Here is a 144,179-nt window from a genome sequence, read left to right as displayed (position 1 = left end):
GACGTCCGTATAAAAAGTCAGTATAAACTAAAAGGAACGCATACGTTAGGAAGGAAAGGAACTAATACAGATTCCAGGTTCACGGGACGAGGGCGAAGCAGAACCCAGATGATGGACGTCCGTATAAAAAGTCAGTATAAACTAAAAGGAACGCATACGTTAGGAAGGAAAGGAACTAATACAGATTCCAGGCTCACAGGACGAGGGCGAAGCAGAACCCAGATGATGGACGTCCGTATAAAAAGTCAGTATAAACTAAAAGGAACGCATACGTTAGGAAGGAAAGGAACTAATACAGATTCCAGGCTCACGGGACGAGGGCGAAGCAGAACCCAGATGATGGACGTCCGTATAAAAAGTCATTATAAACTAAAAGGAACGCATACGTTAGGAAGGAAAGGAACTAATACAGATTCCAGGTTCACGGGACGAGGGCGAAGCAGAACCCAGATGATGGACGTCCGTATAAAAAGTCATTATAAACTAAAAGGAACGCATACGTTAGGAAGGAAAGGAACTAATACAGATTTCAGGCTCACAGGACGAGGGCGAAGCAGAACCCAGATGATGGACGTCCGTATAAAAAGTCAGTATAAACTAAAAGGAACGCATACGTTAGGAAGGAAAGGAACTAATACAGATTCCAGGCTCACAGGACGAGGGCGAAGCAGAACCCAGATGATGGACGTCCGTATAAAAAGTCAGTATAAACTAAAAGGAACGCATACGTTAGGAAGGAAAGGAACTAATACAGATTCCAGGCTCACAGGACGAGGGCGAAGCAGAACCCAGATGATGGACGTCCGTATAAAAAGTCATTATAAACTAAAAGGAACGCATACGTTAGGAAGGAAAGGAACTAATACAGATTTCCAGGTTCACGGGACGAGGGCGAAGCAGAACCCAGATGATGGACGTCCGTATAAAAAGTCAGTATAAACTAAAAGGAACGCATACGTTAGGAAGGAAAGGAACTAATACAGATTCCAGGTTCACGGGACGAGGGCGAAGCAGAACCCAGATGATGGACGTCCGTATAAAAAGTCAGTATAAACTAAAAGGAACGCATACGTTAGGAAGGACAGGGTTCCTGCAGGTTTCAGTTAGTCAAATTTAAGACCTTTTTAAGACATTTTAAGACCATAAAGATTGAAATTGCCAAAAATATTCAAATCAGAGAATTCATTTTATTTCAATGAATTCAGTAATTGAAAAAGCATTAACTTAATTTACAGATAAAACAATCACATTAGTAACCTTCCAGACCCAACAACGCGTGTCAGAGAAAAGAACAGAATCAGATATAATTTTTTTATAGAAAATTTTACTTTGCATATTATAGGCCTACTGTAAAAAACACATAATTAGTTGATTTTAGTTGATCATAGTTGATCATAACTAGAGATGAAATGGCATGAACATTTCATTTAATTATTATAGTGCCAAAAATTATCACTGTTATCACAGAATCCTGTTCAAAAAGTAGGCTACTAATACTACACAATGAAATCAATTCACCAAGTTTTGTGTCGAAAAACAGCAAATAACAAATAAAATTAGCATCAATACGCACTAACATAAACATTAAAATAATACGATTAAAAATGATAGCCAGATTTTAAAAGTATACTAACATGTAGGCTACAAGTTCAAATAAAGTTGACTTTCAGACTTTAATTTATCTTTTTTGACTCATTATTTTTATAAAAAATAATTTAGTGACATTTACAATACACGCTTATCTTTTATTATTAATAGTAAAATTCGGTCCGATTTTCCCGTGGCGTCTGTCGTTGCTATGCAACTCCACAATGACAAAAAAGTTTTAGTGGCTAATGGATTTCCACCGCCGAAAAACGCTTGCTGTAGCTCTGTTACAAGATTTATTTACGGAGAAGATAAAAACACCCGTAGTGTTTGGGTGCACCCGCATCCTTCATGTCTTTTTTCATGTTGCTGCGCCTGGAAAAAAAAACGAGCGCGTCGCTTCAATTATAAGCGCACTTACCGCGCGCCTACATTTGAATGAACTTGAGCGCGAAAAAGACGGGATATGTGAACTGCCTCTTGGCGAGCGACTTCGATACTTTTTTGCTACTTTGTAATAACTTTCTGCGGTCAGCGTTTCTGGAAATGAACGAGGGTAAAATCTTTTTTAAGACCTGACTAAATGAAATTTAAGACTGCGGATGAAAATCTGGCTGTTTTTAAGACGTTTTAAGGCCTTAAATTTAAAGTTCAGAATTTAAGACATTTTAAGACTTTAAGACCCCGCGGGAACCCTGGAAGGAAAGGAACTAATACAGATTCCAGGCTCACGGGACGAGGGCGAAGCAGAACCCAGATGATGGACGTCCGTATAAAAAGTCAGTATAAACTAAGAGGAATGCATACGTTAGGAAGGAAAGGAACTAATACAGAAAAAATAGATACATAATAAACCTATGGAATATTTGTGATAATAAATTAATTGTGCATTTCACTCTGTAAATTCAACACGTAAATAATTATATAATTCAAAATGAATGATGTGTATGTATTATTTCAACTATTGTAATAATATCTGAAATCTGTACCTTTGTAATCATGAACAGAACAAACAGAAACAAATGGTACCTGACTATTTTTTTTTAAAGAAATGTCGGTAACACTTTCCAATAAGGTTCATTAGTTAACATTAGTGTATAACTAACATGAACTAACAATGAGAAATACATTTGTTACAGTATTTATTAATATTTTTTAATGTTAGTTAATAAAAATACAGCTGTTCATTGTTTGTTCATGTTAGTTCACACTTCACAGTGCATTAACTAATGTTAACAAATACCTTTGATTTTAATAATGTATTAGTAAATGTTGAAACTAATATTAACTAAGAATAAATGCTGTAGAAGTACTGTTCATTCTTAGTTCATATTAACTAAGGTAGTTAACTAATGAACCTTATTGTAAGCGTTACCGAAATGTCCATATGTGTTTTCTATCAGTCCACAGGTTCACAACACTTCCATGCAATCAACCTCTGCTGGAGCTGCATCTAAAACATGCAAACGATGCCACAACATCCCAAACAACACTTCTGGGAAAGAGAGACCCAATCATCAAAACTACCGACATTACACAGAGAGAGCATGAGCAGACAGCGCCGTCCCTCTGGAACTCATCACAGCTCCAGACTGGACGTTTTAGATAAGCAAGAGAGAGAACCCCTCCACCTACCCCTACCCCCCAGATATAAAATATGAGTCACGGATCTGGGCCAGATCTGCACCACACGTCATGGCATTAATAACTGTACTGGGCCAGTTCTGCACCAGATCTGTGTCTGATTCGTACTTCCAACCTGTTCGGGTATTGGGCCGTTGGAAAGAATGAGCCCGGCCCAGGTCCGTTTAGCGGATCTGTGCCAAATGCTAATGAAGATCTGGCCCAAATACATTTTGCTGTCTGGGAATGATGCATTAAATTAATCAAAATTTTAACAATGTAAAAGTCTTTACTATTTCAAATAAATGATGTTTAGAACTTTCTATTCATTAAATAATATTGAAAAAAATGTATCAGGTTTCCACAAAAATATTAAACTGTTTTAACATTGGTAATAATAAAAAAATGTTTCAGAGATACAGGTTTCATATTAGAATGATTTCTGAAGGATCATGTGACACTGAAGACTGGAGTAATGATGCTGAAAATGGCTGCTTTTTTCTCTCTGCCCCAAACTGGCTCGCTCGGCATGCATGAAAGGAAATGTGTTCAGAGTTGTCTTCACTGTAATGCACACACACACACAATGTAACATTAGCCTAAATCCTGCAATTGCTAAAGACATTAATAATGATTAATTATTAATAATGTTTATTTGTGGTAGTCAAACCCAGTGCTTAAGGTGAAGTAGAGAAAATACTAACACAATATAATTGTATTAACAACATGGCTTCAAAAAAAACAATACCACCTTCCGGAAAATCAGTGCGTCTTGCCATGTTATTTAAATTAAACCGATACTTGTACATCTTTTTTTATTTCCTTTCTCATACAATGGTGATATGAAGTAATCACATTTTATGAATCATTTAATTCATAATTCATTCCTCGACCTGTCGCAACAGCTGTGCATAATCAACCAATTCATTTTTGTTTAAAGTCCCTGTAAAGGCAATTCTAAAAAAAAATTCTAAACACATTATAAATGTTAGAAATGTATTGCTAAATCATATTACAAAGACTGTGAACTGTGAAGTACTGAATTGTGGAGTTAGACCGTTAAACAGTTTTTCACCATTGCTGTTTTCCGGATTTTTTGGGCGGGGCTAAAACGGGGGCTCGATGACGCACTGAAGCCCCTGAGCTCCTGGACACGCCCCTACTTGATGACGCACTGAAGCTCCTGGACACGCCCCTACTTGATGACGCACTGGAGCCCCTGACGCTGGCCCCTCCCCCAACAATATAGCACATTCACATCATTTTGCCGATCGCAAGTTACTGTCAGTACTATTAGTTACTACATCCTACAGTTTGCTAGCTAGCTATGCCTTCGTCACGGAAATGCGTATTACCTGGATGCGATCACGTACAAAACAGATCGGTGTCCTTATTTAAATTTCCGACAAACTATCATATCAACAAGAGGTTGATTAATTTTGTGAAGAAGCACCTTGATGGAGAGTCGAGGATCACCGCCAAAACCCGCCTCTGTAGTGATCATTTTACACGGGATAGTTTTATAAACTTTCGTCGGAGACAACTGGGATTCACTGATAATCCGCTGTTACTGGTGAATGGGGCCGAACTGACTATCTCCCGCCTCGGCGATCATCCTCCCGTCGCGCCGACAACTGGTGCCATCGTCGGCAGTGCATGCCCACCAATGAGTGTAAGTTGCCTTGTGTGCTTATGTTATAATTATAGTAACGTTAGGTAGTCCAGGCTCGAACATGTATGGCTTTGTAAAACAAATTAAGCTGCTAGGAGCATCCATTCCGGCTGTAGCGGTGACAGACAGTTGAGTGTGGCGACGGCAGCTTTCCCGCGAGTGGGCGTGGTTTCAGCGCAGCCAGCGGACACGCCCCCAGCGTTTGAGAGCAGAGACTACTGCTCATTTTTTCAAGATTTTGATAGCTTATTTTATGTACTTGTCGGCTTTTTTTATCATTCAAATTTGGCTGGGTGGCTAATAACACATTTTTCTGTGGTGTGACTAACTCAGAACACATACTTAATTTTGACTTTACAGGGACTTTAAATGTTGTGGGGTTGTTTGAGTGCTAGCATAAAGACCAGCGTAATTTAGCAAAACAATCAATTCAGGGACATTGCAATATACAGGATAATGTTTGTTTTTTCTTCCATGCATTAAAATATTGGCTTTATGAAACTGCTCAGCTTTTCCAGTTTATAAAAGATTTAAATGACATATACTCCAACCAATACCAACTTTGAACACATTTCCTACCATGTATACTTATGATAGATGATTGAGCCTATCAGAGTAGGTATGAGGCAGAGCGACACGTGCAGCCCCAGGGCTCGCAAAATTTCAAAATCGCTGGTAGCCCTTCGGACAGGCACTCTTCAGATTTTGGTAGCCCGAAATGAATTTTACTAACCCAAATAAAAGGACCATTTTTAATGCAGAAAATTGGTTAGGAGTCAAAAACATGAATCAAAAACTTTTTCAAAACACAAATATCATCAATTGGATATAAAATAATCAAATACAAATACAAATATGCATTTGGTTCTAACTGAACTGAAATGTGTGTGACCAGTGTGAACATGAATCAGTGTGTGTCTGTGGCTCAGCCCCCAATGAGGGTATGATAAAAAAACTAAAAAAAAACTAGTTTCATTAACATGCAGATGGCAGGGTTTTATCATCACTGAGGTCCTGAATGTGAGGTAGGCTAGTTAGGGGGGTTCGGGGAAAATGTAGATTTCTCTGATCTACATATGTGCATTTTAAGATGTTTTAAAGGCCAAAAAAATGGATAAAAATAGCTTTAAAACCCTCATCAGCATCACACTCTTTTTCTCTTTGTTTTTCTCTTGCTCGGTCTCTTCCCCTCCTAAAGCTGAGCTTTGACTGATATAGGCTTTTCATTTTTGTCTGTCAGTGAAGAAAGTAAGACAGAAAATGAACTCAGCGAATACTTGCCACACAGATATGAGAGATATATCGAAAGCTTGGTGTCTATTTTTAAATGATGTAATTCATATCAAAAACAAATATTCTGGAATGGAATTGATTTGTTCCTGCTGATAACATAACTGATAGCATAGCGGTGTCAATGGCGGCTGAGATGAAGCTCCTGGGAGTGGTCAGATTTCTGAGGATTCTGCGCACACTGCGCCCCCTCAGGTACAGCAAGCAACTGCAAGCATTTTTTTTTTGGTGTTATCCAATGTATGCTATTATAAACCAAGCATATTTATCAGAAGGGCCCCCTCCCTTCTGACAGGGTTATAAGTCGGGCTCATGGGGTGAAAAAGATGGCTGACAACTTGATATCATATCTTAAGTCCATTAAGATGTACTTTTTAATATGTCCTTTTTAATATGCTGTGCCGTGTTCCACATGTATGGCTTCCTGGCATACAAAATATATGGCATACAAAAAACAATCACATCAAGTAGTTCCTCTTAATTGTGCAATTAAATGAATTTCGATTTCGGCTCCCAACGAAAATCCCACCTACTTTGATTTGATTGTCATCTCAAATAATCTGACATTGACGAGCAGTGACAGACCAATGAGGCTCAGATGAACGAACACACACACACACACACACACCCTGTCCTCTGTTTCTGACGTGCGCTCTGCTCGGCGCCGCTGCGGATTGAAGATGAAGAACGTGCTGGATCCGATTATAACCAGACTGAAGCGAACACTATTTGAGATAGCCTGTCGGGCAGGCCGGTTATGCATTTTGGTAGCCCGACTGGAAAACACAATAGCCCCGGGACGTCAGGCTAGCGATTTTGCGAGCCCTGAGCCCCGCCCCATTCTGCAGGCTACAGCCAGGTGTACTTGGTGCAATCACATTACTTGGCTCTTACAAATTTTTTTTTTTTTATATTTTATTTTTTATATTTGTTGATGTTCAACTTGATATCATATCTAAAGTCCATTAATATGTCCTTTTTAATATGCTGTGCCGTGTTCTACATGTATGGCTTCCTGGCATACAAAATATATGGCATACAAAAAACAATCACATCAAGAAGTTCCTCTTAATTGTGCAATTAAATGAATTTCGATTTCGGCTCCCAACGATCACCAAAAGAGTACAATCGAGTAAAAACGATTATTTTGCCATGTTCTGTTTTGAAAGAATGCTCTAATTTTGTCTTGTGTTCTGAATGCACATCCGCCCCTCCCGATGCCATAAACTCTCTCAGCTTGAATGTTTAAACTGATAAGACTTAAAGAAGTGAAAATGATAAACTTTAGTTATGATGCAATGCTGGCCCAATTGTAGGAATTTCCCGCATTATAAGTGGTAGACCTGCGGGAATTATTAAAATACTCATTGAAGTATTATCTGTTATATTATTTATTTTAATAGTTCAAAAAGTACAATCAATGTTCAAATTTCGATTTTTTAAGAATTGTTGAAAGGCGTCTTTGGTAACACTTTACAATAAGGTTCATTAATTAGCATAAGTTAACTACCTTTGTTAACATTTACTAATAATGAACAGTACTTCTACAGCATTTATTAATCTTAGTTAATATTATTCACCATTTACTAATACGTTATTAAAATGAAAGGTTGTATTTGTTAACATTAGTTAATGCACTGTGAATTAACATGAACAAACAATGAACAGCTGTATTTTTATTAACCAACATTAAAAAATATTAATAAATACTGTAACAAATGTATTGCTCATAGTTAGTTCATGTTAGTGAATACATTAACTAATGTTAACTAATTAACCTTATTGTAAAATGTTACTGTGTCTTTTTAATAAATGCAACACGTTCCCAAAGTCATGTGAAATAATCGTGTTACATAATCGTGATTTCAGTACTGACCAAAATAATCGTGATTATGATTTTTTCCATAATCGAGCAGCCCTAGTTCCTCTTATACTATAAACAATTCATCTTTTCAACAGCCTCCCAAGACTGTAACTTAGACATAATGTAATAATAAATTCATTACAATAACCTTTGACCCTTCACATTTGTTATCCAGACTTTTTCTTGAATCTCCAAAAGCGGTCTTCATCTTTAGCCACCACCATGTCTAACGACCTTCAGGAGCTAAAACTATGTTATAGACATATGTTATCCGGCCCACATCTGGCACTTGTGGAATGCGGATCTGGCCCACATGCAGCGTGGAATGATGGCACTCGGGCGGACCGTTCCCGTTTGCCAGATCTGGATCAAAGTCACAAGAAGTTTTTTAATTTTGCACTTTTGGTTACCATTAACTCAAAATGAAAATGTTCAACTATTTTATACAGTTGGTCTTTTGAGAGACAATCCAATTTCTCCACTGTAGGAGATCCCAAAAAATCCTGTAGTTGATCCACTTTATCTGAATTAAAAGTGTCAACTACCAGTTTCTTTATTTGAATGCCAATTGAGATATGAACAAAGACAAAAAAAAAAAAAAGTTGTCACTTCCACAATCTGTTTGGATCAGAGTGAGGCAGACGGCACTATAATGCCAGAAGACAATTAAGAGCCGTCCTGTATCTAAGCTCATAGATCAACTAAATAAACTCAACCCTAGTCTTCAGTTCGCCCACATGCAGCTCAACGGCTAACCCGTCTACCCGCGTCCGACGCACCAAAAACAACAAACTAAAACAACAAACTAAAACAACAAACAGCGTTTAAGCGCTCTACAGCCTATCACAGGATTGCACGAGGCTCTGACGGTCTAAACCGCCTCATTACTTCTGGGCAAATATAGTGCAATCTCTCACTCTCCTCCAGTCATGCACGACTCGACCCGTCAACGTCCCGATGCTTTCACTGCAGGACGATGTGTTCCTCTCCAAACTCAACTCTTCCATATGGCTTTATCCAAACACTCCCCCCAAAGATTTATTACATACCAAATATCCAAACTGGTCCAACTCTCTCTCACACACCAAGCGGTGATTCAGGAAAGGTAATGCTGTGGATTGTGGCACTGAGAGGAGCTGTTGGATCATGTCATCTACAGGACCAGATGTAAAGGTACAGTATCGCCACATCTTTCTCTGAAAGGAGCATCAGATCTCCGTCTCCTCCGTCACAAGTAGTTCAACAACCTCTGGAAGAAACAAAAAAAGTATTTAAACATCCAAACATTTGATATATCTTAAGACACATAATTTAACATTTGGTGAGTGTTAATTGTCAATTGCTGACAGCTGATGGTCTTGACCTAAAATGATCGATCGATCGATAGATATAGATATAGATACTATTGCTAATGCTTTGTGCACTGAACACTTCCAGGACTCAGTTCAGACTGAGGCTGATTCTCTCACCCTGGACACACGGTTTTTGAGGTGCTCCTTCAGGTAGGAGTCGAGACTCAAACCTCACGCCACAAACAGTTTTTTCCGTCTGCAACTGGCCTCATCAGCAGCACTTAGAAGAACTTGGAAGTTGTATTCGTCCACAGGCCTCTTCCCTTTCTTTTCTCCTCTTCTTATCGCTAGGAAAGCAGTGAAGACTAACTTCGCTTCTCTTGTTGCTTTGCGACTGGAAAAAAAGCAGCACAATGTGGCATTGTATCAGTATTTTATTTTGCGAGTTGTATTGTGGTAAAAAAAGCAACAAGTACAGCGCCAGTAACGTTAGCTCACCGCCGACGGTGCCGAGTGCAACCGTTTGACGTCATGGACCCAGAATGCACTGCGCACCTAAAATAATGGCGACGCCCATCGTTCAAACTACGATGTGGATTTTTTAAATAACGTAAATCTTTCATGGGTTTTCTACTACATTTTTCATTAGGAGACATCATTTACGTTATATTAGGCCATACTAGTCTTAAAGGGGACCTATTATGCAAAATTCACTTTTATAAGGTGTTTGAACACAGATGTGTGTCCACAGTGTGTAAACAACCAGTCTTATAATGGTAAAAATCCAGCCAATACTTTTTTTTTTATAATCCCCATATATCATTATCATTCTAACAAGCCGTTTCAGATTTCCCCCTGACTCCTCCGTAAGAGTAGAGAAACAAGACGAACAATTGTAGTTAAAAAGTATATAAATTTGTATTTTTTTTATAGAAAATGACAGATCGTTTCGCTGGATAAGACCCCATTCCTCAGCTGGGATGGTACAGAGCCCTTTGAAACGGCATTGACTTGAACTTCAACATTCTGGTTGCCATTGAAGTCCATTGTTTTGAGATAAATCCTGAAATGTTTTCCTCCAAAAAAATAATCTCTTTTCCACTGAAGAAAGACATGGACATCTTGGAGTGAGTAAATTATGCCTTTTCATGTGCTTGTCCTTTGGACAAGTAAATCTGTCATTCACTTGTCCGAGTAAAAAAGTTGCTTGTCCGGAATTTTTTTGGTGTGTGTGTGTGTGTGCTGTAAATATAATTTATTCTGAAGAAATATCCTCATCTGTGTTCAATCAGCTCTGATATATTTAAATCTGCATATTGTCATATCTGCACCTTTAAAGGGCTTTAAAGGTGCAGATATGGTGTGTCCCCCCCCCCCACCCACACATCTTATTAAATGTATGCTTCATCATTAGTTTTAAATTGTATCAATAGATTAAATTGGAATAGCCTAATAAGATAATATAGGGCTGTTGTTACCCTAGGTAGGGCTGATCAAATTAAATAATTTACACTGAAAATGTACAACTGCATTATATAATGTTATGAATATGAGATCGTTTTAAATATTTTTGAATATACAAATAAGAAACGTTGGAAAGAATGTTTTAAACATGAAAGTAAACCGCCAGTAGGAGGCGGCAGACGACCGTCTTAATGAGCGAGTCATTGAGTCATTCATTCAAACGATTCGTTCAAACAACTGATTCATTCAAGAACGAGACATGTTTATGAATGGGACATTGAATCTTTGACTCAGCCAATTCGTTCAAAATGCTGAATCATTCAGTAATGAAACACGGTTAAGTGTTGCTGTGAGATGCGATACGGTTCTGCTGTGATCTTTGTTTGGAACTATTTTCGCGGCTGAAACAGAACAAAAACAGTCAATATTGTGTCTAAAATGTAAGTGACTTAATTTGAACTGTTGTATGAAAGCAATGTCACATTTTCAGTCGTGATGGTATTCAGGAAAACACTCGCCGTGTGAGATTGCTAAACTGTATCATATGTTAAAAATATTAAAACTCATTTTGAATTGTGGCACTGGCAGTATGTTGTTAACTGAGTTTAAACTGAGTTTACATTTGTTTGGACTTCTCCTCGAGAGGCTGCGCGAGCCTCAACAGTGCAACCTTGTTACCGTCAGTAATACTTATCCACTATCGATCGCAACTTACAATAAATATGATACAATCAGAATCATTCTCTCTTTTAGTGATTCCCTAGTTATTTTTTTTGTTATTGACTTTTAATCAGGCTACTTGTCCGGTCGGGCAAGGAAAATTCTCTTTTACTTGTCCCTTCAAAAAATCCACTTGTCCCAGACAAGCGTGTCGAGCCCGTCAGGTCCTGTTGTTAGCACCGTATATATTTGTAAATTATGCTAGATGAAGTTAAAATATGGAGACACAAATATTAAGCAAAAAAATGGAAACTCATATATTGAGGTGGTGATGAAAAATTTACTACCAGGTCAAATGGCGTTTGTTACCTTTTACTACCTTTCAAGGGCCTTAATTTTGGTAGATTCTTTTTACTACCTTTTACTACCTTTTACTACCGCGCGGACACCCTGTGTATGAAATGGATCTGAAGTAAAATATTCTGACAAACTAGGGTAAAATACCGGTATATATCCCAAGCTTTGGAGAATTGCTATTTTCTACAGTTGTACCTTATATTTTGTACATTTAACCAGATTGCTTAAATGTTTATTCATCTCAATCTTTCTCTCTTGTACTTTCTCCACAAAATATTTTATGTTCAATAAATCACCAAAACAAAATTTACGTTTAAACAACTGTGTTCAAATGAACATGCAAGTCTTCAGTTCTCACTGCCTCTTCTCTGCGGTCTGTGTATCTAGCTAAAAACAGCATGAAAAGTTGGGGCTCTGTGCACATACACAGTATTTCGATAGAGCTGAATTCATGACTTTTTTCTCATTCACATGTTTTTTGTTTCTGCTGTCGGACAATAGAACAAGTATGAAATACTTAGTGGAACGTGGCCCGGTAAGACTACCTGTTACCCGTCGCTATCTCGAAGATGTCATCGTGCTCGCTACGGCTCCACTAAAACCAAATATATATTTCACGCAAAGGTATGAGTGACGACACGCCCACAGCTCTCCACTGCTCCTCTGTCACTCAACAGAGAGAGGGAGAACAACCTCTCACTCAATATACTGCCATACAGCAACACTCTTTAACAGAAAGTCGCTAGCTTTTGGCAGACTTTTGCAACTCCATTACTTTGCACGCAGTAATTTCCCCATTCACTGGCTAGAAATTGGTTATAAAAAAAACAACAATAAAACCTATATTTTTGATTACAATACTTTTAATAAAGAAAATATAGACATTTTGTACTGTACTGGCCACAATCTTTAAATGTTTTTTGCCCTCCACATGGCGTCGACAGTCTGCAAAACACACACACACACACTTGTTCAGAAGGGCTACTGCTGAACATGATTGATAGATTTGCTAAGAAAAAACACCTCCCAAAACTTTTTTTCTTTTTTCAGACTTCGGTTCGAATGTTTCCACAGTGAAAGTAACCGTACGCGTAACGGTTCACATTTACTAAAAGCTGGCAGGTCCGCTCACACACACACACACACGCACACACACGCACTCCTGTCTTGCTATACTTGTGTGGACATTGTATTGACTTCCATTGATTTTACTATGTCTAACCCACACACTTTCCATAAACCTAACCATTACTGGCACATGCCTAACCCTAACCTTAACCTAATTCACACCATACCTCTAAACCTAACTGGTAGAGTTTAATCGCTTGTTAAACATTGTGTGGACCAGAGGGCAGGAGGAGAGGGACGGGAATGTTACGTTGTAGGTTCGGAAGACTCGTTATTCTCCGCTTTTCTACAATGATTAGCTGAAACTGCTTCACCACGCTGCTGCATCGTGTTGTCAGACAGGAGTACCGCACGTGCACATTTGCCACAGAACTCACATGTCCGTAGTTTAGAGGGCAAGTTTTACCAGCGTACTGAGATGTCAAATTGCATACTTGCTACGCAAAATGCGTACATATTGGCAGGTTTGTGTCACGTGGGCCACTGTGCTGGCTACATGCAGAAATGAAAGCAGACAAGCGCTCCAGCCCAATATTACCCGTAGAAGGCAGCTGAAAACAGACATTCATGCGTAAAATGTTTAACCCGTTTGCGTTCATCCACAAGGAGGGAAAATTATTTTCCAGGACAACCCAAACGTTTCCAGGACATTTTACTTTTTTTCCCATGTGTTTTCTAGGACTGGAAAATTGGGCTTTCATTTTCCAGGTTTTCCAGGACGCGTGGGAACCCTGTAAAAAACTTATTTTCCAAATTTGTTTAAACTTTATTTATATATCAATACATAATTAAAATGTAAGTACTCTGAAAAAGAAAGTATAAAAATCGAGTGTCTGTAGACCTCTCACAACTGTTTTAAAGACAGCTCATTATTTCCATTCACTCCACCCCCTCCCTTATGGGCTCCTTCCAAAGCCACGCCCCCAAAACACATGAACGCGCGACGCCAAACGCTCAGGCTCAGCTGGAAGACGCATTTATTTACCTGAGACGAGTGCAGAGGAAGAAGCGCAGTGCATGTAGTGACATCATGTCAGAATCACATGTAGTAAAAAAAATCTAACTTTATCATTATGAATATAAACAAAGAAGATGTATTTTAGTACTCACTATCAAGCTAGCATATTGATATTGGTAAAGTTTAAAATATTTTTTTTTTATTCGCTAACGAGGCAAAGCTAAAAACAGGTTGCATTGATACACGTTTTTCCATTACCATCAGTTACACTGTGATGAAGATGAAATTCGTGTAAGATTCATAACACATACGGTGTTCTGCATGTAAGAGTTTCCATGATGAAAACAATGTTGACTCTGATAAGGACTACACTCCAGAGACAAGTACCGCATCGTCAGCTCGAGGACAGGTCCGGGGTCGAGGGCGAAGCAGAGGAGGTCGTGCAAGAGGCCGTGCAACTAGGGTCCGAGGAAGTAGAGGCCGAGGACGGGGTGGTCGAAGTGCAGGGCAAGGAGCACTTCTTGGACAAGAGGACCTGCGTCGAGTTTTGCATCTCCTATTCCTAGGTTCCGTGCCTCTTGAATTCCTCAAATCAAACGGGTGCGCGCAAGTGGGCAGATCCTTTAGCAAAAGGGTGGTTGCCATGGTTGCGAGAGAGAGTGACAGTCGCCTAAGCCAATCCTTTGTTTCGTCCCGAATGGAAATAATGAGCTGTGTTTAATGCAGATTAAACGGTCTAGAGTCACTCGATTTTTATACTCTTACATTTTAATTATGTATTGATGTATATAGAAAGTTTAAACAAATTTGGAAAAAAGTTTTTATAAAATTCCTACCTACCCTACCTTTAACAATAACTGTTAATGAAACATGGAAACTGCTCCTGGTGAATAGAATGAAAATCATACCTGCATTACTTTTATTTCATGTAATTTACAACGTAACGGCGTTGCATGCTCGTAGTTTATTTTGCCCTCGATTAGTGAGGCGATACAGCGCGCGCCGCTGCATTTGCGCGTTTTCTGAAGTAGGCTAGTCATGATTCGCCTCTCATAACATAACATGCTCTTAACACGCACGCAGAGTGGAAAAGGAGGAGATGGCGCGGGGAGCAAGGATCACAGCGCAAATTTGAACTATATCGATATATGCGATATGGTCTAATTCCATATCGCATTTCAAAAATATATCGATATATTTTTTTATATCGATATATCGCCCAGCCCTAGTTGACAGCCCTACTGAGATGAGAGAGGTATGTATCAACTCGTCTTAGTTAAGGGAATAACATAGTTTAATATGAAAAAACGGTAGAGTATCCCTTTAATCACGACAAACCAAATTAATTGTAATTGTATTAATTATACCATTGATAAAAACAAGCTGATATCAAGATATTTTAGGCCTACAAATCTAACATAATTTTTCATGAAAAATCATGATTTTTTTATTTTTAGAAAGTAAGGTTAAAGCTACAGTAGGGAACTTTTAGAAAACGTTGACTTAGCCTGAAAATTTGAACAAGCACAGCTTACAGGTCACTCCCCCTCGCTCTCTGCTGCGCTACAGCCCCTCCCCCACAGCTCCTCCCTCCACAGCTCCTCCCCCACAGCTCCTCCCCCACAGCTCCCCCCTCCACAGCTCCTCCCTCCACAGCTCCCCCCTCCACAGCCCCTCCCCCACAGCTCCTCCCTCCACAGCTCCCCCCTCCACAGCTCCTCCCCCACAGCTCCTCCCCCACAGCTCCCCCCTCCACAGCTCCTCCCTCCACAGCTCCCCACCCCACAGCTCCTCCCCCACAGCTCCTCCCTCCACAGCTCCCCGCCCCACAGCCCTCCCTCCACAGCTCCTCCCCCACAGCCCTCCCTCCACAGCTCCCCGCCCCACAGCCCTCCCTCCACAGCTCCTCCCCCACAGCCCTCCCTCCACAGCTCCCCGCCCCACAGCCCTCCCTCCACAGCTCCTCCCCCCACAGCCCTCCCTCCACAGCTCCTCCCCCACAGCCCTCCCTCCACAGCTCCCCGCCCCACAGCCCTCCCTCCACAGCTCCTCCCCCCACAGCCCTCCCTCCACAGCTCCTCCCCCACAGCCCTCCCTCCACAGCTCCCCGCCCCACAGCCCTCCCCACAGCCCTCCCTCCACAGCTCCTCCCCCACAGCCCTCCCTCCACAGCTCCCCGCCCCACAGCCCTCCCTCCACAGCTCCTCCCTCCACAGCTCCCCCCTCCACAGCTCCTCCCCCACAGCTCCCCCCTCCACAGCTCCTCCCTCCACAGCTCCCCACCCCACAGCTCCTCCCCCACAGCTCCTCCCTCCACAGCTCCCCGCCCCACAGCCCTCCCTCCACAGCTCCTCCCCCACAGCCCTCCCTCCACAGCTCCCCGCCCCACAGCCCTCCCTCCACAGCTCCTCCCCCACAGCCCTCCCTCCACAGCTCCTCCCTCCACAGCTCCTCCCCCCACAGCCCTCCCTCCACAGCTCCTCCCCCCACAGCCCTCCCTCCACAGCTCCTCCCCCACAGCCCTCCCTCCACAGCTCCTCCCCCACAGCTCCTCCCTCCACAGCTCCCCGCCCCACAGCCCTCCCTCCACAGCTCCTCCCCCACAGCCCTCCCTCCACAGCTCCTCCCCCACAGCTCCTCCCTCCACAGCTCCTCCCCCCACAGCCCTCCCTCCACAGCCCTCCCTCCACAGCCCTCCCCCCACAGCTCCTCCCCCACAGCCCTCCCCCCACAGCTCCCCCCCCCACAGCCCTCCCCTCCACAGCTCCTCCCTCCACAGCTCCTCCCTCCACAGCTCCTCCCTCCACAGCGCTGTAATGCTAAATAAGGTTTGCTAGTACATTATTTCAGCAACATGACAAGCCAGTGAATTAGCAGGTTTCAATTGTTGCTTTGCACAGTGCGTGACATTTTATCTGTGTTATGCGGCTAGAGTTTTGACACTGAGTCAATGGGCTCCGACGCACTTGTTTATCGTCATCGGTCTTTTTCCGTTTACCTGTCTTTGTTGTATGAGCAGGTGCCACTCGAGAAATTGGCAGTTTTGGTTGTTTGTCCGCCATTAGCACAGCTGCGCGGCACACCGACTATCTTGATTTTGAACGACGGTGCACGCTGTGCGAGAGAGGGGGGTGATCAGCGCGTACACAAGCTTGATTGACACTGCTAAGACACTCCTCCTGACTCTGATTGGTTGTTTCTGACCGGGAGCGGTGTATTTCTGCAAATGGCAATAGGACCACTGGGAGGAGCCAGAGGAGCTTTATTTTTTCACAGATTATCTGTCTCATATTCTACTGTCAGGACATAATGACAGTTTTAACAAATATGTAAAAAATAAATTTTTACAAAAGTTACCTACTGCAGCTTTAAAGGGATACTTCAGGATTTAGCATTAAGCTTTGTATTAGTAGAAAACCTGTAGTATTTTCGAATTACCATGCTTTCCACCCTCATATCCCCCTGAGACAAGAGATTTATGTATTTTTTGTCTGGAAAAAAATCCTCCGATGACGCAAAAATCGTAATTTTGCGTCATTGGAGGATTTTCTGGCCAGAGGCTAAAGACTACAGCCAGTAGATGGCGATGTTCCGCATGTTTTCAGCCCGCCCATAGAGGGTGGGATCTCACTCACAGAATGTACACACAGTCAGCCGTCTTTCTTTGGAAGCTAAGCTAGCTGGCTTTTGTTCTGTGGAGAAAGCTGAATACTAGGAGAAAGCTGAGTAAGTAGGGGTTACCATCCTCCTTTTCCCGGACTTGTCCGGCGGGCGAGATCGTTCAAAATGTCCGGGATTCGGCTTTTGCGTTCTGCGGTCGCCATTCATTGTTTACATGCACACCTTTTTTTTCAATCTAACTGAATTCATTCCGATTGGTGAATCTGAATGTAGTGTTTACATGAACGCTAAACAAGTGATCGGTTGATGTGCGTTTTACCATTGCTAAGAAAATTTCCGCTCCTCCGTGAGAGATACGAGACCGGCCTCTCATCGTTCTCCCGCGGCCGTCAGCCTCGTCCTGCTCGCCACAGTAAACATGATGAATGAATGGCGACTGTAGAACGCAAAAGCCGAATCCCTGACATTTTGGGCGATCTGTAAATCCCTGGCAAACTCATCACGTAGGCTAGCCTTGTTGTTTTCAACTGCGCACTCTTACCGGTAGGCGTGGCCTCCTAAGGCAGCGAAGCAAGTGCATTCTGGGAGTTGTTGTCTTTCATCCACATAAGCCAAAAATACATTTTCTGGCTTTTCTCAGTCTAGAAAGCTCCAAATTCAAAAATTTCTTCACATTTCTTCTACTTAAATGACCTATTTTAAATACACATTCATCTTCCCAGAGGTGAAGTATCCCTTTAATGTAAGCAGCTTCTTGCAATACTCTCCTAAATGCGTAATAAAACATTACGACTTTAATGACGTCCTTTATTTTTTAGTGCATTTATTTTACAATATATGGCTACTTACTGTCATGGGCCAGCTGAGAAAACATGGACACTTCATCATCATCATCATCCAGTGAAGACGAGCTTTTCATTTTCTGTAAAAGACAGAAAAGAAGGTTTTGGGTGCAACCAATCTTAAAGAACAGAGTCTGAATGGGATTATGCTAATGTCCACTTTCAGTATCCTTTTCCTCTCACAGGTGTCCCTGAGGTTTTTCCACAGTTTTTTTTGCTAAACTAAACACAGTGCGTTTTGTAATGTACACATTACATGTAACACACGAAGTAACAAGTTAAAATCATTCGACTAGAAACTGTAGATGGGTAGTTGGCAAATGGCCAAGAAAAAGTACTTTTTTTGGAAAACATAACTTTTTAAAAAATACATATATTTATGGAGTATGAAAACTGCAGTTTCAGAAAATAGTAGTGGTCACTCATTTTGTCAATGACTTCACATATTTTTTTCACGTTTTCACTCAACAGTACTGTAAATGTGTCCTATGGTGTGACATTTAAAAAGTACTAAGAAATTATATTAAATAACATAAAAAAATACTTGAGACAGAATTGTTCACATTATTAAAACATTATTTTCTTAAAGTGATATTTATTTTACATGAAAGTACTAATTAGAATCATTTTCAACATGGATAGATGAACCTGATAAACTTTTCCCTACGAATGTCAATAAAACTTTTTCGCCAACCTTACAAAACTGTTTGAAATTGTACCTATAGAGCATCACAGTCCCGCCCACAGCCCGAGAGCGCTTAGGTGCCGGAAGTAAATTTCCCATTCATTTCTCCCATTGACGTTTTGGAAAATCCGTATCTAAAGAGTTTTAGAGCATGTCTGAGGATAACCAGCTACGGCTGAACTCATAGGCATACAACATATCATTTGGAGTGAAAAAACGACGAGAAAATCCAAAAAACGTCAAAGGTACAAGACTGTGTACATATTTTCATTTCCAAGCGAAGGAACTACTCATCCCATAAAGCACCGCGCCTCACTGAAGTCGACTGCCACAACCGCGAAAGAGCCTTTAGAGCGACTTCCAAATCTGACGACAGCCACGCAAACTTTTTCTTGTGCAGTTTATAGCAGTTCTTTCAGTAGTAATCGTGTAATAGTGTTTTTATAGGTATTGTGTATTGAATTTTAAATTTATCATCGTGTATTTCATATTGTGTGCGTGTGTGAAAAGCGGTTAATGATAACGTTAGCAACATGGTGCAGTGCTTTGTACGTTACCTGACTGCAATCAATGTAATGTCTAGCATGTTGTGTTGTGTGTGGACGTGTTTATGAAACTGCTGGTAGCCGGGTCACGCTCTTAGACCAACAGCCTGCCTGCGAGGTTTAATAGTTTTGGTGCAGATCTGGCGTGCTGCTCATCAGTTTCAGCGGCCCACGGGCAGGTTGCTGACAAATGCCTCAACAATTTCCCACTTGTGGTCCATGCTCATTTTATTCATGAAGTTATAGTTCATCCTTAATTTTAATAACATTTAATGTATTTTCTTAATAACAAGTGAAAATTAAAAAGTGATGGTCAGCAAACCAGAAAGTGCATCATATTCAGTTTATTAACTTGCCATGAATTATTACACAAATGTTCAGTAAATGCATGTATGCCTAGGCTAACATTGTTTTGACAGTGGCATCATAAAATGCTTGATATGACTCATACCATATGAAGGCTACAGTAGCCTAGCCAACGTAAACGATAATGCTAACTAACGTTGCCATCTCCCTGCAAAACTCACCACAACTTTGTAGGTCTTGTCCCTCATGCTGGCCCTTACAAAACCCACAAGCTGACCCTCGGACACGCTACACTCAACTACATGACCCGATTTGAAGTGGTTTTCACCCCTTTTAACACTTTTGTTTTCCTCCTTGAAAAAAGCCATCATGGCAGCCAAGAGATCATGATTGCACTGATAAATCTACCGTGCAAAAAACGCAACACAGGTTGTTGTTTTTTAATAATCTTGTCTTCTTCACGGACTTTCGCGGGGTTTAACCAGACAGTTACACGAGCTCCACCAATCAGATGCATCACTGTGGGATTGTTCAGGATTGTGGGTAATGAAGTACTTCTCCAAGACATCGCGAATAAAAGGCATTTATCTCAAAACAAAGTTAGTGCCCCATGAACTTTTGGCGGTTATATGAGCATATACAATCGCTTAGTACAGCCGTAGCTGGTTTTAAGTCTACCATGTATGGTTACGTTTTTATGGCTTATACCCCAACTGTCAATGGAGAAATTGTATTGAATTTTTACTTCCGCCACCGGCTGTGGGCGGGACTGTGATGCTCTATTTAAGAGGATATATTATTGTAACTCCCCTAATGCCAAACTTGACTCTTTTTTTTAAGATATTTTTAAATAAGTATATTTTTCTGTTGTTTTATGTTTGTCACACCATAGGACAAAACGTCACACTAAAGGACAAAGATAGTCATTGCATAAAAAGAATCAGAATATATAGTGTTTATTGTAACAATAATAAAGGATTTGTTTTTTTTTTGTGTTGAAAATTTATATATTCGTTTTAAAAGCTTCTTAAGGAGGTCTTGTCCTATGGTGTGACATCTGTGTCCTATGGTGTGACAGGCCAAAGTGTCACACCAAAGGACATTTCCTGTGACATTTTCTGTCACACCAAAGGACATTTGAGCTTTTGTGGCGGTTAATAACCATGCTAATACTAGCTGAACTGTTATTAGCAATTCGGCATGATACATTTGCATAATATTACATAGTCCTGCTGTCAAAAATACACATTTTTATTAAAAAATTAAATTTAGGAGTGTCACACTAAAGGACAAAAAAACTTAACTTCAGTGGTCTGAAAACATAGGCTAGTTAAATATTTGAACAATTCTGAGAGAAATACTTGCCATGTGCACTGCTCATGGGCTTTATAGAGGTCTTCAGTCACATGACCTTGAATGGGGTCTTTCAACTAAATTTAGTTGTCCATGATATTGCCCAACTTAATATCAGATTATTGCATAACACCAAAGGACATTTTTTTCTGTGACAAACTTTATTAAATTCCTACACTTTTAGAAATGTATAGGAAAAGTGATGGCCATATAGTTAAATAGACACTTGCACAATTATGCCAGGAGTGTTCATTAGGATGTTTAAACATTATTTTCTTTATTTATAAAAGTTAATATTTATGAAATAATGTTGTCTACCGTCACACCATAGGACGATTTTGAGATTTGGCTCAAAGTTGTAAAAAAATTAAAAAAATAACTCAGGTATTTAAACAACAAATTCATGTAAAACAAGAAAATGTTTAACCATTTACAGTATTCTAAATGATGAAAATGTGAAATAAATTATTTTTTATCTTCTGTGACGGTGAAAAAGCCACGTCACGTCAACTACCCAGATATCACACAAAAAATGTATAGTATACTAAAAGCAGCCCTAAATAGTCTCACTACATTTTGTTACATGTAAACACGGTCTCTATCTCTATCTTTGACGATAATAGTGTTAGCTTTCTATCCCAAAATGTAGTTTGGCCTGCTAGCCTACAAAGCACAGGACTATAACTTTACGACTAAAACTATCACACAACATACTCACAGTCGAGATAACCCAGTTGGTTGGCAATGCTACGCCACACTTTGTCTTTCAAATCGTTGTCCTTGTTGTATGTGATTGGCTAAAGCCTTTTCTGTGCAAAAGTAATAAAAAAAAAATCGACTTCATAGCGAAAAAAAATAAAAGTCGTTTTTCGCCGCAGCACATTCGCGTTCGGTGTGGAAGCGCTCATTACACAAACAGCTGATCACGAAATAAAACCATCGAGCGAATTATTTGTGCGTCGAAATCCTTAATTCATAGAAAATTGCGAGAATAAAGTAGTGAACGAATGCAGGGAATTATGTCGTTAACTCAGAATGCGGACACCACTACAAAATGGCCGACACCCGATAGGGAGCGGTTACAGACAGAGCTGTGATTGACAGGTGCATCTGACGGAAGACGAGTTTCCGTCCACTTCAATTTAATATTGTAAATATTCTTCTGTCCCTCACATTAAGCTGTAGAATGGCTTCAGATAACTTTGAAGCCGCCAATCGTTATATTAGATTGATTTCTGAAGATCATGTGACATTGCTATATCTTTATATGTCTTATAATGACCGCGACAGGCCTAATCTGAACATGAGACTGCCTGTCTTGAGTTTTGTCGACAGCCTCGTAATTCTCGATGCAGGAAAAACCCTGTCTATGTTATACATCCATCAATTAATCAAGATGTTAGCCGCTAACACATCTCTCACGCAGTTCACCCTCTAACGGCACTCAAGTAACGTTAAACTTTAACAAGTTGATAACTCGAACTAATGGTTAAATAACTATAACATCACATGATGGGATACTTTTTTACAGTTGAACATTTAAACATGAAATGAACGCCTATAACACGATTACACATCAGATGAAGAGAAATCGTACCTCTCTCTCTGGTGGCTTTGCCGGAAAGAACCGTTGATTATTTGCGCGCTGCTTTTTGAACCTCATCTACGCATGACGTCAGCCGACGTGCACGTGCACACTGTGATCTTCACCTTTAATAAGAGCACGCAAAGTTCTTTCAAAATAAAATGCCCCCAAGTAAATAATAAACAAATTACAACAAACAATTTAAAAATGTAAACACGAGAATTATAATGCATAATTAATATGGTGCAAAAACATATCTCTGCTACACTATTGCTGCACATTTGTGAACATTTGCACTGGCCTACTTTTTGCACATCATACTCTAACGTACAGTTAAATGTGTCTTTTTATTCTTCTGAATTGTTTGTTTGTTGATATTTTAATATTTTTTTATATTTTTTCCTCTCTTCTTTATAGTTTCTTATTTATGCTTCTCATTTCAAACTTTCTCTTTCACTTTACTATCTTACCTTACAGATGTCTATATTAATATTGTTGTTTTATTACTATTTCTAAGCACCTGTACACCGAGACAAATTCCTTGTACATGTAAACTTACTGTACTTGGCAATAAAAGCTGGTTCTGATTGTGAAGAAGAGGAGTTGAGTTTGCCTGCTGGACTCCTGGGCCTCATTTATCAACAGCGCTTAGAAAAGGTTATATATATATATATATTCTATATATTTTTGTCCTACGAGTGAAATTTAGAATGTGCCAAACTACAAAAAAACCTGTACTTACGCACACCAGTAAGTGATCATTGTTGATAAATCCCACATGTTCTTTTTATTTTTTTCAACTTTCATATAACCTTACAATGACAATTAACATCAAAACATAAGTCAAACAGATATTGGGGAAAACATATAACAATTCTTACATAGTACAGAGTAAAACATTAAATTCTACAAATTATGTTTTTCAATATAAGAGATGTTTTATACACTTATTGGTCATGGAATATTTTAAGATCTTTACAAAAACAATTAAAGGAGGTTGTTATAGATAAATTACATTATGTTAAGAAGTCTGTAATAATTAATAAATATGAGTATGGCAGATACAATTTTCTTGATTTCTCATCTCTGAACAACACTTTCAAAATTAACTGGATTAGACAGTTTTTATGTAATCCAAATTAAATTTGGAACTTTATCCCTAATCACTTCTTTTCCAAATTAGGTGGTCTCCCTTTCCTATTGGTCTGCAATTATGATATTGCTAGAGTCCCTTACAACTTATCTAAGTTCCATAAGCAAGCATTACTTGCATGGTCATTAATCTTTAAACACAACTTTTTCCCTCGCTGGTACTTCATTTTGGAACAATCAAAATATTGTATATAAGAAGAAGTCTTTGTTTTTTAGTAATTGGTTTGAGAAAAATGTTTTGACCATTTCCCAGTTACTTAATTCAGAAGGTTTTATTTTAAATGATGAAGAATTTTTATGTAAATTCAATTTCCCAGTAACTCCCAACCCAAGGAATTTTCCATTGTAATGGGCGCTGTTCCTAAAGGAGTTGTTATGCTTCTAAGAGAGTCTGTTAGATCATCTGACACTTTACCTATTTCATAAAATGATTGACTACAAGGGACTTTAAGGCTTCCCTGTTGACAACAGATTTATAAATTATTCTCATTTGAAATTTGATCGCCTTTTTGCATGCGATTGATGCTTGGCGAGTGTTTGGCTGATGCAGGCTAGTGCTTATAAGAATTGATTTACTAAAGTTAGCCTTTATCTTATCTCAAACAATATAATAAAGTTCATTAGTTTGTATTATTAATTGATGTACATTTTTATTAATAATTCCTGCAGTATTTATTTGAGTGACTGCATGTGATTAATTTCAGCCAATGAGACTGTTGGACGTTTTGCACTTTTTGAGTTTCATGTCTTTTATTTTGTAATTTCTCACAGTCATTGTTCCTCTCTCTGTGTAGCCTTAATGTTTCCATTGTCTCCTGTGTAGCTTGTTGTAACTGCTGTTTGAGTTTTGGTTAATGGTTTATGGTCGAGTTTATGTTGCCAAGTCTTTGTTTTTTTTATCTGTTTGAATATGTATCAGTACGGAAGCGTATTGCATTCACTTGAGGAAAAATAATCTACTCTGTTTTTCTGAATTAACGAGTTAATTATCTCAGAATTACGAGATAATTTTTCATGAATAAAAAGTTTTTGCTCTGTTTTTCTGAATTAATGACTTAATTATCTCAGAATTACGAGATAATTTTTCATGAATAAAAAGTTTTTGCTCTGTTTTTCTGAATTAATGACTTAATTATCTCAAAATTATGAGATAATTTTTCATAAAAAAATATTTGCTCTGTTTTTCTGAATTAATGACTTAATTATCTCATATCTCATATAGTGTATATATCTCATCAAGTCATTAATTCAGAAAAACAGAGCAAAAACTTTTTATTCATGAAAAATTATCTCGTAATTCTGAGATAATTAACTCATTAATTCAGAAAAACAGAGCAAAAACTTGTTTTCATGAAAAATTATCTGGTAATTCTGAGATAGTTAATTCAGAAAAACAGAGTAGATTATTTTTCCTCAAGTGAATGCAATACGCTTCCGTATATCAGAGCTTAAGCGCACACACACAAAATCGTTCTGTTATTTTTTGTTTATTAAAAAAAGAAAAGAAAAAAAAAGAAAAAAAAACTAGCACTGCATCATCCCCAAGCCGTCCCGCGGGAGGTTTAAATAGCGGAAGTGACGCAGCAGGCTAGAAGCAGCCGTTGGTTGTGTTGACATGGAGGCGATCAAACAAAAGTCTCTCGTTAGCATGAGCTCCTGTTGTCCGCGGCGAGTGAAAGCCTTCCTTCAGTGAACTATGATAATATTTGTCAGAAAGCCTGTGTGTGTGTGTGACAGGAGCTGATGATCTGAGAGAAATGAGGAGGAAAGCGAGTGTTTTGCGACTCAGTCCGAATGAGGAGGCGCAGCTGGTGCGCGAGGAGCTGGAGAGCCGGAGGAAACTGCGCCTGCAGCAGGTCTGGCATTTACATAGATATATAGATATATATAAACTATAAACACAACTCTGACACACACAACCAGTCCTAGCGCAACAGGTCAGAGTCGTTTAAAGTCCACTATAAACACAACCAGTCCTATCGCTTTATATCGAGTGTTGGACCCAGTTGGCTTTGGCTTGAACACACTGTGGAAGAAATGTGTGTAAAATGTAATTTAGAAATGTATTTTAGTCCAATAATGTTCCCCCCTACTTAATGTAACTTAGGCCTACTGTGTATCACTTATTTGCACTTATTTTAAAGTAATATCAAATCAAATCAAGTATATTTGTATAGCGCTTTTCACAATACAGATTGTATCAAAGCAGCTTCACAGTATTAAATTAAAATAAAAGAATACAACAAGGTTTGTTTCTAGTGGAATTTATTGATTGATAGAATAAAATTAAATATCCCCAAAATATCCCCAACTGAGCAAGCCAAAGGCAACAGTGGCAAGGAACCGAAAAAACTCCATCAAGTGACCTAATGGTGTCCTAAAACTCCATCGGGTGACCTAATGGTGTCCTAAAACTCCATCAGGTGACCTAATGGAGAAAAAAAAAACCTTGGGAGAACCCAGGCTCAGTCGGGGGCCAGTTCTCCTCTGGCATTTATGAACTAGAGGCCGGATTGTATAAATACTAGATTAACAATATTATATGAATGCCTGGCCGAAAAGATGCGTCTTTAATCTAGTTTTAAACTGGGAGAGTGAGTCCAAGCAACGAACAGTATCAGGAAGACTATTCCAGAGTTTCGGAGCCAAATGTGAAAATGCTCTCCCTCCTTTGGTGGATCTGGATATCCTAGGTATGACCAAAAGCCTCGAATTTATTGATCTTAAAGCGCACGATGGATTATAGGGCGATAGAAGATCCGTTAAATAGACTGGAGCTAAGCCGTTTAGGGCTTTATAAGTCAGTAGCAATAACTTATAATTAATACGGAACTTTCTAGGTAACCAATGTAGTGATGATAAAATCGGTGTTATATGATCATATTTTCTTGATCTAGTAAGAACTCTAGCGGCTGCATTTTGGACTAACTGTAGCTTGTTTATTGAGGATGCAGGACAACCGGCTAATAAAGCATTACAGTAATCTAGTCTCGAGGTCATGAATGCATGAACTAACTTTTCTGCATCAGAAACTGATAGCATATTACGTAGCTTAGCAATGTTTCTAAGGTGGAAAAAGGCTGTTCTTGTAACATATGAAACATGATTTTCAAAAGACAGGTTACAATCGAGTATAACACCCAGGTCTTTTACTGTAGAGGATAAAGTAACAGGACATCCTACGATGTCAAAGTTGTATTGTGAGAGGTTCTGTGGGCGGTTTTTTGAACCGATAAGTATTACCTCTGTCTTGTCTGGATTTAATAAAAGAAAATTACGCGTCATCCAATCTTTTATATCTTTAACACACTCTGTCAAATTGGATAATTTAGCGTTTTCATCCGGCCGTGATGAAATATAGATTTGAGTGTCATCAGCATAACAATGGAAACTAATTCCATGTTTCCTTATAATATTTCCAAGTGGCAGCATATATATTGAGAATAACAGAGGGCCTAACACAGATCCCTGCGGCACTCCATAGTTTACTGGAATTATGATCGATTTTTCTCCATTTAAATAGACAAAATGGTAGCGGTCAGATAAGTATGATCTAAACCAGCTTAATGCTTGTCCTTGAACACCAGTATAATTTTGTAGTCGATCTAAGAGTATTGTGTGATCTATAGTATCGAACGCAGCGCTAAGATCGAGTAAAACTAGTATTGAGATGCAGCCTTGGTCAGAAGCTAAGAGTAAATCATTTGTGATTTTAACGAGCGCAGTTTCAGTGCTGTGATGCGGCCTGAATCCTGACTGAAACTTTTCATAGATGTCATTTTCTTGCAAGAAAGAGCCCAGTTGAGCGGACACAACTTTTTCTAGTATTTTAGACATAAAAGGTAGATTTGAAATGGGTCTATAATTTGCTAGATTATGCGGGTCTAATTGTGGTTTCTTAATGAGGTTTTATCACTGCCAGTTTAAATGTTCTTGGAACATGACCTAAAGATAAAGATGAGTTAATAATATTGAGGAGAGGCTCTTCCACTACAGGTAACACTTCTTTCAGTAGTTTAGTTGGTATAGGATCTAATAAACATGTTGTTGTTTTAGATGAAGTGATAAGTTTATTTAACTCTTTTTGTTCTATAGTTGTAAAGCACTGTAATTGTTCTTGAGGGGTGATAATTGAGGCTGAATTATAAGGCGCGATTGAGGATTGAACGTTTACAATTGTGGTTCTGATGTTTTCTATTTTCTCAGTGAAGAAGTTCACGAAATCATTATTACTAAACTGTAACGGGATATTTTGTTCGGGTGACGTCTGTTTATTTGTTAGTCTAGCCACGGTGTTAAATAAAAACCTAGGATTGTTTTGGTTGTTTTCTATTAGTTTGCGGAGGTGCTCAGCCCTGGCCGCTTTTAGGGCCTTAGTTCACTTAAAAATGGAAATTCATACACACATACATACATACACTACCATTCAAAAGTTTGGAGTCAGTAAGATTTTTTAATGTTTTTAAAAGTATCTTCTGCTCACCAAGGCTGCATTTATTTGATAAACTATATATAAAAAAAGTCATATTGTGAAATATTATGACAATTTAAAATGACTGTTTTCTATTTTAATAAATTTTGAACTGTAATCAAAGCTGAATTTCCAGCATCATTACTCCAGTCTTCAGTGTCACATGATCCATCAGAAATCACTCTAATATGAGGATTTGATGCTCAAGAAACATTCATTATTATTTTCAATGTTAAAAACAGTTGTGTACAATTTTTTTTTCAAAATTCTTTGATGAATTGAAAGTTCAAAAGAACAGCATTTATTTAAAATGTAATATTTTCTAACATTATAAATGTCTTTACTGTAACTTTTGATCAGTTTAACTCATCCTTGATGAATAGAAGTATTGATTTATTTGATTTCTTTCCCCCAAAAATAAAATTTAAATTCTTACTGACCCCAAACTTTTGAAGGGTAGTGTTTAATGTTACAAAAGCTTTAGATTTCAGATAAATGCTGTTCTTTTGAACTTTCTATTCATCACAGCATCATGAAATAAAAATGTAAAAACCTGTTTTCAACATTGATAATAATCATAAATGTTTCTTGATCATCAGATCATCATATTAGAGTGATTTCTGAAGGATCATGTGACACTGAAGACTGGAGTAATGATGCTGTAAATTCAGCTTTGATCACAGGAATAAATCACACTTTACTGTATATTCACATAGAAAACAGCTGTTATAAATTGGAATAATATTTCACAATATTACTGTTTTTGTTTGTATTTGTAATCAAATAAATGCAGCCTTGGTGAGCAGAAGAGACGTCTTTTAAAAACATAAAAAATCTTACTGATATATATATGAAATCTGCCTTTCTTTTTTCCCCCACAGTTTTTCTCTAGTCGTTTCCCCAGACCCCAATTTGAACATCCTAGCAAATATAATAAAAAATTATGTATGCACATTAAGCCATCAGCAGCTTTCAATGAGCTCCTCAGGCAATCTGTTTATGGGTGAGCGATACTATCGAAACTTTAACCCTGTTTTATATATGGTGATCATCACCTAATAGCAATAATAGGATCGTTCCCTACATTTCAAGTACAATTTTTTAAATTGTTTTTCACAATACATAAGCTATAGTTTCAAAGCAGGTTTACATAAAATTCTCGTTTCAGTGTTAGTTCAGGAAGTCTTCATCTATCAGTCAGAGATGAGTGACCACATTGTCATAAATTAACAACCCCTGACAGGTTTCACATTCTTCACTATCACCAGATAATGAATAAATAACACAACCTACAACTCATAAAAGTATGTCCAATTGTATCCGCATGCATAAAGCGCACTCATGTCAAGCTAAATAGCTAATCTTGGCTGCATGATTGTTTCCAAAAAAGAGATGTGGCCAAAAAAAATCCCATCAGTCGATATCGATAATTATCATGATAAATGTCAAATCTTTATTTCTTTCAAGGCACATTTTTGCTCCTAAGAGAAGTTTGTAGAAACCACACTGTTAAACCATGACTCTATATTGTCAGAACATGACAAACACTTAAATTGTAACAACCTCATTTTTTTTTATGGTAAAATGTGAATATTCTGATTTGACAAAATGAACCATTGGTCTTCCATAGTAGCATAGATTTAGATCATGATAACCACAGTGTAAACCACACATAGCACCTCAATACATGGTAAAATGTAACTGGTTTCTATGGTATTGGTATGAAAAACGGTAGCCTAAATACACTTAGTATAAATGCACAAACTCTATAACTTAATCACAAAAAATACTGTCATTCATATTCTATTACTCCTTTAATACATGTCTACATTAATAATATAATACAATTCTAAATTAATATCTGACATTTCTGCCACAATACCATGGCGTATTTAGTGTTACTACAGTGAATCTGTGGTAAATGATGGTGATTTGTAGATTGCAAAGCCTCCAGACTGTATCATTGCGCTGTGTTTCTCCCGTTTGTCAGCGCTGTCTCATCTGCCTATAAACTAGTTGTTTCATTCCGCTTTTGGCGCATAAACATTATATTGAACATTTTATCAACTCTTGTTATCGTTTTAACGAGGAAAATTGATCACGATAGTTATCGTTTTATCACCCAGCTCTATCGTTGCATAATGTAAACTAGGGATGTGCACGAAAATTAAAATTCTTATATTTGATCTGTAACTATCATTCGAAAAATAAAATACTATTCAAATTTTATTTTATTTTTCAGTTATAATTAAATGCACTGGGTGGCGCTGTGGAGCGTGTTGATTGTATTCGATCACATAATGTCGTCGTCTGCCTCGCGAAGTTTGGAATTACTTAGATGAAAATTATATTACAAAATGGAATTATTTTAATCAATTATTAATGAAACTGAGTTATAATATCACCACCACAATGAGAAATCGCATGAAATCCAAACACCGAATTACATATACTATTTAATATTATAATATTAAATAATATTACATATACACCACATAAAACATCACAATACATATGTCCAGGAATGTAAAATTTACTAAATCAGTATATAAAACAGATAATTTACAACAGTCATTAATGGTTGCAGGTTTGTTCTGATAGTAACCAGTACTTAGACCTGTTAACCGTTGCCAGTGCGCCCGCGCACTGAAGCGTTTTTTATTTATTTAATTCAAAATTACTATCAGATTTAATGTTATACCTTGACAAACTATACATCATTAAAAAGATATAAGACTCAAGTTTCAGTATTTGACCACTATTGTATTCTGAGAAACTCATAGTGACAGTTATGTCTTAATTTGTGTCAGGAGTTATGAAATGAAAAAATGAGTCGATACCTTTAATATGAATTATGCGCGTCAGCCTCTCCCATTCATAAAAAACTCTGTGCTGTCGTCATGACAGCGATACACAAAACAACGTCCCTCAGGGCTTTAGCTAAAAAATGTGCAGATTTGGAGAAATATTGATAGATTCTCATAGATTTACATCATATTTCTATAGACAGGAATAATATTTATTGAATTTATACCCAAATGCGTCTGTAATCTTTATGAGCGTTTGGTACTCTGATTTACTGTGTTTTCAATTCATACCAATAGCCTGAGGGCGCTATATGCACAGTATTAGTCCATATATGGAACATGAAGAAGAGCCGATCATGTGACATTCCAGGAAGCCTCGAACACACACACACACAGCTAACAGAGATTGCGCTGTAACATGCAGAAAAAGACGTTTTGAAGACAATAAACATGATTGCAATGATATCTGATTTGCCTGTGTTCTTTAAGCCATGCCAGGTATTTTCATAATAATAGATTATATTTATAATGTAATGCTAATCTATATAGACTTCATCATCGTGCAGAATACTATCAAATAATATATTTTCTGTCTGATTTTTTTTATCTGAAGCCAAATTAGATCACAGAAGATTATTTAAAACACTCGACTTGAGTTATAAAGTAAGTTTGGAGCACAAACATGGTTTTAATCTCATAAATTGTTGTGTATTGATGGTGTGCTAAGCTAACATGCTAGCTAGCCCTGGGTGCACCTGCCACCTAACTGTTATTCTTTTATGATTTTTTTTCTAAATAGGATTGCTTACTGAAATGTTTCTTTATTCAAGAAGGGCATTTGAGAAAAAAATTGAGAACTTTGATTAAAGAAATTAGGGTTTGAAACCTATGAATAGCCTGTGAATAGCCAGTTGTTAGTAACTATAATGCAGACAAAAGAAATGCATATTTAGAGCCATAACCAGTCTGGAGAGGTGTGAATGTGTGCAGGAGAGACTGAGACTGAATGGTCTCAGTTTGCACCACAAAACATTAGAGACAAAAGACTGAATGGATGCTTAGATGATGACTAAACATCAGTAGCATTTTAGCGTCTAATCAAAATAAAGTCACATGACATGATTTTGAAAAACATTTAACTAAATACAGAGTTTTAGACGTACCATCTTCAGATTTTAAATATAAAATGTTTAGACATGTGGCTTTAGCAGTAGTGCATTTCTAGATTGCTACAGTGCCAACTTCAATTTTATTTTCATGAGGCTATTTCATAAAAATAAATTTCTAATAACTTTACAAAACTTTGAAGCTAATTATAACACTTTTTTTCATTATGCCAATAATTAATTCTACATTTACAATAAACTGCCAGGTGTCAGCTTTCAATTGAGATCATACTTGTGCTTTTAGTACAAAGGGTTCATGAACTGTATCTGTTTCAGTTTGGCTATGTCATTTCTGGGGATTTTTCAAAAGTGGGGTTGCAGCTTAACAGCTTGTAAAACTTTATGTATTTCTCGTTAAACGACATTTAAATAGACGAACATTCGAATATTAGACTTTTTTTGAACCCGAATATTCGAATACAATATTTTTGAAAAATGCCCATCCCTAATGTAAACTATATTATGTCCTAGCTCTAAACGTGACTATAGTGCATGAAGATATTCTGAACACAGACATCACGACCCCTGCTGTAAAGCTGCTCTGAAACGGTGTGTAGAGTTGCAGATTATGGGAAGTATGGTTATGTGTGCGTGTTGGCCTCCTCTGGCCTCTGACTGACGGGGTGTTTGTGTTGGGCAGGTGCGCGAGCAGGAGCGCTACATCGCGCGGCAGGTGCGCCGGCAGGTGCAGGAGCGCAGACAGCAGCAGCTCCAGATGCTCTCGGACTCACTGCAGCTCGAGTGGCAGCAGCAGCACACGCTCAAACTACAGGCCTTATCCACGCTCTACCAGCACAGCCTGAGGACCGTCGGACACGCACACCGCAGCGCGCAGGAGAATGTGAGTGAGTGAGCGGCTGGAGCACCTTGAGTACTTCTGCCGGGACTGTACAGTCTGTCTCTTTCAGGCTGCCTACGCTTCACTTTTATGCAAAATTCACATTTATATTGTTTTTGAACATAATTATTAGGGCTGGGGGGGGGGAATCGATTCACCTAGCTATCGCAAATGTGTTTTTTTTTCTTACAGAATCGATATTAATTCAAATTAAATAGCTTTATTTTTGTCCTTGCTTATAGATGAGGTTGACCGAAGTAAGACACTTGTTTCAACAGTGTCGTTATCTGTGATTGTTGAGTGACGTAACATCCCTTTCAAGTGAACGCATGGAAGCGACGTGAGACTGAAAGCACTGAAAAGCCCTCGCGCTACTCATATACTGGGAGAGAAAAGACCGTAGAGATGCACGATTCATCTTTAAAAGACTGATCTCGATTCAAACACTCACGCGATCATCTTCCACTTCGTCTGTCTATTAAACTTTGACAAAATCATATTGCAACATTCAAATGTGCGTTGGCGCTGACCCAGAGAGAGTCGTCATGAAACAGCTTCACTAATTACTCTTTTCTACCTCATAGTATCATTATTTCTGTGATACAGTAGCTTAAGTTATCATGGCAGTACTGAGATAAAAGTTTAAAGTTCAGATGTAAACACTGATGTCTACAGTAGCGATCAAAAATAGAGTAAATCAGCTTTTGATAGAAACTTGGAGCTTAAAATTATGCATTTTTATCGATTACATTGTTTCACCACTAGGTGGCGACACGTGACTGTTAATATTATTTACTGAATCATTTATTCAAGAGAATGTACCGGTAGTGTTGTATGATGCTTCTGAAATAAAACTCAGAAAGATGTGATAAATTGTTATGACTCATCATATGACTCATCTTATACATTATGTACAGTCTGTATAAGTGTATGATTTAGCTTTTCCCGATGGTCTAGTGTTGAAAACAAAAAAAATCGCAATTACTTGGGCACCAAAGTATCGTGATAGTATCGAATCGGGAGATGGGTGTATTGACCCAGCCCTAATAATTATGTGTCCTCAGTGTGTGAACAACCACCCTATGGTGGTAAATATCCATCCACTCCGTTTGTTAGTTCCCCCATAAATCTGCAGCATGAACGTGAGTCTTCAGTTGTGGGTGAAGGATCCCTTTAATGTGCTGTGTGCAGGAGCCTGATCTGGAGGCGTTGGCTGAGAAGAGTGTGGAGAGGCAGGAGCGAGCGGACGAGAGACACCGGGAAGCGCTCCGAGAGCTCAGCGCCCGCAGACACGAGGAGGAGCAGCAGCGCTGCAGGTCCGTGCACAAAGACACACCCTAAAACGTGATCTGTGCCACTAGTGGCTTCAAATGGAAAACTGTTGTTTCCTTGCCAAAGCTTTGTCACGATCATGTGATGTGATTGTGTCGACAGGCTCATTGAGGCTCGGAGGAAAGCTCTGGTGGAGGAGAAGAAGCGAGCTGTGAGAGTGGCCAGTCTGCCGCCGCCTCCGCCAAACCCAGTGGAGGTACAGAGCCGGTCACTCTCGGGTGTTAGAGAGCTGTTAGCACACATGATGTCATTACTGTGATGTGTTTCCTGTCCCAGAGCATCGGGAAGGCCACGCCACGGCCACTCAGGCCAGCAGCAGCAGAGCTCTTCTCGGTCACACACAGTCACGTGCCTCACACCGCTGTGGACAGAGAGACGCACACCGAGCAGCAGGTACAAGCACGGAAGCAAACGTATATCATCTTTGATCAGAATATAATGTGGTTATTTATTTGCTCTGAAATTAAACTTTTCCCTCTCTGTCAGAGAAATTATCTTTTCAATCAAACTGCTACAGTTTTCTAGCCAAATAGATTCAAAATGTTTTAATGCAAGAATTAAACTACAGTAGAATCTAGTGAAATATGTTTTTTTTTTCAACCAAATTAACCAAGCAAACCGAGCTACAAGTGTGAACACACCCTAACTCTTTAACAATTACTTTTTTTGAAATCCCTATGGGACCAACACTGCTGAAAGAGTGGACGGCCCATAATGCTCTCTATATTCCTTCAAGCCAAAACAAATACTAGTAGGGCTTTTCTCGTATGGCTCTAGCGTAGGGATGCACCGATATGACAATTTTGTCGATAACCGATATATTGGCCGATGAATCTAAATTCAAATTTTGCTATACTTTGAGAGCCTATATACATAAACAAAAGGCTCACCATCAAAAGCCATGTCCCAAACACTTCAACATAAATCAAACACGTACAATACAGTAGCCGAGTTTGAACCAGTGTAAGATTCCTTGACTTTTAAAATTAATTTGACACTCCTATGGCCAACTTTCCTTATTAAAAAATGGTAACACTTTATAAGGTTTCATTTTGTTAGCGTTAGTTAACATGAACCAACAATTAATGAACAATACTTCTACAGCATTTATTAATCTTAGTTAATGTTAAGCTCAACATTTTATAAGACATTTTTAAAATCCAAAGTTGTATCTGTTAACATTAGTTGATGCACTGTGAACTAACATGAACACAAATATTTTATTGACTAACATTAACAAAGGCCTTTGCTCTCTGCTAGTTCATAAGCCCTATTTGCACGGGATAAGTATTACCTGGTGACCTCTAGTCATTTGTAGTAATTGCAGAGGTTGTCTGTGATCTTAATCCCGTGCGACTCGGCCATGTCTGTAATTTGTAAAGTAAAATTCCCCCGTAAATGACCGACCATATCGGCATCTCTGTGATTTGACGGGGTCGTATATCATTTCTCTCAAATGAATTCTATACTTTTATATCTGAATATCTATTATCTATCGGCTTTGATATATCGGCCTAATTTTCTTATTGGATCGATAACATCAAAAATGAGCCTTTATCGGCCGATATGGATATGCGGTGTATATATCGCGCACTCTTGCGTGACTGGCGGACGCTGTGGTGTTTTCTGCTCAGCCGAGCGCTCGACAGGCGGCGGCGCTGGAGCTCCAGCGGGTGGAGGATCTGCGGCGAGAGGGAGCTCGTGAGCGGCAGGAGCAGCTGGAGAAGGCTCGTCTCAGGGGGACACACGCGCTCCGGAGAGAGCAGCACACACAGGTAGAGCCGCTACACCTCACGGCCGAGTGTGTGTGTGTGTGTGTGAGAGTGCGCGCCTGAAAGGACACCACAGACACAATGTAATTAGTTGGGTCATCTATAGCAGTTCCATGACCGTGGAGAGCGAAGGTTTGTTTCTCACTGGATTTTGTCATCTGTAAGGTTAAAGAAAAAGATTAGCCGGGGTGCCCCTCACAAAAATGTGGGGACATTTAGTGAGCCTTCTATATCCAAAATGGCTGCCATCAGCCAAGCTGGAAATTGCAGAAAAAACCTGGGAGTTGTGAAAAATGATACACCGGTGTTTTGCCAGATATGTGTCTTAGATGAACTTAGATGTGTCTAAAGCACTTTGAATGGCCATAGTGTATGAAATGTGCTACACCTCTCTGTGTGTGTGTGTGTGTGCAGGATCGTGCGCGGCTGCTCTCCGAGCTGGAGCGACTGCAGACGGCTGATCTGCTGCGCCGCAGACAGGCGGTCCACAGTGTGCCGCCGCAGATCTTCCAGCCTCTCTACAGACAGGAGGAGCTCCGGGACGAGCAGCAGCGGGAGCTGGAGATCGCCTTTCAGGACGTGTACACGCAGGAGCGCAGTATGTGCTGGCACTTCACTGCCAAAATACAGATTTTTCAGCGGCAGATGAGGTCTAGTTAAAGGATTGTACTGATTCACTGGTGTTTGTGCTCCAGACATGAACGATCATCACTCAAACCCTGTGTGTTGTTGCTGTGAAAGTGACGCGTGATGGCCAAGTATAAGTAACCCATACTTGGAATTTGACCTCTGCATTTAACCCATCCAGTTAGTGCGCACACATTAGGAGCAGAGTAGCAAGTAGTGAACACGCACACACTGCAAACGTGGATACACACACCCGGAGCAGCGGGCAGCCTGTGTGGCGCCCAGGGAGCGATTGGGGGTTAGGTGCCTTGCTCAAGGGAACCTCAGTCATTTCCTGTAACCATTAGGCCATGACTGCCCCTGTGATGATGTGACTAGGGCTGTCAAAATGGCCGAAAAAATTAATTAAAATTTCTTTCTTTAATATTAGCAAAATTCAAATTATATTCAAGTTCTTAAGGCAATACTTGATGTTAGAGGGAAAAAGTACTGTATTGTCTCCTCTGCCTGCAAGCGAGCGCTTTAAGCAAATATAAACCAAATCAAGCATCGTATCTTTTATTGAAATGAAATGACATTCACGTTTTAAAGTGCGTTAACTTTTGAAACAAATATTCTTAAATAAAATCGAATTTCCTTAATGTGCATGCAAGGAAAATTAGGTTACAATTCTGCTCGTGCATTATGAAGGACTAAAAATGACAGAAGGAAAAATAAATAAATAAAAGTAGAAATAAATAAATAAATTCAGAAATAATAGTGAAAATAAATACATTTTGGTAATATAAATGGCTATTTCTGTATTTTCTGTACACGGACATTCTCTGCTTCCACCACGTCCATTGAATGCATTGCGGTTATCAGTTTTCATTCGTTTTTATGTTTTTTTCTTGTCATTTTGGCTTTTAAACAGCATGTGTGTGATTTTGGTTGGGTGACAGTTGTAGGTTACAGTTTGACAAAAGCACAATGTTGTGTTTTACACAAAAATAAGTAGGCTAAACACTTTGCAGTTTTAATGATGTCCTGTATGAACAAAATGGAGTAGGCCTATGTTTTTATGTTTCCACTGTTCGATCGCGCCTACGCCACTCACACACACACACACACACACACACACACACACACACACACACACACACACACACACACACACACACACACACACACACACACACACATTCCAATCTTGACATCGCAGCCTGTTCATTATTCTGCGCTCACACCAAACGCGAATAGAGCGTCAAATTTGCGCGTATCCGCGTCTAGTTCGATGCTTGAACATTTTGAATCCAAAGCGAATAGGACGCGCGTATAAAGCGAGCGTTTGAAGCGAAATAGCACCCAACTATAACGTTTACACTGTGAACTGTTAATCTTTGTCTGGAGCTGAAGCTTATCGACCTTCTCAACAATAAAATTATTAATATAACCCTCCAATGCATATTTAAGGCCCTTTTGGTGACATCGAGATGATATATAATCTTTCTGTCTCCAAAAAATCATCAATTGCCTCCTGTGAAATGTCTCCTACTGTGACAGCTGCCACAGCGCCTGTTACCGAATGTTGACTGTTTGTCTGAGTGAGTGGAGGGGGCGTGGCTTAGCCATAGGTCAATTAGCATACATGCGCAGGGAAAAATAAATGTAGAAATGTGGAAATACAGAAATAAATAAATGTAGAAATGTGGAAAAACAGAAATAAATAAATGTAGAAATGTGGAAAAACAGAAATAAATAAATGTAGAAATGTGGAAATACATAAATAAATAAATGTAGAAATAAATAAATGTAGAAATGAATGCATATATAAATGTAGAAATAAATAAATGTAGAAATAAATGCATATATAAATATATAAATAAATAAATGTAGAAATAAATGTAAATACATAAATACATATAGAAATGCATAAATAAATAAATACATGTAAAAATACAGAAATAGCCATTTATATTACCAAATGTATTTATTTTCACTATTTCTGCATTTATTTATTTATTTATTTATTTATTTATTTATTTATTTATTTATTTATTTATTTATTTATTTATTTATTTCTATATTTCTATATTTATTTATTTTTCGTTCTGTCATTTTTAGTCCTTCATAGTGCATCAGCAACCTGAGAAAACGCACTTCAACAGACAAAACAGCAAACTGCCATTCAGAAACTATCCACTTCTTCTTACTACACTAATGCATATTAAGACCTCTTCTGCATATTGACTGCTTTCTATCATTTGATCTTCTCCAGAGGTCAAAGGTGATGTGGTGCTGCAGCTGATACCCGAACCTCTTCCTCCTCTGTCTGCTGCTAGTCATGACGAGGAGCTGGACGTGACCCTTGACCCTGAATGTGCACCTGAAGGGGAGGAGCCTAATACCCCAGTGACTGAAACACCCGGTGGGCAGCCAATCAGAGAGCAGCGTGCCAGATCTGCAGTGATGGGATGGCGATGATGATGATATTCTCTTGTGTTTGGCAGATCCTGGTAGACGGGCTCTGAGGAGACTGCTGGACCGCATCAGGAGCCAAAGAGACCGCCAGCGGGCCGCTGCTGCAACACTGACGTCACACGAGGGAGACGCTGATGTGGAAGTCGTGAGTGTTGAAACGGGATCTTTGAGCAGCCAGGAAAAAGCACCCGAGGGCAGTTTAGAAGAGCAGACGCCCAGCCCAGCGCACACTGACGACGGTAAAGCTTAGCATTGTTAGTCTCTTGCTCAACGTTTAAGGATTCACCTTCACGTTATACAACATAACGAATGGATGGACTTTCACATTATACAATAATACTGGTTATTAGAGGAATGATACCACTGTTTAAGTGCTTACTGGTTTAAAGCATTCTGAATGAAACTTTCTTGCCAACGGTGCGTATTATGTTGTTCTGCTTGTTAGCTGACTCATTTCAGTGAAATGCGTAACCCAGGTAAAGGACACATGGATTTCTCCAATCCACACACCACTCTGACACATTTCCTTCATCTGTGCTTGAACTGATCATTTACGTGTACATTTAAGCATTTCATTAATTTTTCAGTATATTAATAGTAGGGGTGTAACGGTTCACAAAATTCACGTTTCGGTACAGAAATTTCGACACGTTTTGATACAGCAAAAAGAAATGCCGGAGAAATTTCCTTTTATTTATTTATTTTTTCTAAAAATAAGTGTTAAATAAGTTATTTTAAAATAATATTTGAGTTTTCCTACATCTTGAAACTTTTAATTTTATAAATGGTGGTGATCTTTGAAGGATGAACAAATAATGTTTTGGTCATCACATTAAAAAATAATTTAAATATGATAATATTTTAGCATTTTACTATTCCTGCCACACTTCCATGGTTACAGTTAGTGTTACTACATTAAATCCATGGTGACATTGATGGTCCAAACTGATAAACGGTCCGTGAAGCACAAAATAATGAGTAGCGCAGTTTCGTTCCACTTTCATTACATTTGCCATTTGATGTTGGGTAACGTTGTGATCGCACCGGCGGGAAAAATGGCCTAACGAATCGTTCGGTTTGTAATGCGTACCGAACCGAAAGCCTCATACCAAACAGTTCAATACGAATATGTGTATCGCTACACCCCTGATTAATAGTATTCAGTGTCACACTGGCTTGTCTGCTGCTGATTAGTCCTGTGGTGTCGCTGCTCAGGGCCTGACGTGAGCGATGAAGCTGTGGTGGCAGGAACGCTGCTGCCGCCCGAGGAGCGAGACCAGCCGGAGCCGGCGTCCGCCGAGAGCCAGAGGAGAGCAGCCCACGTGAGTTCACTCATCAGTCTCTGTGTGCTTTACATGGGGCGTTTGGTGCACATGATGCGGCTCCCGTACACTATAGAGCAGTGTTACTCATTGCGCGACTCGCCAAACTTTAATTTGTGGCTCGCATGGTGGTAAAAAATACGATGATATGATCATGCAGTCACTACAGATATTTCATAAAAACATTAAAAACAAGTAGGGCTATAACATAACCCTTTACAAACTCAAACTGTCAGCTCTATTACAAATAATTTCGATCGGATTGAAAGGGGTGGTTTATCGAGAGAACATGTAAACACTTGATCGATTGAGAACCGGAACTGAAAGGACGACGTATGAGGCGCTGAACGAGCTGTTCTCCTGATGAATAAAGAGTCATAAATGAGTGTCCTGTCATTCTGTAATTCCCCTTTCACTCAACATCTGTGACGTGGAGCAGGACAACGGCCCACCAGTCCTTGTTCTTTCAGACTCTCATCCACAGACGACTGGTTTTGGGCTTACAAACCGCACGGCACAACGGTTCATATGCTCATAGTCTCCAAATTATCACCAGAATTGGATAAATATTAAGTCTGCTGTTTAAAACAAATGAAGAACCAATGTAGGAGAATAGTTAAGCGACAGCAGTGTGAAACTGTATATTTGTGCAGTGTGTGCATGTCAAATCTATTCCGATTTGAATCTTTTGACTTATAAACGCGCACATCAGCCCGATCATGTATCACATCACGATGTTTAGTGTTCATGTAAACTACAATACATTCAGATTCATCAATCAAAATGAATTCAGTCCGACTAAAACAAAAGTTGTTTATGTAAACATCCAGTCTCTGCGGAGATGCCAGTTATGGTGGTCTTCCTAGCTCTTAATGCTGCATGACATGTGCTCTGGGATGGTTAGATGCATGATGGGCTTATGTAGGAAAATATAACTTAAGGTCATTCTGGGATGAATGTATTCTGGAAATCCTTCAGGCGTCGTTCAAGCGGCTGAGCTGCAGTGTTTCCCCTACCATTATATAAGGGGGGCGCCCCGCCCTCCTAACGGCTCCCCCCGCCCCCCTTGAAGGTCAAGTAAATTTGATTTGATTTTCTTTATAGCGCCAGATTAAAGTTTTTTTTTTTTATTACAAAAACTAAATAGCCCTTAAGTAATATGTTATTTATCTTATTTCCACGATGGCATGTCTTTTCTGTCTGTGTTTGCGCGTTTACAATTATTCCAATGAGTGCGCAAGCGCGCACACTCACACACAAACAAACACTTGCGTCAAATACAGATGAGCACTAGCGGACAGAGAGCGCGCGGCGGGAAATATGTCGCTGAACTGAAGATGGCAACACTCGCTCTACTGCGAGTAGCAGCCGGAGTAGCTCTCCTGCTCCAAGTCTAATGCCCGTTTCACACATATTTCGTTTGCAGTGTGTATGCGGTGAGTATTGTTTTCCGTACCCATGTTTACAGAGCTTTCACACTGCACGCGGATGCAGTCCGTCGATGATCGATCCGTTCCAGTTGCGGTGCGTATACAGCAGTGCAGCGATCGTTTCCGCACCGAGTCTACTTTTGCCGTTTATATACTGTCTATGATTTTTGCTGTGCTGCAAACGCTGAATTAAAGTGACAGCGCATGTTTCGTGGTCAAAATGAACACAGATTGACCTGAAAATGTAGTCATTTCACCATAAGTGCGATTAATTAAATAAAATGTATGTATTTATACCATAAATTTATTTAATTAAATACTACTTTTTTCATTTTAAAAACGGGGTAAAGCAAGGAAAACTACAATTTACCTTAACAAGGCGACATAATGACATTCGTGGAGGTGGAAAAACAAGTTCTCTGTGACATGCAAGATTTATTGTATTAAAATTGAAATGCAAAAGATTTTAATATAAATACATGGTTAAATATTTTACCACTTGCTTGAGCAACTTAATATATAGCCTAATTATATAGAAGTAATGCATTGAATAGTACATTGTTTAAATTGTGTTTAAACGTGAACGCGCGTTCACAGCAGTGCTGCGTCTGACAGGATTATTCTCTCCAATAAATGCATCATAGAAATAAAAACTTCTCACAAAAAAAGCCCATTTAAAATTTGTTTTTTTTAGTTGTTAGTTAAAAAATAAAACTATTTAAGCTCTGGTCCATTAATATTAACAAATACTTCTATAAATTTAACAAAGGTTATTTGCAAAAGTCAATTTTAAAAAGATTTAAATATGTTTATTTTATTTTTTTAAAGAGATATCTTATGTTAATTTTTTTTTAAACATTTGTGTTTTATGTTAACTTTTACAAAGCATTACCCTCCCAGACAACCAATTAATGTGACAGATAGATAGATAGATAGATAGTGTCTGTGTCAATTTTCACCAACCAACCCCCCCCCCCCCCCCCCCCCCCCAAACCTGTAAACCAAGGGGAAACACTGAGCTGTGATGTGAAACTACCGTTACCTGAATGCTTGTGAACACACATGCTTCATGAGGGTCTCTACACTTGAACTGAGCTCAGACGTCATTCTGTTAAAGTGCCACTGTTATGGTTTTTCAAAAATTCCCTTTCTTGTAGTGTGTAATAGAGCTGTTTGTGAATGTGAAAGGTATGCAAAGTTTCAACGATCAAAGTGCACGACAAATAGTTACAGTAGTAGTAAAAGAAAAAATAGATTCTGAACTGCTCAAATGAGTCCTCAGTAACAATGCAGCCTTCATTGACTGCCTGCGAACTACAGCCTGTTAAACATTGAAATAAACATCAGTAAAACATGGTTAAGTTAAATATTATATTATAATTATATTTTCCCACAAATATAAATGAGTCCTCTGCACTTTGAGGGATGTGAGATTATTAGGATTTAAAAATGTTACCGCAATAAAGGATGTGAATATTGCAGTTAAAAGTGAACGAAAGGTTTATAATCCCCTTTCGAAAATGGCTTATATGTGAGTGAAGATTTGGGAAAGAGAAAAGATTCCATGTCCAGTGGAATAACTAATGGAATATTGTTAAATTTGTGGAAAGTCAGAATACAAAGTCAACAATTAACTTAAATGAATGGGCTAATGTTTCCCATTTTGTGCACAAATCCAAATGTTTCAATGGTTGCGCTGTAACATTTAATTGCCAACCTATTTATTTTGTATACAAAGCTTTGTGTTTCACTCGTGTCATAATATTCACGTGAAAAACGGCATTCATTCACATATCAAAAAAAAGCTTTGCTGTACCACCACCGTTGGCTAGTTCTAACTTCAGAAGGATGAGTCCAAAAAATGGCATAAAATGGCATAATATGGGCATTAAATGAAGACTCCAAAGCATCTAGTCAACTATTAAAAGTTCTATCTTCAGAATAAATGTAACACTGAGGTGCTCAGAGGCCTTTTTCACCACGGCTGGTAGTGGTTTCAGTAGACCTGTAAGGTGTTGTTGTGTGTGTCCAGGAGGCGGCGCTGTTGAGCCGACAGCAGGAGCAGCTGGCTGTGCTGGAGGAGCTGGAGCAGAAGCGGCGTGAGCTGGAGCAGCGCCTGAGAGAGACTCAGAGGAGCCACACGCTGCAGGATGATGAAGCTCAGAGTCGTCCTGGGCTCCAGCAGAGCGCAGCGCCTCCAGAGGTGCGTCTGTTCACACACCTCCTCAACGAGTGTGGGCCGGAAACGCCATAACACCATAACTCGGCATTTGAACACAATTTTTTTTTTAATGAAATTCCCCAGAAATGGGAAAATTCTGTTGTAACTTTCCATAAAAATGTGTATATTAGCTGCGTGTCCATTACAGATTTGCGCAAAACTATTGAAAACTATTGCGAAATGACAGTGTTTCCATTAACCGATGTAATGTGACTAAAATGTTTTTTTTTATATTTATTTTTCTCTCTGGATCAGTCATTCCAGGAGACGCAGGCATGTATCCAAGCATTAATGGCAAGGAAAGACACTTATGTTTTTGAGCGGCACAGATGAGGAGTTTCTCCCTCTTGATAGATTGTGGCATTTCTTTGTTTAGAATCCAGTATTCCCGTAATTCTTTTGTCTTTGAGTTTAATGAAGAACTGTCTTGACTTCTGTCCAAACACACCGCGTCATCTTTAAAGAATGATCGACTGTTAAGCATGTCAGGTGACCTGTAGATGCGAAAACTCTTTCCATTGTAGTTTTGCGAAATATTCCTTTTTCGAACTGCCTGAAAAACCTCCTCATTCGAGCATAAAAACATTTTTGTGCTATATGGGAGTTTTTGCGAAATTGACGTGTTTCCGTTGGGCGTGTTTTCAATTTGTGATCCAGTCTGAATCATTCATACAGTTTTTCCTCACACTGAATCATTTGGATCGAGCGGGAACTAGGCATGTCATTAACGATTACTTTGGTAATCGAGTAATCTGTAGATTATTTTACCAATTAATTTGAATAATCAGATCTGTTTTTATTACCAAAAAATATCAAAGCAAACAAAAGCCTTTAAAATGACAAATACATATATAAATGATAATGAGGCAATAATAATGGTTTCAAATAAAGTGTCAAAATCAAGTAATCGTGTTACTTGATTTTGACACTTTATTTGAAACCATTCTTTCATTATAGAAAAACACTGTTAAAATGCATACGGTAATATAATCTAGACAATCAGCTTATGTACAGTAGGCTATGTATTATAGCAAAAACCTGCAGAGGCACCAACAGCCTGATGTTACACTTTACAGCAGACCGAATCCTGGTTTAATATTGGCCAAGTGATATTTAATGTTCACCTAATCTTTAATATTTGCCCACTTCTTTAAAATTTTAGAAATGCTACAGCCATTGTAATTTCTTGAACAAGAACATGTGCACATCAGAACATGCAAACTCAGTGCGAGGGTTTAGACTTTTATTTTGAAATGCAGATGAACAGTTTGCATATTTAGAAACACGTTGATGTGTTCTCCTGTGTTGGCGTAGGTTTATAAATGATTTGCATTACAAATCTGATGATATGCATAGCGTTAACTATGCTGTAGTAGGTTTTTTAAATGGTTTTAAAGGAACACGCCGACTTTTTGGGACTTAAGCTTATCCGTATTCCCCAGAGTTAGACAAGTCCATACATACCCTCTTCATCTCCGTTTGTGCCTTAACTCTGTCTGACACACCCACCTCCGACACACCCACCGCTAGCCTAGCTTAGCACAAAGACTGGAGGTAAATGGCTCCAGCTAGCATACTGCTCCCAATAAGTGACAAAATAACGGCAACATTTTCCTATTTACATGCTGTGATTTGTATAGTCACAGCGTTTACAAATAACAAGGTCACATGAGACACAGCCATCTTCTAACCGTATACGTGTGTGTGCAGGTTGATGCGGATGAGCTGCACACGCAGAGACTCCATCAGTACCAGCAGAGACTCCTGCAGCAGAACAGGTCAGACCGGCTCCACATCAGCAGTGATGCTCGTGATGCGGCAGATGTGTGACGCTGTGCCTGCGCTCTTCCCACAGGCTTCACAAGAAGAGCGTGGAGGAAGCGCGGCGGCGACTGCAGGAGTATCAACACACTCTGAAGCTGCGAGCGTCACTCCAGCAGCCGTCGGTGAGCTCAGAGACCGGCAGTGACTGCACACGCTCGCCTCTTCCAGGAGGAGATCCGGCTAGCCCACCTCCAGCTCGCCCTGGGCAGACACGGGTCAGTGCTCGACTACAGTCACGTGTTGAACACATCACCATTGAAAATGTGACACTGATTACATACAACAGTTCAATAAACAGTTCAAATTAAGTCGCTTACATTTTAGACACAATATTGACTCTTTTTGTTTCAACAGCGAAAATGGTTCACAAATCGGTTAAGTCAAAGATTCAATGACTCCTTCATAAACAACTGTCTCATTCTTGAATGAATGAGTCGTTTGAATGAATCATTTGAATGAATGACTCAATGACTCGCTCATTAAGACTGTCGCCAGACGCCATTTACTGGCGATTTAGTGTTATGTTTAAAAGTAGTAATGTTCAGATTACTCAGTTGTTGGTCCGATACTGTGCTCATGTACTCATACTCATAAAACTCCCCCGATACAACCGCGCCCCATACCACTTTAAGGGGCCGTTCACATATCGCGTCTAAAAGCGAGTGGAAAGTGAACAATGGCGCGCCTGCATCGCTTCTAGTATGAGCGTGCTTGCAGTGCACCTAAATTTGAAATAACGAATTTGCACACGCCAAACCGCGATATATGAACGGCCCCTTATGGCAACGAGACATTAGCTTAACCTCTCGTCAGTTGAGCAGGTAGTCGGAGGAGTAATGTCAGCCATTTAGGAGATATTTTAAGATAAGCGATGATGATACAAGTAGAGCAGACTGCAAAGTATGCTCTGCTAAATTGTCAAGAGGAGGGGTGAGAAATGGCTCCTTTAACACAAGCAATTTGATTATACAAGTTGAATATTTACTTTGTTACAATCAGAAAGTGAAAAACATCTGATGAAAATAAAACATTGTTAGAAGAACTGTGTGGTATTAAGTACTCATATCGGTACTTGGTATCGGTATCCCAAATGTAGGTATTTGTACTTGGTCTGAAAAAAAGTGGTATCGGTGCATCCCTATTTATACTATCATTCTTTCCAACGTTTCCTATTTGTATATTCAAAAATATTCAAAACAATCTCATAACATTTAATGCAGTTGTAATTTTTCAGTGTAAATGATTTAATTTGATCAGCCCTACCTACGGTAACAGCCCTATAGTGCGTTATTAATCAAATTGAATTTATTGATCAAATGTAGCAATTTAAGATGAAAGATAAAAGCATACATTTAATAAGATTATGAGGAAAATGCCCTTTAAAGGTGCAGATATGACAATTTGCAGGCCCACTTCACTGCATCTGTTTCCACAGCAGGCTCTCCTCAGCCCAGCCGACCCCGCCGGCTCTGACCCCTCGCTGGAAGCCCCTGCTCCTCTTCCTGCTCCCGCTGTGGTCCTGGAGCTCCTGCGCAGCCGGCTGCATCCTTCCTCCGGTCCCGCCGGCCCGGCCCAGAGCGAGGCGGAGGAGAGGAGTCGGCACGTGAGGCGACAGCGAGACGCCCTGCAGGCGCTGATCACAGCAGACACACAGGTGAAGCTCACAGGAGGAGCTCGCTGTCTCAGTGCACTGATCATGCTGTCTGAGAGAGACCACAGCAGGAGAGATTTCTGTATTTACTTGTTTGTTTTTACCAAGCACAAAGAGAGTTCACAAGTAAATAGGCTTGAAATAAAGAAAACTGAGAGTTTGGTGATTTACACACGTTGTAAAACTTGATAGTTTTTTTTAAACTTATGATCAGGGTTTGAAAGTAACACCCTCTAACCACACATGAATCAGCTGTGGCGGGTAACACTGTCAAATCACGAGCCAATCTGGCGTTTTACTTATGTTTACTCCCTTAGCTGGGGACGTTTGTGTGTTAAGTCAAATCTGTGCAGATTTAGCGCAAATACTCAAGTCATGAGTCATCATGATGTATTAAATACAGCACATATCTGGCTCACTTGAACACACTCGTCACTACGCAACACGTAACGGTGTGCCTGTTCATTTGCATTGAAGCAATAGCGAATATTAAAAAGGATTTGGTGAACAGAAAAGACATTATTTTCAAACACCCTACATTTTCTGATGTTCTTTGTACTGTATTGATCTGTCCACCTAAAACACATTTCTGGTGATGAGGATGAAAGAGGAAGGGAGGAGATGCTGGATGACAGGATTTTGTTCGAATAAGAAATGAATGTATGAAATCATCTTTTTGGCTAGTAGGAGTTCTGAATGGCCGGTAACTTAATTTAGTAGCAAAATTGGCCGGTGAGTGAAAAGTTAATTTCAATTTATGGACTGTTACTTTGCACTGTAATATAATAGATCCAGACACATGAAAGTGAGCATGGTGTGATTAACCCTTACAGTGAACCTCTGCTCCCTGTGGTAGGCTTCAGTGTCCAGCTCTAGTGGCGCTCAGGCGGATCACGTGACGTTGAACACTTTGCTGAAGGCCATTGAAGAGGCTAACGGCCCCTCCAGACCCCCGACAGCACCCATCCAGCGGGACGGAGACACACCGGCCCTCGCTAACGGTAAACACTGGCCTCAATGGGCACTGACTTTTTTTAATCTATCGATTTCAGAATCAGAAAGAGCTTTATTGCCATTTGATTCAGATTCACAAGCTCTTGATTGGATTCCGATCTTGTTTTGATCATTCGTTTGGTCTGGTTATATACCAGGCAAATTAACAACATTGTCCAAACCTTTCATTTCAACTGCTATTTATTTTAGTCATTTAAACTTTTTCTTGATGGATTTATTAAAAATACCTTAAATAATTTCCATAACACTAAGAGGTTAAGTAAAAATATAATGAATATGTAATAAAGTGCTTATATTAAAATGCTCTTCTCTAGAGTTATTTTCTAACTGTGGTCATTGAATGGCTTTTAAATGTGATGTCATGAGACATTGTTCTCAAGCGGTTTTACTGATGACTTTCTGCGGTTGAAATACAATCGATTACATGAGGCATGATTTATTTCAGGAAGTACTTTTTCAACTCGTTCATTCATGTTTGTCTGGTGTTGTAACTAGTAGTGAAGTGAAAGACACACTCTCTCTCTCTCACTCACGGTTCTGTGTGTGTGTTGTAGACGGTGTGTGTGAGCCGGCCCCAGTGGCCCGTGTGAGAGTGAAGCCCCCGGTGTCTCGTGCTCCCGCTCGTCTGGTGTTCCTCCGGCAGATGCAGCAGCACGAGCTCAGCGCCATACAGGAAGTGGACTCGCCCCTCAACATCAGCCTGGACACAGGTACGCCAGCAGCTGATGCTCCGGCAGGTGTCACGCATCATATCCTGTCTGACCTCACGTGTGTGTGTATGTGCTGTGATTGGCTCCTGCAGAGCTGCAGTCGTCTTCAGCTGATGTGAGCGAGTCCAGCAGTGCGTCTCTGCCCGCGCTCGCCTCTGCCGGCAGCCACAGCCCGAGCGACAGGTCACAGGTCACGGGCAGGACCAGCCGCATGTCCTGGAGAGACACGCTCCTGCAGGACTCCACGGCCTCGCCAGGTACATGTACACAGGGGTCGTATGTTAGATACTGTGTGTATGTTAGAGATGTGTGTATCTGTTGTGTGGATTTGACCGTTTCTAAGCCCCTTCCCGTAGTTAGACGTTACTAATTCTTTTGCGGTCAGAAAGTTCTCATTTATTTCAAAAATAATTAAATAACATCTGGATAGACTGTGCATATAAATCAGGGCTGTCAAAACTCTGGGGAAAACAGCACACGAGTCACAGTCCTCTTGCTTGATTCCTGACCAGACACACACAGACACACACACAGACACACACACAGACACACACACAGACACACACACAGACACACACACAGACACACACACAGACACACACACAGACACACACACAGACACACACACACAGACACACACACAGACACACACACAGACACACACACAGACACACACACACAGACACACACACAGACACACACACAGACACACACACAGACACACACACAGACACACACACAGACACACACACAGACACACACACAGACACACACACAGACAGACACACACAGACAGACACACACACAGACACACACAGACACACACACAGACACAGACACAGACAGCCGCACTGACAGCACGTGCACACCCAATTCAGTTCTCTCTCTTTTGAGCTTAAACAGACATATGCCTGCAAAATGAAGTCAATGCCCGTCTCGGCAAGTATCCTCGTGTAAACGGTTGGTTATGCGTTGTAAACAACTGAGAAAGAAAACGGATGTGTGTCATTTTATATGAGGTCTGTGCATTGGTCTTAAAGGGACAGCAGCCTAAAACCGTGTCCTAACTACATGCGACGCGATAAGATTCCAGCGACAGGCACACAGTGTCTGTCCACACTAGACGTGACTGAGACGCCACAACGTCAATCAAAAATCACAGCCAATCAGAACAGCATGTGGGCGGAGTCTCGCGGCGAGTGCACAGCACTAGAGTAATCTTGACGGCACTCGCAAGAAAATGGATAAGTGCTACATAATCAAATTCACAAATATTACACCATTTAAAAAATACATAGGCTACTGAGTTACTAAAACAATCTGTCAAATAATACACTTGTTTGTTCACAGATTTAACGTTCTTGTTTAATTTCAAGATCTGAGGTGAATTATCCATTGTTGCTTTTACAGCTTCAAAGCTGGAGCACTAAATGATATTCAGAGTCACATGACACGCTTTTAACATTAAATAAAGCACATAAACAGTAGCTGAGATTATCATCGTCACTCTTTGTGTTTGTTGTTCCAGTGCGACGTCGCAGAAAAATAGAAACCGTTTGTAAAATAGACTTGTCGCGTGTCGCCGTCGCGGCTGGTCAGGACAAACGCTGATTAACATGGAAAAGGACATTTTATCGTGTCACGTGTAGTTAGGACACGGTGTAATGCTCTCGCAGCTGTTGTGTCTCCAATGGTGATCAAACAACGACAGAGAAAATTACTTTTGTAGCTTTAACAAATATAAATTGTAGTAATTCATTATATTAGTTATATTTTATTTACAGTGACTTATTTTACATGTGATTATTCAATTTCTGTACCTGAATACTGTTAGATTGACCTGAAAAACATAAAGCACTGCTTATTTTAATCGTCTTTCTTCTATTGTATTTATCAATGCTTGTAATTTGTTTATCATTTTCTATGCAGATTCACTCCCCTACAAAATCACCCGATTATTCTAGAATGATTAAAATAGAGATATAAAAATCATCTGGTGAAATAGTTTTTTTATCACAGAATAATGTTTGTTTGTTTTGTTTTCAATATCATGCAGCCATAGATGGTTGTTTGTGCTTTAACACTTCCTGTTGACTTCTTCTTCTCCTCCTCAGGTCCGTGCCTCATGAAGCTCCAGCAGGAGGTAAGACTGTCTCTCTCACTGCAGACACACAGCTCCTGTAACACGCCTGACGTCACTGATGACCGCTAACTCATTCTGAGATCCACAGTTTATGGATCAGTGATGAAAACTAGCCAAATCTGAGCGTGCCGTCACACCAGTGATTATGCTAAGAGAAGCTGATGTGTATGTGAGAGTGTGTGTTGTGTGTGTGTGTGTGTGAGAGAGAGAGTGTGTGTGTGTGTACTTGTGTGTGAGAGTGAGTGTGTGAGTGAGTGTATTTGAGCAATGATGAAAGCGTTTTGTACCTGAAGTACATGTGAATCATGCATGTTTGCTAATGAAGGTCTCTACACTTGAACTGAGCTCAGACGATTAGCTGATGAACAGAGTGTGTGTGTTTGTAGAATCACACTGTGTAAAACTGTTCTCTGTTTGTTTGCTAGCAGTTTAGCTGTCCATCATCTGTTGACCCAGACTATCTCTCATCAACTACGATCTCAACGGGAAGCTACTTCACTAGTGACCATGAGCCAGGTGTGTGTGATCGGTTACATTCACAGAGTGTGGACATTAGGGATGGGCATTTTGTCAGTTTTTCATTTCGACTTCTCAATAGGTCTGAAAAATTAGTACTCGAGGGCGGGGTGTGTGCGTCATGCCGATAATAAAAATATTTTAATTAAAACTATACCTTTAATATACCTTTAACCTCTTGGCTTTATGCATGCAATGGTAATTGCCACCCCTGAGCTGCGATAAACAGTCTGAAAATATATATGTAAATGCCCATTTGGATGCAGCTTCTGGAAAAAAAACGTGGCCGTTGTAGCCTAAACGTTTGTGTAATAAATTCTGTTGAATCAAACAAAATATTTCTTTCTAAAGCTACTTTTTGTAATATCTATTTGATGCTTTTCTCATTTAACACAATAATGACTATCTTTTGAGTGTAACTTCTCAGCCAAATTGATTAGTTAAATTAATCGCCACATGTAATTGGGTTAGAAAAATGTTGATCACTTGACAGCCTTAATTTACCCACAAGGAACCTCTGCAAGAGTGAATGAACACTGGTAAACTGAAACGCTTTATATGAGGTTAATCAAAGCCTTTAATAACACTAAACTTAAAGCACAGAAGTTCAGAAGTGTTGTAGAAATATTTTGGATTCATTTTGTACTTTCTCATGAGCTAAAATGTTATTTTATATTGACTGAATGTTTGCCATTTTAGTAATTGTAATACTAACTTCATTCATCAATAACAATCATGTGTTGTTCAGTAATTGATTAATTAGAATGAATTGATTAAATCTAAACTATTTTTTAAATGGTTAAAAAAACAACTGACATGTCTTTTTGTCTTTTGAAATGTTTGCAATCAATTAATTGTCAATTTAATCTAACTTTTTTTAAGATTAAAGAAAGATTAAGATTAAAAGATTAAGCAATGTCATGCTTTACGCTTAAATAAACGTAAAAAACGCATAAGTTTGGAAACGTTACTTTTTTAAATATTTTTATGCTCATCAAGCCTACCTTTTTTTTTAAATCAAAAATACGGTAAAAAACTAATATTGTGAAATATTTTTATAATTTTAAATATTGCACATTTATTTAAAATAGAAATGTTTTTGCAACAATATACTAGAGTATAACCGTTCTAAAGTTAGGGGTCAGTAAAAATATTGTCTTCCTATATATAATCATTGTTTTCATGGTCGGTCGTCGCTGGATAGAAATATAAATTGTGTATAGATTTTGTAATCGGTCGTCGCTGGTACGTTCCCGTACTCGTGCCCATCCCTAGTGAACACGCGTCTGTTATCCGCCAGAGGAAGAGATCTGCCTCTGAAGCTCGTGTGTTCCTCAGAGGATTCTCGTCTCAGTGTGGATCCTGACGTGTGCGGCCCGTCCCCCGCTGACCCGTCGCAGGACACGAGCGGTTCTGTGCAGCGCATCATCCACAGATACAGCCAAGAGCTCCACGCGTCACTGACACACGCAGGTAAACACTGGCTCCTGTAGCGTGAGGTGTGTGTGTGTGTGTGTGTGTGTGTGTGTGTGCACGTGCAGAACACACGCTCACATGCTCTCTGTGCAGGAGCGCCGATCACGAGTCCAGCGGGTCAGTCCTGGTCCAGTGTGCTTCACGAGGAGCTGCGATCACATGATGGAGACGCTCACATCTCAGCTCCAGGTGCCTTACAGACGCATCACTTCATTTTACTCGCAGTTAAAAATGAGCAGAATTACAGCTGCCGCAATTACTTTACCAACGGGGGAAAGTGGCACTACGTTTATATTTGCTCCCGCGGCATCAAAGATCACATGAACAGTCACTGGAAACGGCAGACATTCACCAATCCTCATTAACCAGCTGAGTAAGCCCATGTGAACAAGAGGCTCATTGTGCCGAGTCTTTGTGAGCTCATGCTGAAATAAAGTGCTTGACCGCTCCACTGAATATAAAGAGTGCTCTCTGCTCGCTCTCTGTATGTAATCGTGTTGTTTTTCATGCTGTTAAGAGCGCACACACACACACACACGCACACGCACACACACACAGCAAAGTTTTAGGAGGGACAGTCGGCTGAATTATAGTTTGAGTCACTTACAAAAGTGGGCCGGTTTGGATGTGCAATTTACATTTAATTCTAAGAGTGACACACAGTTGCACTGCACAAATAGTATTTTAATCCATTAATTGACATTAATAATTGCAATTGACTTTACGATTTAAATGACAGTCAACTCAAATAGCCAATCCGAGCGCTGCCCTGAGAAGCCTTGTCGTTATCAGCTGATTTGGCAGTCAAGCTTTACATATACAAACCTCTACTTTTCTTTCTTTTTTGGCCAAATTCTTTCAACTATGGTAAAAAGGTGTTGGCACATGTAATTCAAATCAAGAGTGGCTGGTTAATGAAGTTTTTGTCTTCAGTTAGAGCAGACAACACATGGGCTTCATCCAAGATACTACAAGTGTTCATTTTGTCTTTTATTTATTTATTTATTTATTTTTAGTTTGAATCTTAAAATCTTTTGTTTTTATCATATTTAGTCAACCTTGTTCTGTTTTTGTCAAGGTTTAGTTGACTAAATGCCTGTGCGTTTTAGACTATGAAAACTTGTCATGCTGCATAATGGTTAAATTGATCACCCTGGTTATTTTGCTCAATTATAATCAATTAAAATGAAATGTTTAAATATTTTTACTTTTCGTTAGCCTAGAATTATTGCACTTTCACCTATAAGCACAAATCAGGAGAATGTCAACTCATACGCAGGGTTTATTTGACCATCTAGTTTCCTGATTTATTACAGGCTATTTATCATATACTGGTAAAACAAGAAACTTCTCTCAAATTAAAACCGTGAAATTCCTAGTAATCCAATAAATCCAAATTACATTGTCTATTAAAACAGTCATTTAAGACTGCTCTTATGAGGATACTCGCACAATTATGGCAAAATGCCCGTTTTGTTGTTATAATTTATACTAAAAATATAGTTTATCAAGCGAAGTCCTCCGGTACATCAGAGAGTGAGCGACTCGTGCTGTTTTGTTTGACAGACCTAGACTGAACCCGCTGCTGAAAACCCATTGTCATGGTTCACTAACTGCTGCATACGGGCATTTACAATATCAAGGGAAATAATCCTAATCAAGCAGCCATATTCTGAATCAAAATAAAAAAAAATTCAATATGGATTATTATTCTGATACGGTTGTTTGTTTTGTTTTTAGGTGCTTTCCTGCCGCTTCAGCCCCATCCAGACATTGACTCCTCCTCATCTTCATCTTCTTCATCTAGAAATGTAGTGAGAGCCGATCAGAGCCGTCAGGTGCTACACATATGCATGTTTCTCATTTACGTTCTCCTGACTCTGTTGCCATGCTAATGTCTCGGCGTGATCATTTCAGGGCTGGAGCGAGACCGTGACCCGGATCCTCGAGCGCCTGTCTGATCAGTTATCCATCAGACCCGGTGAACCCCCGTCTGAAGCGTCCCCTCCGTCTTCCTCTGACCGGGCTTCAGACTCCAGCCACTCCTCTGCCGGTCACGTCTCAGACTCGCACTCGAGCGTCGAGCTCCATCAGTCTGTCGTGAGCCAGTTGATTGGCAGAGCATCAGATATGGGTTCATCTCAGGTGTTTGATCAGAGCAGCGCCCACACAGGTAATGATGTGAGGCTTTGGTGGCGTCTCTGCCGGTGTGTTTCATTGCTCTGACTGTCTGTCGTTGTGTTGCTTCAGCTGCAGTCGTGAGCAGCTCCGGTCCGGACCGGCCCGCTGAGGCCGGGTCACTGATGTCACCTGCCTTACAGCACTCAGACGAGGACAGGAGTGCTTCTACTGACGCCCCACACGGTAACTGAAAGAGCAAAAACACTTACAAGGGCATGTTCACACTTGTCAAATTTTTCTTCTCAAAAATGACGCCAACGGCGCTTTTTTAGTAAAATAAAAGCTGGCAGCGTTTGGTTCCTGTAGCCTACGCCCGCCAGGTTCTGGTGAAAGGGAGTGACGTTTGTTGACAGCTGCTGTTATCAGCTGGTTACGGTATTGATAACTGTTGTCGTGCGAATGTATGAGTTTTGTTGGCAACACTTTACAATAAGGTTCATTAGTTAACATTAATGTATTAACTAACATGAACTAACAATGAGTATTACATCTATTACAGTATTTATTAATCTTTGTTAATAAAAATCCAACTGTTTGTTGATGTTTGTTCACAGTGCATTAACTAATGTTAACAAATGCAACCTTTGATTTTAATAACGTATTAGTAAATGTTAATTAAAATGAACTAAGATTAATAAATGCTGAAGAAGTATTGTTCATTCTTAGTTCATGTTAACTAAGGTAGTTAACTAATTAACAAAACAGTAACACTTTACAATAAGGTTCATGACACGTAGTAGATGATGCACTTACCCGAACAACCAAGGATCCGTCCAATGTGCTTTAAATAGTGCTGTGAAACACGTTTGAATAATTTCTCTTAGTTTACTGTAGCGGTTCTGAACATTACTATAGCAGTACTAAAATTGGTAGTTCCTCGTGCAATTCTTCTGCTGCTTGCTGTTCTTCACCTAAACAACAGTGATGACTAGTAATTTGTCTCATAACGTCGCATTTTCATATCCAGTATGTATGTGCATATATACAGGGCTGCCAACTCTCACGCATTGAGCGTGAGACTCACGCAATTGACACTTTTCACACGCTCTCACGCCACACATCCATTTTCTCACGCACAGAAAGATTGCGGAGCAAAGAGGTACTTTTAATATTGAACTAATTCTCAGCTCTTAGATTCCGTCAATTTTATTACGAAATTCAGACAAAAATACGTTTGGCGCTTGTAAATGTGACGTGACAGATCGCTGAGCGCCTCAGTTCAAGTGCATGTGAACCGATCATCTGTTACTTTTTTACTTAAAGATGCAGTACAACTTACCGAAAGTATACATAATATCGACCAATTAGTGTTTTTCAACCACGGAAAGAGGTCAGTATAACAGCAGGAGAACAATTATGTCACATAACGTTACATTTACCTCAGGAAAGCCATTTAATGACCATAGCATGTTAATTGAATAGAAAAAATAGCTAGAGAGGAGATTTTGCTGAGCACTATATTACATATTTATTATATTTTTACTTATGTCATTAAATAATTGTTATTATAACAAAAACTGCATTATATTTAATTTAATTTGTTATTTGTAACCTTTAATAATACCAGCAGATTGGGCCCTCTGTTTACAGCATTAGGTGAGATTATTTTTTTAAATAAAATTTAAAATAAACATGTATCCAAAATAGTCAATATTGAATCAAAATCGGAATCAAATCACAAGAATGGAATTAATCTTAAAATTTTTGTCAAGCAATAATAAAAACTGTATCCTACCAGTCATTGTACAATGTAAACATTGTAACATGTTGTCACTAAACTGCATAAAATTCTATTTAGTTACCAAATGTTTTGACAATCACAATTACACTTATTGTGATGCAATTTTTGTTTTTACATACCCCCCCACCCCCCCCCCCCCCCCCCCCACCCCCACCCCACACCACACACACACACAAAAAAAATCTCACTCCAAGCTAAACTCAAAAGTTGCCAGCCCTGTATATATGTATTAGGGCTGTAACGAAATGCGATATGAAACCGAAACCGAAATCACGACACTCAGATCCACAAAGCTGTGTCGCAGTGTGAGAAGGGAGAATCACGACACACCCCTTCCAACTCCCAGAGTTATCCTTCCCATCCAGATCCAGTGCTACCACTTCTTTACATTACTATTGGGCAATTCCAGTGTTATGGATGTGACATTTGCAGTCAAAACTTAAAAAGAAATATAAATTCTCAGAAAATGCATTTAATACCAATATATAGAATAAACAAGGGTGGCTGGCCACACACTGATCCACTCAAGACTGAAAGTCTACGAAAACATATTTTATTTTTTAAATTGCATCGTGCAAAAAAGTGCAAAGTGCATGTGGGTTAAAAACAGAATAGACACCAGCAAGCAAACGTTTCAGCACATTGCTATCTTCAGTGCTCATTTAGCAAACAACATTCACCCTTTTTAAGCAAGTCAGCAATTAAGGACAATCAGCTGAATGCAATTATCTCACAACCTCAATTGTCACAAGTAGAATTCCAAGCAAGTTCCATCTTGCACACATATAGCAGAATGTTTCAGATGTACAGCTTCCAAGGATAATACAGCATTACAGACACATAAAAAAGAAAAGAAAAAGTTTACAAAAAACAAGAAAATTCAAGTTCTTCATTCATACCCTCAGAAAATAAAGATTTAAGTTCACAGATCCAAAAAGCCTCCTATCAAAAAAAAAAAAACATCAAAAAAACCATCTCTATCTCCAGCTCTCCTGTGAGGCAGAATCCTCTCGATGCCCAGGAGCTTCATGTCAGACAGAGAGTGGTTAGCAGACTTAGAATGGCGAGACATTGAAGATGTATCATCCTGTCTCCTAATGGCACTTGTGTTCAATCATTCTTGTGCGTAATGCACGTGTAGTTTTGCCAACATATAGTTGTGAACATGGACAAATGATAATACAGATAACATATGTACTCTTACAAGTAATCAGTTGTCTAATCTTATACGTTTTTAGTGTACGAGGATGTGTAAATGATTTACATTTGACATACTCAGTACAAGAAGAGCAATTGTGACATGGAAAATCACCCTGGGCATCGACAAGAGTAGTTGGAGAGGAGAATGATCACAAGAATGATTGAACACACAGTGCCATTAGAAGACAGGATGATACATGTTCAATGTCTCGCCATTCTAAGTCTGCTAACCACTCTCTGTCTGACATGAAGCTCCTGGGCATCGAGAGGATTCTGCCTCACAGGAGAGCTGGAGATAGAGATGGTTTTTTTGATGTTTTTTTTTTTTTTTTGATAGGAGGCTTTTTGGATCTTTGAACTTAAATCTTTATTTTCTGAGGGTATGAATGAAGAACTTGAATTTTCTTGTTTTTTGTAAAAACTTTCTTTTCTTTTTTATGTGTCTGTAATGCTGTATTATCCTTGGAAGCTGTACATCTGAAACATTCTGCTATATGTGTGCAAGATGGAACTTGCTTGGAATTCTACTTGTGACAATTGAGGTTGTGAGATAATTGCATTCAGCTGATTGTCCTTAATTGCTGACTTGCTTAAAAAGGGTGAATGTTGTTTGCTAAATGAGCACTGAAGATAGCAATGTGCTGAAACGTTTGCTTGCTGGTGTCTATTCTGTTTTTAACCCACATGCACTTTGCACTTTTTTGCACGATGCAATTTAAAAAATAAAATATGTTTTCGTAGACTTTCAGTCTTGAGTGGATCAGTGTGTGTGCGGCCAGCCACCCTTCTTGTTTATTCTATATGCCATTGGCTCTACGCACCTGCAGTACAAGAACTTTTTTCTGTTTGGAGCGCTACATATTTTTTCTAGTTATACCAATATATAGAAACATGTTTATATATCCATACTCCCTTAATAAAAGAGTCCAGACATTAGAAAAATATCAGTATACACATACACGTTTTATATTTAATATGAGAGAAATACACATGCGTTACGGACGTGACACAAAAAATCTGAGATGTGCATTTCTCTCTGGCGTGTTCACTACTGCGACGATCGCGAGTCAGCATCGTCAACTTCATCTTTGCAGCCGACACTGACACAGAAAACACTTGTTTATTAGTAAACAATTAAAATGTCTCCTTGCTATATTTGACATACTCATAATCATTACTTTTGCCGGTTCTTTGTGACAGCTTTTAGGTGCGTTATTTGCAGCGCCACCCTTACATGTTACATGAACGCGTCACCACCGCTCAGTAGTTAATATTGTTCTTTGGTGTTCAGGTATACAGGTTTTTCAAATGTTATTTAATACAAATATCTTTTTTTTTTTTCTCAATCTCTTTTTTTTTTTTCTTTTTTTTTTTTCTCCTCCAACCAAAAGAATCGAGGTTCGTATCGAATCGTGGGTCAAAAATTATGATACGAACCGAATCGTGGGTTTGGTGTATCATTACAGCCTTAAAATAATTACATATTCATTAATTTTACTTAACCTGTTCTTCAAAATGTATTGTTTTCAGGATTTATTCAAACATACAAATTTCACCATTTAAATGTTTATAGTTCAGCAATGATATAATTTTTCTACTCAATTCATTGTTGATATAAAAACTGCCTTCTGTGCAATTGAAGTGTTTTTATGAAACTCAGTTTTTATTTGAGTGTTGATTTTATTCATTTAATTATTAAATTAAAGATCTCGTTTAGCAAAAACTATAACATTTATTTCATTTGGGTGCATCACTAGTGATGACAGTATTGTAATATCTGTAATAACTTCTCTTAGTCTTAGAAAGTCTTCTAATCTGCAAAAGATTAGATTTTTTTTTTTTTTTTTTGGCATATCACTTGTGCAAAAAGCAAGACTGAAACCTGAGCACTTTGTTTTCTTTCACAGTCAGTTCTTGTTCTAGTGCTCAGTGCAGTTGCTGATGTTCATTATTTTCTGTGCCGTAGACGACGCCTCAGATCTGTTTCTTCCTCTGCCCTCTGACGTCACAAACAACGAGAGCGTGGACTGTTCGACGGCTCTCTGTGTCCCGCTGGAAGCAGAGAAGTGTGGCACGGATGTAAGCGTGGACGAGGCCTCTGATTGGCTGGACTCGACAGACCAATCCCTGCAGCTCCTGCGTGCAGACGCACTGATTCAATCTCAAGCGGACCTGCAGATGTCTGTGGAGCAGCTCTCTCTTACCCACGAGTCCCTCTGTGAGAACGATGACATGGACGCTAGCCTCATGCCACGCTCCCCTCTCCAGACCCGTCTGCAGGAAGAAAGCCTTGCACCCGCAGCCCACTTACCCTCACAGGAAGTGATGTCAGCTGTGGAGGAAAACCCGCTGAGCGAGCTTCTGGAAAGAGCACAGGTAGAGTCTACGAAACATCTCACCATACAGCTTTGTTCTTGATTCTTTGAGTTCAGAGAAAGAAAAACACACACCTGCAGTGCATAAACGTTTAAAGTCCCCCTGTAGTCAATCAGTTTATCCCTTAAAACTCATCTTTAATCTGCGCAATTACATATTTAAAAGTTTTTGCCTTGGGAAAAAATTTCATCATGCCTTAAAATATCTTGAATGTAACTCGACACCCTTGCCTCCTTTAGTATACGCGGTTCTATGAATATGCAAATGAGCCCCGCCTCCACTCACTCACTCACTCAGAGATCCACTGGTTGACGATCACACGTTGATCTGATTGGTTACAAGGTAGTTTGTGACGTCAGAAACACCAGCGATTTCAAAGCGTGTTTTTGAGACTGTCTTTGGTTCACTGCAGTTTTAAGGAGGAAATACTCAGCAATGCTGTCGACTTATGAATTTACACATGGTTTATCTTAAAGCATATTAAAAACAACACAGACATATAAACATTAAAATCTGGATTTTCACCACAGGGGGACTTAAATTGGCTGTTGATTTTAAACTTTTTAAATTACTTTTAATATGCCAGTTAAATTAATGGCAGATCAGATGCCTGCAACAAAGTTTAAAGCACAAATCTCAGCATTGTCTTTTTGTGTGAACGAACCCTTTAATTCTGCACCATACAAAGCCACTACAGAAGTCTTTTTTTCCAAGACTTTGACATCATAAACTGAATGTGCGAGAGCAGTGAAGTTCGACAACACATGCATTAGAGATGGTGACCTCGATTCAAACACCCACGTGATCCCATTCCTAAAATGACAATCATTCTGTGTCTGTGAACCTTTGCCAAAATCACACAGGAACATTTCAATCTTTGCGCTGCTGCTGATCCAGAGAGAGCACTTATTGTACAGTAAAGGTATGACATAGTTTCACAAAGTCTTTTAACCACACTGCATCGTTTTTCTGGGTTACAAATATTCATATCACTGAAGTACTGGAATAAAAATTTGTTTGGATACAAATACTGATGTCTACGGTAGCGATCAATATAGAGCAGATCAAGTAACTTGCCGCTTCAAATAAAGATTGTATCAATGACATTGTTACACCAGTAGGTGGCGACACATGACTTAAGTTTTGCAAACTCTTCATAAAGTTTCGAAGCATCAGAGTTTTGCGTGAATAGATTTTCAATGGAGGGAAAGAAATCTCACTGGTTTCATTTAAAAAAAATCTTCATTTGTGAATATGAATGAAAGTTTTTGGAATGACTTAAAGGAATAGTTGACCCAAAAATTGGGATGAACAATCCCTCAAGATTTGTCCCCAGAGAAATTGCTGGATCAGCCCCATAAATTAGACAACATTAGTTCTCCCACACACTATAAAAACCTGTCAGAATGGGTTTACATGAGCACAGAAGAAAGACTAGTCTTGCAGGTTAGACGACAACTTTTTTTCTTTATGTAACTGATTTCAAACAGTTATGAACAGTATTAATGTAGATTGGCCTAATTGATATCAAGGTAAGAATGACTGCCTCTTGACTAACTGCTAGTGGGTCATACTAGATCATATTAACATAATGGCTATGTTTATGCAACTGACCCCAGGAGTGTTAAACCGCCTTTTCTAATCCCTTAAATGGTGGTGTAAGAAAAAGCATTTAAGGTGAGCTACTTCCTGAAAGTTTTTTTTTTAAAGGTACAGTTTAGATATTACATTTTTTTTTTGTGTGTGTCAGTCCGTACAATGGGGACCAGTGGTGTTTGTCCAGAATATCATCTTGAATAAAGATACAGGTTGCATACAGGTTTTGAATGACTGTTGGCATTTTTGGGTGAACTGTCCCTTTAAGAGTGTCCAACTGCAGCACAGCAATACTGAACATGAGTCGGCTCATGCTGGTTTACTTGAGCACATTCACTAGAGTCTGGCCGTGTATGAGCGTCACACAGCCATCATGTAGGACATTCAGATAACGTGTCTGTAAACTCGTCTTGCTCCTGCCAGGCGGCGGGTGACGTGAAGGGCATTCTGGAGGAGTCCACCATCTCGTTCATCAGCCTGCCAGAGTCCACCCTACAGGACCTCACTGAAGACTCGGGGAGTGAGCCACAGGAGGGCACATCTGACCGCAGTGAGGTGAGGGCTCAGATGAGTGCGTATCATGCGTCACTTAGAGTAGTTCACTTAAAAATGAAAATTAGCCCATGATTTACTCACCCTCAAGCCATCCTAGGTGTATATGACTTTCTGCTTTCAGACGAACACAGTTATATTATTAAATGTCCTGGCTCTTCTGAGCTTTATAATGGTAGTGCATGGAGCAAGTCCATAAACGTGCAGCCATCCATCATTAAAGTGCTCCGCCCGGCTCTGGAGGGTCAATAAAGGCCTTCTGAAGCAAAAAGATGAGTTAGTGTAACGAAAAATATACACTTAACTTTATAAAGTAAAATAACTAGCTTCCGGCCAATGAACATACGGATTCCACTTAAGTGTAGAACGCGAGTAATGTGACGTACTGCTGATATTTACGCTATGCATTGACGCACTACACTATTTCCGACGTCACAAGTTGCGTAAGTTGCGCTTTAGGCCTAAGTAGACTGCGTATGGCTGGAAGCTAGAATTTTACTTGATAAAGTTTTAAATATGGATATTTTTCTTACACAAAGTAAAGTTCTAGCTTACGACCATACGCAGTCTACTTGGGCCTAAAGCGCAACTTGTGATGTCGGAAGTAGTGTAGTGCGTCATGGCAGAGTGTAAATATCAGCAGTACGTCACGTTTTACACCAAGTCGAATCCGTATGTTCACTGGCCGGAAGCTAGTTTAGTCGCTTCAGTTTTAAATATGGATATTTTTCTTACACGAACGCTTTGCTTCAGAAGGCCTTTATTAACCCTCCAGAGCAGTGTGGAGCACTTACGATGGATGCACTTTTATGAGCTTCAGTCTGATGATTGCAATCCACTGGCATTATAAAGCTCGGAAGCATCAGGGTGTTTAATATAACTCTGATTGTGTTCGTCTGAAAGCAGAAAGTCATATACACCCAGGATGGCTTGAGGGTGAGGAAATCATGGGCTAATTTTCATTTTAAAGTGAACTACTCCTTTAACATTCAAACCTAACAAATCCTGTCTCTCGTAGGGCAAAGCGCCGAGCCGTCCGGTGGAGGACGACAGCCAATCAGAGGAGCCAGAGCCATCGTTCCCTCATGCTGGTTGGTGAACTTTCAGGCCGTGAACTCTTCACGAAGGCGTGACTTAGGGCTGCACGATCATGACAAAAATCAAAATGGTCGATTGTTCCCTTGAAATTAATTAATTAATTTATTTATTTATTTTTATTATTTACGATTATCACAATTTACTTTGTTTCGAATAGCTTTATACCAGTGGTTCTCAACTCGTTTGGCCATGGGACCCAGATTTCGCCATGGTCATCAAAAGCCACGAGTCCCGTGAACCACTTTTTTAGGAATTATATAGGCCTATTATAATACATTTGGTTCTCTGAAGTAGACGTGATTCACCTCTCACACCGTAACGTGCTCTAAACACACCTTAAGCACACAGAATAATGCAAGTGGACTTTTTTTTTTGGCTTTGAGTGATTACGTAATCGTGGCATCCATAATCGTAATCGCGATTAGAAATTTGATGAATTGCCCTAGTGTGCCTGTGTTTGCAGCGTGTGTGTCTGTGTTGCAGTGATGCTGCTGGAGTTCCAGAGCTCTCCTGCTCAGCGGCAGCGGCGGGACGGTCTGGCTCACAGGTCAGCGCTCCGGGTCGCTCAGATCAGAGCCAGACGCACGGTGACGACACGCCTCGAGCAGCACGTGTCCAACAGGCTTCCCACCGCAGCACACGCTGATGACGCGAGCACGCCTGAACACGCACTGAAGAGTGTTGCTGAGGTCAGGATCTGCACCGCCGCTCAGAGACGCGTGGAGGAGGCAGAGATGCACCGGCGCACGGAGAGGTACGGCACACTGAAGGAAACACACATTCCTGCTCTGCAGCCTCTGTCAGTACAGAGCAGATGGGCTGATAGACATCTCATGAACACTGTCATTTGTTGCAAGTTGTGGCGATTGATTGTCCACCAATGTGGAGTTTTAATTTGACTTCTCATAAAAAAAAATGAAGGTATACATAGGGATGTCACAATACCAAAAATGTAGTAGTTGGTACCGATACCAAAAGTACATGATACTCAATACCACAGTGAAAAGAAAATACTTTTTTTGTACATATTTTTGAAAAGAAATTATGGTAAGCATAAATAAATACAATAGAATAAAGATACAAATTAAACAATGCTGTAACATACATAAGCATTCAAGAAAAATACCACAGAAATGGAATAATCAAATATAAAAAACCTCTGCATAGTCATAACTAAGTTTAATATAGATGGGCTTTTCTTTTGTTGTTTGATTGTGATTAATAATACAGACAGCCAATAGTAGACAGTAGCAGGTTTTAAAGGCTGCTGTCACTAAAGCCTAGGGGACGGAGACAACATGCTGTTCACATTCACACAACCATCGCAAGTGTTCGCCAAGACTGGCATTTTGACATAACTGTGTGTGTGTTTGAACGTTTGTGTAATCGGCCGAGAAAATCTTGACTCTCGCGAGAGGCGGATGTGTGTTTGGTTGAGCATGCGAGTACTTCATAGTTTAAAATCGCTTGAATTCATAAATTGGCATGATATAAACGATGTGCGCTAAAGTATTGCACCGTGCAGCTCGCTTGCAGAGCACAATCAGTGTGGAAACTATAAAGCCATTTGTGCATTTAGAGAGAGAGAGAAGACGCGGTATCGCTGAATCACTAACACTGTGAAATTATCTCAGAAAGTTTTAATTACTGATTTTCTGTGAGAATCTGTTTGTTCAACCTACACGCTATAGTGCATAAATGTTCAGTACCATCGGTACACTTACGGTACTGTAGAAAAACAAGTACCATCAGGATTTTAAAATGTTGATACCGACGTATCAGTTCTCATGACATCCTTAGTTATACACAATTAAGACATAAACTAATCATATTCATTCAACAATAAAAAAAAAGTACTTATTCTCACAAAAGATTCTTAGACTTACTTAAAGGTAGGGTATGGGATTTGCAAAAGGGCCGGCAGATTTTGAAAATACACAACTCAAATGGTCCTACTTCTTTCCTCCAATGCTGGCCTGACTCCACCCATTACTCTCCCTCTGTCTCTCGAGGTCACGCACGTGAGGGGGATGGGGGGAGGGGGGTATGGTACGACCGTTTGATTGACGAACTTACGGTCCAATGATTCTAGGTGGTCTTGGAAATGATTGGCTGGAGTTTTTCGAGTCTTGCCCATTCCACAGATGATTAAATTGCTTAATTTTCATTTCAGTGCTTCTAACTCAGTGGCTGTAAGTGGGTTAGGAATAGGATTTCAAGTGATTTTGAAAAAATGGACAAAAAAGAGAATCACATACCCCACCTTTAATCCATTCAGTATTCTAACTGTCACTGATATAAGAGTGTTTATAAACATTTTTATACCTTATACCTTCCAGATGTGGACTCGGATATAACCCTTGTTGCTCTTCTATGAATTGCCAGCGAATAGTTTATCAAGCTTTGTTTGCTGGCATCCTTCCTTTTGTGTACACTCACAATAACAAAGCCTTGTGTTTTTGTAAAATAAAGAAAATAAACAGGGTGCGCTTTCAGCTGTTGCTGTCTCCGCGAGAAACTTTCTGAGAGACGTCTGAATAATGAACTGAAACTCAGCCAATACTTATCACACAAACATGAAACGTACGTCTAAAGAAAGCTTGAAATGTCTACTTTTAAATAAATCAATTCATATTTAAAACAAATATTCTCCTGCAATGTAATCCGTATGAAACTAAAGAGATGTACAGTTTCTCCTTCTCAGCTAATTATCATTAATGTGATCACACCCACACTCACGCACGCTGTTCATGAGATAATGTGTAGTGGATAGTGACCAAGAGATCGCATTTTCCTCAGAGCAGCGGGAGCATTTTGAATAGCGACTTGATCACGCAGTGGATGCAATTTCGGATGAGTACGTTTTTATTTATATTCGTTGGACTATTTCCAGACTTCTATTTGGATATATTTTTAAAATGCAATTTATTGCTGTGATGTAAATTATTACTCCAGTCTTCAGTTTCACATGATCCTTCAGAAATAATTTTAATATGCTCATTTAATGCTCAAGAAACTTTTTTTTTTTATTATTATTATGAATGTTTTAAAGAACAGCATTTATCTGAAATAGAAATCTATGCTAACATTATTCACTACCGTTCAAAAGTTTGGGCTCAGAAAGAGTTTAGTGTTTTGTTGCTGTTTTTTTAAAAAAAGAAATCAATACTTTTATTCGACGGGGATGCCTTATATTGATCAAAAGTAACAGTAAAGAAGACATTTATAATGTTAAAAAATCTTCATATTTCAGATAAATGTTCTTTTGACCTTTCAGTTCAAAGTTTCACTTTACACAACTGTTTTCAACATTGATAATAATCATACATGTTTCTTGAGCAGCAAATCATCATATTAGAGTGATTTCTGAAGGATCATGTGACACTGAAGACTGGAGTAATGCTGAAAATTTTGATCACAGGAATAAATTGCATTTTAAAATATTTAAATAGAAAACATGTATTTTAAATTGTAAAAAGAAAGTTTATTTGCTTTATTTTGGATCAAATAAATGCAGCCTTGGTGAGCAGAAGAGACTTCTTAAAGTACAGATCTGAAACTTTTGAACGGTAGTGTAGGTCTGAAGTTGAGTAAAGTCTTTGTGTAAAGAAAATGTATAGTAAGATTACTTATTTTAACTAAAACTTGATTATGTGAATAAGCCAAAACAATCTATTCAGTCATTGAGTCTCCTCACATTCATTCTCTATAGTTCCCTCTGCCCCGTTCCTCATGATATTCCCAGGGGAGGGTCTTTGTCTCCTCAGGTGTGAATCACAGCATTATTCATGTCTCGCGCCGCCGCGTATCAGCCATTCTGACAATTAGTGTCTTACAGAAGTTAAATGTCTATATTGTTTTGTATATGAAGGAGTGTTTAGGATGGTTTTCACATCGTTTTGAAGAAAAAAACTCTAGGCAACAAGGTCCAGTTTTGAAAAGCCTTGTGAACAAATGTTTACTATGTTATATGGCCTTATTTCTGAGACTTAATTTTAGTTTAACAACCACACATAAACGTTATTTTCTCAAAACTACAAACTTTTATGTACATGTTGCTCACATTACTGTAGCCCTGTTTGTGCTGAATACAATGTAATCAGACTTTAGCCATTGTGTTTTTAAGCGACTGAAAAAAGCACACGTCAGGGCATGTCAACTTCTTCAGGGCCCCAAAATACCCTTTAGGGCCCAGAGGGTTAAACATTAACATGCTCTCAACTTGGCTTTTATATACCATTTCCAAAACTGATTGACTATCATTGAATTCTGTATAAGAAACAACATTTGAGTTGCTTTCCTTAAAATCTCAACCTTGTATCCATGCATGTTCCCAGAGATGTCAAACTTGCCACAGGCACAACAGACTGATCATTTAACTTTAATTTCCCTAACATGTGATATTCACTAGAATCAACGCTTTCATTTTCACTGCATTGATCTGGCAAGTAAGGGTGCTCTGATCATTATAGCTTTATATGGTTTGATCGGTGGTCTCTATAACAGCCGATCAGATGATGCAAATCTCACAAGACAGTTTTTCTATGCACAGCTAAAATGGCTTCGCTAAATTGACCGGTCTGGCAGCTCTGAAAAGGACAATACATTTGCAATGTCTTTTTTCGGAGAGCGGAGACATCGCAACGACAGCAAGAAACTAGATCTGTGATATTTTAGTGCATTTCTCTCCAAAGCTTAACGTCCAAATCAGATAGTTATTAAAACTGCATTAAAGGTGCGGAAGTGAACTTTGGGCTTCGGGGTTCACAGTCAAACACACAGAAACGTGTCAAAATGCCTGGCTTGGTGAGTATTCACTGAAACGCCGTCAGTTATGTCTTAAGTGAACATAAAGAGTTGAGAAATAAGCTGCATGTGTATCAGTATATTGGATCTGTGCATTCACTCTTAAAGTGACAGCAGCCTAATACCCCTGCTTCTGGATATAATACTGCTTAATGTTTTATACTTGAAATACATTAAGAAAAGTATTTATTTCGGTGACACTATCTGTGATTGGTATCGGACAATTAAACTTCCAGTAATCTGTGATCGGCCCCAAAAATCCTGATCCTTATTGCAGAACTCGCTTTACACCAATCGTCAAAAGCCTTCATGTTTCTAAATCATGTTTGCTCACTCAATAATTAACACACTGAACAGTTGCACCCAGACCATGTCATCTGCATATTTAAAAAGACCAGCTGTATTACTCTTAATGTGTAGCTGATTGGTGTATATATTGAAAATAACAGTGGGAACTAAACACAACCCCGTGGAGCTCGTCTTTAAAACCAGTTCTCTTGAAGATATGCCGTTCATAAACACTTTCTGCAGTCCATCTCAAAGAGAGTCTCTGATCCAATGTATAAAGCCAGAGTTTATGTTCACGTGTGATGATGATGATGATGAACCTGCGTAGTATTAAACGCTGAAGTAAAATCTTTAGATTTGGAGCCCTGAATATGCTTTGCTGTGAAATCGGTCAACATGAGTGTGGTTTGTGTCTGAACTTCCTGTTGGGTTTCAGGTTGTACAGTCAGTTAGAGGAAGTTAAACGGCAGAAGGAGTCCCGGAGCCGCCAGGAAGCGTACGCCAAGAACCGGGAGAAAGCCAGAGACTTCCAGAGGGTGAGACGCATGACCAGCACACACACTCATCACACACGATAATGATGAGGATGATCTCGGTCACGTGACTGGATGAGTCTCACGAATGCTGAAAACACGGTTCACGTTGAAATCAAAAGGAAAAACATGGGTTGCATTGACCCTTGCACAAATGGTAACCTTGATGGGAATTTTGCAGACTTCAGGACTCTTTCCTCAGATTCACACATGAACTGGCAGCCAAACCGAGCAAGTGCTGCCGCTCAAGTCTGAGATGCTTCACACACACTTCACATTTGCCTCCCTTTTTATTTGTGAATTATGACCTGATGATTCGCTCGACTATTCGACACGATAGTTCTGTGTTGTGCAGATATGGACACGATGAGATTTCTGACGCACCTCTCTCTCTTTCACAGAAGACTCTGGAGAAACTGAGGGCCAAACTCAAGCCGTGACGTCTGCGGAGGACCGTTTCTGCTGTTCGTGTTCGTCTCAGTCAGATTTTAAAATCTCAAGCACTTTTATTTGTATGTTGTGTATTTTAAGTAAAATGTTCTTTGATCTAATAGTTGTCTGTGTCATTGTGAATATCGCTGAAAGGGTTTGGTGGTGCAATTGGAAGAACGATAACCTGCCGTGATGGGACGTCTGCAGATGCTCCGTTCCCATGGCTGATGTCACGAGCGCACACACTGTCCCAATCCCAAATAAGAGTCTTTTATTTACAGATCATTGTGAAATTAATGAGGAGCTCTTAAACAAATCATCAGCGAGGGAAAATATCCCATCATGCTAATGCGAAGGGAATATAGACCTGTACTGCAGTGCAATAGAAATATTCCAGTTTCTGCATGATTTTGAGGCGGCCTTGATCATGTGACCTGACAGATCAGTAGGGGCCATATTCAGTAAACACTTGGGCATAAACAGCCATTCTGTTATGACTATCTTAACTAGCGGTTAGTCAAGGAGCAATCAGTCTTACTTTTTAGTTTCAAATTAGATGAGATGTTTTTAGACCAGTCTCGTCACTACACTAGATTTTAATGTATGAAGTCAGTTCTCCTGAAACCACATCTGAAGGGACATTTGCAATTAGCTGGATATGGAAGCATTGTGACCTCAGTGTGACGACAACTGGGAAAATACACTTTGAATTGTTAGCTTTGCACAGAAATGTTGACTAAATGACAGCGGTGTGTTTTACAAACTCAAACAACCCTTAAAGTTGTCCTGTAGTCAATCAGTTTATCCCTTAAAATTCTGATCACCAAAATTACATATTTAAACGTTTTTTCCTTGAAAAAAATTCATAATGTCTTAAAATAGCTTGAATGTAACTCGACACCCTTGCCTCATTTAGTATTTGTGTTTCTTTGAATATGCAAATGAGCCCCGCCTCCACTCACTCAGCTCAGAGATCCACTGGTTGACGATCACACGTTGTAGTGATGGGATTTATGGCTCTTTGAGGGGATCCGGATCTTGGCGATCCGTTCCTTTCAAAGAGCCGTTCAAAAGAACGGCTCTTTTGGCTCTTTTTAAATATTTAGTCAGTTTTAAGAAGCCAGCTTGGGGGCATCTCAGTTTATCCTGCATAATCACTGGGAGGAATGATGAGGTGAGATTTGTAGTCAAATAATTAAAACTCAGATATCACACACCAATATCTGAGTTTGAATTATTCTGAAATATTGATTATTACCTCATTTGTCATGTGTGGACTATATTCCATAGGGTTGCACAACATCCCTCTGCTTAGACAGTGACATCACTATTTTGGATTTACCTTTAGTACAAAGTGTGTGTAGGCTATGTGTAAAGCTACGTTGACTTATGTTATTCATACAATACCTACTCACAAATAAACATCAAAAACAAAGCCGGCTGCAATGAATTTCTGTGCAAAACAGCTTTTACTACAAACACTTCCACACAAGAACATTTTGATAGATAACAAAAAATATTTAAAGTATTAGACATATACTGTAGATAAAATTAGAATAAATAAAATGGAAATGTCTACGTACAGTCCACTATTACTACTATAACTACTGTAAACTTTGCAAATAAGAGATCAGCCCCTTCAAGTTTTAAATGAACACAAAATGCAATGTAAATAAATACAAAGCAGTTCCAGCACCCCTGCGCTGGGTGCGCCCCTCCCCCTATAACTGTACTGTCTCGCGGAGGAGCTAATTTGTGTGCATCTGTGTGAAACACGCATAGGAAAAAAAGAACGACAGAAAGAACGGCTCCCATCGTTCATGTTTATGAGCCGTTCAAAAGAATCGGTTCGTTCGCGAACGTCACAACTCTAACACGTTGATCTGATTGGTTACAAGGTAGTTTGTGACGTCAGAAACACCAGCGATTTCAAAGCGTGTTTTTGAGACTGTCTTTGGTTCACTGCAGTTTTAAGGAGAAAATACTCAGCAATGGAGTCGACTTATGAATTTACACATGGTTTGTCTTAAAGCAGATTAAAAACACCACATAGACACATAAACAACATTAAAAGCTTGAGTTTCACCACAGGGGGACTTTAAGGGTTCAACTAGCAGGGTTGTTATGTGACGGGTAAGATCATTGATGGCTTCTCATAAAGCCAATGCTAAAAATATATATATATATTTATCTATAGCATTTGCAATTTAAAGTTGCAACCTTACACATTCAGAAACTATGTATACAACATGCCATAGTTGTAATATAAATCTTTAGTGAAAAATCTATTCCATTAACAGATAATCTATCTATAAATTACAGAAACGTCTACGGTGGCCGAGAGAGCTCAACGCGCTGCAACTGAAGAAAACACATGCAAATAGAAAAACACCTGCAAATTAAGAAAACATCTTCATCAGTTTCACAACACGTGCTCGAAATACAACACAAAAAGTTCACGTGTTGTGAACTTTTGCAGCGCGTTTCTGTATTTGGTTGTGTTGTGAGTATTTGGAGCACACATGTGTTGTGAAACTGATGAAGATGTTTTCTTAATTTGCAGGTGTTTTTCTATTTGCATGTGTTTTCTTCAGCTAAACATATCCTATTCAATGCCTTCACAGTCTCTTTCACGGGCACCAAACCAACAATTACTAAAAACACACAAAAACTGATTTTGCACGGGCATTTTGCACTAGTCTATTATAATTTCTACAAGTTAGTCAAAATTTACCACAATAAATGCAATAGAATTTGATAAATTCTAGTAAGAGTGGTCGTGCGTAGTTTAAAAAGCTTTTTAATTTATGTTGGTGCAGGATGATTGGTTTTCCAATTCATCAGTCTTTTTGGTTTTTGTACTTGCTTGTTTTGGTTATTGAGGGGGTTAAAACACACACACACAAACTACGACCCTGTCTGACTCATTTAAAGTAATGTAATCGTCTGGTTTTAGCCAGGTTTCTGTTGAACAGCACATCTATAGGTTATAATCTGTAATCATATCATTTACAAAGAGTGATTTGTATCAGCTTTTATTTGTTGAACTTTGATTAAATTACCCTTGAATGGAAAGAGACAGGGAACAAAGAGAATCAATAGGAAACCAGGAGGGTAAGGAGGGAGAGTTGTAACAACAAGATCTTTTTTTGCACAGATCAGGTCGGTGAGGTCTGTATTCATTAAAGGTATTTCAACTGTATATTGTGACAGTGCAAACAAATGACAGGATGATCCTCATTCCAGCTGGTCTGTCATATAGGTAACGTGCAGGCCGTCCCACGCATGGGGTGGGGCTCAGTGCAAGTTTGGACATACATCTTTCATATATACTGTATGCATGTGTAAGTGTGTGTGCTTGCGTGTGAGAGTGTGTGATGTCTGAGTTTGTGTGATGTGCCTTTCACCAAATTAGAAATTACGTTAAAAAAAAACATACAGACAAGGTCGAGTAGTAGTTTTTTTTTTTTTTAAGTTAAAGTGCAAATTTAACATTTTTTTTTATTTTAAATTATATAATTACTCTCTCATTTATTGTTTATATTTATTTTACATTCATTTAGCTTTACTCAGTTAACAGATCAAACGTTTTAAAAAGACATTTAGGAATGATATTGATATAAATGTTGTTTTTATGACATGATTACTACAGTAGTATAATATTATTTTGTCGGTGTTTTACTGAATGAGTAGATTCGCTTGACGTGTTTCATCATCGCTATGAAAACAACTGGCCAATCAGAGTAGTGTGTGAATGACATGAGTGTGATCTGATTGGCCGACTCCGTCCGTGATCTCAGTAGTAATGAATGGCAGATGACTGAGCGCACGCGCTGCCGCACAGACTGTTTGCCGGAGATTTGAACGAGCTCGAGCTCGTGACAGTCAGTAGAGGAATCTCACCCGCGCGCATTAAGGTAAGCGGGAGCTACAATAGTGCGAAAGCAGCGAAGTCGCAATGTACGTGTCTTGTTTTTCTTTTCTTTTGTTGTTGTTGTTGTTGTGTGTGTGGAAAGTGTACGAATATTATCTTAATTATGAATGAGTTCTTTAAAATATTGTTTTGAGTAGTTTATACACGTGACGCATGTGTTCTCGTGTTTCCCGGTGGCGGCTCGCGCATCAGACCAGCTGATGCAATAACTCTGTTTGTCCAGATGAATGAATGCGTGCACTGCCCCTGTTGTGTGTTCACGAGCGCGAGTGCTGCTGCTGCATACTAAACGCGCACTTGGCACCCAGGCTCGTGTTGTGTGGAGATTCACTGCTCTCCGATATTTACTAGCTCTTGTAGTGACTAACGTTAATGCGTGTGTTTCCTGTCGCTCAGGCTTCACCATGACAACCGCGGCTCACGCGCAGGAGCTCTTCCGGCGCGCGCAGGCCGTGTGCTTCGACGTGGACAGCACCGTGATCCGCGAGGAGGGCATCGACGAGCTCGCGAAGTTCTGCGGCGTCGGGGACGCGGTCACGGAGATGTCAGCACACACACGCACACACGCACACGCGCATTGTCCAAATACCTCTATTTGGCCCAAGTGTTCAAGTAGGAGTAAAGACTGCAAGTGTGTGTAGAACTTTTTGAATACTCGATGGGACACACTTATAGTCTTGCAAAACAAATGCAAGTGTTTACTGAGCTTTTATTTATTATATTTTCAGTACTTTGCATTATAAAATAAACTCCTACATTTCTGTTTAGTAGTCGCTATGTAACTAGCAGAAGACACACATTTAAAATTGTGGTGCTAATTAAGTGAGAAAAAAAAAGTTGCAAATGTTGTACAGAATAGGCCTACACACACCATACTCCTCTTTGCACCAATAAAATGTGATGCGCTTAGCCTAGAGAGAGTGTGGGTTCAGTGTGCATTAAGGGCACTGCATTTTGGCATCTTTAACACATGGGACAGTCTTGCTCACTGAGAGCGCGTGCACGCGACAGGGAGTAAGACCGCAAGTGTGTGTATTTGGACAAGGCAACAGTACACACACATACACGCACCCTAGCCAGTACACACACACGCACAGCATTGAGTCTGAGCGCGCACCCCTGTGGTTGTGTGTGTCCGCAGGACCCGGAGTGCCATGGGCGGCTCTGTCTCCTTCCACACAGCTCTGAGTGAGCGTCTGTCCATCATCAAGTGCTCGAGGGAACAGGTCAACAAACTGCTCACGGACCACCCGCCGCAGCTCACGCCAGGTATTAAGTAAGTTGGTAATCATCCCTCGCTTTTGGAAAGTTTTTCAGTTGTTAACTTTATTGACTTGATTGTTTTACAAGGACTTGTCAAAGTAACAAAACAATACGCATACAAAAAAGGTGACAATATTATTGATACTTTTTTTTTTTCTTAATTAAAAGATAATATATGGCACCAGTAACTAAGGTTTCCAACAAGACTAATAAGATATACTCTTAACTATACACTATAAAAACTATACTATACACACTATACAATATACACTGCACACACTACACTATATACACACTATTAATAAAGTTATACACTTTATTTGCTATATACACTACAAACACGCTATACACAGTATATACACTACACACACACACTTTTATACATTTACACTAAACAGACTTTACAACCTATACACTAGATGCACTATTCACAGTGTATACACTACACACACTTTTTGTACATTTACACTACACTATACACCCTATATACACTACACTAGATGCACTATACACAGTGTTTACACTACACACACTTTTTGTACATTTACACTACACTATTACATAATATACACTACTTCATTTGACTGTGAATAGCATATAATGTGCACACTATAAAGCACACGCTGCAGGTTAGAGGCTGTGTGTGTGCAGATGTGCTGATGCGGTGTGTGTGTCCTCAGGGAGCTGGTGGAGAGTCTTCATCAGCGCAGTGTGAAGGTCTTCCTCATCTCCGGCGGCTTCCGCTGCATCGTTGAACACGTGGCGTCGCAGCTCCACATCCCCCTGCACCACGTCTACGCAAACCGCCTCAAGTTTTACTTCAACGGTAAGAGTCGTCGCTGTGGCGCTGGCGCTACCTTCACACGCAACCACATAATCCGTCACTGATCGGATTGACGGCTCAATCGGACTGAAAAGCCTTCATGTAAACACCTTACTCGATCCGACTGAGCTCGATCCCAATGAAGTTTCAGTCGGATTGAAAGGAGTGGTTTATTCCTTTTCTAATCCGATCCAGAGAACATGTCAACACTTGGTCGGATTCATCAATCGGAATGAATCCGGTCCGACTGAAACTGAAGTTGTGCGTGTAGCCCGTGAGTGATGAGGCGTGTGTTGTGCTCCGTCAGGCGAGTACGCAGGGTTCGACGAGTCTCAGCCCACGGCGCAGTCGGGGGGGAAGGGCACGGTGATCCGCATGCTGAAGGAGCAGTACGGCTTCGAGAACGTGGTGATGATCGGAGACGGAGCCACTGATCTTGAGGCCTGTCCTCCTGCGGTGAGTACGTCACCACATACACCCCAGTGAACCTTGACCTGCATGATTTGGGCCTGACCAATAGACAAGCTACACTATTTACAGTCGGTCACCTGTATTAGTGAGGGTGACGACTTCTGTGCATTACTAGTCACACTTCTACTACTCTCCGTTAGGACGGTTCTGTGGATCCTTAACGAGTCTTAAATTAGATATTTCAAATTTAAGGCCATATAAAGTCTTAAGCCTTATTTTTTCTTATGAGAGGTCTTACATTTTAGATGACACTTTGACTTAGTCTTAGACGTATCTAAATGCTTTACCAAATTAAATTGATCTAATTAGCGTACATATAATTTTTTTATTATTCTGTCTTTGACACGAATTGTCACGTGAACAAGCAAATCCACATTTACGACAACATTACGTCTGTCTCCTGTGAACTAATAACTAATAGTGAATTAGTTTAATGATTCAGTGAACAATCACTTGCTTCTTTCCTGAATGAATCAGCCGTTTGAATGAATGACTCCCTCATCTCACTTAAAGGGGTCATATAATGTCATTTTTGTACAAGCTAATATGATTCTTTAGGGTCTATATTAAAAGTTTGTAATATACTTTAATTAAAAATTCTCATTAGTATTGTAAGAAAACACTCATTTTACCTGGTCAAAAACAGCTCTGTTTTCAGCACGCCGTTTCAGTGCATGTGTCTTTAAATGATAATGAGCTTTGCTCACCCCGCCCCTCTGTTCTGTGCGTACACGTTTGTAACACAATAACACAATAACCATAACGCCTTGTTCATTATAAACGTGGGATTATGAATTATATTGAAAACGTCGTACATAGAAAACATGCCGTAATGTACCCTGAGTGTAAAAATAGCCACATTCATCGTGAAGCGTGCAAGCTATTTGCAAAGATTAAAGATTAATATAAAGGTTAATAAAACGTTACACTCACTTGTTCTTCTGGGGGTGCAGCAGGAACATGAATAGTTGGTACTGATCCTTTTTTCAGGAGCAGCTTCTTAGCAAAAAAACAGCTTTATACTGACCCTCGTTTGTAAAGCAGTCTGGTGAAATGATTCGCGCAAACATGACAGCATTGACATTGATCGTGGGGAATATTCCCTTTGAAAACAAACTCAGCCACTGCGTCTTCAGCTGTACGGATTTAGAAACATCATCAATATGACTGCTGTGTTCGTTATTACACCCAAGAACAGAACACCACAATCGCTAGACGCCATTCTGCTCAGTGCTCCAGCTATCAACACTGAACGCACCGGTCGGCGCGTGCTATGATTGACAGCTCGCTCACGAGGGCGCGAGGGCGGGTCTGTGTTTGAAACGCTGCTGTCAATCAACCATCGTGGGAGGGGCGTCGATATTGTGACGTCACAATATCGAACAGCTTGATTTGAGACAGGAGGAAACGTATAAGAAGATAAAAAAAAACCACTGGATGGATTTTTATCATTTTATGATGGTTGTGTACAGGCACTGCCAACACACATTTCAGTACAATCAACTTGTAAAAGTGCATGTACCATTATTTGACCCCTTTAAAGGATTAGTTCACATCAAAATGAAAATTTCCTGATAATTTACTTTTTAACTTAAAAAATTAATTTTTTTTGAGGAAAACATTTCAGGATTTTTCTCCACACAATGGACTTCAATGGCAACCAGAATGTTGAAGTTCAAATCAATGCCGTTTCAAAGGGCTCTGCACGATCCCAGCTGAGGAATGGGGTCTTATCTAGTGAAACGATCCGTCATTTTGGTTAAATGGTTCAAAAGTATATACATTTTTATTTCTTTTTAGAAAATGACCGATCGTTTTGCTGGATAAGACCTTATTCCTCAGCTGGGATCGTGCAGAGCCCTTTGAAACGGCATTGATTTGAACTTCAACATTCTGGTTGCCATTGAAGTCCATTGTGTGGAGAAAAATCCTGAAATGTTTTCCTCAAAAAACTTAATTTCTTTTCCACTGAAGAAAGAAAGACATGGGCATCTTGGATGGCATTGGGGTGAGTAAATTATAAGGAAATTTTCATTTTGAGGTGAACTAATCCTTTAAGCCAGTGACTTGCTGCCACCTACTGGCTGTTTTAGTTTCATATTTAAAGTACCCTTTAATTAAAACGTTAAAATTAGAAATCAGTTCATACTTAAAATATTAAATTAAAAAACAAAAACAATCTCATAGTATTAATAATGCAATTGTAAATATATTAATGCCGCTTTTGTCTCTCCTCTTTCACTGCAAAGATGGATTTTGTTGATAATGATTTCATATAACAGCCCTAAACTATGGAAGCTTGTTTCCGCCACAAAATGAAACATTTTAAAAGATAATTGTGACTTTTTATCTCACAATGAGTAATCATTAATTTATCTCACAGATGTAATCTCGCAATTCTGACTTTATTTCTCAGAATTGTGAGATATAAAGTCAGAATTGCGTGAAATAAAGTCGCAATTGCGTGTTATAAGGTCAGAATTGTGAGAACTATTCTGAGGTAAAAAAAAAAAAAAGGTCTGTCTTTTTTTTTCTTAGAACTGGACTTTATATCTCACAATTTTGAGAAAAGATGTCAGAATTGCGAGATATAAACTCGCAATTATGTGTTATAAAGTCAGAATTGCGTGATATAAAGTCACAATTGCGAGAAAAAAAGTACTTTATATCACGCAATTGCGACTTTATTTCACACAATTCTGACTTTATATCTCGCAGTTGTGAGATAAAAAGTCGCAATTATCTTTTAAAATGTTTTATTCTGTGGCGGAAACAAGCTTCCATACTAAACTGTTATTATTCTAATAGAATTTAATTTGAATGTTAGAATTTGACATAAAATGTGATGCATACATCTAGTAAGTTTATAAAAAATGCCCTTGGAAGTCAATTTAAGGTGGCAAATATCGCCCCTTAATAAAAAAAGTTAATTTCTGTCCGTGCTGTGAACAGAACAACGCATAGATTATGAATAATATGAGTGTCTTTGATTAGTCAGCTGGCCTAAACCAGCCATGGTACCAGAACAAAAACACAATATATATATTTTTTGTCAATATTGCACAGCCCTGATATACACTATTACATTTTATTTCTTCAGGTCCTAAAAAGCCTTAAATTTGACTTTAAAAAGTGTGTCTTGGAGTCGTAGGCTAAGTCGCACTGCGGTCATGTCGTTTCAGAGCGCTTTCATCGGGTTCGGGGGGAACGTGGTGCGGCAGCAGGTGAAGGAGAAGTCCTCGTGGTACGTCACGAGTTTCGGAGAGCTGCTTAAAGAGCTGGAGAAGATCTAGAGTTGATGGAGCACACAGACCAGACCATCTTTGTGCCTTTCCTAGTTTTTAACTGTTTAATGTCGATGTGTTTTAGAGTTTTTTACTGAAATGGTTGTTTATGTAGAGCATAGTGCAAGAGATCAGTTTGCACGATGTTTTCTGTGATGTACTGTACGGTTAGCTGTGATGAAACTGATTGTTAACACTAACAACTGTCCGTGTCTGTATCCATACTTGAAAGAGAACACTTATAAAAATGGTCACCAGCTAATAAAACAAAAGTAACAGCCGCTGGGCGTCCTTCATCTGTGTGAACATGACACAACATGGAGTAGAATGATCATTTATGATTTATTGAATACAGTATTTAGTTGATTTGAAATATTTTGTGCTGTTAAATCCCAGAAGAGTCAGCGTACAGTAGATTGCGCATGCCGTGGTCGCACAGAAAACAAAATCAATCTAGAAAGCGCTCTGTCGGTGAGCTGCTGATCAGAGCAGAACTGGAGACATTTCACAACACAGAAAGGCATATAAAAAGCATGTCTATGTAGAAACAGAACACAAATAAAATACAGCAACTAAATAAAATGGGTTCTAAAAATCTTTTCAATTTTGCACACAACCTGTCCCCAATGAGGCTTTCCCAGTCCCAGTTTTAGCGGAGCACTTGATATGTTGATTCTTGACCAGGGGTTTTATCTGAATATGTAGGATAGATTCTGCTGTACTTGTCATAATGCACTATTAAAACCTGAAATCAGCGTCATGTGGGGGTTTATATTAACAGCAAATAAATATGCAATAAATACATTGATAGATTGCAGCACTCGAACGAGTTTAAAGTGTTCTCTGACTATATTTAATTCATCCAAGTCTGTGTTGAACTAATGCATTCATACATGCTTTTTGTTTTGAGATATTGCAGATCGGAGGTTTATTAGGCACCACGCTGGAAAGGGTTAACGCTCTAACCTGCTAATGTTTATGGTGATTCAATGCACTTTACAGCACGTCTTTCATATAGTATAGCAACAAACTTTATTTAACAGATCTATGGTTGTGTTTTTCCAAGCCATGTGACAACCAGATTTTAGATATGGCTTATGAAGTATTCTCAAAACTCAGTTCAGTAACAGCCTTCATTTCCACTGATTCAATTTGGTTTGCTGGTGCAACTTATGGACAGTTTTTCAGATCAGAACGAGTGCGTTGTGTGTGAAGTTGGTTGGCATCATGACGACAGAGAATGTATCCGACGTCTTGGTCTGGCCTTCAGCTCACGGGGACGTAACGGCGAGGATCTGATGGATTCATTACTGCATCGGAGACCCTTTCAGTGGGATCATTATCCTGGACTCCATGTGCTGAATGAGGGGCACTGAAAACAGATTCAGAGGAGGGTTTTACCACACAACAGAAGATGCGACTGGTGACGTGTTATAGTGCAACATTACAATGGACCAGTCGGCTGTAAACTTCACGCTAGACTGCAGCAACAATAAAATTAAAACAACATTAGTTGAAAATACGATATTGACACTAAATTTTACTTTCATGGTGTCTTAGAATAGCAAAGGTTGCCTCCAGAACACAAAAGGTGATATACAAACGTAAAAGCTGCTCTTTTCTATTCAATAAAGATACATGTCAAGTCCAAAGTAAAGTGCCCGTATTATGCTGTTTCAGATATGTCCTTTCATGCAGTGTGTAACAGAGCTGTTTGTGAATGTCAAAAGATTTATTTTCTCCTGAAAGAAAGAATCGATTCTGAACTGCCGAAACGAGTGGTCAGAAATTTCACTCTCACTTCCTGTTACAAACTAGCATAATGCTGCGCTCAAACACTGTAGTTGTAGAGAAGACATTGTTTTCTGTATTGTGAATCAATTTTGAGCCATCTGACCAAGCAGAGCAGAGCAGACCAATCACAACAGACTGGGCCATCTGACCAATCAGAGCAGAGCAGACCAATCACAACAGACTGGGCCATCTGACCAATCAGAGCAGAGCAGACCAATCACAACAGACTGGAACATCTGACCAATCAGAGCAGAGTAGACCAATCACAACAGACTGGGCCATCTGACCAATCAGAGCAGAGTAGACCAATCACAACAGACTGGGCCATCTGACCAATCAGAGCAGAGCAGACCAATCACAACAGACTGGGCCATCTGACCAATCAGAGCAGAGTAGACCAGTCACAACAGACTGGGCCATCTGGCCAATCAGAGCAGAGTAGACCAATCACAACAGACTGGAACATCTGACCAATCAGAGCAGAGCAGACCAAACACAACAGACTGGAACATCTGACCAATCAGAGCAGAGTAGACCAATCACAACAGACTGGAACATCTGACCAATCAGAGCAGAGCAGACCAATCACAACAGACTGGGCCATCTGGCCAATCAGAGCAGAGTAGACCAATCACAACAGACTGGAACATCTGACCAATCAGAGCAGAGTAGACCAGTCACAACAGACTGGGCCATCTGGCCAATCAGAGCAGAGTAGACCAATCACAACAGACTGGAACATCTGACCAATCAGAGCAGAGCAGACCAAACACAACAGACTGGAACATCTGACCAATCAGAGCAGAGTAGACCAATCACAACAGACTGGAACATCTGACCAATCAGAGCAGAGCAGACCAATCACAACAGACTGGGTCATCTGACCAATCAGAGCAGAGTAGACCAGTCACAACAGACTGGGCCATCTGGCCATTCAGAGCAGAGTAGACCAATCACAACAGACTGGAACATCTGACCAATCAGAGCAGAGCAGACCAAACACAACAGACTGGAACATCTGACCAATCAGAGCAGAGTAGACCAATCACAACAGACTGGAACATCTGACCAATCAGAGCAGAGCAGACCAATCACAACAGACTGGGTCATCTGACCAATCAGAGCAGAGCAGACCAATCACAACAGACTGGGTCATCTGACCAATCAGAGCAGAGTAGACCAGTCACAACAGACTGGGCCATCTGGCCAATCAGAGCAGAGTAGACCAATCACAACAGACTGGAACATCTGACCAATCAGAGCAGAGCAGACCAAACACAACAGACTGGAACATCTGACCAATCAGAGCAGAGTAGACCAATCACAACAGACTGGAACATCTGACCAATCAGAGCAGAGCAGACCAATCACAACAGACTGGGCCATCTGGCCAATCAGAGCAGAGTAGACCAATCACAACAGACTGGAACATCTGACCAATCAGAGCAGAGTAGACCAGTCACAACAGACTGGGCCATCTGGCCAATCAGAGCAGAGTAGACCAATCACAACAGACTGGAACATCTGACCAATCAGAGCAGAGCAGACCAAACACAACAGACTGGAACATCTGACCAATCAGAGCAGAGTAGACCAATCACAACAGACTGGAACGTCTGACCAATCAGAGCAGAGCAGACCAATCACAACAGACTGGGCCATCTGACCAATCAGAGCAGAGCAGACCAATCACAACAGACTGGGTCATCTGACCAAGCAGAGCAGAGTAGACCAATCACAACAGACTGGAACATCTGACCAATCAGAGCAGAGTAGACCAATCACAACAGACTGGGCCATCTGACCAATCAGAGCAGAGTAGACCAATCACAACAGACTGGGTCATCTGACCAATCAGAGCAGAGTAGACCAATCACAACAGACTGGGTCATCTGACCAATCAGAGCAGAGTAGACCAATCACAACAGACTGGGTCATCTGACCAATCAGAGCAGAGTAGACCAATCACAACAGACTGGGCCATCTGACCAATCAGAGCAGAGTAGACCAATCACAACAGACTGGGGCCATCTGACCAATCAGAGCAGAGCAGACTCTCGGAAAGGAGGGATTTAGAGAGACAATCTTTGAACGAACCGTTTTTAGACTGAGAAAAGAGGTGATGTATATTACAAGAAAATTAAAGTGTTTTTTGACCTTGGATGCATGTAAAACAAAAATAACTAGGAACCTTTAAAACAGCATAATAGGGGCACTTAAAAGTGCGAGTACGCTACACAGCAGACCAGAGAAGACGTCATTTAAATGACTAACAAATAAAATGCATGGCAAAACTGTAACGCAGTGTAGCGCGGTGTTTACCGGTGTAATAGACGACTTCATCCCAGCCCTCGTGCTGCCAGGCGGCGTTCCTCGTGTCCTCTCGCGACTGCAGGTCCTTGTACGCTGGAACACACACACACACCACAGAGATGACCATCGGATGACTTCCCAACACTCACACTGGCTATGGAGTGAGTCAAGATCACAACAGTCCATCAGCACTCGTGCTTCTGGGAGCCGTATGTGCACTCATACCCCACAGATGATGGACCATGTAGAGGCTTCCGATCTGAGAGAAGAAGCCGCCGACGGCCTCGCGGTTGTGCTGCCGGTAGCCGATAGCTCGCGCCCTGAGGAACAGGGACATCATCAGACCACCTGTTTCACAACTACACATCTCTTCATAAAGGCCTGTGCACACCAAGAGCAGAACGAATCACTGACGAAAGGCCTTTCAAACCAAGAATGAAATGACCAAAAATTGGCAGACGCTTCAATAAAAAGTGACTTGAGTCGCAGATTTGATCTTTTGTCATGTGAATGCATCGACTGGGAACCCAACCCATGCTCTTGATATTGCTGGTGCCACATTAGACCGTTTGAGCTTCCCTCGCACTTTGTAACACGTCAAAATGAGCCGACGCCCTAACATTATACTTAATTTAATTTTTTCTCCAGAAAGCTTTTTATTTTATTTTGATATTTTTTATTGCAATATTTTGGATATTTTATGTTATTTTATTATTTTATTTACCTTTAAATTACTATATTTGATCAATAAATAATAAATAAATAAATAGTAATTTAAGCACATTCCTCACATTCTTTCAACTTAAATTCAAAATAACTCACAAATTTCATGCATAACCCTTTTAATTCAGCTCAAAATATCTTCCATTGGGAGTCTTTGCCGACCTCTTGTGGAAAAAATATATAAATAACATGATGTTTCATGACTCTAGATGGCGCTATAGCTCTATATGGAGCAGATGAGCTGTTCCGCTGGGTCCTAAAGTCATTTCACTTCAGTGTGCATTCAGATACACTTGTAGACACATTATAAAACATATTTTTTTGCCAAAGTTTTAGCATTTTTAGTTAGAATTTTGAGCATTTCTATGTGTACTGAAGCATTTCTCGCATCCCATTCATTCCTAAGGGGGTCAAATTGATCCGCAAAGGAAGGAATTGTTACTTTTTAAAATTTCAACCACAAAACTCCTCGAATCCATTTAATTTTGTTTGTGTGTTCGTGGTTCAAGTGCGACAGAAGTCCTAGGGCCTTGGACCCCTCTGATGAACACAATTTAGTTTCAGGTCAGAATGACCAGAGGGAAGGATATTAATTGTTGACGAAAGGTGTATTCGCACCAGAAACCGAGATGAGAAAGCAGTCGGTTCACACACAGCTGCTTGGCGGCTGGAATATTGATGGCATGTGATGATTTTTTCTTCTTGATGTGAACAGGTCTTGAGAATCACAGAAACGCACTGTCAGTCAAGCCGATTACTGGCTCTTGATGTAAACAGTCCACTTGTGGACAGACTATTCCTGGATTATTAGTATTGATCATAATATGTTGTTATTGTTACAGCACAACTACAACTTATTATGATAAAGTGATAATAAAGAATAAAGACAAAAGCTTGCCAGAAAATGCGACTCTTTCAGCTGATTTACCAAGTGACAAAACTACATTTCCCATAATCCTATGCAGCAGAATGACAAAGCATCATATAATGCACATTACATCGCAATTATGACTTCTGAAATCGTAAGCGCTCCCAGGGATTCTTGAAGACAGTCCTGCGTTTGAGTTTAGCACATCACATGTTCAGTAGCATTCAATAATCCATCAAATGCTGTATATTACGGAAGTGAAAGCACTTTGAAAAAAAGGTGTAAATCAAAAGTTGTGTTCCAAATTTGAATTTGATATCACAACAAATGTGCCTGCTAAAAGGATTTAAAGTACTTTATCCATTTTAACTCAATGTCCAATTTCAAAACGGCTTTCACAGGATGAATTGTGAGTGTTTAATGATACCTAATTAATGATGACTGGAATGTGTGACCGGGAAAAAGGCAATAAAAGACAGATAACAGGCGATACAGGTCTGCTATGTAGAGGAACAGATTGCTTGTATTCTTACCAGTAGTTGCCCCATTCAATCATGGTCCCGGGCTGCAGGGGAACAACAAAAAGAGACAACTGTAAATCTGAGCGCCAAGCTCATCTCATTCCAGCACGGTAATCACACACTCGGACCAGGACACGCTGAGATCTTAAAGGATAATTCCGGTATTTAGCACTTTGAGTCTCTTTTCTGGTTTGTTTTGGATGAACTAGAGTGGTGGACACAGAAATGTTGACGATGGGTCCCGTCTGGTCAGAATCAATCCCATTGATTTCTGTTGGAGGACTCATTGCTCGTTGATATTACTGCTTCAGACTCAAATATCGAGCGGAAGTTTATACGCGGTTGTGAGGTATCTGAAAAAATAGTTCCACTATAGCAAATAACATGGATTGAAATCATACATTGCGCCGATATATTTATTTTTAATCATCAACGAACACCACTAACCACTCGGTGAGCTGCACAGTTTTGAAAACGAATGTTAAGGGTTGTTTTAAGGACATGTTTGTGCATGCCCGTAGCCAGCCACTCTGAAGCGGTCAAAGGCGACTCTAAACGAGTCAAAGAGTCGAAACAGGACCCATCGTAAACATTTCTGTGTCCACCACTCTAGTTCATCCAAAACAAACCAGAAAAGAGACTCAAAGTGCTAAATACCGGAATTATCCTTTAAACGAGGACTGGTGATGGTGTATAACATCCAGCGTCTCACAATGACTTGTAATATAAAATAAAGCAACATTACGAAGAGCGCGTCTTAAGACAGATTGGCAAGTTCGGTTTTGTTTCAATGATTCAATTCCAAACTGATTCAACAATAGCCCCTTCACACAGCAATCTCGGTGATTACCGTCAAATTACCAGAATGTCTTTACCGGTAAATACACAAACATGCAACAACTGGTCAATTCTGTGATGGATCATCGGAAATTATCTTTAACCGCTGCGCCGCTGTCTTCATTCATCCGCATGAGGAGAAGTGCTTTAGTTTCACTATCTGTTCAATCTGAAAAAATATTTTGACGTCTGAGTGAAAGGCGTAACGGATGATCAAACAGAACGCGTTTTTTTGCTCTTAAAAAACAAGAGCGGCAACGCTGATGAATGGAAAAGAAAGCCGAGTCTCGAGTGTGACACGTTGAAAAAGCTGGGAGACGAGGCTCAACGCTCAAAGATGATCATTTAGCGCATATTTAAATAGAACAACTATTAAAAGCTTTACTGTAAACAGCGCAGAGTAATCACATCATCTCCATAAGTCTCTATGATTGGCCCAAAGCAGACTTCAGACGTCAGCGCGTTCTGACTGTGTACGTGCAAATACCGGTGATCTTCCTTCTGCGTTCACACAGAGCACATTACCAGTACCAAATCGCCGGAACCAATTTGCCGGTATTTTTGGAAAGGTCCTGTTCACACATGATCTCTTACCGGTAAAGACTGTATGTGTGAAAGGGGCATCTATGCATATATGGATCTATTGCTGTTTACACAGATAACGTTATTTAGACGTTGAGCTATATTGCTCAACTGTGACCCAGACGATAACTAGAGCAAACACACGTCACACACTCAAACACACACTCCTCCCTCGCTCTGGGACGCACAGACTCACTCTCAGCTGGTAGGAGCGCAGCTCGTAGATGTTGGGTCCGTCTCTGGGCACGGGCTCGTTCCAGAAGCTGAACTCCAGCAGCAGCTGATTCCTGCGGGACAGGAGCATCTGACCCCTCTCCTTCCGGTACTCCAGGAACTCCTGCGCTCAGCACATGACATACAGCAGATGAGTGACACTGCCTGACGGAGGGCTAATGCAGTGCAACCGGCGCGTTCCCCGAGTAAAAGCTCCATGCTTCTTCTTTGAGTTTTAACTATAACTATAAACCTTTAAAGACAGCCTTACTGTATTGTTAATCGATTGTATTTGTTTCAGGTGAATCCGTCAGCCCACATTATTGCACAATGTTTAACAGTGGCATTCTAGGTGAAAAACTACATTACCCATGATGCTGTGCAGAGAATTCCACCAATCAGAGAGTCGAAACAAACAAAACCCGTCTAAAGATCTCGTTAGCTCCGCCCACTCCCATGAAGCACAGTCAACGACAATCGACTCGGTCTCCATCCACTCTCAAAATACTTTAATATTTGATTATACTGCATATATTTTGCAATAAACTTAAAATATTTTGCTTAATTCGTTGTTTATATACAGTATAAACTCTTTCACTAAAGCCGTTATGATTAGTAGCTGGTTGGTTTGGTTCATGGCTTATAACGCTTTAACAAAGACTTTTTTGAAATCCCCATAGGAGAAATACTTCTGGAACTGATACAGTGGGCAGGAACTGATGCGCTCTGGAATGCTTGATTCTGATTGGCTAGTTGTGTCATTCCGAGATGTGTTAATCCCCAATAACAACCGTCGCCAATGGTAACGCTGAACATCACCAACTCTCAAAACATGGATTACACCGGTGACTCGAAGGCTCTTTATAAATATAACAAACTCTGAGAGCACACGATCTGGACATCTGCAACTTTTAAACCGACTCGACTCTACTCGACTCTGCTGCTGAAAGAGGTCTGAATCAACGATTAATCAGTTTTGACTGTGCTAAGAGCGCTATGATATGTAGATATGATATGAGATATGTTCTACAATATGTACTTCACGAAAGACGTACTAGTTCTGTGTGAAGTTGAAGCACAACACAAAGTTAAGCGCATTATTATTGTCATCAATTCTTAACACGAATGACACATTTTCGTCTTTTAAGGTGTGTGCGAGGTTTAAAGTTGATTAATTTCTTGACTGCCGTTTGCAAATATTTGACATTTTAATAGTAGAATTTTTTTTTGTCATTTGCTAATTTTCTTTTACTGTATTTGCCATGGTTCGATCTGTTTTCCTGCTGTCTTGTTCCCCTGGCAGGATAATTTCATCATTTTTATCATTTTATTTCTTTAGTTTTAAGGGAGTAGGTGGTTCTTATACACCTTGGTTTTCATGACAATAAAACTCGATCACACTCTTTTGGCAGTGAATGATTTGGGCTTTTGGGCTGGAAAACAAACTGCAATTCTTGGTGTAAATTCACAACACAAAAGCATAACATTCCTGGTACTAGATTACCTTGTTATTCTTCAGTTTATTCATGACTTCAGTAAGAGCTGGATATCCTCCTCTGTACCGCCACAAGTGCACTACATAGTGAACCAGACGCAAATGTCACAGTGTGTCAGCGCTCACGTAAACATGAAGAGAAACACATCTCACTCATTTATACATTTAACCCTTTCGTGACCTTCCGACCCCGAACTCTCGTCCCAAACACACCAGACAGACTCTATAGATCGTGTTGAAGTATTTACCGGCTTGGTCTTGCTCCCCGTACCAGGTGTTCCACGTGCCCACCAGCTCACACGGGTAATGCTTGTCATCGTGGATGGACGGCAGCACCTCGTTACTGTGGAAACAAGTCAGACCGGGTCAAGCGCGTGTCAACGACTGTCTACGGTAGCATACAAACCATAAAATGACTAAAACAACTTTACAGTTCATATATTACAGTTATGGACAAAAAGAGTTTTACAAATTGATAAATATCACATTTCAGTTTTTAAACTATTTTTTTAAGAAGGACGAGTTATATTGAATAAATGAATAATCATTTCATATACACACTCACCGGCAGTGTTGGCGGGAACTCATTACAAGTAACTTGAGTTACGTAATCAGATTACTTTTCCAAGTAACTAGTAAAGTAACGCATTACTTTTTAAAATTTACAACAAAATATCTGAGATACTTTTTCAAATTAGTAACGCAAGTTACTTTGTTTTCCCATGTATTGACTGACAGCTCTCCTGTCCCCATGTTGAGACAAACTGAAGTGCAGAGGCGTTGTGTGTAAACATGATGTTACGTAGTTCTAGACTAAATGTGAGCATTTATCTCACTTGCACAAAAAAAAGATTAAATATTCCTCAAAATGAATAAAATCAGTGAACTGCAGAATCAGAATACTACAGAACATTTAGTTTTTATTGGTAAAGTAAGTGTTAAACGTTCTTCTCCTGCATCTAGGTTTGTCTGAGCGGCGCCCTCTACTGTACACGTGTGAATCTGTGTTTCCTTCAGCCTCACGCTTATTATTTCACTTCTGGTGTGAAAGGGTCTTTACATTTGCCCAAAAATATAACTTTTTTCTTATAAAAAAAAACAAGCCCATCCCAGGTGAAAAAAAGTAATGCAAAAGTTTTATTTTATAAAATGCATTATTTATATATATATATAAAAAAGTAACTAAGTAACGCAATTAGTTACTTTTTAAGGGAGTAACGCAATATTGTAATACATTACTTTTCAAAGTAACTTTCCCCAACACTGCTCACCGGCTGCTTTATTAGTTCACCTACTCATCAACGCAAATATCTAATAAGCCAGCAACTCAAAGCATGTGGACATGATCAAGAGGATCTGGTGAAGGTCAAACTGAGCGTCAGAACAGAGAAGAAAGGAGATCTGAGTGACTTTGAACGTGGCATAGTAGCAAAGTTGAGTCTGCGCTACTTTGATCTAATATTTGATGTTTTTTAAAATGTTGTAGATTTAAGTAGCAAATGAGAATCGCTAAAATTATTGAATATATTTTGAAACAAAGGTCTTCTTAATGATTTTCAGTTCTGTTCAAGCTAATTAAAGCAACATTTTTTCAATAACGGAAGAATATGTAAAAGTATGGCATTTGAGGTAAAAGGCATAATAATAAACATGATAACAAATATCTGGCTGACTTTTCCATCTGTTGACATGACATGGTCAGATTCAGATGGTAAATATCATATATTAAGTTTGGTGTCCACCTTAGAGATAATCACCACATTTATAATGAAAACATCATTTTTAAAAATATTATATTAATCATATAATATAATAAAATATAATTATTAAATTATTACTGGATCTCAATCAATGCTTTCAGAATCTTTACTTTTTAAAATAATTTTGTTTCTGTATTCTTAAAATGAACATTTTAATGACAGTATATTTATTGAACAAAAATTAATTGAGCAAAATAGAGCTAAAGTGATTGTTTTGAACAAGTATTAACTTAGACATTATCACAAATAATGCTTTAACAATAGTGTGTCTGTGGGGTGAAAGACCCTCCTCACCACCTCATATATTTATAAGATCATTTTTTTATATATATATATATATATCTGTTGCTCCATCAATGTTCAAAGCAAACATATATTTTTTTTTCTGCAATCATAGACTATAGGAATAATGAAAAGCAATTGTTTTCTTAAGGTGTGCCTTATATGTAGATTGTTTAGATCATATCTAACAAAAATGATAACGTGTGCTAAAATGATGAGAAGAACCCTAAAACGCTTCATAACCTGTAGACCATCAGTTTGATGCTGTAAATGTGGTCTGATGCTCCACGATCAACAAACAGAAAAGTACAGTGTGATTCAGATGATCGTTTGCTCATTCATCTGGAGTTTGTTGACTTCACTTTAATGAAGTTCAAAAGAGACTCGCTTGTGGCAAAGACGAACACTTTAGCTTAATGAACCTGCCAACCTGTAGAATGAGCAACAGCGACGCGGTTTTACTCTGAAACACACATTTATTTAATTAAATCATAACCTTTTGAAGTTTAATAATCACATTTTCCCCACATTTAAAACCTCATGAAATGATAACCAAGACCTTTTCTTATACACTGCAAAAAATGCATTTCTTGCTTAGTATTTTTGTCTGGTTTCCAGTCCAAACATCTAAAAATTCTTAAATCAAGATGCATTTACTAGATAAGTAAAGTCAGATAAGATATGATGTCTTGTTTCCCAAGGGAATTAATCAAAATTAAGTGAGTTTTTGCTTAAAACAAGCTAAATTTTCTGTCCATGGGGTAAGAAAAATAATCTTAATTCAAACAGAAATCATTTTTCTTAACCCCAGATGGACAGATCATTTTGCTTGTTTGCTTTTGCTTTTGATTTATTTCCCCAGAAAACAAGACATAATATCTTATCTAATTTTACTTATCTAGTAAATGCATCTTGATTTAAGAATTTTTAGATATTTGGACTGGAAACCAGACAAAAATACTAAGCATTTTTTGCAGTGTACCAATTACGATATTTGGTTTAAGACTTTTTATGGCCTTACATTTTTAAATCTGAATTTAAGGCTTTTTAAGGACCGGCATAGACCCTTGTAAACCAGAGAAGAACTTTTTTCATAAAATCACTGTCAGATTCAAACGCTTTGAGACATTCAGACACGTTTGTGTTGGACTTCAGCGTGTGATTGATCAGTGCATCTCAAGTCTTGCGTAGAGCGTAAACACTCGAGGAATGAGGGATGAGGAATGGGCTTTAGCGGACTCCTGCCAGTGCCGCTGCCAACCACGGACAGGAATAGAAAGCAAGACATTTGCTAGTTTGAACTTCAGTAGTCAAACCAGTTCAGTCTCAAGGGACTCTGAAGAAGTTAAAAACAGCTTGATTTACGTGATTAATACCAAACAGCCTCGTCTGACCTGGTTCGCTGATGTGAGGAATCCTGACTCACCAGAGTTTGTTGTACGCCTCGAGACACTCGGGCTTCACGTTGTGAACTACAACACAACAACACATATATGTGGGTCAATGAACACATCACACTGGCATTGAGACGTTTAACAGCGGAGGGCAAACAATCAGCAGAGCTTACACTGTATTTTGTACAAGTTGTTGTCCTCTTTCTTGGCTAACAGATGGGAGTGAGCGTCTTTCCTCGGATCCACCTTCCGCACAAACAGTGATTTGAACCAGCTGTCCTCTCGCTGCCGGTTAGTAGATGCTGACAGACCTCTGAAACTGGACAATATATGTGCATTCGTTAAAGGGTTAGTTCACCCCACGGTAAAAACTACCCCAGAATTTACTCATTCTCAAGAAGGCCTTTGTTAACCCTCTGGGAGTCGTGTGGATTACTTTTATGATGGATGGATTTGCTTTTTTGGCCTTTAAAATCTGAGTTACTATTTGCTCCCATTATAAAGCTTGGAAAAGCCAAGATATTTTTTAATATAACTTTGTGTTCGTCTGAAAGCAGAAAGTCATTCACGTATGATGGCTTGAGGGTGAGTAAATTATGGGATAATTTTCATTTTTGGGTGAATTAACCCTTTAACTGATACAATAGACATGTGTGTTACTTTGCATTAAGAAACCATACAGGCCTACACATTTTTATTTCCCCATGTCATTGCAACAGAATCTAAGTAGTCAGTAATTGTGGTTGTATTACAGGACGTCATAATGATGTGTTTCTAATATTGTGCATGTATCATTCATCAGTTAAACGATTACAACCTTTCATTAACCAGTGCATGAAAACGCCAAATCTTCATGTTGTGTTTATCATAACACACACGTGACGGTCTCTGCTATATTACTATGACCTTGAGCAGTGTATCCAGCGCACGTCCAGAAGCCTCTGTCATTTACATAGCAAACAGCACAACAGCTGAGCTGCTTAAACACACACTTTTAAATCAAGCAAATAGTGAAGTTTTCGATGTTTGAATGCCTTCTGGAGTAATCACGTCTTTACTAATGCGCCCTGCGTTTCTAAAGTCCCGTGAGCCCGCGGTATCTGCGCACTAAAGCACTAATCAGCAGATTTATAACATGTAATTGAGATAAACTGTCTGACCTGATAACAGCAGTAACGTGTCCCTTCGCCCGGCCCGTGTTTCTAGCCTGATACAGGCCCGAGCAGGAGCTCTGAAGGACTCTGGTCGCCATCTTCCACTGATAGGACACAAACAGCAGGAGAGGAAAGAGTTAAACTCCTGCAGTGCCACACGCCGCCGCCAGGGGCGCGATAGAGACGCGTGCGATTCACGAGCGGCAGGGAGGGGGCGCGATAGAGACGCGTGCGATTCACGAGCGGCAGGGAGGGGGCGCGATAGAGACGCGCTTTAGTTTATTATATTTTCCTTCCTTCCTTTCCCTCCTTAACAGGAAGAGGTCCCATTGAGATGAAATCTCTTCTTCCAGATAGTCTTGGTCAAGATGGCTCTGTAAAGTTCCACATAAAAACACAGATACACCATTTAAACAACAAATACAATAAATATAAAAGATAAGTAAAAATAGAAAAATAATAATTTAGTGCAGAGTGTAATAGGTTTTTAAAAGCATTAATAGAGGGAACTGATTCTAGGCTTGCATATCAAAACCAATGTGCAAAAAATAAATAAAATAAAAATACATACATAAATCCACGATCTGCTGCAGATTATGACTCACGCTTCCCACAGTTACAATATTTGACCTGAACATCTGAACCCCAGTATAAGCTTTGAATATTATTGAAAAATATTGTTTCAACCCATGTTTTTGGGTCAAATATGAACAAACCCCACCGCTGGTTTAATATATAACATTTTTAACCCAATGATTGGATTTGTATATATTAACCCCAAACATGGGTTTAAACAATCAGCATTTTTTAGAGTGCACTTTGAGTTGTCATAATGCACTGATAGCCTATAATTAACATTAGTTAGTATAAATCACAAAATCCAATCTTGGTTTTTAGATCAAATCGTCAGATTGTGTTCAAATCTTTTTAGTAAGATTGTGAAAACTTTGATAAACCCAGCAGAAAGGCGGATTTCAGGAACAAAAATTTAATAAAACTTTTAAACTGGTCTAAAAATACAACATTTGTATCATGTAAGATAAAGTATACACAGATGAATATATATTTTTACTTCGCTCTTGATTAGCTTTACTTCTAAAGTAATAAATTAGAAGTAGACATTAGGCGACAAGCCTTTCAGTAAAGTACAAAAAGTGATTTTGGCTGCATAAAGTAATCCAGCAAACATCTGAAAATAATATATTTAATTTGAAGTGTTCTTTAATCACTGTATATAAACTACATTGACACAATCAGAGATGAACCAGGCAAAAGCAGTTTAAAACAACGGCAGCCTTTATTGCATGTATATTAAATCTCACCATGTCCCTTTAGTGCCTCCACAGGGGTCTGATTGTTTAAAGGAGATTGAAAATGTAAGTGATTGTTTATTTGTGCGTTTATGTTGTTTTCTTTCTCTTCAAATAAAAACACTGAAAGTGACCTCGCATCAACTCTTCTACCTTTTGCTCTTATTAGCCTTGTGAAATGTAGTCCCATTCAGAGCACTGCTAATCCAGATTCGGTAATCTGAAAGGAGTGATCCGATCCTTTTTGCTTTTCTAAGATATATTACCTGGTCCTGGATAGCAAAACATGGGATTTCCAAATCTTGATCATTCTGATCCAGATTTAACTTTTTGAACAACGGGGCCCATGGAGACTAAATGAAGGACAATAATAGCCATTTCCACTGATCATCAACACCACAACATTCCACAAAACATGTTTAGAAAGGGAAATGCCATTGCTTATTAGAATTATTCACATTAAAATATGTTGAAGACACACTGAAACAGTTAAATTGCATAAATTGCTTCAGGGATAATTTTATTTGGCACTTTAATCCTGTGATATTTAGGATTTCCATGAATGCTTTCTAGATTTCCATAAGTCGGCATGAAACAGCAGTTGCGCAGGTCTTTTCTCCCCTATTGTGACGTATATGAGCATGAAACGGCTTCTGGAACAAGATTAAATGTAGTGGACAGCTTGATTTTGTCCCGGGGAATTGATCGGACGGTTGTCCATTTTGATTTCACGGTGACTTTAAGATAATACAGCCGAATCATTCAGCAAGTCTCCTGATGTCAGATGGGCGTCATGTGAAAGCCACAGTTGTCAGCCGAAAGGGAGTTTACGAGAATTTATTGAATTACGTTTCAAAATACTGGCAAAACATGATCAATCCTGCTCTCTGTGGTCTATTTTGAGACTCAGCTGCCTTAGTACTTGAATAAATGTGAATTTTTGCTTCATACCCAGCTGTTGTGTTGCGGTTTAACAAGCTTTGCCAGCTAAATGTGTCCCTTGCTCACTATCAGTCTGGTTAAGATATTTCAGACTTCCTGCACAAGTGTTTCAGCAACCTTTTCAGCCATAGCAGTAATTCATGGTTATACCCACCGGGAAAACAAATCTACCGGCACAAGAACACAGCGATAACCACAACTAATAGGCCCTCGATTAAGAGAGCTGGAAATCAATCATGCTGAATATGTTTCCAGATGTCCCACAGGCCTGTCTGCATGGATCTAAGATTCACAGATCGAGGATTTATCTTCAGATCAGGGAGGCACCTAACTACTCTCTTCAACAGCCGTTTGTGTGTTTGGCCAGTATCAGGTTAAGTTCAACAGATACACAGCTTTACCATGTCCCTTTCTTCTGTTACCTCAGATATCCTCAGACCTCAAGGGGAAGTTTTCAGTTTTATTAGTCAGTGACTCAGGCGTTACATTGTAAAAGAGCGTGTGGCTACCTAAGGCGAACATCTGTGTTAACACGCCAGTGAAGTTTGTTTGCATGATCCTGAAACTTCCCCTGGCATGGTTGTAGCTACACCTCATAAGGGCTAGGTTATTTATATTGTGTCCTTATGCCGTCATTGTAATGTCTTCATGGGATGTTGATTTTATGTGTATGGGTCTTTAACTCTGTGAGGAACTCTCGCGAAATTCAGAGGGTTACCTCGCTTAGCATGTTTGTATCAAAAACCCCGGGCTTTTTTGAGTGTGCTAGTGTTTGGGGCTGTAATATGTTGATGGCTCACCTTTGAGTATTTAAAGCGGACTTTACCTGCTTTTACGAGGCTGCTCACGGACAATATCTGCCTTCACGAAGTTGTTCGCGGACATTATCTGCCTTATCGGTGAGACTGATTCAACTTTGTATACATTATGGACTAAGAACTATTATTTGCCCATACATCTGCACTCATATGAAAACATCCACACCCTGTGTTTATTTTGTCTTGGTACGCTGTGTAAATACACTTTGGTGCTTGAACGAAGGGCGTGTGTGTAACTATTTTTGCCTCCTTTGATTACTTCCTTAAAAAGATCTATTATTTATCTTGATGTAAAATTCTCAGTATACTACAGGAATTGTTACATGGATTTTGTCAAGGATTCAGCATGAACCTTAATGTTGTCTAACACTGATGCCCTGAATACAGTGTGAAACCGCAGAGTGTCATCAAGCTTTGGACACAGTTCATCCATTCTCCTGATGGTCTGTGTGTTTCTGTGAGGAAAGACAATAACACTGATCATTTAGAGCAGTCTGATTAATGAACAGTCTGTGTCAGGTGGTAGTAGTGTTGAGACTAAAGATGACCATGAGATCTGAGCTAGGAGTTTCCTCCGAGGAGGCAGTGTCTTCTCTAAAATAGATGAGAAAATAATCATTACAAAAATAAAAACAACGCAACATTACAAAATGTGAAGAGTACAAATCACTGTTATAATCACCAACAGCGACACCAGCAGGAGAAGTTACAGCGGGAGGAAGGAGGAACCCGCTGTAGCTGTGGGTGGAGGGACTGAGCGCAGCGAAGCAAGTCCGTGGCGGAAGTGGTGTGACGACTGACCAAGGGGGAGCCGGTGAGACGAGCGAACCCGGTGAAGCCGCAAGGTCGAGGGTCTCAGGTGGAGCCGAGGGTGGGAGGAGTCAAGGCTGAGCCGACAGGTCGAGGGTCTCAGGTGAAGCCGAGGGTGGGAGGAGTCAAGGCTGAGCCGACAGGTCGACGGTCTCAGGTGGAGCCGAGGGTGGGAGGAGTCAAGGCTGAGCCGACAGGTTGAGGGTCTCAGGTGAAGCCGAGGGTGGGAGGAGTCAAGGCTGAGCCGACAGGTCGACGGTCTCAGGTGGAGCCGAGGGTGGGAGGAGTCAAGGCTGAGCCGACAGGTCGACGGTCTCAGGTGGAGCCGAGGGTGGGAGGAGTCAAGGCTGAGCCGACAGGTCGACGGTCTCAGGTGGAGCCGAGGGTGGGAGGAGACTAAGAACTATTATTTGCCCATACATCTGCACTCATATGAAAACATCCACACCCTGTGTTTATTTTGTCTTGGTACGCTGTACGCTTGGTACGCTTGGTACGCTTGGTGCGCTGTCAAGGCTGAGCCGACAGGTCGAGGGTCTCAGGTGGAGCCGAGGGTGGGAGGAGTCAAGGCTGAGCCGACAGGTCGACGGTCTCAGGTGGAGCCGAGGGTGGGAGGAGTCAAGGCTGAGCCGACAGGTCGACGGGCCGAGGCGGAGCCACAGGATCGTCTCGCTCAGGCGAGGCTGGTGATTGCACGACCTGCGGCTTCATGTCACAGCAAGACGAAGGGCTGCAGGCATTCAGCAGAGGCTGGGCTGAAGGACTAACTGAGCTTAGAGGTGAAGATGACAAGGGTAAACTTGACGTGATCAATAATGGTAATTCCAGTTCCCAACAGGTAAACAAAACGGTCTCAATGCTATCTTGAAACAGAGATGATGAAGAACAGACAAGTGATTCAGGGTGGGATAGGGTGGGTTAGCAGTACCTCCGTGTCCCAATCAATCAGCTAGTCTTCAGTTTCCAAATCCACCAATACTCCCTCAAGTGTTGAGGGAGCTGTTGCCGGCTCACACCCCTGGTCAGACTCGCAGTCGGGCTTCGGCTCCGGGGTGTTCTTTGGCGCTGTAGTCAACACAGGCTCTTTCATCACGGCGGCGGGCGAAAGCTCTCCGTCTGCGGGGGTGATGGGTTGATGGTTGGCTGGGCTCTGGGCTTGGCTGCTTGACGGGTGAAGCTCTCTGGAGGAAGACGCTCTCCAGACACCTCAGATTGGCCTCCCTCCATGTGTAACCTGATGTCTGTGAGGTCTACTGGGCGGTGGTAGTTTGCCCCAGTCCAAAAAAGAGACTTTAAAGTCTCATCATCAAAAGTAGTTTGCTGTGCAAGTCGAAAAAAATTAAACGAATAGTCCAAAAAAAAAAGATCTTTTTGGGCAAGGGTGGAAAATGCAGGAGCGATCTCAATAATCCTTTTTGTGGTCGGTTCTTCTGTCACACTTTGGCTAAGTGTGGTGTATATGACGCAAAGATGAAGATAAAAGTGAACAGCCTTTATTAACCGAAAGAGAACAACACCAAACTGAACATAAGCATTAACGAGAACCGACAAATGAGAACTAAAACACAGGGATATACACTAAATGAAAAAAAAGATGATTGAATTAACACAGGTGATACAAATGAGGGAACTGATGAGTAACCATGGAAACAAACTAGTTTGACTCGCTTATAATGTGTATTTGAAAAAGCCACAACACACGCCAAACATCTTTCCAAACATGAGAAGAATTTATGAACCTCTTGTCCAACAAAAGACAACATTTAAAAATTCTATCAAAGCATTTCAATCTTCTGTTTATTCAGCTACAGCGATAATGCCTGATAGGGATTTCCTGGAATGATGTGTGTTGTCTACTTCTGCGGCGGGACATATTTGGCGTGTGTGTGTGAGACGCCCTCTAGCGTTCAGATGGAGAAGCATTTGCTACCGATCACAGAGCCGTACTTCACTGACAAGCTGCGCATAACATAATTGCAGCCTTTGCCAAATCGCGTGAGGTTTTATTTAGATTAATCATGCAGCCCTAATACAATTGCATTTGATCTCTTTTTTATGTAAGGTAAAGTAATGTTTATTTAACCAGGAAAATGTGACAACATCAAGTGTAACTGGGACATGAATTTACATTTGATTTATTAAACAAACAAAAACATTAAAAACAACTTTGCCTCCTCATTCTATGTTCTAGGTTCTATGGGCTGCCATAGACTTCAGAAACGGAAGAAGAATAAGAATAAGAAGAAGAAAACTAACAACCCCTAAAGAGATTATGGAGTTATTTATTTATATACCGCAACAGTAAGAATAACAACAGTGTGGAAACATAACATGTGATGTTGGTCTCTCGTATTTTGTAGTTCTTCAGGTCATAGGTGTCAGTAACAGATCTTGAATTCAGAAGACGGAGATCTGTTCGATCCATTCAGGATCTGTTACTGACACCTACGACCTGAGAAAAAACTCCAATGCTTCACATGAATAATGACGTTTCAACAATTTGGATCATGTGTAGATTGTGAAAACATTTCTAACGATCTGAGTTCATGCTGATTTGAGTTGGAATCACATCTATTTCTTTCAGATTTCAAAACATGCGGGTCATTGTAAGCGGTTTAGTGCCAGAACTGAGTATTAAACATTTTCTAACCAATTAATATAACGCATGAATAAATAATTACATTAAATTTCAGCCATTTCCCAGTTCTGATTCTGTGAACTTCGGCATGTCCATTCAGCATGTTGTTTCCTGACCATCAGACGTTGCTTTAATTAACATCAGTGAGAAAGACAAACTCGTCTGACGCCGGCGGTCCTCTTGATTGTGTTTCTGGGACATTAGGTGCTTCTTGCTGGTTATCAGGTGGTAAAACCAAGTCTCTATGATAGTCTGGTTCCTAGTATGGCTTGTTTTCCTCCTTCAGTGTCTGTGTATCTTTCAATTAGCACGGGAAAATGTGTAAGTGTAATCATTGATAGCACTCCTCTCCCCATCAACAAGCATCATGTAAGTTAGGCCATTGGCAGTCATGTGGTTGGGTGTTTGCTGTTCGTGTCTTACTAATATGTGAGATGTGAACCTTAATTCAGTGTCAGTTGCTTAAGACAAATACCACATGATAAAAAGTCATCAATTCACTGAATGCAACTTTCCAGGTTGACTTGGATTGTATTGTATAATATTGTCCTCCAGATGGCGCTTTTGTCCGTCTCTTCAGAATAAACTGCAGACATCTGACATCTGCATCACAGCCGCATCATGATCATCATGAATTCATGATGTTTTTCATAATGGTCTCTTAGTCTTCAGCAGAATGAATCAAACTGACGCTCTCTGTGTTTCATGCGATGTGAACCCGCTGAACCTGATCTAAACCGGGTTACATTTATTTGCTTTATTCATTGGCCGCATCAATATCAAAATTGTGCAAAGACTGCAAAAATAAAAACAGAACTCTGGAGAAATATGAAAAAGGTCTGAAAATTATTATTTACCTAGAGTCACACACATTTCAGTCACACTCAACAATGCCTGAAATGCATTGCAATTGCATTAGATAAATAAATAAATAAATTAAAAATCAAAGCAAGTGTCTGTACATTCTGATATGAATATTTTTTCTTCACTAATGTCACTTTTCTCGTCCGAAGTCTTATAACTGAATGATTGAATTAAGTCAAATGTGTTTGAATCAACTGGTGTTTTGGTGATTTTAAGTGGATGTATGAAGTCAGTTCTCCTCAAGAAGAACCAGAGAGGCCTGTTGCATGAAGCTAGTAGAACAAAGTCTGAGTTTCAGAGTAAACCATATAAATGTAACCCAGTTTAGATCAGGTTCAGCTTAGGATTGGATCATCACTTGCTAAACGTTCTCTGTCAACTCAGAGTTTGATCCAGAGTTTGTGTTGGAGCTTGTGCAAATGAAAGTGTGACATCTGCAGAGAACAGCCAATCGCACGAAACATCAGCGTCAGTTTGATTCATTCTGCTGAAAATTCAGAGATCACAGTATGAAACACATCATAAATTTAAATGCATTTAGAAGGCAGTAAAAACACTCCTACTGCCACAAAGATTTGAGAAAGCAGCTGAAATAAAATAATGCACTAAATTTATTTAATTGATCATTTTTATAGGCTCACAAAAAGCTGAAAAGAAAACAAGTCAATTCAGCTTACATAGTGTTTTACACAATACAGATCGCTTCAAAGCAGCTTCACAGTAATAAAGACATCAATGACATAAAATAAGACAAATAAAAATTCTGCTCAAAGAAATGTATAATTTGCTTTAAAGGGATTTTGAATGCATCTCCATCGTACTTCTCAGCCAACTTTCTCATGACCAAAACACCTCATTAAAGCTGCATTCCCACATTTTATGACCCTTCAGCACCAACCGTGTTAAATCTCTGACATGACGTGTTCGGAAGTGAGCCTCCGTCAAACCTTTGTTCATGTTACCTTAGATCACAAGAAATGGCTTTGAACCTTTTCCTTCTTTCTTTTGAACGATCCTCTCGGCCTTTTATGGTCACTCAGAGAGGAATGGAGAGGCCGTTCCAGCGCAGGCATTCCAGCAGTTGTGATTCTTGGCACACGGAGCCACAGGCTTCAATCGAGAGCCTGGCACGGGACGACAGCAGCTCACAGCTGGGCACACGGGTCCACCGAAGGCTCCCAAAACATGCTGGCATGGGCCCGCGAGTCATTTGGCCTGTCCCGAGTGACTCACGAGAACAGCAAGGTTATATTTCACACTTTTTATAATTTAGGTTGAACATTGTTTCATGTGCAGTGTCTGCAAAGTTCATGCAGTCCATGTAATAATCAGGCCCCAATACTAATTCATACAAGTATGGGAAGGCAAACACCTCTATGATTTCACACGTTATTGCATTCGGAAATGTGTCGACGCAATTCATTACGTAACACAGGCATTACCACAAGACTGCTAGTCTTCTACGCTTGGTTTTCTCCTTCAGGTCAACTCCTGTCATGGCAGAATAAAGACTAGCTGACCAGATTAAAGACAGTAAAACGGTTTCTATCTTTTATATCTAGCTACCTTAATAATAATAATAACTAGGGATTCACCGATATTCAAAGTTTTGCAGATACCGACAACCGATAATTCTTTATATTTGAAAGCCGATGACCGTTATATTGGTTTTTGAGTGCCTGATTACAAAAACAAAAGTCTCATCATTAAAAGCCATGTCCCAAACACAATTATAATGATGTTCTCATTATAATTTTATGTTGCCGATATGATAGACTTGTGGCTGCACATGTTATTCCAATTATATTTCAAGCAATTCAAAACCATCATGTTGAACAGTGCGCATCTGAAGTGTCTCAGCTGACGGAAATAATCCATTATTTATCAGCTTTAATATATCGGCCAAATTTTCTTAACAGCCCGATAACGATAACATTAAAATTAACATATATTGGCATATACCGATATGGTGGCTGATAAATCGTGCATCCCTAATAATAATACATTATTCCCACAGTAAGGCAAGAACACATTAATATTAACGTCATAACATAAATCCTCATTCTGTCGAATGCACACGTCAGAATCTTGGCGGAAGTTGTAGGTCGTCCTGAAACTGTTTTTCACATACAAAAGCAAGACAACAGAAGAAGTCAGCAAAGGCAAGGAATGCTCCTGCGGGAAGAGCTGAAGTGTCTGTAGGGAGACTGACTGTGTGGCAGTGGGGGGTTTATATGCAGTTCTCGGTTGTGCATGTGATTAAATGTCCGGGGAGAGTGAGCAGAGCCCGGTGGAGGCATGCCACATACACATTAATTTATCACACTCTTAAATTAACTAATCTCACTACAATCGCTTACAGGTCCTGCCATTCATCACATAATCAGTCAGGAGTCATTTGTTTTCCATATGCTAATAATTTTACTGCATCTCCAGAGTTCATTCACCGCAGGGGGATTCTGGAGTTTTGCAAAACAGGAACTGCTGGAATCAATCCATGGCACTTTTGATTTGCATGTGAGTTAATAAGCCAAAAACGCTCATGGCATGAGATGAACTCAGGGAAGATTGCCTCTGCTGCCACCGTATGGCTCATCTTGAGCACTGCAACCCTGTCAAAAACCTGTTGTGTGCTTTTTTACCCCTCTCAGCAGGTTGGTTTCTATGCGGTCACTCTATAATCATTAAAAAAAGACAGAATATCAGTAGAACAAATGCTAAAGGTGCTGTGTGCTTGTCATGTTTTGCCTACAAAATGGGGAGCAGTATTTGTAAACTGGGAACACAGGATAGGAGAAAAGAAGTCATATTTTTAACCTGTTCTCACTCCCTAGGCATACAATAAATGCATGTCTAAGACTTAAACATCTTTTAGTGTCTTAGTGTGTTAATTTCAAAGCCTGATGGGGAGCAAATGTCCAAAAACACCTAAAACCACTATTCTTGTGGGAAGTCTCTGCTGAACAATCCAGCATAAAGAGCAAAATCACTGGCAGTGTGAATGAACCAAAATCAAACGAACCTGGGTCAAATCCCGGGTCACTTTATCCGTGTATTTTCCGGAATCTCTGTGTGAAAGGGGCTTAACTAAAGTTAAAAAAGTGAAATAATAATCAAGGACCCCTTTAAAATAAAACTTCAAATGCATTACGTTTTAAGTTCTGTCAGATTTTTCTTTGTTTCTGGTTTCCTGTGCCAGATTTGTAGTGCCTTTGTACTTTCATTATTGATTGGTTCCCCTTGATTGTCTCCCCAGGTGTTCCTTGTTACCTTGTGTCACAAAAAAGGTAAGAATGTTCCTCTCTCTATCTATATATATATATACAGGTGCTGGTCATAAAATTAGAATATCATCAAAAAGTTGATTTATTTCAAGAATTCAACTTAACAGATGAAACTAATATATTATATAGACTCATTACATGCAAAGTGAGATATTTCAAGCCTTTATTTGTTATAATTTAGATGATTATGGCTTACAGCTTATGAAACCCATGAAATCAAAATTCCAGAAAATTAGAAAATAAATTTGACATTTATTAACCCTACAGTCGAACTATACTTCACAGTGGTGAATTCTAAAACAAGCTATAATCTGCATTGGCATAGCAATGCAAGTGTTTCTTACAGGATTTTTGGTAAAACTGTGGTGGGTGGACCTCGGTCCTTCTAGGGGTGTTCGGGGGCATGCCCCCCCCCCATGAGAAAATTTTGTGCATTTTAATGTTAAATTCATCAATCTGGTGCACTTTGAAAGTTCAAAATTAAAAGCTCCAACCCATATTCAGTGTGCAAATTAAACAAAGAAAAATTCAAACCTCTTTTATTTACAGTGTCTATTTACATTACACCTACTACATAATAATAGTTATAATATTAATCCAATGACAGTAATTGCCATATTTTGTAAAACAAATGCACTAAAAAATAAAGGGAACTTTCATAATTAGTTTTGAACCAATTTCTATACTTGAAAGAGATAAGCACATGATCTTTTATTTTGACGCAAACTGCATCAAGCTTTTATTTTGGCGGAAAACATGGTTTAAAAACGCCTCTCATTAGATTTCTAGTGAATTGCGTAATCGTCAACTATGCAGATGTGGAAATAATCTGTAACTCGGTTATGGGTTCCTACACTCAAGTGTTTTGAAAGTAGTTCTGCTTACCGCAGGCTCTACACTCACTCATCTCTCTCCTGATCCTCCTCACTATCATCATCTGCCGCTGGAGCTGATGAAGGTCAGAAAACATATATTTTGACACATAAAGCGTCTGCTTTAAGGGCCTGTTTCTATTGTTTCACGCTATTTCTCTGCACATTCCTTGCGTTTCTTCTCCATCTCGCTGACTATTTTGACAGATACACACTGACACTGCTGCTCGTTTAAAGTTGTGATTGGGCCAGCCCAGTGTCAATCAAGAAAAGAGCCAATGGGCTGCTGATCTACGTATTTCATGTGCTGGTCTGTCAGAAAAAAAAAAAACTAACACTGACTTTTTTGGACCAATGCATTACACCGGCACAAACCCAGCGCCGCCAATTAAGCAAAACAAAACCAAACGAATGGGCCGCCGATGTACAAATTTTATGGGCCATTAAAAAAAAAAAAAAAAAAAAAATGATGTATGAGTATGAGATGTATCGGCCCAAAAAGCACGTCGGCCCACCGGGAAAATGCCCGGTATGCCCAATGGCCAGTCCAGCCATGGTAGACGGCTGCGTTGAGTGGACAGCACAGTGGACCAACACCAGCCGATGACATGGCTCCCCAAACCAACACAGACTGTGGAAACTTCACACTGGACTTCAAGCATCTTGGATTGTGTGCCTCTCCATTCTTCCTCCAGACTCTGGGACCTTGGTTTCCAAATGAGATGCAAAATTTGCTCTCATCAGAAAAGAGGACTTTGGTCCACTGTGCTTTATTAAATCCAGAGTCAACGTAGCCGTCTACCAGGACATTTCCAGAGCACTTCATGCTTCATTTTCCAGCAGGATTTGCACCTGCCCACACTGCCAAAAGAACCAAAACCTGGTTCAATGACCATGGTATCACTGTGTAATTACTGTGTGATTTCATGTAATATTCTAATTTTCTGGATTTTTTCTGGCTAAAACACACTATTTGTATGGCACTGATTTTTAGAGATGCTTTACAGCAGAATTTGATGCAGTATTCATCATGCATCATAGTTGATGGAGTTTGCATCATTGATTCTGTTATTTACCCGTGTATTACTGTGACGCTGCTTTGAAACAATCTGCATTGTATAAAGCACTGTAGAATTTAAGGAGACTGATAAAACAATGTCAAAAATAAGTTTGAAAAATCAAGTTATTAAGACTTGCAGATTAATAAGCAATATATATCTATCCATTTATCTATCTATCTATAGTCAACTCCACTTATAAAATATATATATAAAAAAAAAAAGATAAGAAAAACAAATATGGTAAGTTCAAAAATACCTACTTTGTCTCTAAAAATCAGAGGATTATATGGTAACACTTAAGAATACTGTTTCTTTCTTACTGCATAATTAATAAGGAATTATTGAAGAACTAATAGGTAATTCTTCTAAGGAAGATGTGTTAACTAATCAGTATGTAATAGAATTTAATGATTGTGTTAAGTATCAGTTAGTTAATCAATAACTAATGAATTCTGTCATACCTCCTGAAGAACTACTATTAATTATCTACTAATTAAGGTTCAAGAAAAATAACTATGAAGTAACTACTAATGAACAGTCATACACGGTCACTACAATAACCCGGTTTAGCAGTGGAGTGGTGGATGAAGTACTCAAGTACTTGAGTAAAAGTACAGATACCCCAGTAAAATACTACTCCAGTAAAATTATAATTAGGCCTATTCATTTTCAAAATTACCTTAGTAAATTGACCTTATTAGTTATGCAGTAAGTAAGAAACAGTATTCTAAAGTGTTACCGATTATATTGCTAGGTTTAACGTAACCAGACTCAAGAGAGAGAAGAGACGGTAAGTTAACCGTTTATTGACTGCAATATGCAGGGGACAACAGGTGAGTATCAGATGCAGATACAAACACAGTGGAATAAGATGTAACCGGTAACTGAGTCTTTATGTCTTTCAAGTGGATTCCAGGAGATTGTGACAAGAGATTGCCTGGGGAGATGGAGTACACACACCTCAGTGGCCAGTGAATAGTGAGATCCAGGTGAGGGAAATCACGACAGGACTGAAGAGATGAAGCGCTGAAGTGGAGAGCAGGAATGGAGACTGGAGATGATCACGAAGGACGAAGGAGTAGAAGATGCTGGAAGTAAGCTCAGCTTAGTCATACACTGAGAGTTGAGTCTTGTATCCACGTCATAGGCCTGACACTGAGTGTGACTGAGGTGTGTGCTTGTATACTGTGGTGATGAGTGTGCAGATGAGAATCAGGTGATGATGAGAAGAAATCTGGAGATAGAGAGCATTATGAGGGAGTGACGGCTGAGGCTAGTGTATCTGTGACACTAGACACCACACTAGCTCTGGGTTAACTGGTATCCACCTTGACCAAACTATACCAGTCTCCTAGCAAAGAGCACAGACTAAACATAAAAGAGAAAATAAAATAATGAACTACATGACCATACAAAATCAAACACTCTAATAAACACTAAAAAAATTATTAGCCAATAATACAACCATCAACAACATCTAAATCAACCCAAATGAACACTAATTAAACAACCCAACATATAACATTACTGGACAAAACATTTCTGCTCACCCCCTCCTACGTTGGAGCTTTGGAGAAACCAATTACATTATCAAATAAATAAATTGTGGTTTCCACCCGGACCCCTTTTACTACCGGACCATTCATCTGCGATACTGGTAATCCTTCTACCTTCTAGTGCCATTTAACAGAATAGTACTTACAAACTACTTATCACAAGAGTCTGTGCACCAATAAAGATCATCAATGTTCATGTGTTTTTATTTCCAATGTCCGTGACCATTTGCTTACTTTAGCGTTGGTCAGTTACCCTTGTGTTTAAGCCCTAGTGCAGGGATCCTCAAATCTGGCACTGGTGGGTCAATGCCCTGCAGAATTGAGCTCAAACCATGATCAAACTCACTTACCTGTCATTTTCTTGTAACTCTGAAGGCCTTGAATAGCTTGCTCAGGGATGATTAGTCTTTGATTAGGGATGGAGCTAAACTCTGCAGGACAGTGGCCCTCAATGACAATGACAACAAAGTGCAAGTGAGGAAATTTTCCCACCGATTAACAAATTACACCGATTACACCGCATATTTTACAAGACAAGATATTTGTCAATGACGCTCAGAATCTGTATCATTTATTTTGATCTTTCTTTTTCTTGGAACAAAACGAATGCTTAATATTTATTCACTATTGCAATTAATGTAAAAACACAACAACAATAAAATAGTACAATGAAAAACATCAAACTTTTATTAGATAAACTAATAAGACATAATGACATGGTATACCTGCGTTGTACTAAAAAAGAATGAACAAGAAGGGTGGCTGGCCGCACACTGATCCACTCAAGACTGGAAAAGTCTACAAAAACATTTTTTTATTTTATAAATTGCATCGTGCAAAAAGTGCAAAGTGCATGTGAGTTAAAAACAAATAGACACCAGAAAGAAAACATTTCGGCACATTGCTATTGTTACGAACTGCTCAGAGACACAAAGTAGGAGATCCAAATGCAGCTTTATTGGCTGGGGCAATCCAGAGGCGTAATCCAAAGTACAGGCTAGGGTCATACACAGGCAGGTAGTCAAAACAAAGAAACCAACAAAACAAACAAAACAGGCAGGGACCAGAGGCAAGAGAGTAATCCAGGGACCAGAGGCAAGAGAGTAATCCAGGGAACAGGGCAAGATATCAAAAAACCAAGAAACAAGAAAACCAGGGAAACGCTCAGAAATGCAGTGTAACACTTAACAAGACTTCGCGGTGAGTGAATGAATGAACAAGGTATATATAGACAGACTAACAGGATGAGACAGGTGAATGCAATCAGTGAATGAGGTACAGGTGAATGTGATCAGTGATAAGTGATGATGAGTCCGGGCAGTGAGTTATGGGAAATGTAGTTAGTGAGTGAATATGATAGTCTGATGTGGACTGCCCTCTGGTGGCTCACAAGGGCAGCTTCAGCTGGTGATCGTTACATAGCCCCCCCTTTAAGGAGCGGATTCCAGATGCTCCTAAAAGTGTCCAGGAGGGAGGTGGAGCGGAGGCGGACCCGGGGGCGGGACGGAGGGCCAGGCCCATGCAGCGGAAGGGGACCTGAAGACTCCGGCAGGGCGGAAGGCCAGGGCGGAGCAGGCTGTGCAGGCGACCAGGGCGGAGCAGGCTGTGCAGGCGTCCAGGGCGGAGCAGGCTGTGCAGGCGGCCAGGGCGGAGCAGGCTGTGCAGGCGGCCAGGGCGGAGCAGGCTGTGCAGGCGGCCAGGGCGGAGCAGGCTGTGCAGGCGGCCAGGGCGGAGCAGGCTGTGCAGGCGGCCAGGGCGGAGCAGGCTGTGCAGGCGGCCAGGGAGGAGACGACCCTTCAGGCGACCAGGGAGGAGACGACCCTTCAGGCGACCAGGGAGGAGACGACCCTTCAGGCGACCAGGGAGGAGACGACCCTTCAGGCGACCAGGGAGGAGACGACCCTTCAGGCGGCCAGGGAGGAGACGACCCTTCAGGCGGCCAGGGAGGAGACGACCCTTCAGGCGGCCAGGGAGGAGACGACCCTTCAGGCGGCCAGGGCACAGGAACAGACACCGGCTCAGGAACAGGAACAGACACAGGGACAGGAACAGACACCGGCTCAAGGACAGGAACAGACACCGGCTCAGGTACAGGAACAGACACAGGGACAGGAACAGACACCGGCTCAGCGGAGACCATCTTGTCCTGAAACACTGGCTCGGCGGTGGCCATCTTGTCCGAAGACACAGGCGTGGAGTCGGCCATCTTGTCCGAAGACACAGGCGTGGAGTCGGCCATCTTGTCCGAAGACACAGGCGTGGAGTCGGCCATCTTGTCCGAAGACACAGGCGTGGAGTCGGCCATCTTGTCCGAAGACACAGGCGTGGAGTCGGCCATCTTGTCCGAAGACACAGGCGTGGAGTCGGCCATCTTGTCCGAAGACACAGGCGTGGAGTCGGCCATCTTGTCCGAAGACACAGGCGTGGAGTCGGCAATCTTGTCCGGAGACACTGGTTCGGTGGCGGAGGTCATCGTGTCTGGAGACACAGGCGCAGAAAGAGGAAGAGGAACAGATTCAAGCTCAGTATCCGGATCAGTTTCAGGCTCAGGAACAGATTCAAGCTCAGTATCCGGATCAGTTTCAGGCTCAGGAACAGATTCAGTCTCGGCGGGACGAGACACTTGACGGGCGGACGTGACGTGAAGCTCAGTCTCTGGATCGGCAGAAGTGACGTGAAGCTCAGTCTCTGGAACGGCAGAAGTGACGTGAAGCTCAGTCTCTGGATCGGCAGAAGTGACGTGAACAGTCTCTGGATCAGCAGAAGTGACGTGAAGCTCACTCTCTGGATCGGCAGAAGCGACGTGAACAGTCTCTGGATCAGCAGAAGCGACGTGAACAGTCTCTGGATCAGCAGAAGCGCACTCTGAGCTTGACGGGACCAGCGGCGGCGAGGGCTTTGAGCTGGGTAGGACCAGCGGCGAAGAGGACTCTGAGCTGGTTAGGACCAGCGAAGAAGAAGGCTTTGAGCTGGACAGAACCAGCGGCGAAGAGGGCTCTGAGCTGGACGGGACCAGCGGCGAAGAGGGCTCTGAGCTGGGCGGGACCAGCGGCGAAGAGGGCTCTGAGCTGGGCGGGACCAGCAGTGAAGGCTCTGTGCTGGACGGGACCAGCAGTGAAGGCTCTGTGCTGGACGGAACCAGCGGTGAAGAGGGCTCTGTGCTGGACGGGACCAGCGGTGAAGAGGGCTCTGTGCTGGACGGGACCAGCAGTGAAGGCTCTGTGCTGGACGGGACCAGCGGTGAAGAGGGCTCTGTGCTGAACGGGACCAGCAGTGAAGAGGGCTCTGTGCTGGACGGGACCAGCGGTGAAGAGGGCTCTGTGCTGGACGGGACCAGCGGTGAAGACTCTAGCTTGGCGGGCATGTCGCTTGCTGTCTTGGCTTCGGCAGATCTGGCGTGAAGTGCGGGCTCGGCTGGACTGGCGTGAAGTGCAGGCTCGGCTGGACGGGGGTGCCACGGAAGGAAGCTCTCCAGACATCTGGAGAGTGCCTCTCTCCAATCCAGACCAGAGAGATCGGGGAGCTCCCTCGGGTCGACCTCCTTAGCCCCCAGCCGGTAACATAACTTAATAGCCTCGTCACCCAGAGAGCAAGAGGCAGCGAGAGGAAAAAAACCCCAGGTGTACTGGAACAGATCGAGGCTATCCAGGGCTAAGGCCGCAATCTGTCCAGCGAACTCCCGGCTCATGCTGGGAAGATCAGGTGAGATCCGTACTGCTGTATTACAGGAGGTCATAGCTGCTGGATCTGAAGTGTGGCGAAGTCTTCTGTTACGAACTGCTCAGAGACACAAAGTAGGAGATCCAAATGCAGCTTTATTGGCTGGGGCAATCCAGAGGCGTAATCCAAAGTACAGGCTAGGGTCATACACAGGCAGGTAGTCAAAACAAAGAAACCAACAAAACAAACAAAACAGGCAGGGACCAGAGGCAAGAGAGTAATCCAGGGACCAGAGGCAAGAGAGTAATCCAGGGACCAGAGGCAAGAGAGTAATCCAGGGACCAGAGGCAAGAGAGTAATCCAGGGACCAGAGGCAAGAGAGTAATCCAGGGACCAGAGGCAAGAGAGTAATCCAGGGAACAGGGCAAGATATCAAAAAACCAAGAAACAAGAAAACCAGGGAAACGCTCAGAAATGCAGTGTAACACTTAACAAGACTTCGCGGTGAGTGAATGAATGAACAAGGTATATATAGACAGACTAACAGGATGAGACAGGTGAATGCAATCAGTGAATGAGGTACAGGTGAATGTGATCAGTGATAAGTGATGATGAGTCCGGGCAGTGAGTTATGGGAAATGTAGTTAGTGAGTGAATATGATAGTCTGATGTGGACTGCCCTCTGGTGGCTCACAAGGGCAGCTTCAGCTGGTGATCGTTACAGCTATCTTCAGTGCTCCTGCGTTGTAACACACATAAATTAAAGGTCTTTGGATTTTCCCCTTACTTTAAAACAAATGCTTTTGTTGTTCATTATTTTAATTAAAACGCCAAAAATAAATTCACTCATAATAACCCTTTTATTGTTGATTATTGTTAATTATTGTTGTTCAACATTCACTGCACTTTAAAACATCACACTCTCACTCGATCTGGACAAACTGAGTAACATTAGAAAGATTAAAGGCTCCAGCTTCGATATTTGACCCACTGTTTATGATAAAACTAGGTTGCCGTGACATGCATTTCTTAATTTATGTCAGGAGTGCAAAATAATCAACCTGTATAATTTTTTATATTTTTAATAGATTATCAACACGCATATTAATTCAGCTACGTCTGCTCCAGGTTATATTTGTGTTCACATAGATGCACTAGACAGCGTCAGTTAGGGCTCTTAGTCTGAAAGTGCGCATATTTGGAAAATATTGATTTTCCCCTTACTTTTCCCCTTCTTCCCCTTGCTTGAGTTTGTAGTTCATTATTATTATTAATGAAAACACAACAACAGTTAAATTGCACAATGTTAAATTCGCTTATATTTAACATCAAACTTTTAGAACAAATAATAAGACGGATACCCGCGTTGTAACAAATAAATAAATGATCTTTGGATTTTCGCCTTACTTTAAAACGAATGCTTAGTTTGTGGTTCATTATCATTTTATAATGAAAACACAACAACTATAAAACAAAGACAAACTCACTTATAGTAAACAAAGAAATGCAACTCTTATTAACAAAAGTTATTTTGGCTTTTGCCTCTGCCATTGTCCTGTCAGTCATCGCGCCTCACTCTCCACACGGGACTCGTGCGGCTCTGCGCTGCTTCTCGACGCGCCTCACTTTACAACTCTAGCATCCGTTGTCCAATTGAACTAAATAGATTTTATCAAAAAAAAAAAAAAAAAAAACGACAGTGCGGGGGGGTGGCCAAGTAATGTAATCGGTGTATGGTCGAACACGGTGTAACACCGGTAACACTGTTGACTGCACCAAGCCTACTGTACTATACACACACTCATACCTTCAATCCTGGCAAAACTCGACAGATTCCAAAACTTCCATCCATTAAGTTGGCTCTCAAAGATAAGAGCCTGATATTTCTTTAGCTTGGACTTATGTGCCTCCTCCACCCTCTCTTCAGGGTAGCCTACTGTAAGCTCAATGAGTACCTCCTGCTTGGTACCTTTAGACCACAGAATGGTATCGGCTCTGAGGCAAGTGTGGGCTGTAAATACTGAGAGACCACTCAGAGACCACTATAATGTGAATTATAGAGACCACTAGAGACCACTATAATGTGAATTATATGACATGGGGCAAATATGATATGTAGGCTATTATAAAATTAAAACTTCACTTAAAAAATAAAAGAGCCTTCACATTCATTTGTCATTTGCCTTTTTCAGTCTGGACAAGAGATGAGCTGACATCATGACTTAATGACTAATGCACTTCATCTCAACGCTTTTAACTGCTCTGTCTTTGCTGAGATTTGTGAACGGATCAAATGTCAGAAAATTGACCAGTGCTGCTGAAAGCGTCCTTTTCATAATCCCAGATGTTGATGGTATTCCTAATTTTACAGACGCCGTCACCAGAGTGCCTAGCATGACACTGGGTCTATATCAGGAACCAGATCTAGAGATGAGTTCATCATGTGCAGGAGAGCTTGTATTTTTGACTTGACAAGAATGCTCGCCACCCCTGGAATTCAAAAAGATCCTTTAGAGGGATTTACTTTAATCCTGAGATATAAATCACATCAAAGAGAGATTCTTGGCCAAAAGATTCTTTTATGCTTCAGAATATGGAAATATTAAAACCCACAGGAGAGCATTAGCCACATTTCTAGCATTCGCAAGAAACCGACTCAAAGGAATGCATCGTCCAGAAATAATTCTGTTATCGTTTACTTACCATTTTGTTTTTCTAAATTCATATTTTCAAGTTTAGCAGAATGTTCATACCGTTCTTTTCCATATAACAAAAGGGACTGGGGCAGTGAAGCTAGAATAAAACAACAGAAAAGAAACATAAAAGCATTAATAATCCAAGTCTTCTGAGGTCAAATGATACCTTTGTGTGATAAACAAACAAAAGTCGTTATTCACTGAGAATCCTCCACCATCGCTCTCAAATTTAATTTGCACTTTTAAACCCAGCAACAGTTTTACTGTCTATGATGCCAAACTCTTGTGGCCAACAACCGTGAGGGGTCAAGTGCAAATTAAAACTTGAGGTTTTTAGTGAATAATGGCTTATATAATAATGGCTTGGAATAATTCTGTTCCCAGAGGTGTAAAGAGTACCTGAACCATACTTGAGTAAAAACAGATACCTTACAGCAAAAATGACTCAATTACAAGTAACAACACTCCAATTCCACATACGACTTGAGCAAAGTCTTACAGTATCTGGTTTTAACACTACCTCAGTATTTTACTCATTCTGAATATAGGCTCAAAGATGCACTAGTCCTCAACACCCAAGAGATATGCCAGTGAAAAACAAGAAACAGTTGATTTGTGAGGAAAGAAATCACGTTTATTTTCTAAAATCAAAACAAAACTGAACACCTCAATATTGCAATAAATCAAGGTCGACACAACAGCCTCTTAAACATATACAAACACTCAAGTCTTAGTTAAGCTCAAGTGCACAAAAAGGGCATAAGTAAACCAATATCCTAGGTCTCTTCAATGTAACAGATAAATAAAACAATGTTCAGTAAAATTAGACCATCACAACCCACTTGCACTGTACGTGCTGGTTTTGGCCTCATGGTTTTGGTCAGGTGCCATGCAGGCTGTAATGAGTAATTACATTACGTATCACAAATGTATTGGAGTAAAGTGTACATATTCTTATTCAAAACTGTAGTCAAGTAGATAGTTGCTAATATCTTTGATACTCAGTAAAACAACAGAGTAGCCAAAAAGGTACTCAAGTACAGTAACTAATTACATTTACTCAAATACTTTACACCACTGTCTGTTCCTCACACAAATCTTTTGTTTGGTATCATACTACTTGTAATGTATCGCTTAAGATGTTTGGACTGTTTTTTGACTCTCATTGTTTTTCAGTGATTTTTTAATGAATGAAGAAGAGTGGCCTGGACATTCTGCTTCTTTTGTGTTAAAACATCACATGGATTGGAAAGACATGAAAGTGAGTAAATGATGAATATTCAGTTTTATGTGAACTATCAAACAGTATGTGAATTATTAACATTTTTAGTGCACTGTGTGTTTTAACTGAGCAATAAATGCTCACATTTCACTGCCCACATCTAACAGTTGTAAATCATAATAACCAAAATACAGTTTGCAGTTTTAGCAGGTTCTGTGAGCTTCAGTGGCTTGTCTAGGTTATTGAGAGAAAAGGAGTTTCACCCTGAAACTTTGGCCCATATGAGGAAAAGCACTGGACAATATCATAGGTGTGAATATCATATTGATTGATTAAATCTGTTCAAACTTGGATGGGCATCTCAACAGGCATACTAAATCATGAGGGAAAGTGCAGCACAAAACTCTTGCAGCCATTTTTTTTCCATACTCGCATTTTTCCTCGGAGTATTGGCTTCTTTCTGCATCAGTCATTAGCTCTGGAGTCCGGGGGGATCACAGAGGAGAGGCATCTCATACTGGATTGCATGGATACTTCAGGCCTGAGTTGAGCTTGCTTGGTCCGATTCTCTTGGGAAAGTTGAGCTGGACCGAATCTAATCCCATCTGATACCATTCTTCAAAAGTGAAATATGGAATTCCGAATGTCTGGACTATGCTTATGCCAGCAGCATGATCTCCACAGACCAAAGTTTCTGAGCACAAGATATTCGTGCAAAAGCAAAAGCTGCCTCTTTTGCTGTTAACACACACACACACACAGCCTGAACACCATGTAAGGGCTCTCTGTTGCTCTTGCAGACATATCGTCATCTTCTTGTGTCAGACCAGGATGATAGAAATGTTTGTAAACCCATACTGTGTTTCTCTCCAGCAACACAGCTCTGATTTCCACCTGAAAATAATTCCGTCAGGCTGAAATGATTTGTCTTTTTCCTGTTTAATGATTCTGTAATTGAGATTATGCATCTGTCTGTCTGCCTGTTACCTGTTTACGTGGGTTGGAATAATGTTATGGGACCGTTGGTTAGCTCAAGTCTTCATTTTATAATTACTCATCTGTAAATAGAGGGGACAGAAAGAATAATGTCATGTTTTGGCCATGCCAGACTTTCACTTTTTTTAAAAACAGATGTTGATGTGAAACATGCAGCAAAGTCCACTGTAACCCAAACTCCAGTTCAAACGATTCTTCTTGTTAGAAAAATAAAGACCGTCTCTAGATACATGGTATATGCTCTAAACATGAATCTTTATAGAACTGAAATGTCTGGACACTGATTTAACAAGAGTCTTATAATGTAAATGTTGTTTTCCCCATGGAGAGCTGACCATTACTATGCTGGACTGAGGGCTGCAAGGATGTTTCGGTGGATAAGGTTAGCAGTTGCTCGGGTGTCGGTGGTGGTACTAGGATATCGCTAAGCAGTTGGTAAGGTGTTCTGAGTGGTTGTTTAGATGGTTGCTAGGGTGTTGTGGCTGGTTGCCACAACATCGGCGTCGGCAAGGTGTCAGCGAGTGTTTTTGATGCACGGATCACCCGCAGATTTGCACGCGATTACAGTCCAACCTGTGGGCGAGCTCGTTAACTTGCAAATCGGGCTTAAATTGGGCTTAAAATCCTGTAGTGTGAACTAGGCTTAAGGTGTTCTATGTGATTCAAAGAGTCCATCCAAGATTACCTCTTTCGATGTAAACCAGTATTTAGACGGTATTAGTTTTATATGGAGAGGTGTGGCAATGTAATAATCAAAAAGTATGTCTTTAGTTTGACAGAATCAGTAGTTTTAACAAACTTTATACAAACATTCAATCTAAACATTACTTTCAGTGCGTCCGAAATACATTTCAATTTTAGCTTACTTCGTGACCATTAAAAATGTATGTTTTATATTATACGTATATGAAGTATGAATACAATGCGGACATACTACATTCAGTATGTTGTTACTGTCACAACCTACCAGTGTCAGTTGCATCAGTTCACTGCCATTCACAAATCCTCTCCTGTGGTCTCATGACATAGTAAAGTATCCATCGGATCCATCGGAGTCTTTAAAGGGGAACTATGCAGTTTTTTTTAGCTTAATTTACCTTAACTGAACAGCTTCGGAGTCATTGGAATGGTTATATGACTTTTTGGGGGTTGAATGGTGGCTGTCTCGCTTCCCCCTAGCGCCTGTGAGCGGAAAAAACACCCTTGAAACTTTGGGCTCAGCGTCAGGAAGTATCGTGTGATATCAGGTCTCGCGATGTAACAAATTGCTTTACGGCACTGCACACATACATTTATATGCTAGCCTTCTGTGTATCATACATAACTCAGTGGACATGGCTCCGTGCATTCGCCGGTTTCTTTGAAAACAAATGCACATGACCAGAGGGAGAAGATTGGAGGGAGGAGAGTCGCCAATGAGTTTTTATGACAGTGTTGTCAAATATCAATTCCGAAGCTGCAGGGGAGCTCTATAGAGAAACCTGCGAGCAAAAAGCGAAGAAATTGCCAAAACTGCATAGCACCGCTTTAATAGTAAATTCCACTAGGAACACGTAGGAGAATCACAGGGAAAAAGCTCAGGAAACAACCAGGCTTAACATAAACGATAATGAAACAAAGGAAACTGAGGGCTTAAATACAAGGGAGAGCAATCCACTGAACAGAAACAGGTGCGTAGAACTAATCAACAACCAGGCAAACTGGAACAGGGAAAACAAGTCAAGTCAAGTCATCTTCATTTAAATGTAGATTGTTTCAAAGCAGCTTTACAGAGATAAGCGTATAATTTAAGGTAACAGAGATTGTTTTGGCTTTATAGCGGTTCTTTAATAAAGTTATTTTCCAGCTAAAGTTAGTTTTGATTGATTCGCTTCCGTCGCAACGATCATTTGTTATTAAATTAGGGGCCGCTAAGACGACACCATTCTCTCTACACAGACTTTAAACACGAACCTGTGAGAAATGCTGATGGCGTTCACATGCGCATTAAGAATTGGTTCTATAGTTATGTGCATTATTATATAAAACAGAACCAAAACAAAATGAAACTGAGCCAAAACAGAACAGAACATAAATGTTACATGTAGGTCATCCGGATACTTTTTTTAACCCACTGTTTTTTAAATACTATGAATTGGGTCATACTAATATTTTGCCGTTCTGTTTTTCACATACTATGTAGTAAGGAATCATTCTAGTGATGGGAAGTCCGGCTCTTCCTATAGTATCACTCGGAGCTTTCTATTTTAGCTCAATTTAGCAATTGTGAATGATTTGTGTGTTGGTAAGCAATTTTTTATTCAGTGTTTTCATAGAAGCCTTATTTTCTATGCATTTTTTTGTTACAAAAAATACACAGTTACTATTATTTAACATTGTAATAAAACTTGAATTGAACAATTGAACACAGAACCACAGCAAACAAACCAAATAAATAAAGGCAAAAGTCTTAACATTAGCATTTAAATCCGGCTCCCCCGCCTCTCTCTTTGTCGCTCTATGTACCTGGCCTGTACCACTATACACTGGCTATCATCACTTGCGTGTGTCCCCCTTCCTTTCACATAATGGTATGATCCTAGTCTGTCCTCCCATGTGATTGGCCACATGGTGTCCCCATCCATAAAGTCCTTCCCCAAATAAAGATTTGGCTCTCCCTGACGGGAGTCGGCTCTTCTCGTTCGCTACAAAGAATCGGCTCTTAGAGCCGGCTCGTTCGCGAACAACACATCACTAAAGCATTCTATTTTAGACGCAGCAATTGGCTTTCACCGTGTCCTGAGGAAATAAGATCCTAGCTTGTGATTCTGTTCTCAGTGGCCAAAGATAATTTAATTATCATTTGACCCATGAGAAGACACCAGAAAATGAAAAGATTCCAACCCAATCTTACGAGAAAATGTTTACAAGGTGGCGATTTCATATCAGTTCGCACAATGTGATTCTACAAATAATTTACGATTTTATAGAAAAATCTAAGAATTCATACCAATTAGCGCACCAATTCTTCAAAATACTAAATAGTTACAAAGTTCCATGAGAATGTGTTGAAGATTCTTGCAACCTCTCAAGGAACAGCTTATTGTTGCATATAGGGATTGATGGGTGTTTTCTGAGAGGGTTTTTGTAAGGTCTTTCTGAGGGCTTTTTTACTAACATGCAGGTGTTACAACCCTGTCTAATACAGTTGACTTATTTAACTAGATACTTCAGATTCATGTCATTTTGCTTTTTAATGCATGACTTAAATGAAAGTGACAAAGAAAGGACTGTGTTTTATTCTGATTAATTAATGTGATGGGAAAAATATAAAAGTTTTAGAGCTGCATGATTCTGGATAAACTGAGAATCACAATTTCTTTGGATAAAAATGGAGATCACAACTCTCCCACGATTCTGAATAAACAACTAAACAAAATAACGTGTAATTTACTAGTAGTTCTGACAAAACATTAATTTCTGCACTATGTTTTAAAAAATATTTAATTACTTATAAGCGACTTATCCTGCGACTTATAGTCAGGTGCGACTTATATATCAAAATTAATTCAGACTGAGATGAAAACATTACCGTCTACAGCCACGAGAGGGCGCTCTATGGCGGAGTTGTTCAGAAGCGACACCAAGGATGAAGAAAATTCAATGCTACTGTGTAGTTGAATAACTTGCCTTTCCAGATTAAATGTCTGTTCTTGGTCTTGGATTTTGTGAAATAAATTTCTAAATAAATGCGACTTATAGTCCAGTGCGACTTATATATGTTTTTTTCCTCTTCATGACGCATTTTTTGACTGATGCGACTTATACTCCGGAGCGACTTATAGTCCGGAAAATACGGTACTTATTTAAAATTGAGTGAGTCAAAAATTGACAATGATTCAGTTTCCCTCATAAGGAATAATGGTTCATTACTGGATGAATCAGCATTTTTTTTTAAAACAAATCTCCTGAATGAATAATTCAATGACAAATACATTTTATTAAAAGTAGACATCAGTGTTCATATTCAAATCTTAAACTTTTATCCCAGTAATTTTGTAATAATTTGAATTATTGTACCAGAAATAATGATACTGTGTCGTTGAAAAGACTGTTTATTAAGCTGTTTCATACTTATACATGACAACACTGTTATCTGACTTGTGTTTCTTAACATTATTAGTCTGATCATTTAGAAAAGTAACAGCACAACTTTCCTCTTGAAACTGTAATATTTGTGGAATCATTTATGTAACAAAAATGGTTCACATGTCCAGGTTCAATATTTAAAGCTAGTAGTTAGTGCAACACTAACCCATTGTAACATGTATCTTCTGTTTAGGTTTAGCTTTCTCTGTGTTCTCTCCGTTTGCCTGTGTTCCTGATAATTAGTTAATTAACAGTTAACACCTGTTTCTGTTCTTCCAATTATCTCCCTGTTATTTAAACCCTGAGTTTTGTTCAGTTCATTGTCCTGTATCGTTAATGTTAAGGTGTTGTTGAAGTCTGTTTCCTTGAGTGTTCCTGTGTATTTTTTAATTAAAGACTTTTTCCTTTGATTATTCCTGTTGTAGGTTTTATTCATACAACTACCCGTGACAGAATACAGAACCTAAAAAGAAAAAATCAGAATGGACTTACCAGTGCTGTGCCTTCTCCTCCTCTCTGAACACCATAATTTGCTGGGGTATTTGGGCTCCGGCACGCCCCGAAGTCACCCTGGAACCAGAGCTGGATACCATCACAGATCGATTGCTCCTGTCTGCCCTGCTGCTGAGTGGTTTGCTGTATGCTCTGTATGCTCCGTGTAGCTTTCTGTTTTGAATCTTTATTTACTATCATTCCTTGTTGTTTATATTGCTAAATATAACGTCTCGGTTACTTATGTAACCCTCGTTCCCTGAAGGAGGGAACAGAGACGTATGTGTCGATTGACTGGGATCACGCTTAGGGAGCCTGTCATCTTCGAGTATTGTTAAAACGAGCCAATGCACATTGGCGTGCATGAATTGCATCTTGTGCTCCGCCCCGTAGCGGGGGTATAAACACAAAAGCGGATGCACGCACCACTTGATTTTTGCTGAGGAGCCTAGCAGAGCCTGGAGTCAGCGGTGATCCAGCAATAATGGCGACGGGACTACGTCTCCGTTCCCTCCTTCAGGGAACGAAGGTTACATACGTAACTGAGACGTTCCCTTTCAGTCGCTCACGTTTGACGTAGTCGACGTGTCGACTGATTGGGATCCCTATTAAAACGCCACTAGTGCTGCCACCTTCCAGTGCCTAGACAAAAGCTTCCTGATCCTCCCGCATTTTGAGGCGGAGATAGGACATGGCTTAGGCCAGGAAGTCACTGCTTTTCCACAGGACCACTAGGAAGCGTTAGCCTTTCGTTGGAAGGAATACGCTGCGGAAGCCACATCCTGCCCGTAGGGAGGTAACATGTGGAGAATTACACATATGGACTGAGCGAATAACCGGTCAGTACAACAATAGGGAATGTCACTGAGGTGGCTCCAACCGATAACAGGGGGAGACGCAACCGGTCAGTGACGGCAGAGCAGGCTCTGCCAAGGGAAGACACGGGCTCGCCGGAGGGAGCCATACCGTGGAACAATACACATTTGCCGTAGGGACCGCAACATATCGACCCAGCCTAGCACAAGTTCCACCAGAGCATACAAGTGGTAGGCCTAGCATCGGACGCTCCTCCACGTCCAACGATGAAGGGGTGTGGAGGAACTCAACAGGGTTCGGCTAAAGGGGAACTCAGCTGGAGCAATGGCGCACGTATCCAGTCCATAGGATGGGAATGCTGCCGTGCAAAGGCAAAAGACCGTAACTTCGTTTTTGGTCGAAAATTAGTTATTTATATTTTTGGCACATTCAAGACCTCCTTTATCATGTGGATGAGTATCTTGAATCAATTCTGTTGTTTTTTCGAGAAAATTATGAGTTGTCTTAACAGTAACTTCCAAAAGCCCATGAGAAACCAAGGCAGAACACCGTAACACAAGTTACCGCTCTTTGGCTTTGTTTTGGAACGCTCAAATTGAGTTACGGTACTCTGCCTTTGTTTAGCCGCGCGTCAATATGAAGTTTCTGTGCCGGTGTTCTATCAAATAATGCTACCTACCAGATTGTACGGTTATCTGCCTTTGTTTTACTGTCCATTAAAATTAAAATTACGGTGTAGTCTGTGTACTTTGTACAGCTGCCATCAGTCCCTGTAACTTCTGATGTCCTCAGAGCTTTGTCCTAAACAAACGCGGTCAGAACATTTAGTATGGTCTGAAACCGCTTCATCGTCAAATGTGCGATATCGATTGCGAAGGATTATGCAGAGTTGACAGAAAAATGTTACACATGCCGTAGGAGATGAATACAACAAAGAACTAAAGCCCCGCTTCACCCAGTTCGGGTACCGGACCTGGTTAAAACACTCATGCATCTAGCTGGCAGAGTGCCAAAACTTCGCCGACGCCTTCAGCACTGCCCTAAACACAGTCGAGCCAACGCTGGACTAATATATCTATGGAGGTATTTTGTCATGTCAAATGTATTAATAATGCCATCAGAATGCAACCAAAGCACAGGATAGCAATAAGTAGATGGCTATAAATAATTGTAAATCATACAAAATAAATGCCATGATCACTAGATTTTATACAGGTGTTACTATAATGATTTTGTTAATGGTGATCAGCAACCAAATAGTGATAATGTGGAAGTTACTGCCTTTTGCCTTGGCATGACTTCTCACTTTTTGCTAACAATACAAAGGCAGAGTACAGTAACTTTAAAATAGCGGTCAAAAGTCAAGTTTGACCTTTTCATTACTAAAACATCTATTTGCCAGATTTCCAGTGTCCTACCTATAATTAATTTGGCGAGACAACTAAAAATCTTTAAAGTCATTTTTCTCAATTCCACACTCTAGCGAGTTAAGGTCTTTTGCCTTTGTAGGGCAGAATGGCGCAGCAAGCCGACACTACAAACCGGGCTAACCGTGAACTGGCTTCAAGTGAAGGGAGCCCATGGAAAGCAACCGGCTCAACACATAGGCTATTTCCTAGCGAATGTGCTGGTGTCACCCAGCCCGCAGCTCTAAAAATCTGTCAGCGAGGCACTCTGTGTCAACACCCAGGAAGGAGCTACACTCACTCTTTGGAGAAGCTCACCTCCCAGGTGGGCACGGTGCACCTTGGGTAAAACACACCAAGGTGATGGCAACCACTATGCAGTGGGCCAACCTCTGCATGGAAAAAACCTTCTCTTCTGCTGGTTTCCGTAACAGACAAGAGCTGGAATAGGTCCTGAGGCTTTGCATTCTGTCCTGGATAACCACAAGGCGAAGGAACAGAGAAAAGCCAGGGCTGACAGGGTCGCACACCGCCAGACTGGCCCTCTTGGGACCCAGGAACAGAGGAAACTGCTCTTTCTTTGAAGTGTGGGTACCGCCGGCTCCGCTGTTTTTGGGCGCCAGCGGCGGAACAGTCACACACACACAACAAAGCCTCCACCTGGCCCTCCACCGAGGGGAGGGAGTGGATCGGTGACCAACTCCAAGAGCATCCTCCTCCATCCCTGAGTGGTCTGCTCAGGAACGCTTTCGCTATCACTTGCCACCTGGCTTGGCAGCGCATGGAGCGGACTGAGCGCCCCTACTGCGGCCTGCTGCACGCTGAGGCCTGGCTGGAGGCTGCTGCGGAGGCCCAGCGGGAGCGGCGGCAGGGAACGCCCTCTGCGACAAAGAGGCGGAGGAACTGCCACCAGCGGGAGGGTGAAACCGAACCTTGTCTGCATCCGCCATATGAACCAGGCTGAGCTAACGATGGCGCTCCTGGACCGCCAATGTACACATCGCCAGACCGATCGCACACGCCACTACACTAAAAGCTATTCGGGCAGTTTCTGGCAGAGAAAGGTGCCGTCCACTGCCTGGTAAGATCTCCATGCACTTTGGGAAAGAAAGGCACTGGGGCGGCGAGCTGAGAACCAATGCGGCCCGTCCAGAGATACCAATCATCCAACTGAGACTGTTCGGGACACGGTGGAGGATTCCACTCGAGCCCGACAGCCTCGGGCCTCGGGCCAGGAGAACTAACGATGGCGCTCCTGGACCACTAATGTAGACATCGCCAGACCGATCGCGCACGCCACGACACTCGTGCCCCAGAGGGCGAGGTCAGATGCGGTGCGGAACTCACCTATGAGCGCACGGTCTGGGCTACCCTCGTGCATATCCATGAGTGCCCTGGCCTGATAGACCTGTAGCAGCGCCATGGCACGCAAGAGGTGGCGGCTTGCCCACAGGCTTTGTAAGCTCTGCCCGTCAAAACAGACGAGAACTCACAGGCCTTAGGGGGGAGACAAGGGGCCCCCATCCAAATGCTGAGAACCAGCGTGGCCCGTCCCGAGATACCAATCATCCAACCGAGACTTTTGCATCAGACTTTTGAGACACGGTGGAGGATTCCACTCGAGCCCGACAACCTCGGCGGCCCGTTTCAGCATAGCTGATGTTTCTGGATCTGGCTCGGGCAACGTTACACTCCCAGAGGGAGATAACACAGCCGAGTCATCATTTCCAGAGGTTAGCTCACCCTCCGGTGCTGCAATCGGCATCCTGTCCTTTGGAGAGGCCCCGAATGAAACGGCTGGTCGGTCCATTACAGAGGGACCAGCACGTTCAACGGGGGGCTCCACCGGCTGCGATGTGATAGAGGAGTGAGGGATTGGTTACCGGGCGGGGAAGCCTCACTATGATCCTCTGATCACCCATCCCACCCGGCGCCGTAGTGGGGCGTGGTAATGGGGACTCCAACTTCACGCATGAAGGCGAGTCTTGATCTCAACACTGCGATAGTCATATTCTCCCAATGAGAACATGAACAATCCACAAAAGCTGCTTCAGCGTGCTGTATATTTATATATATATATTTTTTTCTTTCTTTTTTTTATTTTTACAAACACGTGATACAACTATTGTGACCGTCCATTTGGGGGGACAGGGAACGATCACATCCAGAAACGCACGGGTGGAATGGCATCTTGAAAAAGATGCAAACGCACCCATGTTGCTCTTTCAGGAAATGGGACCCATCACCAGTGCCGGAGCACACAGGGGAATGACTGCGGCAACACTGAACAGTGAACTGAAACAGTGAAGCACTCACATTTCCGCCCTCTAACCAGCCGTCAACAAACACACAAATTTGATGCTGTTAAAACAGCAGTTGAGAGGTCAAAGCTCGCGATCACCACTACATTTGCGCTGGCCTTAAAAGCTACTTATCTGCTTATCTGCTTGGGATCTGCTTATTTTTGCCTATTAGAAGAAAATAAACAAAACCCTAGGTATTTATTTGAAACAGTGGCTAAACTAACGAAAAATAAAGTTTCAAGCCCAGACGTTTTCAAACAGCACAGCAGTAATGACTTTGATCTTCTTTACTTACAAGATTGATAATATCAGGGAGGAATTTGTAACTATGTAACCTACAAACTATAACTAAGTCTACTACAGTATTGCATCAGGCAGTGCATTATAGTCTCCTTGAGGAAAAATTATATTCATTCATTGCTATAGGAGAGGAAGAATTTACTAAACTCGTTAAATCATCTAAATCGACAACATGTATGTTAGACCCTATACCGACTAAGCTACTGAAAGAGATGCTTCCAGAGGTCATAGATCCTCTTAACATCATTAAAACATCTTGTCATTAGGATACGTACCAAAAAGTTTTAAGATGGCTATGATTAAACCGCTTGTTAAAAAACGCAACTTGATCGTACAGAATTACAGGCCGATCTCGAATCTACCTTTTCTGTCAAAGATTCTAGAAAAGGCAGTATCCTCACAACTATGTTCCTTTTTAGAAAGAAATTATATCTGCGAGGATTTTCAGTCAGGATTTAGACCGTACTATAGTACTGAGACTGCTCTCATCAGTCACAAATGATTTGCTCTTATCATCCGATCGTGGTTTTATCTCTCTATTAGTGTTACTCAATCTTAGTGCTGCATTTGATACTATCTATCACAACATTCTTTTAAATAGACTCGAAAATTATGTTGGCATTAGTGGAATTGCATTAGCATGGTTTAATTCATACTTATCTGACCATTATCAGTTTGTAGCAGTAAATTAAGAGATGTCTTATCGATTAAAAGTTCAGTTTGGCGTACCATAAGTCTGCCGGATCCAGGCTGTATCCCGATCTGATGAAAAACTTGCCCCTGGACACAACAACAACGCAGTCCTGAAGTGTCAAATAGGCTCTCCCCTGTGAAGGCCTCCTTCCCTGCCCTTTACCTCTGTACAGATAAATGTAGTCATTTTATCTGTACAGAGTCACCACGTGGCTATGCGGATGCGATAAATAATTCTGTTTTATAAATTTTTAAGCCCAGACAAGTAGTTTCTTGAGGGTTGATGTGTAAAGAAGGACTATGCATACCTATGGACTGAACACGTGATGCACATGTGCGCGACGTCAGTGTTTGCGCAGAGGTTTGTGCAGAGGTTGTGTAGGTTTGCGCAGAGATAACTGATAATCGTTTGCACACTGGAACCTATTTCCGGGAGCACGTTCTCGAGTCACCAGGGATTGTTTTGTGTGGATGGGCAGCTGGATCGCGTTGAGGGTTTTCTGTTAGAACAGTGTTGTGTTAGCGGCCCCTAAATTAATAACTAATGATCTTCGCAACAGAAGTGAATCAATCAACCAAAACTTTAGCTGGACAATAACTTTATCCTAGAGCTGCTGTAAAGCCTAAACAATCTCTGTTACTGTAATTTCCAATTATCACTGTAAAGCTGCTTTGAAACAATTCATATTGTTAAAAGCACTATATAAATGAAGGTGACTTGGCTTGACTTGACAGTCCCGGAGTCTACGCATGCTACTCAGTCCACCCCAGAGCCAGGAGCAGACTTGAACCTGATAGTTCTATGGTCCACAGATCCAGTTCCCACCCAAGTCCCCGGTCCTGTTTGGATATTTGGATGCCGATCCAAAGTCTTACAATGTTTCTGCCTTACTACCAGGTCCCATCTCTGCTGGTTATGGCCAGTTCCCTGGATCGGTCAGCTTCGCTGGTGTCGTCCAGCTCCTCGGATCTGCAACATCGCCTCGGGCTTCCCATCCACCAACTCAGCAAGAGGCTGAGTCCCTGACTGCACCTCAGGCCTCCAGGTCCATGTCTCCACCTCGTCCTGTCAGTCCATCGGCTCCGCCCTGGGCTCTGCGTTCTCTCGCCTCCACCGTGGCCTGTCTGCCCTGGGGCTCCTCCAGATCAACCTTGACCCTCCACCCCTTCGGCTCCACCCTTCTTCCAGTTTTTCCTTCATTCTCGCTTGCTCTATTGTCGCCCCGGTCAGCCGAGTCCCTGCCTCCACGTCGGTCTTGCCAGCCAGCTGGTCCACCTTGGCCTTGGGTAATGGATGTCACCCTGGATGGTCTGCCTCTCTCCCGCATACTCCATGCACCCTGGTTCCACCTCCATCAGTCAGTCCCCGGATTCCCCAGCCCTTCAGTCAAAGCTCCATCCTGGCTCCTCCAACTTCTCCTGCTCCCTGTACATCACCAGCTCCATACCCACCTCCAAAGCCCCCTCCCTCCACAGCTGGATTATGAGTTACGGCACAAGGACGCGCCTTCTGGGAGGGGGAACTACTGTAACGTGTTCAGATTTAGTTTTCTCACTGTTCCCATTTGCCTGTGTTCCTGATAATTAGTTAATTAATCCCACGCCTGTTTCTGTTCTTCCAATTTTCCCTGTTATTTAATCCCTGAGTTCTGTTCAGTTCATCGTCCTGTATCGTCAATGTTAAGGTGTTGTTGGAGTCCATTTCCCTGAGTGTTCCTGTGTATTTTTTTAATTTAAGAAACTAGTTTCTTTTGATTATTCCTGTCGTGGACGTCCTTCATACAACTACCCGTGACACCCATTAGTATGAGCAATAGTAGTTGTGATTGCCACTAGAGATTAGATCAGTACAGTTAAACTATGGTTGGACTACTGTATTGTATAACCTGTAATTAGAAGGATTGGTTATGATGCTTCTCTCACACACCTTCAAATCTAAACATTGTAAACATCTAAAAAAAAACATTGTACATTTTCTTTGACTTGATAAGTTGCTAGAAACAAATATGGGAAATTGAAATGTAGCGATTCAAATAACTGCAGCACATTTGTCATTTTTTATCCACTAAGATCTTCCGTTTTGCCTTATTGGAGTCCCAAATTTTGTCAACAAGATTATCAGCAGAAATTCTGTTATGTTGGCCAACATCAAAAAGAGTCCATGAACCATTAGAAATGAGGCGAGAGCCTTTCACAAGAACCTGAGGGTGATGTGTGAGTCTCATTCCTCATGCGCTGTAGAAGTGAGGCAGTGTTCCAGACTCTACCTCTGACAGCAGCAGCTGTGCAAACATCTGCTCTAATAAGTCTTCTGAAGAGCCCAGGAAAAAGCAGGATGGCCATCCATTAAGGAGCGTGAGCCGAGGGTCATTTTTAAAAAGGCGTCTTTTACCTCCTCAAGCATTTTGGGTGGATCTTCGACACATCCCACACCCCTCAAAAGTCATTTGGCTGTCAGTCTGCATATTCTATTTCCCTTCTGCTTTGTTTGGCTAGGACTGGCTAATGAAGACTGTTATCAGCTCTTAAAGCAACAGTGTCAGCAATGTGGGAAAATACTCCAAATTCATGAGCTTGGAGAGACCTTCGCAGGGCTCATCATATAGGGACCGCAGCGAGACCGAATGCACAATGCCTGCAGACATCCGTTTACTGCTCTGTCCACTGAGTATGGGTTCTTTTTTTTTTTTAGCATTTTCCTCCGTCACGTTAACTTAAAAACATATCAGCAGAAGCCATCAGTTTATATGATGGAGAACTAGGTGTGTTAGAAATACTTTTCCACTCCTTACAATGTCAAGTGCTGTTAAAAATTGGCCTATGCTTTGGGGGCCTCGTGATTTTATTAAGATTAATTAAAATGTTATGGTCATTAACGTAGCGGTGTGTGAATTATATGTGCATATTATGCATGACATTTAAGAGAGATCTATGATGTTCATGCTTGCACAATTTCTTGCAGAGTTTGTGGAAGTTTTCTGTGGATTTCAGTAACAGCTGATTAGAAGAAAAGAAGAAAAGTTAATATGAATATAAATTATCTATAAACAACATATTAAATGTTTACTAACGTTAAATCCTGTATTTAACTCTGGGTTGTCGGAAAAGCTAATCACGTGTTGACTTTATTTTCAAAACACACATTACATGCTCGCATTCAATTACAAAAACCAGGAGAGATGTTATGGTGAAACAGTAATTACACGTACATTTTATTAAGAAGTCTGGCCATAAGATTGCTTTCATGAAGTTTTGGAGTTACTGAAGAAGACTAAAAAAATGCAGACTGAGTGAACATACAGACTGGCAAAAGTGTTTTAAAATATACAAAGAACGGCCAAAAATATTTAAGGAAAATATTGCTACAATATATTTATATCTATGTATTTTTAAATTTTCATCAAAGAATAGAAAATAGCTGCCAAAGTCCCCCAACTCCACCACATTTCATTCCATGCATTTTAAAACCATCCCTGGTCTCCCCTATATTAAAACATTGCACTTTACAATAAGGTCTCATTTGTTAACATTAGTTAATGTATTAACTAACATTAACTAACAATGAGCAAAACATTTGTTACAGTATTTATGAATCTTTATTAACATTAGTTCATAAAAATACAACTCAACTGTTCATTGTTTGTTTATGTTAATTCACAATGCATTAACTAATGTTAACAAATTATACCTTATTTGAAACCTTTATTGTCAAAAATGCATTTTTATAATGTAAATATATATATTTTTTTCTTGGAGTTAAACATGTTAAAATTTAAACAATATATGTTTCCAATTTGGAAAAATATTTCTGTCAACCATGTTGGTTATAACATATTTACAGTTTGTTTAAAAATATATATTTTTGCTAGAAGGGTCTTGGCATTTGCAAAGCTCTAGCTTTGAATAAACATTCAGGCAAAGCTCCAGTGTCTTATAATGAAGGATCTGAAGTCCATTTTAGTTTTATTTAATAATAAAAACGATTTGGAAGATCGTAATCATAATCACAATGATAATGACTTGCATTAACATGGTTTATAACTGGTGGGAACGGTTCAAACTAAAACATGTGAATGGTCAAGCAATGGATTAACCCAATTCAGGGAACAACACTTTGAGCTTTTAAATACCGTATCTCTGGAAACAATTTGTGGCCACTGACAGCCTGTGGACAGATGGAAAGCAAAAAATGGGAGTACTGTGATTTCTGAACAAACATACTTGGCCTTCTTGCATCTACAGTCTGTGGAAAAGCATTCCTCTGCCAAGTCATGGCAGTATGCTGACACCAATTAAACTCTTACAACATGAAAGAAACGATGTGATAAAAATCATGTCATTAATAAGCTATTTCATTTTAGTGAAATGTTGACAGCAGGATACAGTGCCGGTCCCAACCCCGCCAACCAAATAAAAAAAATACTGCACAACAACTGGTGCAGATGCAGCTGCACTTGCTTATTACACTCTCAGAAAAAAAGGTACGAAAGCTGTCACTGGGGCTGTACCTTTTTAAAAGGTACATTTTTGTACCTAAATGGTACATATTAGTACCTAAAAGGGACAAATTAGTACCTAAAAGGAACAAATTAGTACCTAAAAGGAACAAAAGTGTACCTTTTGAAAAGGTACAGCCCCAGTGACAGCTTTCGTACCTTTTTTTCTGAGAGTGTACAAACAAATGAAATCTACATTAACAGCAGTGTTGTTACTCCTCAACTAACTTTCTTCAGTAAACTGTATATAAATCCCTAATGCAAGTTCCCTTCCTCTTGCTTATGAGGTCTCCACTGGTGAAGGACATCTCAGAGCAAAAAAGGCTTGTGCTATTTGCATACCCATAAATACCCAACTTAGCTTCATTTTCTCATGGTTCACACATAGTCCAGTCAAGTCAAGTCAAGTCACCTTTATTTATATAGCATTTTTTTACAATACAGATTGTTTCAAAGCAGCTTTATAGTGATAACAAGAATATAATGCAACAAAGTTTGTTTCGGCTGTACATCAGGTCTTGAAGAAAATAGCGTCACAGTCCAGCTTAAATAAGTTCAGTGCTGGGGCCGGTTTCACAAAGATAGACTTTGACTATGGCTTAGATATAGTAGATAGTCAGACTTCAGATAGACATCTAAATCAGATCGTTGCACAAAGCACTTAAGACTCTGACTATCTTAAGTAGAACTACACTGCAATGCATTCTGGGTAAAATAAGACACTTTTCAAAACAAAAAACATGGCGGGTCGAGTAAGCGCATTCAACCGCTCAGTGCAGTTTACCCCAGCGGAAAATATGTGTTTGTTGGAGGAGTATAAATGACGGAGTATGTTTTTATGTTTCCACTGTTCGATCGCGCCCGTGCCTCTCTCTCTCTGAAACACACACACACATTCCAGCATTGCAATCTTGACATCGCAGCCTATTATGCTGCGTTCACACCAAACGCGAATAGAGCGTCAAATCTGCGTCTATCGCGTCTAGTTCGACGCTTGAACATTTTGAATCCATTCGCGCGTCCAAAGCGAGCGTTTGAAGCGAAATAGACGGGCGTTCAGAGCTATGACTCCACTATGACTCTACTACTTCCTGTTGCGTGAGCGGTGTATTGCATTTCACGCATCGCCCGTGACGCTTGCGTCTGCTTGCGTCCACTGTTTAGACCAGTGGTTCTCAACTCCAGTCCTCGGGACCCGCTGCTCTGCACATTTTGTATGTCTCCCTTATTTAACACACCTGAATCAGATCATCAGCTCGTTAGGAGAGACTCCATGAACTGAACTGAGTGTGTCAGATAAGAGAGACATACAAAATGTGCAGAGCAGCTGGTCCCGAGGACTGGAGTTGAGAACCACTGGTTTAGACTATGAAAGGGAGCGCCTCGATCGTTGCTCGCGTTGACTATGTAACGGCCCTAACAGTTACAAGGACATTTTACTTGGGAATGTAGTAACAAGAAGAAATGTTTAAAGTACACATGAAATCAAAATTGACTATATTTACTTTGTTTGCCTAAATTGATCGTTTTGTGGTGAACAATTCATCCATGCAAGTCAATCCACACAAAAAAATGTTTTGGCTTCGTAATCTTTAATCAAAATCTGAAAATGCCCCACCCCTCTGCATTGGAGGACCTTCCCTGATGACGTAGGTTTAAGGACTTGGGTTGGGAAACGCTTAACCACTCCCCTCAAACCGTTAGTCTGTTATGAGTGAGAGATGGAGAGGAGGAGCGCTAGAGTAAAACCCTGCCCTCTGTTCAATATTCCTTTTCACTGGGAAATACGTCACAACACTGGAGAAAAGTCGTTTGCAACTTCCGGTTCACGCGGACTTTAAATTATGAGCCATTTTCCCTTTTCTTCTGGCTGTTTCAATGTAGGCTAACTGATTGTTACTGCTGGTTGCCAAGGTAACATAGAGTCTTAAACCTAAGTTAGCCTGGGGGTAAGGTGTCTAATTTTTTTGGTCTAAATTAAGTCAGTCTTTATTTTTGTGAAACAGTCTAGCTTGCATTAGACTAGTCTATGAGCAAATTTTAGACTAGTCTAACACTATAGACCGGTCTAAAATAGCTTTGTGAAACCGGCCCCTGGTTCATTTTGTTGTAAAGGTCAGACCGTCACATCTGTGACGTTGACCAATAGGAGCACAGACGGTCTTCGGTACACAGCTTTCAAACATGGCAAAAAGAGAGAGAGACGTTGGTATTAGTTCTGCTTGGTGGAATTATGCAATGGAGGAAAGGTTTGTGGAGATATGGCAACAATAATCCTGCTTATATGATTTTTCCTCAAGGGACTACCACGACTGTGTAAATGTGTAGTCTGAACCAGGCATTAAGGTGGTGCGAGTTCAGACATTCAGGAGATTGTGAGCTAGGGGTGCGCAGTGGAGCCAATATCTGTATCTGTTAGGGATGTGCGCATCGCTTAATTTGACAGTCGTTTAAACTGAATTTTTGTAATCGACCAGTCTAAAAGTCAGAAACCCTCTAAAGCAGGGATGGGCAACTTCGGTCCTGGAGGGCCACTGTCCTACAGAGTTTAGCTCCAACCCTGAAAAAATCACCTGCCTGTAATTTTCTAGTAATCCTGAGGACCTTGATTAGCTTGTTCAGGTGTGTTTGATTAGGGTTGGAGCTAAACTCTGTAGGACAGTGGCCCTCCAGGACCGAAGTTGCCCATCCCTGCTCTAAAGACTTATGTGAATATATGATCCATGCATTTGAGCACATAATCTATTCATCAAACAGTCAAATCCCATAATAAATTCTGCTGTTTACTTAAGTACACAAATCAACTAAATATATTTCATTGTTCTAGTGGTTTTTGGATATTGAGATTCAAAAATTTTACATAGTGTGCCTTTAATTCAAAAGTGTTAAAGGGGTCCTATTATGCTTTATGACTTTTTCAACTTTAGTTAGTGTGTAATGTTGCTGATTGAGCATAAAAAAGATCTGCAAGGTTATATAGCTCAAAGGCCACTCCAAAGGGAGATATTTTATTTAACACAATCCACTTTCCAAGAACTACAAGGAGCGACCCGTTTGGACTATAAACCGTTTCAGATCTTATGAAGTCACAGTGTTACTCATTTAAATAATCTCCACCCACAGAATACACAAAAAAGGGGATGAGGCCTGATTGCATTAGAGAAGACAGTGTTGTCGATATGTCAAAGAGACGCTGTTTTGTCCACCCCGTTTCCAGAACTCATTCGTTTGACCTTCCTAAGGCTGACAAACTTAGAGTGGTTTAAATTTATTTAAAACACTGTTCCTGAACATTATAACCCCAACGTTTATCTCTGTGTTTAAGATTTTACTGGAGAACAGCTTCCAGAAGCTAAGATGAGTACTATGCAGTCTACACACAGTTCCCACTTTGTCGGGACAATCTGTTGTTTATGGATCACAACTTGTAAGTATGTCTTATTATTGGTAGTTGTGTTTTCTATTTACAGTTTCAATTACAAGTTGTTTTACAATTTTACAATTACATATGTAGTTGCAATGATGTAAACAAAGGGCAAAGCTTTGCCTCCACCAGCCTGCTAACTGACATTACAGAATTGATGTAGTGTTTACTGTAGATTTTGTAGGCTTTCGCTTTTGTAAGTCTGTTCACCACCCCTTAGGAAAATTCGCCATGGTTTTGTGATTGATTACTGTTTGTATTACCATAGTTTTCTGAAAAATATCACGGTTAAATTAAATGGTATACAGCGTATCTAAAATGTATTAGAAAATTACACAAAAAATCTGTGAAATCCGTGCTTGCAAAGTCCGTGCATTAAATCCGTTCTAGACGATCCTCTTGTTTTTTAACATTCTTCAGTGTCAATCTTTCATGATCCAAATGCAGCCTTTATATGTGGGTAATCCAAACAACAGGCAATAGGTTAAGAACACAAGCAATCCATCCAAACATAAAACACGGTCAAAGGGGCACATGCAAAAACAGAAATCCAAGAAGACCGAGCAGATCAAAAAAACAAGATTTAGGAAACCAGGAGAATGTTCAGAAATGCAGTGTGACACATACAAGACTTTGCAATGAATGCGAGCAATGACGGAGCAGGGTTTAAATAGGCAAACATAAATGAGATAATGATGAACAGGTTGCAGTAATCAGAGCATGAGTCCAGGCAAGCACCCAGATGGAAGTTGCATTCTGTACACAAGGCATTACTATTTCTGCCATTTTAGTATGCTTTTCCAAATTCAGCATACGCTATATTCCAAGTCTTCTGAAGTCATACATGGCCTCAATGAAAATCTGACCCTTGAATGAAATTGTGAAATCTCTTTTGCATTGCCATTAAAAATAAATAAATATGGCTCCTCAACACAGCGCCACAATGACAAATGCCATTGGTTGTTGAATGTGTCATACGCGAACCCGACATGCCAGCTTGAATATGCAAAAGTGCAAATGTGCAGGCATGATGGGATAAAAGCTAAGTCAATCACAGCTGTTTTTCAGCAAAAGAGCAATGATAAAAATGATGTCAAATGTGTTTACACATCCAGCCAAAGTGTTTACTTGTCATAAGTACATAATTTGCTGGTTTCTAAGTTGGAACCACTCTATCGGCACTCCTGTGGAACGTTACTGCGGCACGGCTGTCAAACAGAATCTAGTGATCTCTGGGAAGGGTGAGGTCATCACGTTCAGAACACGGCCTGCCTCGTGCCTTTGTTTATTTGGAAACAAGGATCCATGTGGGAAATGTGTGGCGTACTATGACAGATGAATTCTTGAGTCATCTGCAGAATAAGCCTTGTGTTTTCGCCTGAAGGAGCATGTGATGTCATAGTTGTGATCAGTGCACGCTGATATGTGAATGCTAATTAGGCAACAGACAGCGCTATTGATGACAGATCATTTGCTCTCTCTTTCTGAAGTGATTCCTTACAGCTGCCACTATGACATTTTGCAGAAGGGTTTTTGATTGTTTAGAAAATAAAGCACACTGGAATTTTGTCATAAAACTAAACAACTAAATTGTGTAGACCTAGATCACACAATACAATAATTGCACTATTTATGCAATAGAATAATTGGCTAGATATGCCGTTAGCACAGGTTGTCTACATAAACAATATTTAAAATCTTATTAAGCAAAAAGTATACATGCTTTTTACCCAAAGAGAAGGTGCAAAACAATTCAACATCACAAGTGCACAAAAAATGCAATAAAATGAGACAATGCTAGTAATAGCTTCCTGAGGCACTGGACTAGTTATAATCACCAATAGAACTTAGAGTTTTCCTTAAAATTGTCATGGTTGCTATTCTGCCTTTACTAGTGTGTGCGAACTAGCTTTACAGATAGCTAACAATCTCCAATAAGGAACCAGGAAGCATCTTGCTTTGTTGGTGTGTTTTACTGGAAAGACTGTAAAACTGTAACATACAGAAACAAAGAAAATGCATATTACAATCTCAATAGGGTGAATATACAATGCAAATATAAAATAAGTAGCTTAGAATAAACTAAAAACCTCAAAAAACGATCGCATTAGCGAGCGACAAGCACGATGCCAATATACATGGAAAATGCCATAGGGAAGCTAACAATACTAGCGCCACATATTTCCTTACAAATTACGAATTGAAAACATGTTAAAATTACTAAATTTGGTATCTAAAAGAAGCTAAGATCACTATCAAACAAATACTTACAGACAGATCTTTTTTAGGGACCAAAATAATAATTTACAGACTTTAACACTCTGGAGTTCGACTTGCTGTGGGACTGTTAGGAGAATCACTGAACTACGGAAGCTCTGCGTGGACAAAACGCAAGAAACTCAAAACACAAATAACTCTTTCCACAAGGGGGCAGTACAGTTGCCTTGGTTAAATGACCACATGGTCCTCTTCTGGACAGTGAGACATCGGGGTGGGGTCTTGAGCAAGTAGTCAGCCAGCTAGCAGTTGTTGATTTAGAACACCATGGTAACTTACCAATGCCCTGGCAACCACTCATAACTCCCTAGCACCACTAGCTATGTTCCCACCCACCTATTTTTATGCGCATATTGGGAGATTGCATCCAAAACTGCTAGAAACACCAAGATGCGCATACATTCTAAAAATGTGCATAAAATACTTGTCTGAGTCGGATAATTTTTTTTATCTGATAAGTAAACATGCGCATAAACTATGATGGAAAGGCATTTACAGAATAAATTCCTCGATGTGCATCAAAAAAATCACGTGAGTTTGCGCGATGAGACGGCATAACTGGACTAACCAGCAGAACAATCTTTTTGCACAGCATCTGAAATGCTGTTTTGGTTGTTCTGAAATGTGATTCGGTATAGTTACCTTCCAGAACTGTCTTACACAACTGCATTCCCAAACAGCAGGATCTTCCTCCAAAATGTGTTTATTGCATTTCGTCTGTGCGCTCTGAAATGCAAGTCATTTAATACTGTAACAAGGTTAGATGTTGTGGGAAGAAGGAGGCGGGAACCGGCGAACATTCAACAGCTTTAATAATAAAATAAACAAATACAGAACGAAAGTAAAAGACAGTCAGGCCCTCACGGACGACTGCTGTCACATAAAATAAAACATAAACATAAAATAAAATAGTCCAGGCCTGGCCTCTCTCGTCCTTCACTGTCGTTTCTCCTGCTTTTATGCTTCCGCTCCTCCGTGAGAGATACGAGACCGGTGCGTCGCGCAGGAGTCGCTCAGTAATCACGCCTGCACCATTATCTCACGGCCCTCTGTCTCGTCCTGCTCGCCACAATTATACGAAAATTATTATATACACTGGGCTTTTCCAACTTTTCTTAGTAATATTTAATGCCAGTTTATCAGGAAGTGACGAATTTGTTCTCTTCGACTCATTGGATGAAAACGGTGCTTTATTCTCAAATGTTTTATACGATAGTCCAATTTTTAATTTGCAACTTTGGATGGAAACATAGTAGCTATTGTTGAGAGTATGCACAACTGGCATATTATTGATAAATCAAAATAAATCAACAAAAAAGTCAGTCACTTTTACAATCAATGTAGTGTTCACAAAGCACACACGTTCCTGTGTTAATATTTTAATATGCACTAGACAGAGGTCTTTGACTGTTTTCTTTTTCAGCATCTCACGGCACGAGTGACACAGATGTAAGACACTGTATCAAATTAAAAACAGTTCAGCTTCAACTTTGCATTGTTTCACATTTTGGACGTTCCATTGCACCTATCTGTTTTTGAATGCAAAAAAAATGTCTTGTGTGAAAGGCTTTGAAGAGTTTGCTGTATCTTGTATGTTTACAGTCTTCACCTTTCTCCAATAGTGTTTAACATCTCCAGAGGAATTGACCATGAAATGAACCTCAGCTCTTTCTCTAAGCCTTCATTAGCTCGACAAATCTCCTAAGGAGCACTCGTGTGTAAATGTGTGAGCCATTGTTTTCCAGCCCTTTTTAAAACAATGGAACGTGCTTGGAATGAACTAAATTGCCGAGGTTGGAGTCAGAGTTTCTAGAGGTGACAGGAACTTCCAGAATTTCCTGTTTAAATCTGAATTACCCTTCAGAACAAAGAGCTCAAGATGTATTTGCCATTTGGGCTCATTTGACTTTCATAAAGTGAGAAGTGTGGACTTTTACAGTGTCTCAAGTAACCAAGTTTCCAGACAATGTCAGCAGGCTTTGGCCAAAAGAGCTTATCTGCTTTGGCTTGCTTTGAATATCCATCAGCGAATTTTGATGCAGAACGGCAGAGCAGAGACTAACATGGCACACGCATACGTATCAAAGTCAAAGACATTCATCTTCTTCTTCATCCTACGCCAATGGTCTAAAAATTGAACCAAATATGTTGTCTGAAAACACTGAAGAACCCAATCGTACATCAGTCAGTTGGATTCTATGGATACGTATGACATTGGCGCCCCAGAAAAACAAGGTGCAGTTTAGTCATACGGCAAGTGTCGAATGGAAAAGTCTAGCGTGCAATAAATCATAAAAGGTTTGCTCATGACACGGTGTGGTTGTACAGCTCATGTTCTGTCATAGTCAACCAAGCCAAATACAATAGTTAGCTTTCAATTGAGGGCACTGTTAATTTTCATTTGTTTGTCCAAGACCTCATGGTAAGGCTAATGGTGACATAAAACCAATGACTTTTAATAGACAGGCCAGAGGACAACGTGTCTGTCAACAAATGTCATGCCAAGGCATATAAATTTTATATGGAAGGCTACATTTTAAGATGTACAATCATTTTGTGATAAAATTTCATTGCAGTGGACTTAAACAGGTTTTATAAAGTTTTGCTGCGCTCAAGATATTTAAAGGAATAGTTTGTACAACTTGTACACTATAATATTCAGTCTTGTTCCTCATACTTTGTATTGAGTCATTATTTATTGAAAAACTAAAATTGCTTTTTGTAAATTTTGACCGATTTTCCGACCCAATTCACGAAAATATAAAAGTGAATGTTTTTTTGTTTGTTTGAGAATTTGAGATTTAGGAAAGTACCAAAGAGTATCTTGCGCTTCAAAGGAAGTAATACAATCTGACTGTCCAAAGATGTCAATGTCACTCATTTGATTACTGACTTTGTCAATGCAGAATTGTGAATAATTTTATATGATGGTGTCTTTGTTTACGTGTTTTCAAAATACTAAACCTTTGTTTCCATGTTTCAATTCTATTTTGAAAGCCAGATTTTAAATGTGGAATATCTTAAATGTAAATATTAAGCTCACTGTCGGCGGGAGGTATATTCATATGAAACAGCACCATTATTCCTTTCAAACTGTCTCGCTTCTTATAACCATTAAGAGCTTTTCAGGATTAATATACAACACAAAGCCGCAAGTGATAGAACAAAACGGTTGACTTGTGTAAGAATGCAGCGGGGTCTTCCAGATGTTGCACTGCTTGCCATGTGTAGTACTGAGGGTGTTCGCAGTGATTTCATGAGTAAACCACGTCTCATGGCAGCTAGACATCGAGGCGATGCGTTCTCTAGGCCAAACATCACAGGCCACACGCTGATGTGTCAGGGTTTAAGATCGGGTTTCTGTGCAGAATGGCAGACGCTTTACGTAGCCAAATTGGCACGTTGAACTCTTTGTGACTGATGCGGGACATGCATCGCCTAACGATGCCTTTCTCTCCTTTTGATGTCAAAGCAGCTGCTTCCCTTAAACATCTGAATGGTGGAGATTGTTTAGCCCTTTCTGAGATGAACGAGCGAATGTGGCGCTGTGATAGATGGTGCCTGATCAAGACTGTATATTTGTAATCCTGACAAATGCAGACGATCATTTTTTTGACATTTGCTGATAAAAAAAGAAGAAAATATTTCACATGCATCTGTGACTGCGGCAAACAGCCTGTCAGACTGAAGACTTAAACAAGAAGGTGTTTGAAATGCGTGCGTCTAAGAGAGATATATTGCCCTGGAAAGCTTGTCAAATTTTTATACACAGATTTGTGTGGCCGATACTATCCATATGCTCCAAAAACATGTGCGGTCTGCCGTAAAAATGTCCACGGCCAAGGGGATAATGACTGAGTGGAATACGATGAGAACACGTGCAATGTCATCCTGGCCTGCGCTCAAAGCCGAAAACAACCCTAATGTCTTGGTAGACAACCAAGTCGTGACTGGACGGACGCTTTATAAGGATCATTTCTCAATGTACCGTGTTTTGGGGCGGATGACTCTGACAGACAGGAGATGACGACACTTGGTAATGTTCTCTATGCTTGACCTCATTTTCCCATGTTTTTGGGGTAACTTCACCCCCTGGTCTCCACTCTGAGCTACATTAATCCGTCTTATATGAAAGAGCTCAGAGTTTTGGAATTGCGAGGAATGTTTTCCTCATGCTTGGCAAAAGAACGGTACAGTGATGCATGTGAAAACGTTCTTGCCCTCATATCCAGAGACAGGCCATGCGCTGATGGATGCTTGTGTTCTTCTCTTGTCCTTGCTCTTTGTTTGAATTGAGAGGATGGAGAAAATGAAGTATATATGTTTGGTAATATTACAGACTATTTGATGAAACCGTGTGTAAAACTCACCGTTAATGTGAATTTGTGCAACATGACGAGCAAGCATTATGATATTGGCAGGGTAATCAACTATTCACAGTGACTTTTTTTAATCAATGTAAAAAGAATGTTTAAAAAAAAAAACTTGATGAAACATTGATGCGGCTTGATTTGAATAAATAGTATGATAATATAAATATTATTGGTAACTTGTTAATAGTGTAAGGTAAATGATGTTCCATATGCATTTAATCCATAAACCATGCATGCATCGAGCAAAAAATGTAATTTGAACTTAAACGCAGAGAGGATATTTTGGCTCTTCGTTTGAGAAGTCGAACAACAACTTCTAATTTGGGTAATAGCTCCATGTAGTCCGAATGACGTGTCCTTGTTGTGTACACCATTGTCCCTGCTTCAACTGCTCGTTTCTCAGTTTTTTGTCTTTCATCACCATAGTATTTCAGTCATTTGCTACTGCTGGCCTCTTTCCTACAGCTTGAAGCAAAGCTAACAAACCCATTGAACTATGTCCTAAGGATTGAATAAATATTGGTCAGGTTTCCAGAATTCTGAAACAAAACTTTATCAAGCCAACAAAAAGTTCACAAACTTTCGCAGTACTTTTTGTCTTTTCCAAACGCTGTCAGCTTCAGATATTTCAGAGGAAGGAGGTAAGACAAATTATATGCAAAGTTGCTTTATTATTTCCTTTGCCTAATCGCATAACTGCAGAACTGAGAGTCTGTCTATAGATATGAAGGGACAAGAGACTCTAGTTCTTCATTTCCACATACTGTTTTTATTTATGTTTCATAGACGTCACTGAGGCTCTCAAAAGAGTCGAAGCTAAGACGTGATGTCAGTCAGGTATGCTGTGAGGCGGCGAGACAGATGCTGTTTCTGAGTCCAGGAATGTGTCCTTGACAATGTATATTTTTTGGCTCATTCTAGATGAGGAATTATCGAACAGTTGGACATGAATCCTCTAGAGGGCTTGAAATTGTTCTATCAGATATTATTAATGACGGTTTGATAGGGCCCTTGCCTTGAAGACCATCTTAGTCCCGCACGAATGGTCCAGGCTGGTTTACGCTTGTTAGTATTGTTTTTTTGTGGGAAAATGTTGGTGGAAACATCTCTGATGAATTTGGTCAACCAGCTTATTCAGTAATGCAATAAGCATTCATTTAAGATGTAACATAAATCCTAATGTACATAACTGATAAGAAAAACTAAGAGGAAACATACAGTAGTAAAAAAAAAAAAAAGAGCTGTCAAAAAGAGAAATCTGGGAATGTCATCTTTGGTTTTCACTGTAAATTTTAAGATGATTATATAGATGACAATATTTTACTGTGAAATAACATGAAATTTCCCATTCGATCTATTATAGTTTTTCACCATAGAGAGTAAGGGAACCTATGGATCTCTGTAGTTTTGCCCTTGTTCTGCCCCTCTGACTCATTAATATATCCTTGTATTATTAAGAGTGCAGACACACCCCATTACATATTTTGATGTCAGTGGTCAATATGAGCATCACACAAGACCAATAAATGTCAAACAATTAACAACAGACAGTAATAAATAAATGGCTAGTACCTCTGTGGCCTTCCAAAGCAAAGAGCAGGCTAAATCGACTGTGAATAGGGGATCTCCCTTAAGATATTGAGGCCATTGACTTTTTTTTCTCTTTCAAAGGAAACTTGTATGCATGTTATATTAGATTTAAAAAAAAGGAAAACTGGACTAAAATATAAGGAAATTAATGTGTAGACACGAGGCAAAAAAAATCTTGTCAAAAAAAGTGAATACTTCCACATGCTCCCAAGATGGTTTTCAATCTGTATTTATGTGTTCAAGTAATTTTGATAGCGGGGATTAGGTATGAAATATGAAAAGTATTTTGAATGGCTAGATGGTTTTAATTAAATGAAAAAAAGCTCTGACGAATTATCAATGATGAACGCTGTACAATATACACGTGTGATGTTATTTTGGGTGTAACTCATTTTCAGGTGACTGTTTCAAATGTTTTGACACATAGGGAATCCCAAATACATTGTTAGCCATTCCAACATCCCAATATCTTTTCCTACAATGCCAGTTTTTAAGCTCAACCTTAATGTTTGCCTTTGTCTGACACAGTTTGGCAAAAACAGAGCTCATGTGTGAGCAATATCCCAGCTGTGCACCATTTCTGGAATCTACTCTAAATTATGTTCGCAATTTCTTCAAGTCTGCTATAAAAGATTGTACTGGATACTGCCCTAGGCTTTAACAAGTCATAATAGGTTAGAAAATGTGTTCGATGGTGGAGGCACACATTTGTCACAGGTGGTTGCAGGAAGACAGAAGAAGATGAAGGTATCTTTTCCAACACGAAGGTTTAATGGGAGTAATATACAGGGCAGCAGAACAGGCAGCAACACACACTAAATACAACGGCGATCGGACAAACACTGACCAGGCGGAACTTATGCAAACATATGAC

General features: G+C 40.2%; 3 protein-coding genes across 6 annotated transcripts; 2 read left to right on the top strand and 1 right to left on the bottom strand.

Annotated features, from left to right (window-relative positions):
• The first annotated feature begins 25,574 nt into the window (after positions 1-25,574).
• cep295 (centrosomal protein 295) lies at positions 25,575-70,686 on the top strand. Of its 3 annotated transcripts, none has more exons than XM_084127607.1 (30): positions 25,575-25,840; positions 33,069-33,269; positions 34,458-34,582; positions 34,701-34,794; positions 34,875-34,991; positions 36,233-36,373; positions 36,785-36,968; positions 39,255-39,404; positions 39,487-39,696; positions 40,673-40,779; positions 44,242-44,412; positions 46,141-46,208; positions 46,286-46,469; positions 47,693-47,908; positions 48,762-48,906; positions 49,474-49,629; positions 49,722-49,886; positions 51,744-51,772; positions 52,198-52,288; positions 53,627-53,761; positions 53,858-53,953; positions 55,505-55,602; positions 55,682-55,937; positions 56,015-56,128; positions 60,853-61,262; positions 63,282-63,413; positions 64,429-64,501; positions 64,992-65,262; positions 70,039-70,138; positions 70,537-70,686. In XM_084127607.1, the coding sequence occupies exons 1-30, from the start codon at positions 25,742-25,744 to the stop codon at positions 70,573-70,575; spliced, it is 4,377 nt and encodes a 1,458-aa protein (XP_083983733.1). In that variant the 5' UTR covers positions 25,575-25,741; the 3' UTR covers positions 70,576-70,686. The 3 variants fall into 3 exon arrangements, with proteins under 3 accessions (XP_083983733.1, XP_083983732.1, XP_083983731.1); XM_084127606.1 differs by having other exon boundaries at positions 47,690-47,908; positions 52,201-52,288; XM_084127605.1 differs by having other exon boundaries at positions 47,690-47,908.
• Positions 70,687-74,362: 3,676 nt separating this feature from the next.
• On the top strand, positions 74,363-80,623 carry psph (phosphoserine phosphatase). The gene is made up of 6 exons (XM_084126242.1): positions 74,363-74,484; positions 74,898-75,045; positions 75,643-75,777; positions 76,445-76,590; positions 76,895-77,043; positions 80,241-80,623. The coding sequence occupies exons 2-6, from the start codon at positions 74,906-74,908 to the stop codon at positions 80,349-80,351; spliced, it is 681 nt and encodes a 226-aa protein (XP_083982368.1). The 5' UTR covers positions 74,363-74,484; positions 74,898-74,905; the 3' UTR covers positions 80,352-80,623.
• Positions 80,624-80,665: 42 nt separating this feature from the next.
• nipsnap2 (nipsnap homolog 2) lies at positions 80,666-94,430 on the bottom strand. Of its 2 annotated transcripts, none has more exons than XM_084126240.1 (10): positions 94,285-94,430; positions 93,298-93,443; positions 93,157-93,202; positions 89,937-90,031; positions 89,698-89,768; positions 88,177-88,317; positions 86,574-86,605; positions 84,675-84,769; positions 84,459-84,542; positions 80,666-81,714 (listed from the first exon to the last, which is right to left on the bottom strand). In XM_084126240.1, the coding sequence occupies exons 1-10, from the start codon at positions 94,374-94,376 to the stop codon at positions 81,650-81,652; spliced, it is 867 nt and encodes a 288-aa protein (XP_083982366.1). In that variant the 5' UTR covers positions 94,377-94,430; the 3' UTR covers positions 80,666-81,649. The 2 variants fall into 2 exon arrangements, with proteins under 2 accessions (XP_083982366.1, XP_083982367.1); XM_084126241.1 differs by having other exon boundaries at positions 93,298-93,437; positions 94,285-94,413.
• Positions 94,431-144,179: the final 49,749 nt, after the last annotated feature.

The sequence above is a fragment of the Abramis brama genome (assembly GCF_963993115.1).
Source record: "Abramis brama genome assembly, chromosome: 10".
In the NCBI taxonomy this organism is placed as follows: Eukaryota; Metazoa; Chordata; class Actinopteri; order Cypriniformes; family Leuciscidae; genus Abramis; species Abramis brama.
The sequence above is the reverse complement of the archived record's forward strand: the minus strand, read 5'-3'. Positions and strand labels throughout refer to the sequence as shown.

Bases quoted from the DNA above. Each gene is read 5' to 3' on its own strand.
- cep295 (XM_084127605.1), top strand. From the start codon at position 25,742: ATGAGGAGGAAAGCGAGTGTTTTGCGACTCAGTCCGAATGAGGAGGCG. The intron at 34,992-36,232 runs GTACAAGCACGG...TTTTCTGCTCAG, and splicing joins AGACGCACACCGAGCAGCAG to CCGAGCGCTCGACAGGCGGC. The intron at 65,263-70,038 runs GTACGGCACACT...GTTGGGTTTCAG, and splicing joins ATGCACCGGCGCACGGAGAG to GTTGTACAGTCAGTTAGAGG.
- psph (XM_084126242.1), top strand. From the start codon at position 74,906: ATGACAACCGCGGCTCACGCGCAGGAGCTCTTCCGGCGCGCGCAGGCC. The intron at 75,778-76,444 runs GTAAGTTGGTAA...GTGTGTCCTCAG, and splicing joins CAGCTCACGCCAGGTATTAA to GGAGCTGGTGGAGAGTCTTC. The intron at 76,591-76,894 runs GTAAGAGTCGTC...GTGCTCCGTCAG, and splicing joins CCTCAAGTTTTACTTCAACG to GCGAGTACGCAGGGTTCGAC.
- nipsnap2 (XM_084126240.1), bottom strand. From the start codon at position 94,376: ATGGCGACCAGAGTCCTTCAGAGCTCCTGCTCGGGCCTGTATCAGGCT. The intron at 93,444-94,284 runs GTCAGACAGTTT...TATATTGTCCAG, and splicing joins CACGTTACTGCTGTTATCAG to TTTCAGAGGTCTGTCAGCAT. The intron at 84,543-84,674 runs GTATGAGTGCAC...TGTGTGTTCCAG, and splicing joins CATGGTCCATCATCTGTGGG to CGTACAAGGACCTGCAGTCG.